We start from the raw sequence: 144,179 nt of genomic DNA, 5'->3' as shown, positions 1-144,179 counted from the left end.
CCTGTTGCTGACGCTTTGCTGCACAAACTGCGAAAACTTACTAAGCGATAAACTTATTTTTTTCCCATTCACCATTCTGTGTGGGGCGTCAGTGGGAATATGTATAGTTTCTCAATGTTTCGAAATTATGTATGAATTTTTCTGCAGTCGCCAAGTGTTGTCTTTGTAAATATGGGTGAATGTACACTATGTGGTCAAAAGTATCCGGACACCCGCAAAAAATACGTTTTTCGTATTAGGTGCATTGTGCTGCCAGGTACTCCATATCAGCGACCTCATTAGTCATTAGACATAGTGAGAGAGCACAATGGGGCGCTCCGCGAAACTCGCGGAATTCAAAGGTGGTCAGGTAATTGGGTGTCACTTGTGTCATACGTCTGTACACGAGATTTCCCCACTCCTAAACATCCTAGGTCCACTGCTTCCGATGGAACAGTGAAGTGGAACGTGAAGGGACGCGTACAGCACAAAAGCGTACAGGCCGAGGTCGTCTGTTAAAGAGGGTCGTAATGTGTAATAGGCAGACATCTATCCAGACCGTCACACAGGAATTCCAAACAGCATCAGGATCCACTGCAGGTACTATGACAGTTAGGCGGGAGGAGAGAAAACTTTTATTTCACGGTCGAGCGGCTGCTCATAAGCCACGCATCAAGCCGATTAATGTCAAACGACGCCTCGCTTGGTATAAGGAGCGTAAACATTGGCGACTGAACAGTGGAGTGACGAATCACGGCACACAATGCGGCGATCCGATGGCAGGGTGTGGGCATGGCGAATGCCCGGTGAACGTCCTCTGCCAACAGTAAAATTCGGAGGCGGTGGTGTTATAGTGTGGTCGTGTTTGTCATGGAGGGGGCTTGCACCGCTTGCTGTTTTGCTTGGCACTATCACAGCACAGGCCTACATTGATGTTTTAAGCACCTTCTTGCTTCCCACTTTTTAAGAGTAATTCGGGGACGGCGATTGCTTCTTTCAACACGATCGAGCACCTGTTCATAATGCACGGCCTGTGACGGAGTGGTTACACGACAATAACATCCCTGTAATGGAATGGTCACAGAGTCCTGATGTGAATCCTATAGAACATCTTTGGGATGTTTTGGAACGCCGACTTCGTGCCAGGCCTCTCCTCAGTGCAGCGCTCCGTGAAGAATGGGCTGCCATTCCCAAAGAATCCTTCCATCACCTGATTGAACGTATGCCTGCGACAGTGGAAGCTGTCATCAAAGTTAAGGGTGGATCAACACCATATAGAAATCCAGAATTACCGATCGAGTGTGACACGAACTTGTAAGTCAGTTGTCCGGATACTTTTGATCACATAGTGTGGGTCTGGATCATTTGCGGGTCGTGAGGTATGCTGACTTAAGACGTGTACGCAGCTTCTAACTTTTAATGCCCAACTTATTGCGTTGAACCTGCAACGCAAGTTTATACCTTTAAATTAAGGATGGAAGGACGATTGGGTTTACTATCCCGTCGACATCGAGGTCATTAGAGACGGAGCACAAGCTAAATCGTGTCAAGGCTGTGGAAAGAAATCGGCCGTGGCTTTTCAAAGGTACCATCCCTATATTTTCCTGGGGCGATTTAGGGAAATCACGGAAAGCCTAAATCTGGATGCCGGACGGGGGTTTGAACCGTTGTCCTCCCGAATGCTAGTCTAGTGTGCTAACCGCTGCGGCACCTCCTTCGTTATACCTTTAAATGAATAGATTATGGCCGTATTTTTAGTATTTACATTGACTTCATACTTGTAAATGGAAATATAAAGTAGACAAAGGAATTAGGGTAGCGAGTGAGGAATTGAGGAATACCAGAATGTGCTTTTGGTTTGCGAATGACATCGTTATTATTGAAAAAAAAATGAAGATAGAATATCCGTATACCAGCTGAACGAAATATGCAATGAATACAACATTAAAATTTATATCAATAAATTGAAAACAATGGAATTCCGAGGAAAATATTCAGTTAGATCAAAACTTGTTTTGGATAATTCAGTTTCAGAACAGGTCTCTTAATTTTTTTATATAGGCTGTTCTGTGCGTTCTTATTTTTACTCTGACACTGAAAAGAAATTACACAAATTATAAGCTGTCTGTGCCACCATTATCCGAACATTAGGCAATAAAGTATAAAAAAGAGATTGTCACGAAAGTTGATAAAGTGGTGACGGTTCTTGTGCAACCCTTTGGAAGCGAAAGCTTGGTAAGCGCAATAAAATAAAATTAAATTAAATTCAGACGGCGGAGATGAGGCTCTAGGAAATACGAAGGTCTGTACGAGGAGATGTGATCACAAATGAAGATACTAGAGCAAAATTAAATAGTATCAACAGGAACGAAAAAATTCAAGAGTATCGTGAAGAATGGAGACAACACCTCGTGAGAACGCCACGTCCCACATTTCGCCAAAAGATCCTGGGAATGGGAGGGGAGATACTGGAAGGCCTCGGAAGTGGGAACGGTTTTGTTTGGGGGCTCGGAGCAGGCAACAGCCTAATCCTTGAAGTGATGATGGTTATGTTTTAAAATTTATTATTATTAAATATTGTATTGAAAATCAATTGCTGGTGCCCCCTGGAAGCCGTTAGATAGGCAGTCTGCAACTGGGACGCGGTCAAGGTTTTTGCCGTTTAATAGTATATGAGGGGAATTCAACACTTAGGGTATGGTCGGGTAAGAGTACGAGTCTGGTAAGAGTTTGCAGCAGCATTTTCTCTGAACGACAGCGAGAAACTACATTTAACACGCCGATGCTGGCGCTGGATCTCACAGATCCACTAGGTAGCGTTTCCTCGTCTACGTCTCAAAGCCTGCGGTCCCTCTCGTCTATCCCCCTGACTTGAGCATTCTCAACAGGCAGTAGTGTGTACTTCCGCAAGAGCAACACCTTGGCTACGGAGGAGCGACGGATCGCACAGATACCGCGCCAACATCCCCGGAAGTATTCTTGATTCATTGAATTTTCCTCAATTTTCTGTCTCTTTGTGTTTTACATTCAAGCATTCTCTATGTGGAGTGGAAATTGTTGTTGTGCACTTATATAATAAAAACTGATACTGGATCTCTTCTATCCAGCATTTACGTTCTTGTCTTCCTCGTTCCTTTACAATTGTCTCAGCTACTCTTTTTATTTTTATTTTGTTAACATTGCTTACAGGTATGTTGTTTGTCTGGACACGGGCTCAAATGAAATTCGGGATACACACAATCCAGAAGTTACAAATTTTCAACAAATTTTGTTTGATTACAGCGATGACAAGGGCGAACATGCTGCACATGGCGCTCGTATTCTCGATCTGGGAGGCGGAGAGATCGATACTGATGCCTCAGAAAGCATAGAAGAAAGAGACAACTCAGAGAGCGAACAGAATGACACAGACGCTTCGACCATAGTTATATTTATGGTCGAAGCACAGACGAAAGTTAAGGCGAGGAAGATGGCAGTGTGTATCGTTGTTATAGGAAGAGAGGAAAGAAAATAATCGAATCAGTCGATTAGAAAAAAACACTAGGATAACCCAAAAACACATTCTCTGCATAGGGCTTCCTGGTGTCACTGGAAAAGCAAAAAATATTGAAGGAATTTCAAAAACATTGGAATGCTTATTTGACTAGGAAATGCTGGAAACGATTGTAAAGTACACGAACCAATACACTGAAATTATCCGAAAAAATTACCTGCGAGAACGAAACGTTCACAAAACGGACATAGTCGAGATAAAAGCCTTCATTGGACTTCTATACATAGCCGGAATGCGCAAGGCGGGAAGTACAAGTCTTCAAGATTTGTGGGATTCCAAGGGCTTTTGAATCGAGATATGTTGGTTGACCATGCGTCAGTACAGGTTGCGTTTTTGATACAAGCTCTACGATATGATGATAGACAATCACGTAGTGAGCGCAGAGTAGTGGACCCCCTGGCGCCAATTCGAGATTGATTTCAAAAATTTGTGAAGAACTGCCAATCTTGTTACGCTGCAGGCCAAAACGTCACCATTGACGAGAAACTCGAGGCCTTCAGAAGACTTTGCTCTTTTATGCAATATATACCGTCGAAGCCGGCAAAATATGGAACAAAAATATTTGCTACAGTTGATTCCAAACTGTTTTACACCTGTAACATGGAGATCTGTGCTGGCAGACAGCCAGGTGGCACTTTTCAACTTAGCAATAAAAACAGTGACGTGGTTGAACGATTGGTGGCCCCTCTCACTAATTCAGAACGCAATGTCCGTGCTGACAACTGGAACAGCGATGTAAATCTTCTCCGCGATTTGTCAGAGAAGCACCGGCTGTCATATGTTGAAACCCTGAAAAAAAATGGCAGATCGCGAAAGAAATGAAGGACGTGAAAAGCAGGGCTGCAAATTCTAGCTCATTTTCTTACAGAAAAGACGGTACAACCGTTTCTTGAGTCCCACAAAATACACTCCTGGAAATTGAAATAAGAACACCGTGAATTCATTGTCCCAGGAAGGGGAAACTTTATTGACACATTCCTGGGGTCAGATACATCACATGATCACACTGACAGAACCACAGGCATATAGACACAGGCAACAGAGCATGCACAATGTCGGCACTAGTACAGTGTATATCCACCTTTCGCAGCAATGCAGGCTGCTATTCTCCCATGGAGACGATCGTAGAGATGCTGGATGTAGTCCTGTGGAACGGCTTGCCATGCCATTTCCACCTGGCGCCTCAGTTGGACCAGCGTTCGTGCTGGACGTGCAGACCGCGTGAGACGACGCTTCATCCAGTCCCAAACATGCTCAATGGGGGACAGATCCGGAGATCTTGCTGGCCAGGGTAGTTGACTTACACCTTCTAGAGCACGTTGGGTGGCACGGGATACATGCGGACGTGCATTGTCCTGTTGGAACAGCAAGTTCCCTTGCCGGTCAAGGAATGGTAGAACGATGGGTTCGATGACGGTTTGGATGTACCGTTCACTATTCAGTGTCCCCTCGACGATCACCAGAGGTGTACGGCCAGTGTAGGAGATCGCTCCCCACACCATGATGCCGGGTGTTGGCCCTGTGTGCCTCGGTCGTATGCAGTCCTGATTGTGGCGCTCACCTGCACTACGCCAAACACGCATACGACCATCATTGGCACCAAGGCAGAAGCGACTCTCATCGCTGAAGACGACACGTCTCCATTCGTCCCTCCATTCACGCCTGTCGCGACACCACTGGAGGCGGGCTGCACGATGTTGGGGCATGAGCGGAAGACGGCCTAACGGTGTGCGGGACCGTAGCCCAGCTTCATGGAGACGGTTGCGAATGGTCCTCGCCGATACCCCAGGAGCAACAGTGTCCCTAATTTGCTGGGAAGTGGCGGTGCGGTCCCCTACAGCACTGCGTAGGATCCTACGGTCTTGGCGTGCATCCATGCGTCGCTGCGGTCCGGTCCCAGGTCGACGGGCACGTGCACATTCCGCCGACCACTGGCGACAACATCGATGTACTGTGGAGACCTCACGCCCCACGTGTTGAGCAATTCGGCGGTACGTCCACCCGGCCTCCCGCATGCCCACTATACGCCCTCGCTCAAAGTCCGTCAACTGCACATACGGTTCACGTCCACGCTGTCGCGGCATGCTACCAGTGTTAAAGACTGCGATGGAGCTCCGTACAAACTGGCTGACACTGACGGCGGCGGTGCACAAATGCTGCGCAGCTAGCGCCATTCGACGGCTAACACCGCGGTTCCTGGTGTGTCCGCTGTGCCGTGCGTGTGATCATTGCTTGTACAGCCCTGTCGCAGTGTCCGGAGCAAGTATGGTGGGTCTGACACACCGGTGTCAATGTGTTCTTTTTTCCATTTCCAGGAGTGTAGTAATGTTTTATTTATCTCAAGTATGCATTATGACACTGAAATTGACGAAAACATGGGAGATAAAAGAAAACCTATCATGATAACTTATTATAAGACACACAAAATTGGAGTTGATATGGTTGACAAATTGTGCTCTGCCTACAACGTTCAGAGGGGTACACGACGATGGTCCAAGGTTGTATTTTATTCGATACTGAGTGTTGCTGGTATAAATTCCCAGATAATTTGTAAAGTAAATGGCAACCAAAGTCTCCGCCGACGGCTGTTTCTTCGTCAGCTCCGAAGGGAACTCTTGGAAGATCAATTGGTAAAACGAAGCCTGCTTTTCAATCTACTTCAGACACTGACTACTCGCATTCTTGAAATTCTGCCGCAAAATCGCCGACCTTTAGGTCTTGTTGGTGAGAGAGCTGACAATGCCTACACCAATCAAGGAAGAATGAAGTGTTGCAAACCCTGCCTCATAACTAGCACAAGACGACTGACGAAATACTCGTCTAAATCGTGCGGACAATATGTGTGTCTTCAACACTGTGATTTTGTTTGCCGTGCAGGTTGTGAATTGGGTGCTCCTCCAGAAGAAACATGAAAACGTCTCTTTTTGTTATATTTTTAGTTGTAAGATACATTTAAGGACTTTGTATGTCGTACATACCATGTAAAACATTTCCTAAACATATTTTTTCAAGCTTAGTTTCTTATTTCTATGTTGTATGTTTATGAAATAATTCTCTAATAAAATTATTAAAAATAAATATAGTACCTTGCACGAACCGGGAGTTCAACCATACGTGATTTTTTAAAGTATTGTTAATCTGAGTGAATGAATCTCACAGATCCAGCGCCAGCATCCATGTGAGTTTAGGGGCGCCAGCATCAGGGTGTTAATTGTTCTTGTATGGCGACGCCATCATGTGTAATCTTGAAGAGTTATGCCAGATTTATTGATTATAGCAAGTACATATATGTTTTTGTTTCAAATTATGTCATTTTTATCTGTATATCGTAAACAGTAATGGCTGTCTAGGCATGCATTAGAACATAAAATTATTTGCCAGAAGACTCACCGTTCCATGAGGAACAAATAGCGAAACCAAGCAGTGACTGACATTTGTAATTTTTTAACGCTGTAGCGCATCGGTTAAGAGTAGTCTCTAAGTTTGCGGGAAAAATTACGCACATGTTCTTACCCCCCTTTTTTTTTTGCTCTTTGTTTCTAACGGTTACTAATCCAGGAAGACCCATTAGCCAGCCTGATGTGTTTTGTTTCGAACTGCATATTCCAGAGCCATTCAATCCGGATGTCTTCACAGCAGAAGACTGCTCAATCAGAAATCACTGAGGGAGCCAAATTCCCATCAATTGAAGTAGGCGAGGGTGTTCAACAGGAGCCTACGGATAAATGCTGCTCCTCAGTGACAGATTATTTGTCTGTGCAGCAACCCGGAAAAAGCCAAGAACATGAAACAAATAAACTTCAGAGTGCTGACGCACGAACAGGCCTATCCAACACTTATCCACTGCCAAAATGTGATCGACTCGCAACAAAAAAGGAAATGGCAAAAAAATCAGACATTCTGTCTGGTTCTCCGTACAAAAATGTAGTGTTAGAAAAACAAACTAACCAAGAAGAGACAAAAATATCAGTAACGAACAACGTAGAATCTCTAGGGCTAATCTGGATTAAACCGCGCCATCATCTTCAGGAACAACCAGGTCACAAGGAGGGATCTCATGTTTTGAACTACCCAGGGTGTGATGAAGTCTACAAGGAGTCTCTCGCGAAAGACTGCATTAAGCATGATAATTGCTCCCAGCAGTGGCATGAAGATCGCACAGTTTTTGAAGGTCATGGTGCATTTTCTTGTGATTTGTGTTAGTTAGTAGTGGCCTGTAAAAGGAAAAAGAAGGCGTATCAAAAATGGCTACATACTAGAACTCAGGTAGACAGAGAAAGTTATGTTGAAGAAAGAAACAAAGTCAAACAGATAATTGCAGCATCCAAGAAGAAATCTTGGGAAGACTTTGGAAACAGGTTGGAGACTATGGGTCAAGCTGCTGGAAAACCATTCTGGAGTGTAATTAGCTGTCTTCGAAAGGGAGGTAAGAAGGAAATGACAAGTATTTTGGACAAGTCAGGAAAACTGTTGGTGAATCCTGTGGATGCCTTGGTCAGATGGAGGGAAGATTTTGAAGAGTTGCTCAACGTAGGTGAAAATACGATCAGTAATGTTTCAGATTTCGAGGTAGAATGGGATAGGAATGATGATGGAAATAGGATCACATTTGAGGAAGTGGAGAAAATGATTAATAGATTGCAGTGCAATAAAGCAGCTGGGGTGGATGAAATTAAGTCGGAACTCATCAAATACAGTGGAATGTCAGGTCTTAAATGGCTACACAGGATAATTGAAATGGCCTGGGAGTCGGGACAGGTTCCATCAGACTGGACAAAAGCAGTAATCACACCAATCTTTAAACATGGAAACAGAAAAGATTGTAACAACTACAGAGGTATCTCTTTAATCAGCGTTGTGGGTAAAATCTTCTCAGGTATTGTTGAAAGGAAAGTGCGAGTATTAGTTGAGGACCAATTGGATGAAAATCAGTGTGGGTTTAGGCCTCTTAGAGGTTGTCAGGATCAGATCTTTAGCTTACGGCAAATAATGGAGAAGTGTTATGAGTGGAACAGGGAATTGTATCTATGCTTTATAGATCTAGAAAAGGCATATGACCAGGTTCCTAGAAGGAAGTTATTGTCTGTTCTACGAGATTATGGAATAGGAAGCAAAATTTTGCAAGCAATTAAAGGTCTTTATATGGATAGTCAGGCAGCAGTTCATGGTTCAGAGTAGTTTCAGGGGTAAGACAAGGCTGCAATCTGTCGCCACTGTTGTTCATATTATTTATGGATCGTACGTTGAAAACAATAGACTGGCTGGGTGAGATTAAGATATGTGAACACAAAATAAGCAGTCTTGCATATGCGGATGACTTAGTTGTAATGGCAGATTCGATTGAAAGTTTGCAAAGTAATATTTCAGAGCTAGATCAGCAATGTAAGGACTATGGTATGAAGATTAGCATCTCCAAAACGAAAGTAATGTCAGTGGGAAAGAGATATAAACGGACTGAGTGCCAAATAGGAGGAACAAAGTTAGAACAGGTGGACGGTTTCAAGTACTTAGGATGCACATTCTCACAGGATGGCAACATAGTGAAAGAACTGGAAGCGAGGTGTAGCAAAGCTAATGCAGTGAGCGCTCAGCTACGATCTACTCTCTTCTGCAAGAAGGAAGTCAGTACCAAGATTAAGTTATCTGTGCACCGTTCAATCTTTCGACCAACTTTGTTGTATGGGAGCGAAAGCTGGGTGGATTCAGGTTACCTTATCAACAAGGTTGAGGGTACGGATATGAAAGTAGCTAGGATGATTGCAGGTACTAGTAGATGAGAACAATGGCAGGAGGGTGTCCACAATGAGGAAATCAAAGAAAAACTGGGAATGAACTCTATAGATGTAGCAGTCAGGGCGAACAGGCTTAGATGGTGGTGTCATGTTACACGCATGGGAGAAGCAAGGTTACCCAAGAGACTCATGGGTTCAGCAGTAGAGGGTAGGAGGACTCAGGGTAGACCAAGGAGAATGTACCTGGATTCGGTTAAGAATGATTTTGAAGTAATAGGTTTAACATCAGAAGAGGCACCAATGTTAGCACTGAATAGGGGATCATGGACGAATTTTATAAGGGGGCTATGCTCCAGACTGAACGCTGAAAGGCATAATCAGCCTTAAATGATGATGATGAGTACTCTTTGACTACATATCGCGTACTCTTACCAGAAGACGCGGCTAAGAGTACGAATGGGCATTACTGGCCATTAAAATTTGCTACACCACGAAGATGACGTGCTTCAGACGCGAAATTTAACCGACAGGGAGTAGATGCTGTGATATGCTAATGATTAGCTTTTCAGAGCATTCACACAAGGTTGGCGCCGGTGGCGACACCTACAACGTGCTGACTTGACACGTTGTTGTGATGCCACATGTAAGGAGGAGAAATGCGTACCATCACGTTACCGACTTTGATAAAGGTCGGATTGTAGCCTATCGCGATTGTGGTTTATCGTATCGCGACATTGCTGCTCGCGTTGGTCGAGATCCAATGACTGTTAGCAGAATATGGAATCGGTGGATTCAGGACGGTAATACGAAACGCCGTGGTGGATCCCAACGGCCTCGTATCACTAGCAGTCGAGATGACAGGCATCTTATCCGCATGGCTGTAACGGATCGTGCAGCCACGTCTCGATCCCTGAGTCAACGTTTGCAACGGTTGCAAGACAACAACCCTCTGCACGAACAGTTCAACGACGTTTGCAGCAGCATGGACTATCAGCTCGGAGACCATGGCTCCGGTTACCCTTGACGGTGCATCACAGACAGGAGCGCCTGCGATGGTGTACTCAACGATGAACTTGTGTGCACGAATGGCAAAACGTTATTTTTTCGGATGAATCCAGGTTCTGTTTACAGCATCATGATGGCCGCATCCGTGTTTGGCGACATCGCGGTGAACGCACATTGGAAGCGTGTATTCGTCATCGCCATACTGGCGTATCATCCGGCGTGATGGTATGGGTTGCCATTGGTTACCTCTTGTTCGCATTGACGGCACTTTGAACAGTGGACGTTACATTTCTGATGTGTTACGACCAGTGGCTCTACCCTTCATTCGATCCCTGCCAAACCCTACGTTTCAGCAGGATAATACATGACTGCATATTGCAGGTCCTGTACGGGTCTTTCTGGATACAGAAAATGTTCGACTACTGCCATGGTCAGGACATTCTACAGATCTCTCACCAACTGAAAACGTCCGGTCAATGGTGGCCAAGTAACTGGCTCGTCACAATACGCCAGTCGCTACTCTTGATGAACTGTGGTATCGTGTTGAAGCTGCATGGGCAGCTGTACCTGTCACGCCATCCAAGCTCTGTTTGGCTCAATGCCCAGGCGTATCAAGGCCGTTATTACGGCCAGAGGTGGTTGTTTTGGGTACTGATTTCTTCGGATCTATGCACCCAAATCACGTGAAAATGGAATCGCATGTCAGTTCTAGTATAATATCTTTGTCCAATGAATACCCGTTTATCATCTACATTCTTCTTGGTGTAGCAATTTTAATGGCCAGTAGTGTATATAATGACATCTAAGGTTTGGGTTACAAGTTGGTCAGCTGTAAATGATAAATGTTGTTCCTAAATAAACCAGCAATAATTTATTATAAGGAATTTTTATTTTAACTTTTCTCATCTGTTAGGTACAAGCCGTTAAATACTTTGTATGTGCTCTTTCCAGACTTTCCTCTACAGAGACAAATTGACGCGAAATCAATTTCTTGGACGATTATTGTACTTTTGTGACTTTAGGTTGGTATCAGTGGAATCGGCTCACTGATAAAAACTGTTTTGTTTGTAACCTCAATGTTGCAATTAACAATGGTGTGTGCGGTTCGAGTTTCCACATTAGTTCAACAATGTTCAGCGAAGCGTTTTTTTTTCCTTGCTTTCTGAAAGTGAAAAACGGCTAAAATGTTTTCTCTAACGATTTTACACTGTGGTCGAAGTTGTGCAAACGCTGTCTAAGGCGCTGCAGTCATAGATTGTGCAGCTGGTCCTCGCATGGGTGTGTGTGTTTGTCCTTAGAATAATTTAGGTTAAGTAGTGTGTAAGCTTAGGGACTAATGACCTTAACAGTTCAGTCCCATAAGATTTCACACACATTTGAACATTTTGTGCAACGGCGGAAATGTTTGATAAGTGCGTAGGACCCTTCAGAAATGACCGGCCAGTTGAAGTGTCGACTCCTTCGTTTAAAGCCCGCTCTGACGACATTACTCGTGATGGCCGACATGTTACTGTGGGAAGGAATAGCAAAACAGTTGCAATACAGTTCATAAAGTTATCAGTGACATCTGAAGTACAGCAAAACAAGTGCAAGTTGGGTCCTGAAAGAATTAATGCAACAACATAAGGAAGCAACGAGTACTATGAAAGTGAAAGTGACCCTTTTATGAACGAGATTTTAACGTGTGAAGGATGAAGGATGCCAGGCAGATTCCATTCTCCTAGATTTGAAAAAAGTGTTCGACACAATGGTCCATTGCACACTGTTAACGAAGGTATGAGTATACGGAGTAGGTTCCCAGATATGAGTGGCTCAAAGACTTAAATAGTTACCAGTACGTTCTCGACGGTCACTGTTCATCACGGACAAGGGTATCGTCATAAGTGCCCCAGAAAAAGTGAGAGCACTGCTGTTATTCTCTATATACGCAAGTGATGTGATAGGCAGGGTGAACAGGAATCTACGGCTGTTTGTCGATGATGCTGTGGTGTACGGGAGAGTGTTGTCATTGAGTGACAGTAGGAGGGTACAACCTACGTGATAATTTCTTAAAAGGCTGAATAACCAGCTTTTGCAATGCGGACCACTGCGAGATGTGCAGGAGAGTGAATGAGGCTCTGAGGGTTGCTGACAGTGATGTGGAGCCAGCCAACTCCACTGGCATATTCAGCTGTTCAAGGTTTCTCGGTTGAGCATCCAGCACACGAACAACATGATCGAGATGGTTCCACAGATTCTCGATTGTGTTTAAATCGGGGATTTTGGTGGTCTTTGGGGTACAGCTAACCCATCCTGGTGCTCTTTGAACCATGCACGTACACTGCAAGGTGTGTGAGACGTTGAATTGTCCTGCTGTTGAAATGGTTCAAATGGCTCTGAGCAGTATGGCTCTGAGGTCATCATTCCCCTAGAACTTAGAACTACTTAAACCTAACTAACCTAAGGACATCACACACATCCATGCCCTATGCAGGATTCGAACCTGCGACTGTAGCAGCAGCGCGGTTCCGGACTTAAGCGCCTAGAACCCCTCGGCCACAACGGCCGGCTTCTGCTGTTGATGCCAAGGAAAAACAAACTGCGTTTAGGAGTGGACATGGTTCCCAAGGATACTTGTGTTGATCCACTGTGCCTTCTGGAACGACGAGATCACATCGGGAGTGTCACGAAAACGTTCTTGAGACCATAACGATCCTTCCTCCTGCCTTAGCCCTACCGACGATTGTTGTAGGGTGTGCGCTTTCAGATGTTTCACGCCGTACACGCCAACGGCTATCTGTCACTTGAAAAGACCACCTGTCACCATTCAGTTGAGGTCAATTTGTAGTACTAGCGTGCAAATTCCAGCCTTCGTTGCCGACGAATAAAAGTCAGCATTGGTGCACGGACCAGGCGTCTGCTGTGGAGGCCTACATACGCAGCAATGTTCGCTGAATAGTCTTTCAGGAGACAATGTTGGTAGCTCTTGATTCATGTGGGTGGTCAGTTGCTCAACAGTTGCACGTAATTCACCCGCACACATCCCCACAACCTTCGTTAACTCCTGTCATCTATGGCCCCTTATGTACCACTACTGCCTCGTCGTCGGTTTCGGATAGCGCCATGCAAGCTGTACATTAAACATGGCAACACGAGAACAGTTAACGAACGTCGCCGTTTCGAAAATGAGTCCACCCCTGGCCCGAAAGCCGATCGTCATGCCCTTCTCGACGTCATATAAATTGTTCAGTTTCCGCATTACGAAAACGACTGCACTGTTGTCTGCGTCCCCCCAATTGGTAGTGCTGCCACCTGCCGTTTGTGAATGGTTATTGCACATTAACATCGAACATAGGCCGTGATCACAATGTGACTGGACCGTGTAATTACAAGAAGGGAAGGGAAGGGAAAGGAAGGCAAGGGAAGCCGTGTCTTCTCAAAGATAGTCATCGATACCAGGAACACGAAAAACGTGATGTATGTACAAGTTGGCTGTGCGTGAACTAAGAATGGAGTAGGAGCAGCAGCTGTTTAAAAATTGTAAATGGCGGAATCACGGCTGAACTGTAAGATTCTCGCCCACCTGAAGAAGCAGATGTCAAGATTAAGAAAGGAAACCATAACCGCCGGAAAAGATTCCTCAAGGGAAAGACAGTGCCTGTTTTCGGAAGTTTTAAAGAGGAATGTCAAGGTTGGTGAGATAAAGGTTTAGATTACGTCGAAAGTATGCCAAATTATGAGAACTGAAAGGCTGCACTTTGTAAAGCAAGAAGGGAAGTCACTGGGATGTCGCAGAACCATGGCGCCGTTTCAGAGTTTCAGCTGAGCGGAGCACATCTTCCACCAAATTGCCTTGATGAAGCATGAATGGTAATAGCGTAAGAAATGTCCAGTGGAGGAAAGATCATGAAATTTGTAGACTATATGATCAGTCAATAGAAGGAAAATCCTAGTACACCAAATGAAATGTGAACTGGTGGCGACAGTCAGTCGACCGAAATTACTTCGAAATAAATTCACTCTCAGATAAGTTGGCTTCAGCTGTGTTAGGTAATATGTCGATACCTAACACTACAGAAGGAAAGTTATCTGCGTTCAGATAATTTATTTCGAAGTAATTTCGTCAGCGTTCAGATAATTCATTTCGAAGTAATTTCGGCCGGCTATCTACCATCATCAATTCGATGCACAGGACCCCGAATGCTGTCAAAGTTTGACTTAGCAAACTACACTCGTCAATAAGGCAAAAGTATCTGAATCTACAACTTCTGATCAATAAGCTAAAGGAGGAAGCTTAAATTCCCTGCAGTAATATTGAGAATGAAAAAAAATATTTAAAACACTGCTATGAATTATGTGCATAGACAGATGTAAGCCTTGGTAAAATGTGGAGAGATGTTCATGTTACAAAACGACAGGCAGAGCCTCCCCCGTTGTTGCAGCTTCGTTTGAAGATCGAAGTACCCACGGCTAAAATGTGTGTGGTCAGAAACCACAACGTCACAGGTCGCAAAGACCACGGCCGCAAGAGCCCATGGCACCCTTCAAGAAGCGGGAGTTCATCTCACAGGGTAGTTATTTGGGAGTGAATGTATTCCTGGTTTCTCATGAGACGTCTTCAGAAATCTGACCTCCCTGGTTGAGGAGTGTCTACAGCGAGGATGAGGGAATGCCGAAATGTTAATCCTATTTTTGTTCTACTCCCCGTTCCTCAGCTTCAAGAAACCCCTTCTTTTCTGCGATAGTGGAACACTTGTACTTCTTTTAAGTCATTTTATGACAGATTTATGTATTGTGCTTATGTCCGATTGAGAAAAATTTAGAACAGTTGAAGGATGAAACGATTATCTTAATAACCGATGAAACAGTTCTAACTATGGAGTATTAGATACCCGCTGACTATTATTTACAAAATGTTTACAGGGCTGTCTGTTATGACATTCGCCTCCATTTATGGACTGTACTGAATCCATGAGGTTTGTTCTGTAAGTAGAAGTTCTTACATGGGTCTTGACAACATGTTCAAGTTACAGAGTTTCAAATAGTGAGAGTCGACTGTGTGTAACTTATGAGGTAATGTGGTACCCTGAAAATATTCTAATTTCGGAGTTGTCGTGACCGCACGGGCTGCTCGGCTAGCCGGGCCTCGTCAGCAACAGCGTGGTGCCAAACGTTAGCCAGAGCAAGAGGGATAGCCCCAGCACGTGGTCCAGGCTGACCGCGTGGCTGGGAATTCCATGTTGACACTGTGACGAGGACTGTGCTTTGTGTCGATGAAGGAGATTTGTATCCGGGAGTGAAACCATAACGGCACACATTTCACAGTTCATGTAGAAATTAATAATAGCCACAGGAATCATGATACCTAAAAAAAAATAAACATGTACATTACCAGTATTTGCACGACGATTCTGATAGTGTAATCAGATTTTCAATATCTTTATTAGCTTAAAGTTTAGTATCTGACTGTAAATTATACAAGTAACACCCAGTGACGAATTTCCAAAATCTAAACGGTTAGTCCGATTTTGTCGATCGACGTGTCTTTAGAAAGCTATTAGAGTAAACCTAAATTGGTATGAATTACAGGCATGTAACTTGAATAGTACATGAGTTACTGGAGGTCAAAGTGGCCAATTACTATTGATCGTGTCAGGTCATAAGTACTCCAAAGTTAAACGAAAAAACGGTAGCGGCATGCTTATAAATATATTTATACGTCTATGTCTTTGTTTATATCCGATATATACTATTCATGAAGAAATTGGTCAAATATTTACTGTGTTTTAGAAAACACAGGGACATTAGGCTACTAGTCTACTTTTGTTTCTAGTCCTTTCATATATATTGAAACGCCCCCTTTGAACAATTATACACGACTGTGCTTAAACTGACACACAATATTTTTAGCGCAATGCAATCTGACTTTCAAAAATCCCTACAGAAGAATGGCCCTGACTAACATTAACCTATACGTTTCACAAATCACTTACCTCACAAAAATCTTGGTTACTCGAACTACTGCAATACAGCTAGCACCACTACTGCCAGCTAAATAAAAGATTCAAACTACGGAAGGCACTAACTACTGATAGGTACAGTTAGCAAATAAATGATTTTAATAGAGAACAAACAATGTATTTACCTTAATAGTCATAATATATATATATATATATCATTTCATGACATCCAGTCTTACACATTTCAAAACTCGCCATCTTTCTCCCCACGTCCACCACTGCTGGCGGCTCACCTCCAACTGCGCAACGCAACGCGCTGTTAGCATCCAGCTGCCGCTGCCCAACACTACAATGGCAGACAACAATGCAAACCAGCCACAGACTGCACACGGCACAGCCAGTAATTGTCATACAGAGCGCTACGTGGCGGCGGCGTTACCAATAAAAAAAACCTAAACAGCCTACTTACATAGCCCCCATGCTCCACACAAAAAAATTTGCAAAAATTTTTCATAATTACAATAACAAAGAAATGAAATGCACACACTTATCGATACAATGTTGGTCAAAAGCTAAAATTTTCTCACAGTCCATAAAGACCGACCTAATCATTCATCAAAGTCAAATTGCAGTGTTTTTCTCAAAATCTGAGTAGTAAAAGAAAATGCACATGGAAGTAGTGGATTTCCATGCAGTCTTGAAGAAGTAGTGTAGTCCTTCCAACGGAAAGACAGTGCTGACTCTTGACATGCAGAGAGGTAATGGGCCACAACAGAGCAAACCCACAGCAGAGTCAGTCGAAGTTTTGAAGAATATTGGCAGGTAGGTCGTCACTGAGTAGACCCATTGTAGTCCTGGTAGAGATTACGATTTGGTGGGCCATCAGAGACGCAGACCTACTATACTCCTTGTAGAAATAGTGGTATTGGTGGGCCATCAAAGCTGCAGACCCATTGTAGTCCTTGTAGAGACGGCCAGCAGTCATCTGTTGTGACTGTGCAGGTGCACAATCACCATCGAAGAGTGTTGCAGACAATATGGCAAGTCCATGAACCACCACTTGTGCACTCACAAAAAAAAAAAAATTTGAAATATCCTTAGAACCAGCAATGCTGTTATCCAGTCCCTTCCTGAATTATCAACACACGTGCAAACTCTATGAGTCCCTACTTCTCACATATTGTCCATATACTATGACCAACAGAAATGTGTGCAGTGAAATGTAACTTACAAGTTACTTAATGTGATGAACTGGTGTCAATTACAATTTTATAACATAAGAATACATTAACAAAGGTACAAAATAGATCATTAAAGATCATAACAATACAGATAACATTTGTAGTAATAGGGGCCTTACAAAAGAATAGAAACAAACATATACATCAGTCTTACAAGAATTATGACATAAGTACATACATAAAAGATCAGAAAACTTTTGAAACATCAACTTCACACATGAGCATTAGAACAAAACAGAATAAATAATGTTTAAACATCTTTACGAAGTAAATAACATGATATTAATGCAAATTATATTTGAGGATAACAGTATTCCTCATCATAGTGAATGTAGCTTAGTATTAGAAGAGAAAAAATTCTATGAAACAGTACACAGAGACAGGAAGAAAATAAATACACAAGGTTACACAAACACATAGTGGGATAACACAAAAGGAAAGGACAGGGTTTGTTTTCAGGGTAACTTTTGGTACTGTAGTCCAACCCAAACTTCATTCTGTATATCTTTCGTCGTATCTCAACATTTGTTTCCTCCAAAAATATCCTATGCAAGCATGCTTTCTGTATTTTGTTCACATCCTCTTTCAAAAATAGTTTTTCTCCACTGTACACTACATTTTTTTGGTCAAATCATTTTCTTATAACTTCTCAATGCATTTCTTCCAATTCCTCATAGTTAATTTCTTATATAGTCTACCCTCTCTTAAGCTAACTTAAAATATACTGAGCTCAGATGCTAAACTAAGGGACGAGGCAATGCAGCAGCACAAAACAATTAATACAAACAGAATGAAGAAATGGAAGTTGTCAAAGCAGGCAGCAATATTACAACTAAAATAAGCCAATATAACTTATCCCTAAACATGACAAAGCTCAAGCAGAAAAAATAGTACACTAAAGACGACAATGCAGATAAGGGAAATGTATATTCATATCTTAATGTCTATATAATTAAAATGGTGCACGACAAAAACTTATTGTAAAAAAATATTACCATGTACTTGAAAAGAAAATTATGTATTATGTTACTGTTATTAATCCCTTCTTCTTGTTATTTCCATTCAAAATGCTCCTTTTTCGAAGAATATGGATCATAAAATTATTATTTAATAGATCTGTTGGCAGAAAGTGTTCACATTAGCAAATGCATTTAATTTTATTTTATAAAATCAATGATGCAAGACAGCTGGAAAACAGATATTAAATGAAATAAGCAACCATGAAAAGCAAAGCACAAAAATATCATTCAATAGTGATGTGACATTTCATAAGTTAGTAGAAATTCTCTCAACTCTCGTAGTAAGACGCTTGTCATAATCAAGTGTGCAGATATAAGTATCTTTCCAAGTAATGAGCGTGTCGTATTTGCGATGCTTTCTACAAAGGACTGTCAATAGCGAGGATAATGGCCTCTTTTTTTTACATTATGGCTTTCTTTTGTCAGGTGGCTGTCGCGCAATTGGGTGCCCACGACGTTTTACGTGCAGGTGGTCACTTGTCTTACCGAAATATTAACGACACCAGTTTCCGCTACAGTGGCAGTCTCATATAAAAAATTTCACAGGTCAAGAACTTGCGTTACAAATCTGTAGAAACAAAATCCTATTGATATAACAGTGTCCAAAAAAGTTCCGTCGGCATTGTAATACATTCACGCATTTACATACATTTCATAACTCTTAAAGTACGATTCTTGGTTTCCAACCACCTTTTTCACAAACCAGAGTCCCTAACCACTACTCATTATTCCTTACCTTTTTCGTCGACACTTCTTCAATATTTCATCATAATAAATACGTAGCATAATAAAATTCCTCATATAGCATCAGCTTATTGATCATAAACATACCGCAACAGCATAATACACATCGTCATCATAACATCATAAAACCTCAGCCAAATCTCAAAATCGTCGTAGCTTCTTCCAATAATTTCAAAACCTAAAAAAAAATTCTCTTCTCATGTCAAAAGTGTCATCTACCTCAACCGTACTTTAAAAATCATGATCTCATACCCAATTATGTCATTCAAAGCTCTCATAGTATCACAATGGTTCCGAAAATGTATGAACAGTTCACAAAGTACAGACAAAATACAATTTCGTAAGTGTGAAGTTATCCAACTGTGTAATTACGTAAACATCTGTCACTGATGTAGTATAATAAATGTTTGTTTCTCTCAGTTAAATGATCATATAGCTGTGTAATTTATGTGTTAGAGAAATATGGTACCGATGTGTAAAGTTGTATAAGCAAATACCATATTAGCTAGGGCTTCTTGTGCTTGCCATACACATGCTACACAATGTAAGCGTGTACCCCCCTGAGGATTAATGTAATTACATCCTCAGGTGTTACAGATTACAGCAATGGAATGAAATGTCTCACGGAAAACATTTGTATCATTGTACTTCAAATATCTTTAAAAATAAATGTTTTAAGTACAAAATTATTCACTCAAATACATGTACTGTAGCGCTGAACTGTGCGTCTTGTTGTAAGATAATCTCTGTGGAAGTGTCGTAGTTATCGTCCTCCGAAAGATAAGTTCTACAGAAGTCAATGTACTTACCTCATGATAAACAAAAGTAAAATGCTTTGCATATAGATATCGTAGTTACTACGCTTATTGCCGTGATGAAGTAAGTACTGTACTGTAACGTATTGTTGTGCTACAGAAAAGGCTGTCTCATTGTAGCTATACCACAAAGTTACTACTAAAACATGTTTTCCTTTCCAGAAGAATTCAGAAAAACTGTGCAGATATAAAACAGATACACCGCAAAAGCACAATGTAAATTGTGTCACACATTAGTAGCGTCGTGATATAATCGTGTAGCTATCAAAGAAACCAAATGCTAAGTCATCTTTAATCTCACAGAAAGTACTTCAAATAAAGAATGTCTTTTCAACTAAACCAAAATGTTGCATTAAAATCTCATTAACAGTTTATGTTCTAAGTATGTAAGCCTTATAGTCGTTACGTAATCGTGCAACTAACAAGCAAGAATGTACAAATAACAACACTGTGTCGTCTGTTCACTATAACAATGCATTCGTAATTTCTGTTTAAATAAGTTATCTTGGTTCTTGATTGGATATTTAACTTCAAACATTGTTGCATGTTAACAAATTTCTTAAGTCTGACAAAGCATACTAGTAATGTAAAGTGAAAAGTTATATGGCAATGACAAAGTTAAAAAGCAGATTATCTTCCAATAAAGGGTTTTACATGTGAAATGTAGTACAATCCTTTACTCTTCCTAGTGCTCAGAGTTAACATGAACGCAATTATCATGCGGTATACGTCGGTAAAGAATACTGGAATTTTTCTCAAGGTTAGCGTCTATGTTATTTTTCTCTGGGCCAGCCGGTGCACGCGGCTGCCTGCGGTGCGAGTCATTGTCTGTCTGTTTGCTGGCGCGCGCCGTTATTGGGATTAGGAGACCTAACTTCTACAAATTCACCTTGCCGAGAGGGCCCTGCCCTGTTTGAAGCTCGCCAGTTCTGATGGAAATCAGGTCTGTCGTTTTGTCGGTAGTTTACATAGTTTCTTGTTTGTCGGTCATGTGGTGGAGAATTTCTCCATGAATCGTAACTGCGCACTGGACCGTTGCGTCTGAAGTTATTCTGTCTCCCTTGATAATAATTGTTTTTGTTCCCACATTGTCTGTTTCTCTGATTGTCTCTGTGATAGTCATTACTACGGAAATGCGATCTTTCTCTCTAACTATTATTACTCCGCCAGTGGTTGTCATATGGGTGGTGTCTGTTTTGGTCACGATTTGCGTTGTAAGAATAGACTTGTCGTGTCCAGTTATTGTTTCTGTCGTCACGGAATTGTGACGGATGTGAACTGTAGTGATTGTTTTCCTGTTTTCGCATCCCGCGACTGTCTGTGTCAATTTCTAATTCTTGTAAGAGTCCCTGAAAAGCTTCGATGTCGTCTTTGCAACGCCCTGCCAAAATAATATTCCTTAAATGTTCAGGCAATTTCATTATGCAAATGCGGATGAGTTCTGAAGGGCTATATGGGTTTGAAAGATATTGATTCTTATGCAACATGTCTTCAAAATATTTGACAAGACTGGAAAATTCAGATTGTTCAAAGTGTTTCATCATCATTATACTATGTTTTACTCGGTCTTGTGTAGCTTGAGACCAATATGCTGAGAGGAAAGCATGATAAAATTCTCCTTCACTGTGACAATCGTGAATGACCGATCGCATTCTTACAGCTGGTTCATTCTCCAAGTAGCCACACATAAATTCTAATCTGTGTTCTAATGACCAGTTGGGAGGAAAACAATGAGAGAAGTGATGAAGCCACGCTTGTGGATGAATGTCGTTGCCAGAATTCTTAAATGTTTTGAATTTACGTGTAGTAATGAACAGCTTATAGTCAAAATCATCATGTCGGCGAGCCACATGTCGGTCATTGTTACGTCGTTTCGGCGGTTCCATCTCAAAATTCGGTGTACCTTGCCAATTTCTTTCATAATTTCCGAAGTGCCCTGTGTTATTATTTTGTGGCTGTTCCGTATTTCTATGTCCCTCTTGCCGTATTGGAGCGCGAGTGTCCTCTGCAATACGTAATTGTTGTATTACCTGTGTCAGCTGATCTTGTACTTCCCGGATTTCTCTTTGGTGTTGCGTACTAATTTGATTCAGACTTTGTTTAAATTTCCTAATTTGTTCGCACTCTTCTGTGTCATTAAAGACTACCGGTTTTGTGTCATTCAGATTATCATCTACCTTCGTAGATAAATTAGTGAACTGATCCGAAAGTTCGGCTACTTTCTCCGATAGTGAACACATTTCCTCAGTGTGTTTTTCTGAACCAAGTTTCAGAGTGTCCATTTGTGTTGAAATCGAATTTACTGTGTCCTTTAAGTTTTCCTGAATTCTTGCAAGTTGCGTAACCGAATCGGTGGATGCAACTGAGTCCATTTTAGCTTGCAAGGTGTCGTGATTTTCACGAACAACAGTTTGCAATTCTTTTATGACTGCTTCGTGATTCTGTAATGCGTTTTCATGCCGCGAAAAAATAGGTTGAAAATGCTCACAAATTTGTGTTTTTACGTCGTTACAGATTTTTTGACATTTCGATTCAATGTTATGTAACTCAGTAGTTAAATCTTCACGTGTTTGTTCAAGTGTGGTGTCTAACTTACGAAGATTTTGTTCCATTGTGTCTAACTTTTGAAGATTATGTTCCATTGTGTCCAACTGTTGCTGTGTTTGTCTCTGATTTTGTTCCATTGTGTCTAACTTTTGAAGCTTTTGCTGTGTTTGTCTCTGATTTTGTTCCATTGTGTCTAACTTTTGAAGCTTTTGTCTCATTTGTTGCATTAATTGTAATAACAGTGGACTGGTGTCTGAAACATGTTCCTTAGTGCTATTCGGCAATGCATTTGAACCGGCAATATTCGTAGTTTGAAAAATAGAAAATGTGTCTTGACTTATTTGAGAAACCGGTGAGGACGCAAAACCTGAATTACAGTATTTGCAAGAATGTGTCCTGTCATTTCGGAATCCTGAGGCGAGCTGTTGCCAACCGATCGATCGATAATGCTTCCCTGTTCACTAATTATTTCACTGTCTACACAATTGTTTGCAGCCCGCTCCATTTCCCTATGTACAATTACCAAATTACTACTTTGAACATTAGTTAATTCATTACATGGTGGCGCTAACACACTGCTTTCGTCTTCACTGTCATTTCTCAGTTTACTTTGGAGCCTAGTATTACGTTTTTCACACGCCATTATAGTCACAATATTTCACACGACAACACAGAAAAGCACAATTTGAAGAGCAAAATAAGAAAACACATTAACATAGCACTGAAAATAATAACTAGTTAATTGCAAGCGCAGCTGCGAAATACTTCGTGCAAAACTACATGCATGCCAAAACTGTTTTACTGTACAAAAATGAAAGACTGCAACTACAAAGGAAATTCTCTCTATGATTACGCCCTAGCTATAAACAAAAGCTACACTAATTACACAAACTACAAGAAAAAATCAGAAGATTCCAGTGAGGTGTCCTCGGCTAAGGGTCGACATATGAAACATCCCCTTTGTAAAATTTATACACGATTGGTCTATATGAAACGTCCCCTTTGTAAAATTTATACACGACTGTGCTTAAACTGACACACAATATTTTTAGCGCAACGCAATCTGACTTTCAAAAATCCCTACAAAAGAATGGCCCTGACTAACATTAACCTATACGTTTCACAAATCACTTACCTCACAAAAATCTTGGTTACTCGAACTACTGCAATACAGCTAGCACCACTACTGCCAGCTAAATAAAAGATTCAAACTACGGAAGGCACTAGCTACTGATAGGTACAGTTAGCAAATAAATGATTTTAATAGAGAACAAACAATGTATTTACCTTAATAGTCATAATATATATATATATATATATATATATATATATATATATATATATATATATATATATATATATATCATTTCATGACATCCAGTCTTACAAATTTCAAAACTCCGCCATCTTTCTCCCCACGTCCACCACTGCTGGCGGCTCACCTCCAACTGCGCAACGCAACGCGCTGTTAGCATCCAGCTGCCGCTGCCCAACACTACAATGGCAGACAACAATGCAAACCAGCCACAGACTGCACACGGCACAGCCAGTAATTGTCATACAGAGCGCTACGTGGCGGCGTTACCAATAAAAAAACCTGAACAGCCTACTTACAATGTTTATTTAATTTGTTTATGTATTGAATAATGTGTGTTAGAGCGCGTTTATGGTCCAGCCGTAGGAATATTTACTTCATTTCAAGTTATTTAAATGTAAATCCAGTATTTAGTATGTGTTTCAATATGTTTGTAGTGTGCGTTGGCTTGGTGACATGGTGGGAGCGCTCTAGCCAGTCACAGCGCTCGTTACTACGGTAGGCGACTACCGAAGTCACTGGAGGGAGAGTAATGAACAGGACGGCGCGACAGACGGTCACAAAGGATACGGGAAGTGCTGGAAGGGAAGGCGCGACGGCCGGTTGCAGGAGATACGGGACGAGTGTTGAGCGGTTTGCGTGTGGTCGCGGGAGATAAAAATATTTCGTAGTGCCAACTTGAGCACGAGTGAGAATTCCGTGGCTTCTGCAGTGAAGACGTAGTATGCGTTTAGAAGTGAATATCTCGCGATCTATGTTGTGAAGCAGGAATCTATTGCTTCCCTGTTATTCAAATTATATATTATTTAATTGCTGTACCATCGACATCAATAACGGCATTCTTAAAGGTACTTCTGGTCTCATACTCATCATTTAAGGCTGTGGCTTTTCGTCCCAGCCAGGCTGGGGTTCTATCCCCGGCCGGGGCTGGAATTTTCAGACTTCCGAACACTAGCCTCCACCTCTGCCCTGTCATGGGGCGCATGCCGGGTACCCCCGTTGGGTCCGTGCTTCGGATCCCACATAGAGCCGACTCCCACACTGGAAACTAAACCTGATTATGCTGTTGCAAACACTGATTTTTTTATTGCATATATTTTTCCACAGACCACATATTTCTATATTTTCACGATACTTTTTCGTTAAAATATCTCTGTCAAAAAAATTGCACCATAAATCTATGGAACCACAACAATGAAACGCCTTAAAAATAAATATGGGCTATTATGATAATTCTTAGTGTGCTGAATGTTAATGAGATAAAAAGCCGAATACCCATCATTCGCTTATAAAACACATGTTTAGCGATTTCCTAAAGCACATTTCATACCTTGTACTTCATACATTCTCAGAAACAAATTCAAGACATTTGTGTTTTACTCAGATGAACGTTAATATGACAAAATATACGATATAACTTTTTTTCACTAAACACTGAAAATTAAAAAATGAGTTTCTTAGCAATTTTACGAATAGATTTATTCATTTCATATGCTAGTTCGCTAAATAAAAATATAGCAATCTCGTCAGCTCTGTTTTTTACTAAAAAATCTCCATGCCATCCGAAACAAAATTAAATTACCATCTCTATACATTATGCAGGGCTCAATGAAAGAAAATCTAAATAATTTTTGGCAAAATATGGAAAATCTTCGCACCAACCAGTGACAAGTGGAAGTGAAAAGCAAGAAATATGTGAGATAGAAGTCTGTTATTGTCATACTACTGATGTTGCATTGTGAGAGTGTTATTTGCATTCTACAACCCACAACACAGTGCAATTACTTTTATACTGTTTAATGTAAAAATAACTTCTTCCCCCTACTGCGTAGACGAAACTAAACGAAAGCTTCATTTTTTTTTTTTTTTGGAACTGTGTGTGTTGCAGAGAGAGAGTGGGAGGAGGAGGGGGGCACTGCTACTGTAGATATTCAATTTACAATCAAATTCAGTGCTACACCTACATTGGGAAGGGAGTGAGACAGGGTTGTAGCCTTAGGTTGTAACCTTTAGATCTGACCAAAAGTTCGACCTGGGTCTTGGGAAAAAGACCGTGCCCCTTGAACAAAATAACTGCAGGGCTTTTATTATCTATTGTCGGTTTTACTACTTAAATATCAGTCTCAGAGTCACGAGTTTTGATAAGAATAGCGAGGCGAGGAAATACAGGGTGATTTTTTCCACGGTGTACAAACTCCGGGGACTGATCGATGAGATGGTACGGAACAAAAAAGGTCTAATGAAATTACGTACGGAAATGCGTGGTTTCCATGTTAGAGACCATTTGTGCAATCATAATTTGTTACAGAGACTGTGGTGTAATATGCGTTGTACCATACAGCCACAGTTACAGTATGCTTCTCCTAGAGTATGGTACTGTTCCTCATACGTCATGCCCCAGCGCCCTCTCCGGCCTTAGTAACTGGTAATGTTGTGTCCGATTACTTCTCTTGCTGACTCACCTTGTAGTGGATGTGATACAGTATTGTACACAATCGAATTCGAATCGAATGCTTACCAACATGGTGTTTACTTACGAAAAGGCAAATGGTAACGGGCGGCGGGCAGCAAGATTGTATCAATAAAACTATCCCCGCCGACAACAACCAGGCATCCAAGGTTTGCATCAGTATTTCGCCGTGTGTCTGAAACAGGGTCGTCTCAGGAAGCAGGAAGTCATGAAAGCACACCCGAAATATTACGGTATATTGATAAGTTTTACTTATGGACCGTCTGACAGCAACTGAATAAAACACAATTTTAGTGCCATACGCGTTTCGCCTTTATTTTCTGCAAGGCATCATCAGTGGCAGGTTGCGTGGACAATTTCTTACATACTAAATTTTTGACAGTCGGCAACAGAAACCAAAACATTGCATTGAAACAAGCGTTCAGTTCATAGTGCTGTGGTATGTGGGGAAAAAACCGCAAATTGGCATTCATAAGAAGAAGAACAACACCAAAAATGCAACAGAAGCGTAATATGTAAGAAATTGTCCACGCAACCTGCCACTGATGATGCCTTGCAGAAAATAAAGGCGAAACGCGTATGGCATTAAAATTGTGTTTTATTCAGTTGCTGTCAGATGGTCCATAAGTAAAACTTATCAATATACCGTAATATTACGAGCAACTGAGGAAGACAGTACCAAATATGTTGATGATGGCATACCCGAAATGTTCGGACACCAGACTTGGGGGACAGCGTGATTTACACTGTGGAAGGCGACCTCCGTGTCAGTACCAAGCAGTTGGCCTGCCAGTACAGGGTAAGCCAGGCGAATGTATAGAACGTTCTCCTTGACAAATGTTACTACCTTTATCACTTGCCGCGTGTATGTACAGGGCTTACTAGCGACAGACTTTTCACATCGGGAGCAATTTTTTCCCTGTTTTCTTTACCAGGCAAACACGATTCTGGGATTTGTGTCATCCATTCTAACCCTATTCACAGATGAGGCCAGATTCAACTTTCGTAAAAGTAAATGTAGTAGGTGAATATGGATTGGGGCTAAGAAATGAAAGAGGAAGCCGCCTGGTAGAATTTTCCACAGAGCACAACTTAGTCATACCTAACACTTGGTTTAAGAATCATGAAAGAAGGTTGTATACATGGAAGAACCCTGGAGATACTAAAAGGTATCAGATAGATTATATAATGGTAAGACAGAGATTTAGGAACCAGGTTTTAAATTGTAAGACATTTACAGGGGCAGATGTGGACTCTGACCACAATCTATTGGTTATGACCAGTAGATTAAAACTAAAGAAAGTGCAAAAAGGTAGGAATTTAAGGAGATGGGACCTGGATAAACTGAAAGAACCAGAGTTTGTACAGAGTTTCAGGGAGATCATAATCGAACAATTGTCAGGAATGGGGGAAAGAAATACAGTAGAAGAAGAATGGGCAGCTCTGAGACATGAAGTAGTGAAGGCATCAGAGGATCAAGTAGGTAAAAAGACGAGGGCTAGTAGAAATCCTTGGGTAACAGAAGAAATGTTGAATTTAATTGATGAAAGGAGAAAATATAAAAATGCAATAAATGAAGCAGGCAAACAGGAATACAAACGTCTCAAAAATGAGATCGACAGGAAGTGCAAAATCGCTAAGCAGGGATGGCTAGAGGACAAATGTAAGGATGTAGAGGCACATCTCACTAGGGGTAAGATAGATACTGACTACAGGAAAATTAAAGAGACCTTTGGAGATAAGAGAACCACTTGTATGAACATCAAGAGCTCAGATGGAAACCCAGTTCTAAGCAAAGAAGGGAAAGCAGAAAGGTGGAAGGAGTACATAGAGGGTCTATACAAGGGCGATGTACTTGAGGACAATATTATGGAAATGGAAGAGAATGTAGATGAAGATGAAATGGGAGATATAATACTGCGTGAAGAGTTTGACAGAGCACTGAAAGACCTGAGTCGAAACAAGGCCCTTGGAGTAGACAACATTCCATTGGAATTACCGACGGCCTTGGGAGAACCAGTCCTGACAAAACTCTACCATCTGGTGAGCAAGATGTATGAAACAGGCGAAATACCCTCAGACTTCAAGAAGAATATAATAATTCCCATCCCAAAGAAACCAGGTGCTGACAGATACGAAAATTACCGAACTATCAGTTTAATAAGCCATAGCTGCAAAATACTAACACGAATTCTCTACAGACGAATGGAAAAACTAGTAGAAGCCGACCTCGGGGAAGATTAGTTTGGGTTCCGTAGAAATCCTGGAACATGTGAGGCAATACTGACCTTACGACTTATCTTAGAAGAAAGATTAAGGAAAGGCAAACCTACGTTTCTAGCATTTGTAGGCCTAGAGAAAGCTTTTGACAATGTTGACTGGAATACTCTCTTTCAAATTGTAAAGGTGGCAGGGGTAAAATACAGGGAGCGAAAGGCTATTCAAAATTTGTACAGAAACCAGATGGCAGTTATAAGAGTCGAGGGGCATGAAAGGGAAGCAGTGGTTGGGAAGGGAGTGAGACAGGGTTGTAGCCTCTCCCAGATGTTGTTCAATCTGTATATTGAGCAAGCGGTAAAGGAAACAAAAACAAAATTCGAAGTAGGTATTAAAACCCATGGAGAAGAAATAAAAACTTTGAGGTTCGCCAATGACATTGTAATTCTGTCAGAGACAGCAAGAGACTTGGAAGAGCAGTTGAATGGAATGGACAGTGTCTTGAGAGGAGTATATAAGATGAACATCAACAAAAGCAAAACGAGGATAATGGAATATAGTCGAATTAAGTCGGGCGATGCTGAGAGAATTATATTAGGAAATGAGACACTTAAAGTAGTAAATGAGTTTTGCTATTTGGGGAGCAAAATAACTGATGATGGTCGAAGTAGAGAGGATATAAAATATAGACTGGCAATGGCAAGGAAAGCGTTTCTGAAGAAGAGAAATTTGTTAACATCGAGTACAGATTTAAGTGCCAGGAAGTCTTTCCTGAAAGTGTTTCTATGGAGTGTAGCCATGTATGGAAGTGAAACATGGACGATAAATAGTTTGGACAAGAAGAGAATAGAACCTTTCGAAATGTGGTGCTACAGAAGAATGCTGAAGATTAGATGGGTAGATCACATAACTAATGAGGAAGTATTGAATAGGATTGGGGAGAAGAGAAGTTTGTGGCACAACTTGACCAGAAGAAGGGATCGGTTGGTAGGACATGTTCTGAGGCATCAAGGGACCACCAATTTAGTATTGGAGGGCAGCGTGCAGGGTAAAAATCGTAGAGGGAGACCAAGAGATGACTACACTAAGCAGATTCATAAGGATGTAAGTTGCAGTAGGTACTGGGAGATGAAGAAGCTTGCACAGGATAGAGTAGCATGGAGAGCTGCATCAAACCAGTCTCAGGCCTGAAAACCACAACAACAACAACAATAGTAAACTGTGGGATAGTATGCAGAATCCCCATGGTATGGTGACAGAGAACCATCAGCATCCGTTCAGCCGGATGTGTGGGCCAGTATAACTGGCAACCATATTTTGGGACCAGTCTTCCTTCCATGTAGCCTAACAGGTCGGAACTTATTGGCGTTTCTTGTGGATGACTTTGCCTCTCTTGCTGGAAGAAGCGCCATTGATGATTCGAAGGGTTATGTGGCTGCAACATGATGGTGTTCCACCACAGTTTGCCGTTAAAGTCGCTATGCATCTCTATCGTGTCCTCCCTGGTCGATGGACTGGACGAGGCGGTTCAATTGCACGGCCTGCTCATTGACCAGATCTCAACCCGTGCGATTTCTGGTTACGGCGCCATCTCCAAAGTATCGAGTATGCAGAGACCATTCCAGATGAGGTGACAATGGAGCAGCATATTCGTGCTGCTTTGACACTGTTCAGATGCAGCCTGGTCGATGTGAACGTGTGAGACGAAACAGCCTATGGCGCGTACACACATGGATTGAGGTATAAGGAAACTATTTTCGATACATATTGTAACTGTGGCTACATGGTACAGCGCATATTAGATCACAGTCTCTGTAACGATGTATGATTGAATAAATGGTCTCTAGCATGGAAAGCATGCATTTCTGCACATAAGTTCAAATGGTCCAAATGGCTCTGAGCACTATGGGACTTAATATCTCCGGTCATCAGTCCCCTAGAACTTAGAACGACTTAAACCTAACTAATCTAAGGACATCACACACGCGCAGCCCGGAACCGTGCGACTGCTACGGTCGCAGGTTCGAATCCTGCCTCGGGCATGGATGTGTGTGATGTTCTTAGGTTAGTTAGGTTTAAGTAGTTCTAAGTTCTGGGGGACTAATGACCACAGCAGTAGAGTCCCATGGTGCTCAGAGCCATTTTTTTGACATCACACACATCCATGCTCGAGGCAGGATTCGAACCTGCGACCGTAGCGGTCGCGCGGTTCCAGACTGAAGATCCACCAGCGGCCGGCCACAGAAGTTCATCGGACCTTTTTTGTTCCATATCCTCTCATCGAGTTTTTACACGGTGGAACAAAAATCATCCTATATGAGGGAGACAGTGGACGGAATCCGCACACTCGTCACCCAACTGACACAATGGCCGTCTCAGTTCTCTTCATTGTATTCGCCTGTCTGGCTGTATTTCGAGATGAGTATGTTTGCTACGCTGTGGAGACTGCTCCTTTTGCTTGAGTCATTTGTCTGTGTGTGGCTCATATGCTTCCTTACTGGAGAAGGCTGCGGCATTTACCGATCAAAACTGTGATGTCAGGGCTTTCTAAAACTGTTTCATGATGTACCTCTTTTCATTGACACATGTTTATACACCCCAAGAAGAAAAGTAAAGAAGTATCTTAATGGGATGTAAATTGGTCATCTGAGGTAAAGACCAAGAAATGACTACAATTTCAGAACAATTGTGTAATTAATTCAAAAGAAAGAGCTTCACAAGCTGAGCAAGTGAATAACACGTTGTTCCACCTCTGGTCCTCATGCAAGCAGTTATTCAGCTTGACATTGATTGACAGAGTTGCTGGATGTCGTCCTGATGGATGCAAAAATGGTTCAAATGGCTCTGTGCACTATGGGACTAAACATCTATGGTCATCAGTCCCCTAGAACTTAGAACTACTTAAACCTAATTAACCTAAGGACAGCACACAACACCCTGATGGATGCAGTGGCAAATTCTGTTCAACTGGGGCGTTAGATCGACTAACTCCCGATCTGGTTGGAGGGGGGGGGGGGGGGGGCTGCCTGTAATGCTCCAAACATTCTCAGCTGGTGAGAGATTCAGAGACGTGGCAAGCCAAAGTAGAATTTGGCAAGCACGAAGACAAGCAGCAGAAAATTCCACTGTGTCTTGGTGGGTGTTATCTTCGTAAAATGTAAGCCCAGAATGAGTTGTGATGAAGATCAAGAAAACGGGGCGTAGAATATCGTTGATGCGCCGCTGTGCTGTAAGTATGTCGTGAATAACAAACAAAGGCCTCCTGCTATGAAAGGAAATGGCACCCGAGACTATCACTGCTGGTTGTCGCACCATATGATATCTCACCGCTGTCTGGGACATCTCCAGACACGTTTTGGCCCGGAATCTCATCGCCCAGAGTAGAACTGTCCTCAGTAATGCTTTCCACTTGCCACTTTGAACTGAGCCCTGATGACCAGTGAAGACGTGTCTGAAGATGGCACCGACAGTGGAGGGTTATCAAACTGAGTGCTGCCCACCATGCAGCCCAACAACCAGGAATGATGGCCTGGAGTGCCATTTCGATTCATAGCAGGACTCCTTTGGCTCCTTTGGTTTGGGGTGGTGTGGGGGGTGGTGGTGGGGGGATGTGTGTGTGGAGGGTAAGTCTTGGCAGGAGTACACATCTATGCAGTATGCTACTCAAGTACCTATACACTATACAATGTATACATTATACACCAAGATAAAATATTTTTTAACATGGTGTATCCCGACTAACGTAAAAAAAAGAAACATGTTCCATTCGCTATGTCACCCTCTTAGGGGGGCGACTCTTTTTGCGGTTTCTAAAGTAGCCCGTGTTCTTCCAGGGTTAAAACTGTCTCCCTGTCAAATTTCAACTAAATGGCTTAAGCGGTTTAGTCACGAAAACGTAAGAGACTGTGTAGCAAAAAAGAAAAAAGCAGAGAGAGAAGCGGCGTCACTTTCTGCAGGACATGCCCATGATTTTGCAGGAAAATGCTCAGGTGCGTATGGCGCAAGTTTTGACTGATTTGTTCGATCAATGGGGGCTGAGAAGTGCCGCACCACCCACGACATTCACCTGACTTAAGGCTCGTGAGCTCAGCTTGATTCACAAGATGCAGGAGGCACTTTGTGATATTCGGTTCATAACGGAGATTCGTCTGACAATAGACCGCTCCACTCGAACTACCTATACAACTGGCGCAGCTAGGGGTACCCTGCTCTCTCGACATCACTGGCGACGGGTTATATAGGAGAGCTGTTCAAAAAATATCCGACCATTTTTATTGTTGAAATCAACAATGGTACCAGGGCATGCGTGCGCTCTTTGTTTTCAGGCACACGTAGCACACACGCCCAATTTTTTTCACTACTTCGGAAACAAGCAGTGATCACGTGTAAGTGGTATTCTTCGGATTTAGTGTTGTGGGTAAAATGACGTTATTGCATCAAATTTTGTCTTGAGCTTGGTGAGTCTCAAAGTGAAAAAATCGACATGTGTTCGTGGATGAAGCAATGGGTACCACACAGCTAAAGGAGTTGTACAACCGCTTCAGAGATGCCCGCTAATCAATGAAGAGAGAAGTACATTAAGGTTCACCATCAATATCCACAAATCAGGTGGTTACTGACCCCACAAGGACGGCGGTGACGCAGAATAGACGAATCACAATCAGAGAAGTTACAGACGAGGTAAAAATATTGGATCAATTTATTCCATTTCAACGTAACATTTGGACCTCAGCAAAACTTGGGCCAAAGTTGCTGACAAATGAGAAGAAGCAACTTTGATTGTAGATTCCAGAGGACATGCTGGATACTGGGAACAGTAATCTAAATTTTCTTAACACAACGAGCACTCGTGATTAGTCCTCGGTTAATGGGCAGAACCCAGAAACAAATTTCTAAACATAATAATGGAAGCATTCGTCATCCCCGAAACCCAAAAAAGTTGGCAGTGTTCTTTGACGCCAATAGCGTCGTCCATGACCCGTATGTACCACCAGATGATACTAATGTCAGTACACAATTTTCGTCTGTTAGCCTCAGTATTCCCCTGACCTAGCACTGGGCGACATCTGGCTTTTGTCTAGACTGAAAGAGACTCTGAAGGGGATCAGATTTCAGAACAGGGAAGACATTATGCAGAATTTCATTGAGCAGTTGGCACAGTACCAAAAGACTGTTTTTAGAGGTGCTTCCAGAAGTGGCAACGGCAGTGAAAGAGGTGTGTCGAGGCTGAAGGGGACTACTTAGAAAGTGATCAGTACCAAACTATTGTATCTCAATAAAGATGGTTTTGAAAATAACAGTCGTATTCTTTTTCAACAACCGTCATACAGCGCTGGTGACTGAAAAAATCCCAAAACCAAAAATATATTAATGTAGAGTAATGAAATTACGACAATACACATTTCTAGATAACATATTCAAGTGATTAACATTGCAAAATCACCAGGTAACGCTAGTGCGAGATAAGCCATTCGAAATTTGAAATGCTATTACATTAGTAACCAGTGTAACAACTGGAATGTTGAACGCAAGCATGAAAACGTTAATGCATTGTGTTGTACATGTGACGTATGTCAGTTTGTAGTATGGAGTGCCATGCTTGTGGTACTTGGGCGGTCAACATAGGGACGGTTAATGCTATTTGCGGATAATACCGAGTTGTCCGATGATACCGCATATGTGCTCGATTTGAAACAAATCTGGTGATCGAGCGATATGTCGACATTTCGACAGCGGTATGTAGGCGAGTATTATCCTGTTAGAAAACAACCTCTGTAATGCCTAATAGCACAACAGGTCGAGTCACCAAACTGACGTACAAATTAGTAGTCAGGGTGCATGGAATATAAGTCGAGAGTGCTCCTGCCGTCATATCAAATCGCACCCAGGACCATAACTCCAGGTGTACGTCCAGTGTATCTGGCATGCAGACTGGTCGGTTGCAAACCCTCACCTCACCTCCCCCTAACACACACACGGCCATTACTGGCACTGAGGCTGAACCACATTTCATAAGAGAACATAAGACACCTCCACCCTGTCCTCCAATGAGCTCTCGTTTGACACCACTGCATTCACAAATGGTGGTGTTTTGGGGTCAGTGGAATGCACATTACTCAGGAGTCTGACTCGGGGCTGTCCCTGAAGTAACCGATTTGAAACAGTTTGTTGTATCACTTTGGTGCCAACTGCTGCTCAAACTGCTGCAGCACGTGCAGTACGTTACTCTACTGCCATACGCAGAAAACGATGGTCTTCCCTCTCGGTAGCTCCACGTAGCTATTCGGAGACCGGTCTTCTTCCGTCTGTACATTCTCGTGAGCACTGCTGCCAGGAACCATGTACAGTGGCTACATTTCTGCCAAGTCTTTCTGCAGTATTGCAGAAGAAACATCCACCTTCTCGTAGCTCCACTATACGACCTCGTTCAAAGTTAGTGAGGAGCTCAGAATGGCGTTTTTGTTCCCTTAAAGGCATTCTTGACTAACATCAGCCCACCACGCCTAATCTCAAACGTGATTAACGCTCATGACCGTTACAACGTATAATTAAATTAAAACTTATTTGCCGGCCGGGGTGGCCGAGCGGTTCTAGGCGCTACAGTCTGGAACCGCGCGACCACTACAGTCGCAGGTTCGAATCCTGCCTCGGGCATGTATATGTGTGACGTCCTTAAGTCAGTTAGGTTTAAGTAGTTCTAAGTTCTAGGGAACTGATGACCTCAGAAGTTAAGTCCCATAGTGCTCAGAGCCATTTGAACCAACCATTAAAACTTATTTGCATCCTCATAGTGACGCTACAAGCACCACTCTTATGCGACTGGCGCAAAATATAAATAGACATTATCTTTCAGATGTATAAACACGCTTACCAACGACCGTTTATGTCGCTCATCCCCACCATGGTGTTGCTACTTTTTTCCACCGTCAGCCTGTTGCCATTATCGAAATTACAACTTTTGTATGTCATTTAAAAACGGTTTCAGTGGAATCTGGAAACGTGCCGATTTGACTCCTTCCACCATCACTCGAGCATGACAGATGAAGAGACTCAAAGAGCGTCTCCGGACCTTTCCAAGCTCTGGCGGCGCGATCCTGGAGCAGGCGTGGATCGCAGCTACAGAGAGAGCTCCTGTCGCCCATACACCCGAGAGCCAACTTTCAACCACAAGAGCACCGATCCGACCACGACCAAACAGCAAGTGCAGAGCATCTTCCAGAACTAGCTCCGCGACGTGAACGTGGCAATAGCCATGGTGGTGTCCAGGACGTACCAGTCGCTGTGTAGGCAGGCGAGAAGCCACTTCAAGCAACTGGAGAGGTTCGCGCTGCACCTCGAAGGGGTGACCAGCACTTCCTATGACTCGGCTCTGGCGCCACTGGGGGTGTTCTAGCGTCGAGCTGTCGCCCTCACCAAGGATGGAGAATCAGCCACCAGCTAAACTGCCCCACAGGTAAAAATCTAATCATGACAGGCGAATCCCGACAGCAGTATGTTTGGAACTCAGCTGCTGTACAGGTTCTCGCAAAAGGACCTCCCATATTTGAAAAAGTAGTAACAAACAAGCAAAGTTTTGTCAACAAGAAATACTATGCCACTTTACATTAGCTCGTTTTAAGAACTATGTCTGGTAAATGGCATTCTCTTTTGTTGAGACACTGACGAAACGTTTCATGGAAGTTCTCCATGGTCCTTCTGGTGGAATAGCATCCATGAGTGTTATGGAGCGATATTTGTACTCTTGAGCCTTTAAGTGTTCCCAAAGAACAAAAATTACAAGTCGACAAATCGGGTGCCTTTGGGGGCCAGGCGATATCTCCTGGCGAAGACAGAACATGTCCAGGAAACAACTTTCTCAAAATTTCTAAAGAATGTCGAGAGGTGTGAGCAGTGGCTCCATATTGTTGGGACCAAGTTTATCCCTCTTCGTAGTCCCTAACAAAGTGGTTTAACTTGGATCTGTGTCCAGTCACAGTAGCGATTTGAATTAACCCTAAAACCAAATTCATCAACGGTGCACCGAAGTGTCACACAATGTCTGTGAAGAGGTCGTTGCTGAAGCTCTTGACGGTTTTTTGCTGTTCGGTTGCGGTAATTGTGTTTATTTGCAGTACCTACGAAATGGAAGCTGGCCTCAACAGCAGAGATCAAAAGAGTGCCAGAGGCAATGTTCTGAAGAATTCCCTGTCTCTCAGTTCTTCGCTGACCATCATTTTGTGTGGGTGCATGTGAAGATATATGTGCAGATGGTCCTATCAGACAATTCCAGGGCAGCCGCAAGTTTAAGTGCTGAACGCTTTGAGGATTGCTCAAAGGACATAAACAAGACCCATTTTCTAGCGTTGTTAACAGTCCTAGGTCGGCCAGCAGATTTTATTTTCAGTGCAGAACCTGATGTTTTAAAGTTTGATTCCAAACTCGAATAGATTTTCTATCAGGAACAGAACCATGTCAGCCAAATTCGAACCGAATGCGAAATGCTCGCTAAGTAAAATCACGAAACCACCTTTACGAATATGCTCTACAACAGACGCACAATGCTCATCTATTCAAGGCATTGTGCCTACTAAAAATGGCAGTTATACCGCTATCGACCGATACCCCCTCCATACTTGTATCCCCACTACAGCTCACACAGCAGCGCCAGTAGATACGTCTTTTCCGAATTGTGTACATTAATTACCTTGCAGAGAATATCAATACAAGCATCAGACATTGCGCAACACAATTAAAGGGTCAGTTTTCAAAACGCCGTAATTGTTTCCCACTGCGACGCCGAAGTTAAAAGTTTTGCTCAAAGGTGTTTGCTACCTCCTCACGTAATGGTGCAGAAACATGGCGCCATGCCTCAGTGACGCTTCACACAGCCTTCTTTGAAAGGCTGGAGCCCGGAAGTCCGTGTGACGTGTAAGGTGGATTAATGATGTCACATTGGCAAAAATATTCACCATCATCCTGTCGAACACCAGGTGATACGAAGGTCGTCACACCCCTATTACCCGCATTTCACCCCTTCTTTTGATATGTCATGGAGATCAAAATCGCGACACCCACCGTAGAAATCAAGCGTATTTCGTATAGCTGACCGAGGGAAACATTTCAGTCACACCAACGCTAGGAATCGACATGAAATGGTCTCTGGGAACGACATAAAAGGCATTAATAAAACCACCTCCTCGCTTGCAACCACATATTTCGTGGTCGGAAACAATAGTTCGCAGTGCATTAAGCAACAGTCTTTGACACTGAAACGCACTTCTCCTGCCCCCCCCCCCCCCCTGGGGGATTTAACCCTTCTCTAAGGACACTGTGGTTCTGAATTCTCATTGCCGGCCGAGCGGTTCTAGGCGCTACAGTCTGGAACCGCGCGACCGCTACGGCCGCAGGTTCGCATCCTGCCTCGGGCATGGATGTGTGTGATGTCCTTAGGTTAGTTATGTTTAAGTCGTTCTAACTTCTAGGGGACTGATGACCTCAGAAGTTAAGTCCCATAGTGCTCAGAGCCATTTGAATTTGAATTCTCACTGCTACTCGCGATCGACACCTTTGGAATGTAATCTGACCACATTTTTTTCTTTGGTATACAGGATGTTACAATTACAGATCTTTACGAACCATTCGACGGAATTTGAACGTGATCCGAAGTGGAAAGCGATGATTATACTCTTTCAGCCCCCTTGTGTCAGGCTCTAATGTGGTGTTATCACGGAAGGGCTAGACATTGACACATGCATGAGTCCCTCTAAGAACCCCCAGTTCAGCAACATCCTCAGTGTCATCCGCACACCTTCCGTCGGCGGTTAAAGATGTGCCTGTCTACAGAGACCACCAAGCACTGATTTCCAGGCACGAGAGTGACCGAAATCCCTTTCAACAGTAGGCCAGTATTACACTATCATATTTCTTTGGCAAAGAAATATGACCAAACATTCGTGAAATTTCTTTGACAAGGCTCTTTGACAAGGGTCTTTCACAAGGACCCTCGACGTGGCGCTAGAAAGAGGTGTTACATTGTCATCATATTTTTCGTCAAAGTTCAAGATGCCGGACAACAGTATCTGGTTATTATGTGCTGCAGTTGCTTGTATCACAATTGCATCGTGTATGCATTTAGAAGAGACGTAGCGGTAAAAAAGGAAACATGCTTGGGTGAAGCCATGGGTTTTATGTTGAGATAATAAAAGCATTCAGCAAAATTTATTACGAGAGCTGCGAATGGTGGACGTCAAATCTTATATAAATTACTCACAAATGGAAGGGAGTGAATTTCAGTATTTGATCAGTAAAGTGGCTCCTAATTTTAGAGAGCAGAACACTCACTTTGGAATGCTATATGTGAAAAACACACGTTCACGATAACATTGAGATATTTTGCTACAGTAGAGAGTTACTCTAACTTACAATACAGCACTCGAATACCACAGACCACATAAAAGAAAAGAAGTCCTGAAACGTTGTAAGAGGTCGATGATTAAGAAATTTGTTGCTAGCGCACTCCAGCAGATGCAATTTCGATGGATTGCTCACGCGCTGCCTGCGATATGTAAGCTAGAAGAGAATATCAGACCAGAGAGCTGTGTTGTATGCAGTAGGAACTGTGTATTCAGTTCTTGTAAAATGCTAAAGACTTTTACAGTATATGTGCACTTTATTTCATTTCTTAATGTATTCAGTTCTTGTAAAAAATGCTAAAGACTTATACAGTGTGTGTGCACTTTATTTCATTAGTTAATGTGATCAGGCCATGTAAGTCTGCTAAAGACTTATACAATGCACGTGCACTTTATGTCATTTGTTCATATATTTTGTACTCATTGCGTATACATTTTGTCATTTCTTAATATGTTCTGAATTCATTGACTGTGCACTGTATTTCATTTCTTAATATGTTCTGCACTTATCAATAATGTATATACTCTGTGACTGTAGACTTAGTAATTAAATAGATTATAGAAAAATTTGTTGCTCATGGCAAGTCCAATTGACTCACCATCGCTGCCAAATTTTGCCCCCCCCCCCCCACCCCTCTCCGAGTGGAAGGTTATGTAAGAGGTCTATGATTAAGGGATTTGTTGCTAGTGCACTCAAGCAGATGTAATTTCAATGGATTGCTCACGCTTGCCTGCGATATGTAAGCTATAATAGAATCTCGGATCAGAGAACAGTGTTGTATGCAGTAGGAGCTGTGTAGCAGTTGTAGTAGTAGTTGCGAAGAGTCTGGGCAGTCGTGTGTGTGGAGTTGGCTGGGCCGGTCGTGGGGAGCGATGGTAGAGCCTGAGCGTTGTAGTATAAGGTATAAACAGCCTCTCGCCTATGTACTATTGTTATGTCAAGCCCCATGTAAATGTTTTTAAAAAATCTCTTAATAATAATCTTTCTTATAAAAAAATTAACTTTTGATACTCATTCATCTCAACTTAAAGAACTTACTAATTTCTCCAATCCATGGTCATCCTGATTATCGTAAAGACAATTCAGTTTTTATACATGACAAATCCATTGGAAGGCATTGCATTGAACTGTGCCAGAAAAATTTCTTATGGGAGCAGATATAGACGCGTTATCCGGCGACCTTATTGAGGTAAGAATTTCCATTTTTATTCAGAATGAACTTTCAGGGCCATGACGCAGCGCTGCTGACGTCCAAAATTTACCAGTTTAAATTCACAGTTAATTATTGAAAGGTTATGAGTGAACCACAATTTTATTGAGAGATTAGTCACATTGAATTATTGGTAGGTTACGGCATTTTCTGTTGGGAGGTTACACTAAATGTCAATGCTATAACTACACTCCTGGAAATTGAAATAAGAACACCGTGAATTCATTGTCCCATGAAGGGGAAACTTTATTGACACATTCCTGGGGTCAGATACATCACATGATGACACTGACAGAACCACAGGCACATAGACACAGGCAACAGAGCATGCACAATGTCGGCACTAGTACAGTGTATATCCACCTTTCGCAGCAATGCAGGCTGCTATTCTCCCATGGAGACGATCGTAGAGATGCTGGATGTAGTCCTGTGGAACGGCTTGCCATGCCATTTCCATCTGGCGCCTCAGTTGGACCAGCGTTCGTGCTGGACGTGCAGACCGCGTGAGACGACGCTTCATCCAGTCCCAAACATGCTCAATGGGGGACAGATCCGGAGATCTTGCTGGCCAGGGTAGTTGACTTACACCTTCTAGAGCACGTTGGGTGGCACGGGATACATGCGGACGTGCATTGTCCTGTTGGAACAGCAAGTTCCCTTGCCGGTCTAGGAATGGTAGAACGATGGGTTCGATGACGGTTTGGATGTACCGTTCACTATTCAGTGTCCCCTCGACGATCACCAGAGGTGTACGGCCAGTGTAGGAGATCGCTCCCCACACCATGATGCCAGGTGTTGGCCCTGTGTGCCTCGGTCGTATGCAGTCCTGATTGTGGCGCTCACCTGCACGGCGCCAAACACGCATACGACCATCATTGGCACCAAGGCAGAAGCGACTCTCATCGCTGAAGACGACACGTCTCCATTCGTCCCTCCATTCACGCCTGTCGCGACACGACTGGAGGCGGGCTGCACGATGTTGGGGCGTGAGCGGAAGACGGCCTAACGGTGTGCGGGACCGTAGCCCAGCTTCATGGAGACGGTTGCGAATGGTCCTCGCCGATACCCCAGGAGCAACAGTGTCCCTAATTTGCTGGGAAGTGGCGGTGCGGTCCCCTACAGCACTGCGTAGGATCCTACGGTCTTGGCGTGCATCCATGCGTCGCTGCGGTCCGGTCCCAGGTCGACGGGCACGTGCACATTCCGCCGACCACTGGCGACAACATCGATGTACTGTGGAGACCTCACGCCCCACGTGTTGAGCAATTCGGCGGTACGTCCACCCGGCCTCCCGCATGCCCACTATACGCCCTCGCTCAAAGTCCGTCAACTGCACATACGGTTCACGTCCACGCTGTCGCGGCATGCTACCAGTGTTAAAGACTGCGATGGAGCTCCGTATGCCACGGAAAACTGGCTGACACTGACGGCGGCGGTGCACAAATGCTGCGCAGCTAGCGCCATTCGACGGCCAACACCGCGGTTCCTGGTGTGTCCGTTGTGCCGTGCGTGTGATCATTGCTTGTACAGCCCTCTCGCAGTGTCCGGAGCAAGTATGGTGGGTCTGACACACCGGTGTCAATGTGTTCTTTTTTCCATTTCCAGGAGTGTATATGTTTTACTGTTGGGAGTTTTCGGAATGTTTCTGTTGGGAAGTTACACTTGACGACAACCGGCCAGGATCGTATTTTCTTTGTGAATTTCTGAGAAGTAGTCATATATATGCTCTTCTTTACACTATTGTTAAATGTAGTTTGCATCTGGTGCAACGCTTTTACTGATTTCTCACTTTTTCTTTCACAGATCATCGGCAATTTATTGCTCTTTGTTGTCACTGTATTTGTTCCATTTTTGCTTTGTCTTTGTTTGGTTTTGTGCTTATCGTTGACTTGTAAAAATGCCGCGAAAATTGCTAACAGTACATCGCGATCCGTAATGAGTGAAAAAGCCGACTTGAATAATTTGACTGTTAATACTAACGACACTCAGTGTTTTAATGATAATCCTCCAGTTACCGACAATCAGTGCGTACCAACCACCAGTAATGATTCTAATCTAAATGATGAGCAAAAAAATTCAATTGTGTCCACTGTAAATTTAAGGACAATTGATGACGCGGCGCTTTCCGTTACAAAGAACGCTGCCCAGTTTAACACACCTGATTTGCAAAATTTACACAGTGAACAGATAAATGTTTCTAACGAAGGTCAACAATATACATAAAACACGTCAAGTTTATTTGATTCCGATGTAGTGACCAACAGTCCACATCGGATTGGCCCACCTTTTTGTGAATCAGACAATTACCAAATGGTTACCCGTTCACAAAACGTGACACATGCAGATACACCATCACACAGCACAGAGAATACAGCAGCTAATTTTGGCATGGATCGAGTTACGGCATTATTGCTAAAACTTAATGAAAATCTCAAACAACAAATTAATGAAAATAATGAAAATTTCAAACAACAATTTAATGAAAATCTCAGACACCTACTCAATGAATCGAACAAACAACTTAATGAAAATCTCAAACAGTCAAAAGAAACACAAGACAACAATTTCAAACAACTTAATGAAAGTTTCAAACAGTCGAATGAAAACCACGACAGGTCGTTCAAACAAACTAATGAAAAACTTTGACACCTCTATTGAACAGCTTAGGTACTGAACAGATTACAGCCGTTGCAGAGCAAAGCAATGAAATTAAAAAAAAAAAAAAACAATTGCGTGAGGAAATTAAGGCCTGCGCCAGGAATAATAGTGAAGAGATACACAATACACATTCTGCCACAACTAAATTACTTAGTGATGAAATTAGTGCAGTCACTAAACAATGTTCTGAAAACGCAACACAGTTACGCGATGAGTTTAAATTAATGTCATCAGAACTTTCAGGCACACTGGATGCGAAAGTAGATACGAAATTTGACCAACAGAACAGCCAAATTGACGAACGTTTTAATCACCACCTACAAAACAGTGAAACGCGTTACGTAAATTTATACAGGAACAAAACAAAGTAAAGGAACAAGTCATGGAAACAATTACTGTACAGAGACAGGAAGATAAGCGTAAGTTATTTACGAAAGCAAAAACATACGTAGACACCAACATTGCGACAGTATCAGACGAAATTAATACTATCAAACAGTGGAACACCGAATTGCATGATGAAATCTCCGATCTTAAAACAAAAACAGACACACACACACACACACAGTAAACTTTCAGACAGTGACCAACAGACTCTAACAATTAGAATCAATACAGGATCCTGATGCCATCAAATCAGACGTTAAGAAATTGAACAAAACCACACGTAAAATGCAAAAACAAATTAATGCTTGTGACACTAAAAACGACGATCAGGTAAAATCACTGACTGAAAAATTTGATGAATTGGCCAGTCGTATTGACGTAGTCGAAAATAACAGTGATACCAAATCAGACGATACGTCACCAGTTTCGTTTAATCAAACACCCTAATTCCGGAATTTACAGCAGACAATCAGTGAGATAGGTTCGTCCAATAATACATTACGTACAAAATTTTCATCTTTACAGCAAGAAGTTACAGAGATGAAAAATGTATCAGCCTCTAACACGACACAGCATACGCCACATTCCGAACTTTCTCAGACTCACACAGCCAGTATAATTTAGGTAATTTACAGAGAGTACGTGACTTAGATTCCGAACACTCACAGACAAACAGATTATCATACAATCCTGGACCTGTTCAGACATACAGAGACGATAATTTTGATTATAAGCACTTTCTATCCGTAAGAAAATTTAAGGTATTTAAGAATGACAGAACACAGATTCACCCTTTGGATTAGATACAACGATTTACTTTTGCATTTTCACCGCCATTTCCTGTAACACAGAAACTAAAATTTATTTGCAGTGCGTAAGTGACCTTAGGGGATTCATTACACTTCGATGAATATGTGCCGTAGCGTGCACAGGGCCCCTAGCCGTAGTAGTGCTATTTCTTCTTTAGTTTTCTGCACTACTGCCTACTCTTTTACTATCCTTTATATCTATCAAAACAACTGTTCAACTATCGATCTATCTAAGATCAAGGATGTGTAAAGATAACCTGATATGACAAGTTTTACCGAAAGTGACAATTTTCATTAGACACTCCAGAACTACCAGCGTAATTTTAATAACAGACAAAATTTTAATCATCAGTATGTATAAAATTTTCACCAATCGTAGACACATTTTGGCTACAATAGAGGCAATTCCCTACAACAGCAACAAAACCAGCCGGTTAGCATACCTAACCAACAATGTAATGTACAAGGTCTACCAAGCTTTAATGTTTCGCCGCCTACATGTATAGCGTCGGCTCCACCAAATGGTAACGCACAGCAACAAAGAAGTCACTACGTACAGAAAACACAGCATTTCAGCTCCTATCGCAATGCGCCGTATAGCAATGATTATTATGACAAACGTAAAAGTAATGAGCACAGTTTTCAGCGTAACAGTCGTTCTTATCAGCAACAGAGTCAACCACAACAACAGATTATTATGAATAAACCAGACAGTCGGTGTCATCCCGAACCTAATACGCTAGGAAGAAATAACAGAACAGTACAAATAGTTGAAATGCCACAGCATCCTCCCGCAAATAACAGCACGTCAGAAAGAATTTGACTAGATACAGTACAGATTGAATCTTCCAGCAATGTAGGCAATACTTTTGATACACAGAATCTTGTTCACGAAAATGTTATTACTTTTGATGACATCCGAGACACACTTTTGCATGAAAAACTAGTTATAAAAAAGAAAAAGAAAAACATTTCTCACCCTGTTATTGAAGTATAGATTGGATCATACACATTTTCAGCAGTAATAGATTCTGGATCACCTACGTCAGTTATAAATGAGGAAACCTTCAACGAATGTAACAAAGAGAACACTTATCCTACGTTACCATTAGGCAAAACTAAAGTAAAAGGAGCAGTAAAATTAGAGACACACTTAACATTTTGTATTGCAGGTCATACGTTCCACTCAAATTTTTGGACTGTCCCCTTATTGACAAATGACGTTATTTTTGGTACGAATTTTCTGGTACAACAATTATTGACTTTCAAAATTCCTTGACAATATACAACTGACATTAGAATTTCAGCACGCTTTACCTACAGAAGAACAGGCAATTAATCGAACAGAGATCATTTCTACATCGCGTAACATAGACTGTCATTCCACATTGTTCACAGATATGGATGTTCACAACTACAATACACCAGACGAAGCCGACTATGACGTTATACAAACGATTTCTGATAAGGTTAAACAGAGCAGTGCAAATACAGATGACGAACGTACTCAACTACGCAATATTCTTTTACAGCAAGCTACAGTTTTTGACAATATCCCTGATACTATGTCCGGTTTTATGCATGAATTTCAAGTTAAACATGACACATCTAAAGCTAAACATTGTCCTGTTCCGTATATTCGTACACAAAATATTGTAGCAGACGCACTATCCCGTTCTCTCAGCAACAATCAGCAAGACATGGCAACCAACTTCTGCCAAGCAAATTCCAGTGTCATGTATATTCAACAAGTTGCATTTGAAAATTTCATTTCGTCATCATAACGAGACATATCACAAGAACAGAACAAAGAGAACGTATGGAAAGAAATTAAACACCTTTGGCAAGACAGGAATAGCGTTTACACTGTACGCAAGAACATTCTGTTTCGCCGCTCTCAACCCTACAGGAACAATTGGTTATTATGTATTCCTGACGAAATTCTTAACAAATTAATTTGGTGTACTCATTTAAGTTACGCACATTATGGAGCCAGAAAATGTTATCTTATTCTGAGACAGAACTGTTATTTTGCCAACATGGAGAAACGTATTCGACGAGTTTTAGCGTCATGTAAAATCTGCCAGAAAGCTAAAACAGACACGACTTCACATATTCCTCAGTTACATCCCATTGTACCCGTTAAATTGAGACACATGGCCGCTGTAGACATTTTTGGTCCGATTCCCAGATCTAACAGACGTTTTTGTTACATCTTTGTCGCTGTTGAACTCACTGTGACATTTGTTACCTTACACCATTATGCAAAGCTACTGCTAAATCTGTTTCAAATGCATTTGTAAAACATTTTCTGTTTCATGTAGGGCATGTATTGAAAGTAATTTCCGACAATGGACCCCAATTTCGATCTGTAATATGGACGCGTATGTTACGAGCACGAAACGTTTCTCCGATCTATATATCCAAGTATCACGCTTCTTCGAACCCTTCTGAACGACTAATGAACGAAATTGATAAACTTTGTAGAATATACTGCCATAAAAAAACATATTGATTGGGGTACACACATACTCTCATTCCAGGACGTAATTAACTCCCTACCAAATGAATCTACTATGCTATCACCGACTGTTATATTGAAAAATGTTGAACCACCTAACAAAATTAAAGAATTAGTATCCTTTCCTACATCTCGTGGACTAAGCCACCATGAAATAATTGACATTGCGCTCAACAACATCAAACGTGCTGCAGAGCGCCGGAGAAGACAGCAAAAACAGGTTTGCACACGCCGTGACTTTCACATTGGACAGAAGATATTAGTACACATACACTATTTATCCAACAGAGGAAAGAGTAGATGCAGTAAATTTGAGCTTCTGTACGCTGGTCCATATAGAATTCGCAGCATTCCTAACCCCAATGTAGTACATGTCGAAACTTTGAGAACCAGAAAAAGCAAGGGCAATCACCATATTTCCAATATTAAACCCTTTATTGAATGAACATACTTTACGATTTATCACACTGTAATGCCATTTCCAGATATTAATATGACCACTTACTGATGATGATCATATTTTTTCTTGGCAAGTGCCCGGCAAGGTAAGGTTAGCAGGTCGCTTTTCTTGTCGTTATATATCAAACCATGCATATTTTCCAATTTTTGTGTATGTGTGATTGTTTTCCTATCGAAAGTAGAATTTTTGTCTGTATGCACTATGAAATCTATAAACATATAACAAACACCAATTGACTTTGATATTTTTTCTTTATGATATCTCAATACCTTGACTATTCTACATTTTTTGCTACTTCATTATGGTATTGTGTGCACATTTTTTGCACTTGAAAGTTGTCTATGGTTCTGACATAATATGTTTTCTGTCATGCTATGCTGTATGCTTAGTCATATCACTAGAAACAAGTTTTCATTTAATGGGTATATGATTTAAATGCAAGATATTAATCCTTATTCATCATTGTCAGAAAGCAATACTGTGTAAAAGAAATAAATTAAACAAACCACACTGGTTTACTATGAAATGGGAATTTCACCTTCGGAATGAACGAAAGAAAATGCAATACCTTGTCATGAAGAGTAAATGGATCAGAATTAACAAGCATTAACAAGAATATACTATACACACCATATGATACCAGTCTTGACTAATTATTTTTCTTTCAGTATACGAGGCGATTATTGTAAGCCACCAGACAGAACTACACATGTTCATTTTAGTGATGAAATGTGCTAGAAGTAAGAAACCTATACTATGAATAGTTGTATGAAGAATATGGTAATATGAATAATGAATTTTTTCTTTGCAGATAATGATAATGATGAGGTTTATATACTTTGTATTAGTTAAGAGATGCTATGTAGTTATTTAAGTATTTGTTGCAGTTCCTTTTGGCAGAATGTCTTATTTCGCATAGTATAATAACTGAATGTTTTGGGAAAGACAGCTAGAGTACATACATATTAAGTACATGTTTCATCACCTGTTAATTTGAAGTTTACTACTTTTCAGCGTAATATGTATAATGACTGGATGTTTTGGGAAAGACCGCTAAAGTACATACGTATTAAGTCCACATTTCACTACCTGTTAATTTGAGGTTTACTACTTTTCAGCATAATTTACATTTTTCTTTCAGGTCAATAATCCATTTTGTATTTTTTTCCAGGAGAAGCTTTGCATGATATTAATATGCTATGAGCAGTTAGTTATTAAACCTGTTCAAGTACTTGCATTTTTTTACTCAGTTCTGTCTATCATTCATGAATGTGATCACATATACTCGACTTCTTTCATAACCTTGCTACAGCTGACTCATGATGAATGACGTTATTAATCCTTATTTCCAGCAATAAGTCAAAAGCAAATATTTTCATGCCCCAGCAATTAACTATCGATCCCAACGCAATACATTGCTAGTACAAAAAAAAAATTACCAGTCCCAACTATTACCAGTATACAACTAAATAATGCTGCCAGTTTAAGATATATTTCTAGTCCTAAATATAATGCAAATTTCTATGATGTATTGATTCCCTTATGTCTATGTATTATTGTACTACAGACCTTGAATACTAGTTCAAATGTCTTACATTTTAAATACGTCTTATGTCACTTGAATGATGACTTCTGAATACTGCATAATAAATGCCTTGTAACTAGCCTATGATGCTAATGATTACTGTAATGAGATGACTTACACATGGACGCTATCTCAATAATTACTGTAATGAGGTGATTTCTGAATACTGTATCATAACGGTTTTGTAAATGGCCAATGAGTGTGAATAATGACTGCAATGATATGATTTCTTAATAATGTTTTGTTATACTCCACCGATGAATGCCAATGATTACTGTAATGAGATGACTTACGCATAAATGCTATGCCAATAATTACTGTAATGAGAAGACTTATGATGCGAATAATTACTGTAATTAGATGACTTGTGAATAATGTTCTGTAATAATTACTGTAATGAGATGACTTATGCATAAATGCTATGTCGATAATTGCTACAATGAGATGACTTATGAATAGTGTTTTGTAATACTCAATACTTACTACATGTTTAGTAACTGGCCAATTAATTCCAATGATTACTGCAATGAGATGACTTATTAGTAATGTTCTGTTAAATTCCATAAATGCTATGCCAATAATTACTGTAAAGATGCCAATAATTACTGTAATTAGATGACTTATGAATAATGCTCTATAATAATTACTGTAATGAGATGACTTATGCATAAATGTTATGCCAATGTTTACTGTAATGAAATGACTCATGCGTAAATGCTATGCCAATGATTACTGTAATGAGATGACTTATACATAAATGCTACACCAATGATTACCGTAATGAGATGACTTATGAATAATGTTCTGTAATACTCCATATATATACAACTTAAATGCTGTGTAAATAGCCAATGAATGCCAATAATTATTCAGATCGGTTGATACACTAGTGTAATTCTGAATGATGACTAGCACAAGACTTAATGTCCTTCACCTTCTGACCTAAGTACCAGCAATTACTGCAATATCCGTATGTTCTGTCCATCCTCATGATCATGGAGCGCTATATTTGGTTTTTGCACTAATTCTACGTTGATGTAAGAGTATGGATTCTACAAGAATGTGGTGTCGACAAATCAAGCTGTTCACCACCTTGAACGATGGAGATGTTATTATCGTCCTACTGTTTGGTGTACCTAATGTACCAACATAATAACATACAATATTAAAGCAACAGTTCAGTCTTGGCTACACTGATAAATACTTCAGGAAGAGAACTTCAGATTGTCTCACTTGGTGTTGTGCTTCTGTAGAAACATATGGACTTTCAGTGCAGCTACATGCAACCGACTCTGCTACAACCATGATACTATCCTTCCCATTCCTTTCCTAATTCTTGTAAAATGATAAAAACTTTTACAGTTCATGTGCACTTTATTTCATTTCTTAATGTATTTAGTTCTTGTAAAAAAAATGCTAAGTACTTATACAGTGCATGTGCACTTCATTTCATTTGTTAATAAGATCAGTTGTCCTAAATATGCTAAAGACTTTTACAGTGCGTGTGCACTTTATTTCATTTCTTAATGTATTCAGTTCTTGTAAAATGCTAAAGACTTTTACAGTATATGTGCACTTTATTTCATTTCTTAATGTATTCAGTTCTTGTAAAAAAATGCTAAAGACTTACACAGTGTGTGTGCACTTCATTTCATTAGTTAATGTGATCAGGTCATGTAAGTCTGCTAAAGACTTATACAATGTACATGCACTTTATGTCATTTGTTCATATATTTTGTACTCATTGCGTATACATTTTGTCATTTCTTAATATGTTCTAAATTCATTGACTGTGCACTGTATTTCATTTCTTAATATGTTCTGCACTTATCAATAATGTATATACTCTGTGACTGTAGACTTAGTAATTAAATAGATTATAGGAAAATTTGTTGCTCATGGCAAGTCCAATTGACTCACCATCGCTGCCAAATTTTGCCCCCCCCCCCTCTCCGAGTGGAGGGTTATGTAAGAGGTCTATGATTAAGGGATTTGTTGCTAGTGCACTCAAGCAGATGTAATTTCAATGGATTGCTCACGCTTGCCTGCGATATGTAAGCTATAATAGAATCTCGGATCAGAGAACAGTGTTGTATGCAGTAGGAGCTGTGTAGCAGTTGTAGTAGTAGTTGCGAAGAGTCTGGGCAGTCGTGTGTGTGGAGTTGGCTGGGCCGGTCGTGGGGAGCGATGGCAGAGCCTTAGCGTTGTAGTATAAGGTAAAAGCAGCCTCTCGCATATGTACTATTGTTATGTCAAGCCCCATGTAAATGTTTTTAAAAAATCTCTTAATAATAATCTTTCTTATAAAAAAAATAACTTTTGATACTCTTTCATCTCAATTTAGAGAACTTACTAATTTCTCCAATCCATGGTCATCCTGATTATCGTAAAGACAATTCAGTTTTTATACATGACAAATCTATTGGACAGCACTACACTGAACTGTGCCAGAAAAATTTCTTATGGGAGCAGATATAGACGCGTTATCCGGCGACCTTATTGAGGTAAGAATTTCCATTTTTATTCAGAATGATCTTTCAGGGCCATGACGCAGCGCTGCTGACGTCCAAAATTTACCAGTTTAAATTCACAGTTAATTATTGAAAAGTTATAATTGAACCACAATTTTATTGAGAGATTAGTCACATTGAATTATTGGTAGGTTACGGAATTTTCTGTTGGAAGGTTACACTAAATGTCAATGCTATAACTATATTTTTTACTGTTGGGAGGTTTCGGAATATTTCCGTTGGGAGGTTACAACGTGTGAAGTGATTTATAAAATACTTAACGAGGGATACCTGAAGATAAAATAATGTCTAGTACACTATATAGGCATTAAGAACTATTTTTATTTTCGAGTAATTTAATTAATAGAGTTAGTTTTCCAGCAAATACAAAATTACTGAGAAGTACGAAACAGATAAGCACTTTTTATCTTGTGGCCTCCACAGTTCAAAAAATAGACAAATTAGAATGGAGAGCTAAGCATTTTTTTTGTTTTAAAGTGTGTTGTCCTCTATTCTTGCTTGCTGAAAAGCTGCCTTAGTGGTTCTCGATGTAGAGGTGGATGGTTGTAGCTGTGATTGTGGATTTGAAGTCATGTGCAGCATATCCCACCAGCATTCGATTAATGGCATGCATTGTGCCCCTTGCTCACTACCCCACCCTGTCCGAGCAAGGCTATTATAAAGAGACGAAGGAACACACTTACACACACGTGTGTGCGCAAGATTTTGGATCCATGTTTACAAATACACTTCAGACATCAAATAGCTGTAGCGATGCCAGCGCCTGAATCGTCGGAGGAGGAGGGTTTTCAGCAGCATCAATGGCGCTTTCAAACTGCAGTGAACAGAACGACTTTTATGATCAAATCTAAGGCGAGGCCCTAGATTTGATTATATTTCTTTGACGAAAGGCGAGATTTGACAAAGTTCCCTATTACACTATCAAATTTCTTTGACATAAATACTTGACGAATAAACTGTGACAAAGAAATATGGTAGTGTAATACTGCCCTGAATGGCTAGCTTCTCCTGTAAAAATAAGTTTTTAAAATGCCCAACAAAGGTGCACAGGTGACACCGAGGATGCTGCTCAACTGGGGTTCAATACTGTATGTTGTTGTTGTCTTCAGTCCTGAGACTGGTTTGATGCAGCTCTCCATGCTACTCTATCCTGTGCAATCTTCTTCATCTCCCAGTACCTACTGCAACCTACATCCTTCTGAATCTGCTTAATGTATTCATCTCTTGGTCTCCCTCTACGATTTTTACCCTCCACGCTGCCCTCCAATGCTAAATTTGTGATCCCTTGATGCCTCAGAACATGTCCTACCAACCGATCCCTTCTTCTGGTCAAGTTGTGCCACAAACTTCTCTTCTCCCCAATCCTATTCAATACCTCCTCATTAGTTACATGATCTATCCACCTTATCTTCAGCATTCTTCTGTTGCATCACATTTCGAAAGCTTCTATTCTCTTCTTGTCCAAACTATTTATCGTCCATGTTTCACTTCCATACATGGCTACACTCCATAGAAACACTTTCAGGAAAGACTTCCTGGCACTTAAATCTATACTCGATGTTAACAAATTTCTCTTCTTCAGAAACGCTTTCCTTGCCATTGCCAGTCTACATTTTATATCCTTTCTACTTCGACCATCATCAGTTATTTTACTTCCTAAATAGCAAAACTCCTTTACTATTTTAAGTGCCCAATACTGTATACGAGAGTGGACACTTAAAGTGGAGCTGGAGCCCCTCGATGTATTTATTGAAGTCCTGAATCGTCGGAGAAGGAGGGGGATGTTAACAACATCAATGGCTGTCAAGATCGTCGTTCTGTTTCACATCTCCCTGCGAACTGTCGTTGTCGACAGCGAGATCAAAGCCCCAAGAGGAGGAGTATTTTCACTGACGTCCTTTATGCAATCCCTCAGGCATTTCGTGGCGATTCTGAGCGGCACTGTGTTTGAAATATTTTCGTCAGCCACTCATAAGAAAACTGCGTGATTTCAACGCTGGGCCTCGCGGCTCTGACCTTCATGATCCGAATTAAAACTATCTTGACCGCAATACAATACGATACGAGTATTTATTGGCAATGGTAACCGGCTTTGGTCAAAATGTGACCATCTTCAGATCATTCTGCATTATGATGGCAGTTGACGTTAGAGGATCCACAGTACCTGCTCCAGTCACTGAAACCGCCTGCCAACGTGGTGTAATATGGTCTGAAGATAGTCACATTTTGATCGAAACCGGCTACTACCGCTAATAAATATTTATTGCGGTTAAAATTGTTTTAATTTAGTTTTAAAATATCCTGCAAACGCCTAGTTACAGGGCTTCAGGAGCAAGCACGAAGTGAAGAATCTAGGAATATGCTGCAGCCTCTTACTTATCACTTCTGCAGGGCTGTGAAGATATGACTGGACTAACCGTACTGTGCAGTTACGCATTTCAATCATCCCTTCCAGAATTGACAGGAAGAAACTGTACAAAATGGTACAACGGGAAGCACCCCCTAACGTGCACTTCACAGTCGTTTTAAGACTCTAGATGTAGATGATGTAGCTACTTGATTTGTCTACAGTGTAGTGAAAGGCACTACTCGGAAATGTCAGATACTGTAGTTCTAAAGTTGTGGACTCTGATATTGTAAAAAGTGTGTCAAACTCTCCATGACATTGATTAAATATTACATTGAGTATTGAAAACAACATAGACAACTTAAGGCTACTCTTTGCATTGTGTAAGATTGGAAATAAGTAACTACTCAGATATCGATAGTAACAATCTGAGGTGAACTCCCATGTTTAACCGAATTCGATTCTCATCATTGTTGTGAGACGAGATCTGTCTGCGAGAGTAAGATTTCAGTAGTGTTGATCGAAAGCTCGGAGACAGAAGACGTGTCACGCTGCCCTCACGATGGCAGATCTTACCACAGTCAAGGCCCGATTTCATTTATATGGCCAGGACAGATTTAAATGGATTAGCTACGCTTAAGGATGGAATTCTATGTAAAATTCGCAAGCATAACGTTGTTAGTCAGAGTTTACAATAATCCCGTGTTTTGTTTGTCAGTCAATGAAGCCTCCTTACGCTGCAAATAGTAATAATTATTCTGCAAGTCTAATTCATAAATATATTGTGGCTGTCAAATGTTAATGTAACTTTGAAACTGAAACAATTTGTTAATCTGGTACTCATCCATTATTGATACTTATAAGCTCATTGTCAGGCACTCCGCTATTATTAATACTTGTCAAACTAGTATTGGTCATGATGATTTATGAAGATTTTAAATAAAGTTAATTTATGAAATCCGTTCTTACAAGTTATTTAGTAGTTAACAGGACTCAAGCAAACTTCTTTTTATTAACTTCATTCTGAGTAACAATAAGCTTTAGTCGCTGCTGCGAATTTCTGGAGACGACATGGAAAATGGCAGACATCTAAAGAAGTGAGTACAAAACCTAGGGACAAAACAGTGATACTGACACACCACAACATGTCATGTACTCTAATCCAGTAAATTCCGTTTTAGACGCCAGATTCTGTATCAATTTTGAATACTTATTCAAAGAAGCAGTCAGACAGCTTATTCAAATGTTAGCTTTAAGTTTTTCATGCAATGATCTGTTGAGGGCTTAAATGACAGTGAAACTAACATTCATACAACACACACACACACACACACACACACACACACACACACACACACACACAATGCTAAGCAAGTTAGATTCCGATTACCGATAGCTCAAGTTGCTTATCGAGTCCATTTTCTCAGACAAGCATAGGCTTTATTTGTTGAAGGTACGTTACAATACGACAAAGTAATCTGATAAATTCCAAATGGGATGGATGTAGGAAAATTAGAACCCAGTCTCTGTATGGCTTCGAACAAGCAAGTGAACCTAGGGAATGTATTAAATTGGTGCTTAAGTTCGTATCGTTTTTGTTTTGTTACTTGGTATTCCGGTTGCTATGGATCTTTTTATGAAATGTAATTTTTTGTTTGTAGTTCACTGTTGCAATGTGAGTTTAAATATTGTCATTTTGTCATCTGGAGACAGTGTGTGGAGTTAAGGAGCCTAGAAAATGTTGTGCCAAGTGGAGAACTCAGAAAATTTCCGACGTATTCTTCTGTTTGAGTCCAATACAAGGGACAGAGGAGCGGAGGCAGCCCCAAACATTTGCATCGTTATGGGGATAATGCTGCTGCATACAGCACAGTAAGAAAATGATTTTCTCGTTTTAAGAAGGATCGTTTAAACATCAGTGAGACCTTAGAAGTTTGATGAAGATCGCTTAAACGCATTAGTACACAATGTCTCACATCAGTATACTTGAGAGCTAGTAAATTTGCATGCAATGGGGAAGGTTCACAAATCTGGTATATGTGTGCCACATACGTTAAGCCAAAATCACAGAATCAATGGGAGGCGATATCAGAAGCTGCGAAAGTGTATCTCAAACCACTGTTTCAGTTTTTTATAGTAAGAAAATAAGACATGCTGAAATCGAACAGAGAACAGCAGCAATTATTCTACAATAACTACGACAGAAAGCTGGTGTTCCAAAATATAATGAGGTGGCAAAAGTTATGGGATATCGATATGCACATATGCATATGGCGTTAGTATCGCATACACAAAGTATAAAAGGGTAGTGGTTTGGCGGATCTGTAATTTCTACGTAGATGATTCGTATGAAAAGGTTTCCGACGTGATTAAGGCCACATGACAGGTTTTAACAAACTTTGAACACAGAATAGTGGCTGCAGTTAGATGCATGGGACATTTTTTAGGGAATTCAATATTCAGAGATCCACAGCGTCAAGAATATATTAAGAACACCAAACTTAAGGCATTACCTCTCACCAAGGACAATGCAGCGGCCGACGGCCTTTACTTAACGAACGAGAGAGGCAGTGTTTGTGCAGAGCTGACAGTGCTAACAGACAAACAACAATGCATGGCAACCGCAAGAACCAATATGGAGCATATGACGAACATATCTGTTAGGACAGTGTGGCGCAATTTGGAGTTAATGAATTATTGTAGCAGACAGGTGACGGCGTTTGCCTTTGTTAGCAGCACGAAATCCCATGCTGAGCCTCTCCAAGGCTCATGACTATATCGGTTGGATCATAGATGACTGGAAAATTGTGGTCTGGTCAGATGAGTCCAGATTTCGGTTGGTAGTAGCTGATGGTAGAGGTCACATGCGCCACAGACCCCACAGAGACATAGACCCAAGTTTTCAACAAGGCACTGTGCAAGCTGATTGTAGCTGTATAATGCTGTGCACTGTTTACAAGGAATGGCCTGGGACCTTTGGCTCAGCTGAACCAATCATTGACTGGAAATCGTTATGCTTGTCTACTTCGAAACCACTCACAGCCATTCATTGACTGCATTTACCCAAATAACGATCGAATTTTTACAGATGGCAGTTGTTCGCAAATTGTTTGAAGAACATTCTGAACAATTCGAGTGAATTATTTGGCCACCCAAACTGCCCTACAGGAATCCCGTCGAACATTTATGGGATAATCCAAAAGTCAGTTCGTGCACAAAATCTTGCACCAGAAACAATTATGCAGTTATGGATTGTGGCTCAGTATTTCTGCAGGGGCTTCCAACGATTTATTGAGTCTGTGCCAAGAAAAGTTGCTGCACTACACTGGGCAAACGGAGGCGCAACACGATATTAGAAGATATCCCATGACTTTGTCACCTCAGAGTACAGCCACAAGTGAGAAGTCAAATGAAACGGTACATATTTCCAGCATGTTGGAGTAGCTGGGCCCAGCAACTTCTGTTAATCACTACAACGAAACTCCAATCCAAACTTGCTATTTTTAGTTTTTTTCTATTTTTTAATTCACATGATGATTATTTTCGGGCCGAGACCAACCTTCAAAGAATCATAATATAGTCCAAAATGGTATTTCAAAAGATGTGGAAACCACGTCTAAAAGGCACAACGAACAATTAAAATACTTACAGATAACTAGTCATTGAGTGAATAAAAAAAATTAAAAAGTAAAATTTGAATCTCTGCACTTACTTTTCGTTGCACTGAAACTTGCAAAATGATTTAGATAAGATATCTGTATGGTCCGAAAAATGGCAATTGACCCTGAATAGTGTGAAGTTATCCACATGAGTACTAAAAGAAATCAGCTAAGTTTCGATTACGCGATAAGTCACAGAAATCTAAAGGCTGTAAATTCAGCTAAATACTTAGGGATTACAATTACAAATAACATAAACTGGAACGATCACATAGATAATATTGTGGGTAGAGCAAACCAAAGACTGAGATTCATTGGCAGAACAGTTAGAAGGTGCAACAGGTCTACCAAAGAGACTGCTTACACTACGCTTGTCCGCCCTATTCTGGAGTACTGCTGTGCGGTGTGGGATCCACATCAGGTGGGACGACGGATGACATCGAAAAAGTACAAAGAATCTTCTCATGAAGCTTCAATCACCAGCTTTCTCCTCCGATTGTGAAAACATTCTGTTGGCACCCATCTGCATAGGGAGAAATGTTCATCACGATAAAATAAGAGAAATCAGGGCTCCTTTTTCCCGCACACCGTTCCAGAGTGGAACGGTAGAGAGACCGCTTGAAGGAGGTTCATTGAATCCTCTGCCAGGCACTTTATTGTGAATAGCAGAGTAATCACGTAGATGAAGATGTAGATATAGCCCGTACTAGGGGAATGGGGGCATTGTGGCCGGAAGGACAATCAACGTAATGTCCGTCAACCACAACCCAGTGATTCTAGAGGTCGTTGTGGGAGAATGGGTAGCGGTCCCACATGTCCTACAAATGTACAGACTGGGAACAATACCGAGAAACCGTCGCCTTTGATACAGCTAGCGCTCCGCCACCTACTGCCGAAACAGTAGAACAAGCACTACAAGACCTAACAGGAACCATCTTACAGGTAGCATAAGATGCCACTCCCCCACAAAGGGATGGCCCGCCCCCACAAGTACAACTTCCGGAACACCTACTAGTCTAAATCCGTCACAAGAACAGAGTGGCAAAAGGGTAGAAGATTACCAGAAATAAAGCCACCGGGAGGCTGCTCAATCGTCTACAGAAAGAGCTGAAGGTATCGCTCAATGATCACAGAAACCAGCAATGGTAAAACCGCCTCACAGCCCTCAAAGTAGACGATCACACATATGGCAGGCAACCAAACAATTTACGAAGAGACACACTAGGATGCTGCCACTGCAGTCGTTTTTCACTCGTATGTAAATGCAGCTGGTTTTGCAACATTCATGGGCTTTCAGGTTCCATCCAGTTTTTAAAAATTTTCGGCTGTTTACACCTCTCCCAAATCAAGAGAAATAGTGATTGCGTTTATTAAATCAGATACTTGACAGCTATGAAATCTTCACAGGTTATCAGCCGAGTGGCGTCGTCTTCTGGTCGCAACGTTTCAATGGAGAGCGTATTCGTCATCTTCAGCGAAGCGTCGGGATGCTCGCTCTCACTCTCATCTAATACTTTTCCCTCTTTGGGGAAGTGTGTAGGGGAGTTTGTAGCCTTTCGGCTTTTACTCCAATGTGTACTTGTGTGTGTGTTTATTTCAGAATTTTTGGGTATATGCGTAATGTGTTGAATGTTCTGTAAGTGTCTGGTACTTGCATGAGGTTGGCGGAATGTATGGTGTTATGGGGGAGTGAGCGGGATTAGGGATTATATATTGGAATTTTCTCTTCGACTTAGTCGTCGAAGATCATCATTGGGCGTTTGTGCTTAATGCGGGATATGTCATATCGACCTAGGGAGTGGATGAGGACGTTTCCCAATCTGGAAGAGCTTTCATAGAGGGCCCTTGCTAGACCTTGGAAACGCTCTCTCAGGAGTGGGATTTCAACAGCGGCGTGCAGATCATCGGTAGGGATTCTGAGGGGTTGACCCAGTGCCCTCCTGAGGACGCGGTTCTGCAGCCTCTGGAGTTTTTCCAGATGCTGGTTCACTGCGTATCCCCAGACAGGGCATACATATTCCATTACTGCCCGCATCAGGTCCTGATAAACATTCACTCCTACAGAGCAGGAAAGGGGATTGGTTGAGTTAAGGACTGGGTGTAGGATGGACATTCTGGTACAGACCTTCCTGTGGACCTCGTCTATGTGGGATTTCCAGGTAAGACCAGAGTCTAAGGCTATGTCAAGTTACTTGGCGGTTCTGCAACAAGGGAATTGGGTTCCATGTAGGTGAAGTTGCAGAGGGGGGGCGGGGGGTGTTGAGAAGGTTCGCACCTTCCCAACCTCCAGGTAGTTAGCATAGCTTGTGTCTTTTCAAAGTTGATGGTGATGCACCAGCGACAGCCCCAAGTTTCTGCGTCATCTAAAACCCTTTGTAGCCCACGGATGACCAGGTCCTAGTTTGCATTTCGTGTGTAGAAGGCTGTGTCATCTGCGTGCTGTGCGATGTGCACCAGGGAGCCCATTGGTGTGTCTGCAGTGTACAGACTGTACCAAACGGGCCCCAGGACCGATTCCTGTGGCACTCCAGCACGAATACGCCTTTTGGTGGAAGTGGTGATTTCTACTTTGACAGAGAAAGTTCTATTCGTGAGATAGCTTTTGATCTACGTAATTATGCTCCTGGGGAACCCTTCTGTGTATAACTTGTAGAGTTGCCCTCTATGCCATACTGAGTCGAAGGCTTTGGCTACGTCTAGTATCACTATCCCAGTGTAACCTCTGTGGTTAAAGCCCTCTGTGGCTGCTTCAACCACCCTCTGTTGTGGGGGAGAGTGGTTCTGCCGGAATCCGAATTGGAAATACGGCAGAAGTTGCTCTCTGGTAACGTGTTCCTGTATGGGTATTAGCATGAGGCGCTCATACATCTTACTGAGAGTTGGCAAAAGGCTAATCGGTCTGTAGTGCTGCAGGAATAGAGGGTCTTTCCCTGGTTTGTGTGTCATGACCACTTCCATTTGTTTCCAGCAAGCTGGGAACGAGTACTATCGTTGAAGCCATTTGCGAGGCGCGTGATCGCCGAGGGTGGAAGATTTTTAACTAAATAATTGGTTACACTGTCGTGTCCTGGTGCCGTTTATGTTGGGAGGGATCTGATTAGTTTTGGCTCGTCTTTAGGGGCGAAAAGTGTTAGTCCTCTGGGTCCTCCTCAGCATTGAGGAAGACAGCCAGTTGACGACGGACTCCTACTTCATGTTCTTCATCCTGGGGTCCTGCCGCTTGAAACTGCTTCTCGAAGGAGTCGGCAGGGGCGTTGGCCTTTTCGGCATGGCTGTAGACCAGACCCTGCTCGCCGTGCAGTGGCGGCATCCTAGCGCGTCGTTTCGTGAATTGCTTGGTTGCTTGCCATAGTGTGTGATCGTCTGCTTTGAGAGCTGTGAGGCGGTTTTGCCATTGCTGGTTTCTGTGCTCATTGAGCGCTACCTTCAGTTCTCTCTGTAGACGATTGAGCAACCTCCTGGTGGCCTGATTTCTGGAGACCTTCCACTCGTTTGCCATTCTGTCCGTATGTCGAATTTGAGCTAGCAAGTGTTCCGGGAGTTGTATTTGCGGGCGCGGCCCGTCCCCTTGCGGTAGGGGGTGGGGGGTGGGTGGCCTCTTCCGCTGCCTGCAAGATGGTACCTGTTAGGTCTTGTAGCAATTGTTCTACTGTTTCGGAGTGCGAGCGATATCAGAGGGGACAGTTTTTCGGTATCGCTCCCAGTCTGTACGTTTGTAAGACGTCTGGTACAGTGGGAGTGCTACCCAATCTCCAACATCGACCTCTAGAATCACTGTATTGTGTGTAGTTCGAGAACATTCTGTTGATTGTCCTTGCGGTCACAAACCCTGTGATCTTCCTAGTGAGTGCTATGTCCAACACGTTGGGCCTACCTCAATTTTTTAGAAAATGTGTGGGTTTCACCAGACTCCATGTTTCGAAGTGGTGGTTCTCCCTCATCTATCTCGTCTTGCGGGGGTCAGTAGATTGCAACAATTGTTAGGCGTCTGGTGGCGGTGGTTACTTCCACAGCCACTGCTTCGATTTTATTGGTAGCTGGGGATCCCTCTTTCTATGTATATGGCCACTCCTCCACCTTGGGTTGGCCTGTCTTTATGGTAGCTAACGTGGCTGTGAACTGTCCCTTTATTCCCAGTTTTAGGAAGGATCCCCCCATCATGCATATGACGATGGAGAACTTCTTCATGAGTTCTCTGAACTCGACCTCTTGCTTAACAATGCCGTCTGCATTGAGGACACACATTGTCAGGCCTTGGATATTTGGTCGTCTGTCCATGATGGTGTTTTGAAATTACTGAATAAGTTGCAGAGGGGAGCGACTGTGGACTGCTGGGCAACGAGGATCTGTGTGCTCTGTCTCTGGACCTCTCTGAATTCCTTCATCATTTCCATGACGAGGTTCATGGTCTGGTCCATAATGCCTAACAATTGATCTGAGGGTGTGGACTGAGTGTGTGGATCCCTAGAACTTCCTCTGCCTTGATGGACCTAGTCATTGTTGTTGTGTCTTTCCCGGCGTTGTTCTTGTGACTGTGTTTGGTGTTGTGGTGATAGGGCTATGTTTTCATGGCTTCTTGAAGGAGAAACCCTGTCTGTGTATGTTGCCCTTGGTGTGTCTCATATTGGTTTTACCCAAGCCATGTCTGTGTCTGTTCAGGGTCGGTTCCACTCCCCAGGCCGCCAGAAGCTTGGGCTGGCGAAAGGGTTTCTTCATCAACACGAAACCGTCTGGGTCCTGCCTGGTTCCCTTCCAGGGCAATTGTTTCATGGTCCCCTCCCAGGGCGACAAAAGGTGCTGTCGGGGGCGCATGTTTTTCAGAGGGTGAAGGAGTGGTTGGGGCAGTGGTGGTGGAGTGTTTCTTACTCTTGGAGTGCTTCTCCTTTTGGTCCTTCCATGCACGCGGCTGTTTGGACAAATTGGACTTGTGTGTGTGTGGGGCGGGGGGGGGGGGGGGGGGATTTTAGGTATTTGGATCGGATGGAGGGCTTGGACGAGGTGGTGGGTTTGATTACCGGCTGCAATGCTGGCGCTACCCCACTGGTGGACCCTGAGGTCTGGACGGTGGCAGCAGAAACCTTCTCATTGGTTCCGCGGCCGGCTTCCAGGACCTGGCCCACAATTTCCCTCACTTTGGGGAGAGCAGAGCCTGGCTCCGTCGCAGCTGGGGTGCTCGAAACAGCTGGCGACGCGGCCCATAGCAAAACGAGACGCGCCTTCTGTCAACAGCGGTAGATCGCTTCGACCCCAAGGCATCACTGGAGCTCAACATCTCGGAAAAACGAAAAGGAACACGACAACTCTGCTGTTGGGCGTCGCCAAACAAAGTATCCTGCCCGACGTAATTGCTTACTGCTGACCTGTATTGAGCTGCCGCCGATGCTTTAATAAAAGCAAAGCTGATGATACACGTGTTTTGTCACCTGTGCAAGCGGGGGCCTATGGATGACAGTGTGTGAGTTAGTGGAACAGATGTTCAACACTTGACTGCCACTCAGTGGCCACATAGTAAATATAAACTACTTGAGTTCCTGCAGCACCTCAACGGTATACATCAAAACATCAAGTTCACCAAGGAGATAGAGAAAAACCGAAGCCTACCCTTCCTGGACATCCTGGTTACTAGAAACGCAGGAGGCATGCTGGGACATCTACATCTCAACACTAGGAGCTGTCACCATAGAGCGTAACGCAGCTCTGTACTTAACACCTTGGTACACAGGGCGAGATCCATTTGCGACAAGAAGAGCTTACCGAGTGAATTACAACATCTAAAGGAAACCTTCAGAAGAAATGGCTACAGCGAGAAACTAATAGGAAGAACTTTGAGGAACAATAAGAAGAGAGGAGGAGAGAGACCAGAAGAGAATGACACAAGAGGTTGTGCATTCATGCCATAGGTTGGACCACTAATGGCGAAGATCACAATAATCCTTAAGTAGCACCAAGTGAAGGCCGTCTTTCATGCAGCAAAGAAAATCAAGGATATTCTTGGATCGACCAAAGACACACTAGGGCTAATGACACCAGGTGTTTATCGAATTGGATGCGAATGTGGAATGAAATACATAGGACAGACGCAACGTTGCATTACACAGCGCCGTACGAAACATATAAGAAACATGCTTCTTGGACAGGTTGGTAAGTCCGCGGTGGCGGAACACAGCGTCAACGAAAATCATACCTTCAAATTTGAAGAAACAAAGAAGCTATGCAGCGCCAGCGTATTTTGGCATTCGGTGGTAAAAGAAGTGGTAGAGACTCGTCTGCACTAAAATTTAATTAATTGAGACAGTCATTACCATCTCAGTACAGCTTGGGATCCTGCAATTAGGAAAGTTTGGCAAGTATGCTCCGGCCCGAAGGGGACCGCGGCCGGCGTTGATATGAACAGACACCGGGAATCGAAGCCTGCATGCGCGTCCCCCGCACCATCGGTGGCGCCAAGCACCCAGTGCGATTCCGCTGGCACATGATTGGTCGGCGGCCGGAATCTGATAGTGGTCCAGTGGCTACAAAAGCGCGCGACAGATAGCATCCCGACCCGCTCACGCTGCGGTGAGGTACGCATAGCTGATTGTCGCTGTTGCTACTCGTGATGTCGGGAAGCGGAAGGGGACGCAAAGCTGCTGCCTTGGCGGAGTTGCTGCTAACGCTAGCAGGAACATCTGGCAAGAAGAAGAGGAAGACTGCAGCGCAGTGCTTTCGCTGCCAAAAGCTTGACCACGTCGCCAAGCACTGCAACGGAGCAGTTGCGTGCTTGAAGTGTGCACAAGCACACGACACACGCGACTGCAAAAAGCAGAAGGACGACCCCTGTACCTGCGCCAACTGAGGCGTCGCACACGCGGCCAACGCCCGTTCCTACAGAAGAAATTGGCGCGGACCGGAGAAGAAGACACAGAAGCAAGTGACCACCACACACGATGAGGTGGTCACTTGTATGGAAGACGTCGTCACCAGGCCCCTTAACGACGCCGTTCAGGAAGCCATGTCCGCCTTCAAATCTGCCATGGCGGAAGAGAGGGCGGCCATGCTGGCGGAACTGGGCGAGGTTCGGCGTCAGATTGCTGTGCTGACGCAGGAGCTTCGCTGAGCCAAAGAAGTTTCCGCCACGACTTCTCCACATGAGAAGGAGTTCGCGACGGTGGCCACGCAGACCGACGAGCCTGCCGAAGGGGAGGCGACACAGCACAAGAAGGACACCGAAGCAGCAGCGCAAGAAGAAGAGTGGGAAGAAGTCCCATTCCTCCCGCTTCCAGACATGTACAGCGCAAGCGCTGTAACGAAGAAGATCGCTGGCTCGCTTCGCGATGGCACATACCCCCACCAGACAACCCTTATCGTTTCGTTCCACCTAACCATCCTAAACCTCCACTCCCACATCACCCACTTGGGTATCCAGAAGGCCTTATTGGCCTTTCTAGGGAGGAATTCAATCTGATTGATTCCTACCCTATCTTCACAGAGTTGCAAATGCGCTGTATCATCATCTCTCTGGTCAACGCAGAATATGTAAAAGCAGGAATCATTATGCACGGCACCCCAACCGAGGAAGAGCCCTCAGCAACAAGCAAGAAGAAGAAGAAGAAAAATCGTCATATCGACAAGCTCAAGAAATAGGTCATCGGCACTCCTTGCCAGTCCAGATACAATCCAACACTACAGACAGAAGATTCTACAAGATTCCCAGGGGAGTAAAGGCCAACAGGCCACAAACTTCCACCCGAATCTCCTCACAGCGAGGAAGTCATAATAGAAGCAGCAGCAGCATCCCGACACTCGCTGAGTAGCAGTCAAGGGGTGAGCACCGCTCCTTTTACTCGCGCACTGTCAGCCATAGGCCCCCGCTTGTATGGGTGACACTCCAGGAGTATCTTTGGCTTTGCTTTTATAAAAGGATCGGCGGGAACTCAGTTGAGGTCTGCAGTAAGGAATTATGGCGGGCAGGATATTCTTTAGGCGACGCCCGACAGCAGAATTGTCGTGTTTCTTTTCGAATTGCGGGATGTCGAGCTCCAGTGGTGCCTTGGGGTCGAAGCGGTCCACCGCTATCATCGACAAAGGGCGCGTCTTTTGTTGCCGCGTGCCGCGTCTCCGGCAATCTCGAGCACTTCGGCTGCCGCAGAGCAAGGCTCTGCCCCCCCCCCCCCCCCCCCCCCAAGGTTAGGGAAAATGTAGGCCAGGACCTGGAAGCCGGCCGCGGAACCGCAGAGAAGGATTCCGCCGCCGCCGATCAGACCTCCGCGTCCACCAGGATAATAGGTCCAGCAATGCCGCTGGGCCACTTAACGGTGTCAACGAAGGCTGTAACTGGCACCCCCTTCGCAGCAACCCCACTTTCCGCTCACGACATGGCGAGGAATACACCAAATAACGCAGTTATACACAGTACGCCGACAACAAAATACATCGTCAGTACTTGCGATCCCGCCCTTCCTCCCCTACCTCCGATCCTGCTTGCCAACGGCCAAGACAAACTCTCCGAATTCATAGAGTCCCTCAATAAAGGCAAGCAGAAGTCCCGTCTGCCGATCTAAATCTTCCCAAAACCCACCGCCTCAACCCAGCCCTCAACCCGAACCAAATTCCTAAAATCGCCCCCCCCCCCCCTGCCACAAATTCACTTCCACAAAACAGCGGCGTGCAAGGAAAGACCGGAAGGATAGGCACTCAAAGTCAAAGAGTAAGAAAATGTCCACCACCTCTACCCCAACCACTCCCACACCCTCTGAGGAGCCTGCGCCCCTGACAGCACCTGTTGTCGTCCTGGGAGGGGACCAAAAAACAATGGCACTGGAAGGGAACCGCGTAACTGGGCAGAATTCGGATGGTTTCGTGCTGGCGAGCAAAACCTTTCCCCAGTCAAGGCTTGCGCCGGCCCGGGGAGTGGAACCCACCCCAAACAGATTTCAGGCGGTGGCTGATGAGCCAGAGACAACACAAAATAACACAACAGAAACACACACACAGAATCAAGTCACCCACCACCTCCCCCCAATTGTCGTTGAGTTTTCTCAGAACTATGAAGACCTCTTCGAGCTGTTGAAAGCAAAAAATTGGGGAAGGCAGTTTCCAGGCAAAACCTGTCGGTGGAGACAAAATAAAAATCACAGTACATACACTTGAAAATTACACTACAGTCAATACACTTTTAAATAACAAACCCCACTACACGTTCCCCACAACAAAAACACGAAACAAAAATTAGTGATAACAGACCTCCCAAGTCAAAACAGACTTGACTGCCGAGGGGTACGTCGTCAATGCGGTCCAGCAGATGAGCAACATTAACAGCAAGTGGCCACTATACCAGGTCACACTCATGGACATCCCCCCAAACAAAAGGGAGATAAAAATGGTCCTGGCTGTGCCTGTCACCACTGAACCGCTGCACCATAAAAACAAGACAGTGCAGTGCTTCAGGTGTCAGGGCCTAAACTATACTCCTGGAAATTGAAATAAGAACACCGTGAATTCATTGTCCCAGGAAGGGGAAACTTTATTGACACATTCCTGGGGTCAGATACATCACATGATCACACTGACAGAACCACAGGCACATAGACACAGGCAACAGAGCATGCACAATGTCGGCACTAGTACAGTGTACATCCACCTTTCGCAGCAATGCAGGCTGGTTTCTCCCATGGAGACGATCGTAGAGATGCTGGATGTAGTCCTGTGGAACGGCTTGCCATGCCATTTCCACCTGGCGCCTCAGTTGGACCAGCGTTCGTGCTGGACGTGCAGACCGCGTGAGACGACGCTTCATCCAGTCCCAAACATGCTCAATGGGGGACAGATCCGGAGATCTTGCTGGCCAGGGTAGTTGACTTACACCTTCTAGAGCACGTTGGGTGGCACGGGATACATGCGGACGTGCATTGTCCTGTTGGAACAGCAAGTTCCCTTGCCGGTCTAGGAATGGTAGAACGATGGGTTCGATGACGGTTTGGATGTACCGTTCACTATTCAGTGTCCCCTCGACGATCACCAGAGGTGTACGGCCAGTGTAGGAGATCGCTCCCCACACCATGATGCCAAGTGTTGGCCCTGTGTGCCTCAGTTGTATGCAGTCCTGATTGTGGCGCTCACCTGCATGGCGCCAAACACGCATAAGACCATCATTGGCACCAAGGCAGAAGCGACTCTCATCGCTGAAGACGACACGTCTCCATTCGTCCCTCCATTCACGCCTGTCGCGACACGACTGGAGGCGGGCTGCACGATGTTGGGGCGTGAGCGGAAGACGGCCTAACGGTGTGCGGGACCGTAGCCCAGCTTCATGGAGACGGTTGCGAATGGTCCTCGCCGATACCCCAGGAGCAACAGTGTCCCTAATTTGCTGGGAAGTGGCGGTGCGGTCCCCTACAGCACTGCGTAGGATCCTATGGTCTTGGCGTGCATCCGTGCGTCGCTGCGGTCCGGTCCCAGGTCGACGGGCACGTGCACCTTCCGCCGACCACTGGCGACAACACCGATGTACTGTGGAGACTTCACGCCCCACGTGTTGAGCAATTCGGCGGTACGTCCACCCAGCCTCCCGCATGCCCACTATACGCCCTCGCTCAAAGTACGTCAACTGCACATACGGTTCACGTCCACGCTGTCGCGGCATGCTACCAGTATTAAAGACTGCGATGGAGCTCCGTATGCCACGGCAAACTGGCTGACACTGACGACGGCGGTGCACAAGTGCTGCGCAGCTAGCGCCATTCGACGGCCAACACCGCGGTTCCTGGTGTGTCCACTGTGCCGTGCGTGTGATCATTGCTTGTACAGCCCTTTTGCAGTGTCCGGAGCAAGTTTGGTGGGTCTGACACACCGGTGTCAATGTGTTCTTTTTTCCATTTCCAGGAGTCTATATTGCCGCCTATTGGACCATGCCAATAAGATGCAGGAAGTGCGCCGAGACCCACGACACAAGAACATGCACACCACAACACATGGACCCACAAATAAGGTGCGCACTGTGCGGCAAAAACTGCACAGCGGGTTACCAAGGTTGAGAGGTCCACAAAAGACCCACACAGCAGGCAAAGGGCGCAAAGGCTGGCCCCCACACACGCAAACAAAACACCACGAACCCATCCAGACACACAACAAATAGAGAACCCCCCCCCCCCCACCATGGATCAGTTGTTAGGTGTAATGGTGCAGACCATGAACCTCGTCATGGAAATGAAGGAATTCAGGAAAGCCCAGAAACAGAACACACAGACCCTCGTTGCCCTTCAGGCAACAGTTCATCAGTCGCTCCCCTCTGTGACTTCCTCAGTAGTATCAAAACCCCATCATGAATAGACGACCAAATATCCAAGGCCTGACAATATGTGTCTTTAACTCAGGCGGCATTGTCAATCAAGAGGTCGAGTTCAGAGAACTCACGAAGGAGTTCTCCATCGACATATGCATGATGGGGGAAACCCACTTAAAACCGGGAATAAAAGCAACAGTTCCCAACTATGTTAGCTACCTTAAGGACAGGCCAACCCAAGGCGGAGTATTGGCCATATATATAAAAAGAGGGATCCCCCATCACCAAGTATTCTTACCAGCTACCAACAAAATCGAAGCAATGGCGGTGGAAGTAACCACTGCCAATGGACCCCTAACAATTGTTGCAATTTACCGACCCCCACAAGACCAGATAGATGAGGGAGGCATAGCTGCTCTAGGGCAAATTGAAGGCAAACTCATAATAGGTGGCGACTTCAATGGCAAACACCATGATTGGAATTCTAGAGTAACCTCCAGAGAAGGCGCCAAACTGCAACAACTAGCGCGCACCTACCACTTCGAAACATGGGGTCCAGTCGAACCCACACATTTTCCAAAAAATGGAGGTAGGCCCGACGTGTTAGACATAGCACTCACAAGGAGGATCGCAAGGTTTGTGGCCGCAAGGACAATCAACAGTATGTCCACCGACCACAACCCAGTGATTCTGGAGGTCGATGTGAGAGAATGGGTAGCACTCCCACAGTACCAGACGTCGTACAAACGTACAGACTGGGAGCAATACCAAGAAACTGTCGCCTCTGATAACGCTCGTGCTCCACAACCTACTGCCGAAACAGTAGAACAAGACCTAACAGGCACCACCTTGCAGGCAGCGGAAGAAGCCACCCCTCCACAAAGGGATGGCTCACCACCGCAAATACAACTCCCGGAACACTGGCTAGCTCAAATTCGACAGAGTGGCAAAAGAGTGGAAGATTACCAGAAATCAGGCCACCAGGAGGCTGCTCAATCGTCTACAGAGAGAACTGAAGGTAGCGCTCAATGAGCACAGAAACCAGCAATGGCAAACCCGCCTCACAGCTGTCAAAGTAAACGATCATACACTATGGCAAGAGTTCACAAAAAGACGCGCTAGGATACCGCCACTGCACGGCGAGCGGGGACTGATCTACAGCCATGCTGGGAAGGCCAACGCCCTCGCCGTCTCCTTCCAGAGGCAGTTTCAAGTGGCAGAACCCCAGGATGAAGAGCAAGAAGAGGTAGTCAGTCGTCAACTGGCTGTCTTCCTCAATGCCGAGGAGGACCCAGAGCACGAACCTATACTTTTGGCCCCCAAGGATGTGGCAAGACTAATTAGATCCCTCTCTACAGAAAAGGCACCTTGACATGACAGTGTCACCAATCAGTTAGTCAAAATTCTCACACCCACAGCGAACACACACCTCGCGAACGTACTTAACGAGATTACACGAACCCGCGAGTTCCCAGCTTGCTGGAAACATGCGGAAGTGGTCTCGACACGCAGCACTACAGGCTGATTAGCCTCTTGCAAACTCTCAACAAGATGTCTGAGCGCCTCCTGCTAAGACCCATACAAGAACATATTACCAGAGAACAAATTTTGCTGGATTTCCAATTCGGGTTCCGGCATAACCACTCTGCCCCACAACAGGTCATGAGAATGGTTGAAGCAGCCACAGAGGGCTTCAACCACAGAGGCTATTGTGGGATAGTGCTACTAGACGTAGCCAAAGCATTTGACTCAGTATTGCATAGAGGGCTACTATACAAGTTGTACACACAAGGGTTTCCCGGGAGTATAGTTCAGCTGATCAAAAGCTATCTCACGAGTAGAACTTTCTCTGTGAAAGTAGAAACCACCACCTCCACCAAAAGGCGTATATGTGCTGGGGGGCCCGTCTTGTACAGCCTGTACACTTCGGACACCCCAACAGCCCCCGTGGTGCACACTGCACAGTACACGGACGACACAGCCTTCTACACGAGAAATGCGAACTAGGACCTGGTCATCCATAGGCTAAAAAGGGCTTTAGACGACACAGAAACCTGGGCCCGTCGCTGGCGCATTACCATCACCTCTCAAAATGTGCAGGCTATGCTGATTACCCGCAGGTTCGGAAGGCGCGAACTTCCTCAACGACCCCCCCTCCACCTTCACCTAAATGGAACCCAACTCCCCTGGCGCAGAACCGCCAAGTACCTTGGCGTAACCTTGGACTCTCGTCTTATGTGGAAACCCCACATAGACAAGGTCCACAGGAAGGTCTGCGCCAGCTCCCTTCCCAGTCCAGCAGGAGTAAATGTGTACCAGGCCCTGATCCAGCCAGTAATGGAATGTGTGTGCCCTGTCTGAGGATACGCGGCAAAGCAGCACCTAGACAGTCTCCAGAGCCTGCAGAACCGTGCTCTCAGGAGGGCATTGCATTCACCTCTTGGAGTCCCCCCATAGATGATCTGCACGCCGCAACCAAAATCCCACTCCTGAGAGAGCGTTTCCAAGATCTGGCAAGGGCCTTCTATGAGGGTTCTTCCAGATCAAGAAACGCCCTCCTCCACTCCCTAGGTCGGTAAGACATGTCCCGCGACAAGCACAAGGGCCTCATGACCATCTTCGACGATTAAGTCGAAGAGAAAATCCCAATATCCAATCCCTAATCCTGCTCCTTCTCACATAACACCAAACATCTCGCCAACCTCAGGCAAATACCAGACACAAACAGAACAGTCATCACATTTCACAGACACCAAAAAACTAGAGATATAATCACACACACACGTACACAGGGGAGTAATAGCCGAAAGGCCACAAACTCCCCCTCACACAGATGAGAGCAGCAGCATCCCGACAGTCGCTGAGTAGCAGTCATGCATGGAGCATCTGTTGCGCTCACGTCAACCATAGGCCCTCGTTTGCATGGGTGTATAACCAGGAGTGTTTTTCGTCTTTATTTTTATTAAAACATTGATGGGCACTCGCACCAAGGTCTCACAGCTTCGCAAAACGTCACTTGAGAAGTTTTGCATGGCGTGTCTTTTCGTCGAGGTGGTATGTCGAGCTCGGGTGGTGCCTTGGGGTAGCAGAGGTCTCTTTCTGCTGACGACACAAGGCACGTTTTCTTGTTGCTGCGGGCCGCGCCGGCAGCCGTTTCGAGCATTTTGGCTGCCGCAGAGCTAGGCTCTGCCCCCCCCCCCCCCCCCTCCAAGAACAGGAATAAAATAGGCCAAGACCTGGAAGCACGCTGTGGAACCAAAGAAAGGTTTTCCGCCACCTCTGTGCAGAATTCCGCGTCTGCGATCATTCTGTTATGACTAGCAATGCAACTGGGAAACCCAGTTGTGGCAACAAAAGTTGTAACTCGAAGTCCCTTGGTAGCAATCCCCCTGTCCTATCTGGACATGGCAACATGTACACAGAAGGAAAACACATGTAGAACACAAACGAACAACTACATTGTCAGTATTTGCGATCCCCGCCCTCCTGCTCCTGCTTTCCAACGCCCAAAATCGTCTCTCTGAACACATCCTCGATCTAAATGGCAAGCAGAAGTCCCGTCAACCGACCAAAATCCTTCCCAAATCCACAACTGCTACCCAACCCCCTACTCATTCTCAGTTCTCCTCAGATCGCCCCCACTCAAGAGCACGTCCACGAATCAGCGGCGTGCAAAGAATAGGAAAGACAAACATAAAAAGAGCAGGAATCCCACACAAACCAAAATCGCCCCCCCCCTTCCCCTGAGAAGCCCACGGTTCCTGAGCCACCGACAGCACCCGTCTTTCGCCAACCGAGACTTCCACCTGCTTGGGGAGTGGAACCCAGCCCACACAAGTTTCAGGCTGTGGCGGATGTATCAGACGAAACAGACGAAACAACAGCACAGAATCAAACATAATACACCTCCCACTGATCATCACAGAGTTTCCCAACAACTACGAGGAACTCCATGACTTGATCAAAACACAACTCAAAGGGGACAACTTCACAGCAAAACCAACAGGGGGGGGGGGGACAAAATAAATATCACTTTACACAACATAGAAAAGTACATAAGTACATCATTAAAAAGGCCCTTACAGACAAAAATATACCACATTACGCGTTCCCCACCACCAAGACAAGGAACAAAAATATTGTCATAAGGAACCTTCCCCAGATGGCTCTCGGCCCAGGCAGTCAAGACAGAATTAACTGCACAGGGATTTGTTGTCGAAACCGTCGAGCAGATGGGCAAAATGGGGCAGAGAGTAAGTGGCCATTATTCCAAGTCACTCTGTCCGACATACCACTGAACAGGCGCGAGATAAAAGCTGTTCTGGCAGTCCCTGTCCCACAGAGCTGCTCTGCTGCAAGAACAAGGTGGTGCAATGCTTCAAGTGTCAGGGACTGGATCACATTGATGCCCACTGCCAGATGCCTTTGTGCTGTAGAAAATGCGCTGAACCGCACGACACGAAGACTTGCACAATAAAACACATGGACCAACAGATCAGGTGTGTGCTGTGTGGGAAAAACCACATGGCCTAGTACCAAGGCTGCGAGGTCCACAAAAAACACACACGAAGGCCGTGCCCCACACACGAAAACAAGACACTGTCACCCCATCAAACCACACAGAGAGACAAAACAGGACAACACACACAGACAAGTGGTGGATTCGCGCTAGTTGTTGCAATTTGGCGCCTGCTCTGTAGGTTACTCTAGAATTCCAATCAGGGTGTTTGGGATTGAAGTCGCCACCTATTATGAGTTTACCTTCAATTTTCCCTAGAGCAGCTATGTCTCCCTCCTCTATCTCATCTTGTGGGGGTCGGTAGATTGCAACAATTGTTAGGGGTCTGGTTTCAGTGGTTACTTCCACAGCCATTGATTCGATTTTATTGGTAGCTGGTAAGAATACCTGGTGGTGGGGGATCCCTCTTTTTATGTATATGGCCACTACTCCACCTTGGGTTGGCCTGTAGTTGGGAACTGCCGCTTTTATTCCCAGTTTTAGGTTGGTTTCCCCCATAATGCATAGGTCGATGGAGAATTTCTTCATGAGTTCTCTGAACTCGACCTCTCGCTTAACAATGCCGTCTGCGTTAAGGACGCACATTGTCAGGCCTTGGATATTTGGTCGTCTATCCATGTTGGGGTTTTGTAACTACTGAGAAAATCACAGAGGGGAGTGGCTGCTCGACTTTTGCCTGAAGGGCAACGAGGATCTGAGTATTCTGCTTTTGAGCCTCTCTGAATTCCTTCATCATTTCCGTGACGAGGTCCATGGTCTGGACCATAATGCCTAACAATTGATCTGAGGATGTGGACTGAGTTTGGGGTTCCCTAGAGGTTCCTCTGTCTTGCTGGACCTGGTCATTGTTGTGTTTTTCCCAGTGTCGTTCTTGCGTGTGTTTCTGGTGTTGTGGTGACAGGGCTTGTGTCGATTTCTCGACGTTTTCGTGGCTCTTTGGTGGAAAGACCACTTGTGCATATGTTGGCCTTGGAATGTCAGGCATTGGTTTTACCCAAGTCTTGTCTGTGTGTGTTGTCCTGTTTTGTCTCTCTGTGTGGTTTGATGGGGTGGCAGTATCTTGTCTTCTGCGTGTGTTTTTTGTGGACGTCGCAGCCTTGGTACTAGGCCATGTGGTTTTTCCCACACAGTGCACACCTGATCTGTAGGTCCATGTGTTTTGTTGTGCAAATCCTGGTGTCGTGGGGTTCAGCGCATTTTCTACAGCACAATGGCATCTGGCAGTGGGCATCAATGTGATCCAGTCCCTGACACTTGAAGCATTGCACCACCTTGTTCTTGTAGCAGAGCAGCTCTGTGGTGACAGGGACTGCCAGAACAGCTTTTATCTCGCGCCTGTTCAGTGGTATGTCGGACTGGGAATAAAAGCGGCAGTTCCCAACTACGTTAGCTACCATTAAGACAGGCCAACCCAAGGTGGAGGAGTGGCCATATACATAAAAAGAGGGATTTCCCACAACCAGGTATTCTTACCAGCTACCAATAAAATCGAATCAGTGGCCGTGGAAGGAACCACTGCCACCGACCCCCACAAGACGAGATAGACGAACGAAACATAGCTACTCTAGGGCAAATTGAAGACAAACTCATATTAGGGAGGGGGGGGGGGGGGCGGCTTCAATGCCAAACACCCCGATTGAAACTCTAGAGTAACCTCCAGAACAGGCGCCAAACTGCAACGACTAGCACGTGACCACACATTTTCAAAAAAATTGAGGTAGGCCCGACATGTTAGACAGAAAATTATTTTGAACAATTAGTTCATGAGCCCACTCGAAGCGTAAATGGTTGCGAAAGCATACTTGACCTTTTAGCAACAAATAATCCTGGACAAATAGTGTTGTGACGAATACAGGGATTAGCAACCACAAGGCAGTTGGCGCTAGGGTGAATACCGTAACACCTACAACCAACAAAAAGCACCGCAAAGTATATCTATTTAAAAAAGCTGAAAAAAATGCTCTTAAAGCCTTTTTAAGAGACAGTCTTCACTCCTTCCGGTCTGATCATGTAAGTGTAGACAAGTTGTGGAAATTTTTTCAAAGAGATAGCATCAACAGCAATTGAGAGATATATACCATATAAATTAATAAGTGATGGTACTGATCCCACATGGTACACAAAACAGGTCAGATCGTTGTTGCAGAAGCAACGAAAAAAGCAGGCCAAATTTAAAAGAACGCAAAATCCTCAGGATTGGCTAAGTTTTACAGAAGTTCGCAATATAGCGCGTACTTCAATGCGAGATGCTTTTAATAATTTCCACAACGAAATTCTGTCTCGAAATCTGGCAGAAAACCCAAAGAGATTCTGATCATACATAAAGCATTCCAGTGGCAAGGCACAATCAATACCTTCAATGCGTGATAACAACGGTGAAGTCAGTGCCACTAGAGCAGAGTTATTAAACTCTGTTTTCCGAAACTCCTTCGCCAAAGAAGACGAAATAAATATTCCTGAATTCCAATCAAGAACAACTGCTAAGATGAGAAACATATAAGTAGATATCCTCGGTGTAACAAAGCAGCTTAAATCACTTAATAAAGGCAAGGCCTCCGGTCCAGATTGTATACCAGTGAGGTTCCTTTCAGAGGATGCTGATCAAATAGATCCACATTTAGAAATTATACAGGGTGTTACAAAAAGGTACGGCGAAACTTTCAGGAAAAATTCCTCACACACACACAAAGAAAGAAAATATGATATTTGGACATGTGTCCGGAAAAGCTTACTTTCCATGTTTGAGCTCATTTTATTACTTCTCTTAATATCACATTAATCATGGAATGGAAACACACAGCAACAGAACGTACAAGCGTGACTTCAAACACTTTGTTACAGGAAATATTCAAAATGTCCTCCGTTAGCGAGGATACATGCATCCATCCTCCGTCGCATAGAATCCCTGATGCGCTGATGCAGCCCTGGAGAATGGCGTATTGTATCACAGCCGTCCACAATACGAGCACGAAGAGTCTCTACATTTGGTACTGGGGTTGCGTAGACAAGAGCTTTCAAATGCCCCAATAAATGAAAGTCAAGAGGGTTGAGGTTAGGAGAGCGTGGAGGCCATGGAATTGGTCCGCCTCTACCAGTCCTTCAGTCACCGAATCTGTTTTTGAGAAGCATACGAACACTTCGACTGAACTGTGCAGGAGCAACATGAACCACATGTTGTGTCGTACTTGTAAAGGCACATGTTCTAGCAGCACAGGTAGAGTATTCCGTATGAAATCATGATAACGTGCTCCATTGAGCGTAGGTGGAAGAACATGGGGTCCAATCAAGACATCACCAACAATGCCTGCCCAAACGTTCACAGAAAATCTGTGTTGATGACGTGATTGCACAATTGTGTGCGGATTCTCGTCAGCCCACACATGTTGATTGTGAAAATTTACAATTTGATCACGTTGGAATGAAGCCTCATCTGTAAAGGGAACATTTGCACTGAAATGAGGATTGACACATTGTTGGATGAACCATTCGCAGAAGTGTACCTGTGGAGGCCAATCAGCTGCTGATAGTGCCTGCACACGCTGTACATGGTACGGAAACAACTGGTTCTCCCATAGCACTCTCCATACAGTGACGTGGTCAATGTTACCTTGTACAGCAGCAACTTCTCTGACGCTGACATTAGAGTTATCGTCAACTGCACGACGAATTGCCTCGTCCATTGCTGGGGTCCTCGTCGTTCTAGGTCTTCCCCAGTCGCGAGTCATAGGCTGGAATGTTCCGTGCTCCCTAAGACGCCGATCAATTGCTTCGCACATCTTCCTGTCGGGACTCCTTCGTTCTGGAAATCTGTCACGATACAAATGTACCGCGCCACGGCTATTGCCCCGTGCTAATCCATACATCAAATGGGCATCTGCCAACTTCGCATTTGTAAACATTGCACTGACTGCAAAACCACGTTCGTGGTGAACACTAACCTGTTGATGCTACGTACTGATGTGGTTGATGCTAGCTAGTACTGTAGATCAATGAGTCACATGTCAACACAAGCACCGAAGTCACCATTACCTTCCTTCAATTGAGCCAACTGGCGGTGAATCGAGGAAGTACAGTACAGTACGAAACTAAAATGAACTCTAACATGGAAATTAAGCGTTTCTGGACACATGTCCACATAACCTCTTTTCTTTATTTGTGTGTGCTGAATGTTTTCTGAAAGTTTGGCCATACCTTTTTGTAACACCCTGAATACAACCACTTGTTCACAGAAAAATACGTACCGAAAGACTGGAAAATTGCTCAAGTCACACCAATACCCAAAAAGGGAAGTAGGAGTAATCCAGTGAATTACAGGCTATATAACTAACGTCGATTTGCAGTAGGGTTTTAGAACATATACTGTATTCAAACATTACGAAGTACCTCGAAGAAAACGATTTACTGACATATTGTCAGCACGGATTCAGAAAATATCGTTCTTGTGAAACACAACTAGCTCTTTATACTCATGAAGTAATAAGTTCTAACGGCAGGGGATGTCAAATTGATTCCATATTTTTAGATTTCCAGAAGGTTTTCGACACCATTCCTCACAAGCCTCTTCTAATCAAATTGCGTGCATGCGGAGTATCGCCTCAGTTGTGCGACTGGATTCGTGATTTCCTGTCAGATAGGTCACAGTTCATAGTAATAGACGGAAAGTCATCGAGTAAAACTGTAGTGATACTGGCGTTCCCCAAGGAAGTGTTATAGGCCCTCAATTGTTCCTGATCTATATTAACGAAATAGGAGACAATCTGAGTAGCTCTCTTAGATTGTTTGCAGATGATTCTGTCATTAACCGCTTTGTAAAGTCAACAGATGATCAAAACGACTTGGAAAATGATTTAGATAAGATATCTGTATGGTGCGAAAAGTGGCAATTGACCCTGAATAAAGAAAAGTACGAAGTTATTCACATGAGTACTAAAAGAAATCAGCTAAATGTCGATTACGCGATAAGTCACACAAATCTTAGGGCTGTAAATTCAGCTAAATACTCAGGGATTACAATTACAAATAACATAAACTGGAACGATCACATAGATAATATTGTGGGTAGAGCAAACCAAAGACTGCGATTCATTGGCAGAACAGTTAGAAGGTGCAACAGGTCTACCAAAGAGACTGCTTACACTACAATTGTCCGCCCTATTCTGAAGTACTGCTGTGCGGTTGTGGGATCCGCATCAGGTGGGACTGACTGATGACATCGAAAAAGTACAAAGGAGGGCAGCTCGTTTTGTGTTATCGCGAAATAGGGGAGATAATGTCTCAGACATGATTTGTGAACAGGAGTGGTAATCATTAAAACAAAGGCGGTTTTCCTTGTGACGGGATCTTCTCATGAAATTTCAATCACCAGTTTTCTCCTCCGATTGCGAAAACATTGTTAGCATCCACCTGCATAGGGAGAAATGATCATCACGATAAAATAAGAGAAATCAGGGCTTGCAAGGAAAAATTTAAGTGCTCGTTTTTTCTGCGTGCCGTTCGAGAGTGGAACAGTAGAGAGACAGCATGAAGGCGGTTCATTGAATCCTCTGCGAGGCACTTTATTGTGAATAGCAGAGTAATCACGTAGATGTAGATGTAGATATAGCCCTTACTAGGAGGATCGCGGGCTTTGTGGCCGCAAGGACAATCAGCAGAATGCCCTCCAACCACAACCCAGTGATTTAGAGGTCGTTGTGGGACAATGGGTAGCGCTCCCACAGTGCCAGATGTCCTACAAATGTACAGACTGGGAGCAATACCGAGAAACCGTCGCCTCTGATACAACTCGCGCTCCTCCACCTACTGCCGAAACAGTAGAACAAGCACTACAAGACCTAACAGGAACCATCTTACAGGCAGCAGAAGATGCCACTCCCCCACAAAGGGATGGCCCGCCGCCACAAGTACAACTTCCGGAACACCTACTAGTCTAAATCCGTCACAAGAACAGAGTGGCAAAAGAGTGGAAGATTATCAGAAATAAAGCCACCAGGAGGCTGCTCAATCGTCTACAGAGAGAGCTGAAGGTATCGCTCAATGATCACAGAAACCAGCAATGGCAAAACCACCTCACAGCCCTCAAAGTAGACGATCACACACTGTGGTAGGCAAACCAAACAATTTATGAAGAGACACACTAGGATGCTGCCACTGCACGGTGAGAGGGGTCTGGCTTACAGCCATGCTGAACAGGCAAACGCCCTAGCCGATACCTTCGAGAAGCAGTTTCAAGTGGTTGGACCCCAGGATGATGAACATGAAGAAACAGTCTGTCCTCAACTGGCTATCTTACTCAATGCTGAGGAGGACCCAGAGCACTAATCCACACTTTTCTCCCCCAAAGACGCGGCAAAAGTAATGAAATCCGTCCCTACAAAAAAGGCGCCAGGACACGACAGTGTCACCAACCAACTAGTTTAAAACCTCCCGTCCTTGGCCATCGAACACCTCTCGAAAGTCTTCAATGAGATTACTCGTACCCACGAGTTCCCAGCGTAATGGAAACACGAGGAAGTGGTCGTGATACACAAACCAGGGAAAGACCCTTCATTCCCGCAGCGCTACAGACTGATTAGCCTCTTGCCAACTCTCAGCAAGATCTATGAGCCTCTCCTGCTTATTCCCATACGAGACCACATCACCAACGAGCGACTTTTCCCGGATTTTCAATTCGGATTCCAACAGAGGCACTCCGCCCCACAACAGATCATGAGGCTAATGGAAGCAGTCACAGAGGGCTTTAACCACAGAGGCTACTGAGGGTTAGTGCTACTTGATGTAGCCAAACCCTTCATCTCAGTATGGCGTGAAGGGCTACAGCACAAGTTATACACACAAGAGTTCCCAGGGAGAATAGTCTGTTTAATCCAAAGCTATCGCACGAATAGAACCTTCTCTGTCAAGGTAGAAACAGCCACCTCCACCAAAAGGGGTATTCGTGCTGGGATGCCACAGGGATCGGTCCTGGGGCCTGTTTTGTACAGTCTGTACACTGCGGACACTCCAGCGGCCCCCCTGGTGCACACTGCACAGTACACTGACGATACCGCCTTTTACATTCGTAATGTGAATAAGTACCTGGTCATTCGTAGGCTACAAATGGTTTTAGATAACACAGAAACCTGGGCCCATCGCTGGCACATGACCATCAACTTTGAAAAGACACAGGCTATGCTGATCACCCAGAGACACAGGAGATGTGGACTCTCTCAAGCCTCCCCCCCCCCCAACCCGCCACTTCACCTTGAGCTACATGGATCCCGACTGCCCTGGCATAGATCCGCCAAGTATCTCAGCGTAACCTTGGACTCGAGACTAACGTGGAAAACCCATATAGATGAGATCCACAGGAAGGTCTGCACCAGAATGTCCATCCTATACCCAGTCCTCAACGCAACCAGCTCTCTTCCCTCCTTTGTAGGACTAAATGTCTATCAGACTCTCATAAGGCCAGTAATAGAGTATGCTGCCCTGTCTGGGGATACACAGCAAAGCAGAACCTGGACAAACTCCAGAGGCTGCAGTACCGCGCCCTCAGGAGGTCACTGCACCTACCTATGGGATTCCCCACAGACGACCTGCACGCCGCTGCCAAATTCCCTCTCCTCAAAGAAAGATTCCAGCATCTGGAAAGGGCTTTCTACGAGAGCTCCACTCCTTAGGTCGGTATGACATGTCCCACGATAAGCACAAACGTCCCATGACGATCTTCGATGATTAAGTAGATGAGAAAAATCTCCAAAGCCTAATACCAATCCTTAATCCTTAAAGTACCAAACATCTCATAAACCTCAGGCAAGTACTAGACACCACCAGTACACCAACACAACACACAGACAGCAAAAACAGTCAAAGACAATCACACACTCACAACACACATTGTGTAGTAAAAGCCAGCAGGCTACCAACTCCTCTACGCACTTCCCCAAGGAGGGGAAAGTAAAAGCTGGAGAGAGAGAGCATCCTGACACTTCGCCTTAAGATGATGGATATGCAGTCCATTGAAACATTGCGACTAGAAGACGACACCACTCGGCTGATAACCCGTAGATTAGATTAATACTTGTTCCATAGATCATGAATACAGCACTTCGTAATGATGTGGAACGTGTCAAGTTAATGAAAGATGTGTGTACAAGATATTACATTACGCAAAATATTGCATGACACTAACGCTTAAGTTAGTTTTTTTCCCTCCCTTAATTTATATCTAAAAATTCAGTCAAAGAGTAGAAGGAGTTGTCATCTAGAAATTCTTTTAATTTATTTTTAAATGTTGGTTGACTATCTGTCAGGCTTTTGATGCTGTTTGGTAGGTGACCAAAGACTTTTGTGGCAGCATAATTTACCCCATTCTGTGCCAAAGTCAGATTTAACCCTGCATAGTGAAGATCATCCTTTCTCCTGGTGTTATAGCTATGCACACTGCTATTACTTTTGAACTGGGCTGGATTATTAACAACAAATTTCATAAGTGAATATATATACTGTGAGGTTACTGTGAGGATCCCTAGATCCTTAAATAGATGTGTGCAAGATGACCGTGGGTGGGCTCCAGCAATTATTCTGATTACACGTTTTTGAGCAATGAATACTTTTCTACTCAACGATGAATTACCCCAGAACATGATACCATACGAAAGCAGTGAATGAAAGTAGGCATAGTAGCTAATTTACTGAGATTCTTATCACCAAAATTTGCAATAACCCTAATAGCATACGTAGCTGAACTCAGACGTTTCAGCAGACCATCAATGTGTTGCTTCCAGTTTAACCTCTCATCAATGGACACACCTAAAAATTTTGAAAATTCGACCTTAGCTACAGACTTCTGTTCAAAGTCTACATTTATTACTGGAGTTGTGCCATTTACTGTACGGAACTGTATATACTGTGTTTTATCAAAGTTTAAAGAGAGTCCGTTTGCTGAAAAGCACTTAATAATTTTGTGAAAAACATCCTTTACAATTACATCACTTAGTTCTTGATTTTTGGATGTTATTACTATACTTGTATCATCAGCAAAAAGAACTAACTTTGCATCTTCATCAATATGGAATGGTAAGTCATTAATGTATATCAAGAACAGTAAAGGACCTAAGACCGAACCCTGTGGGACCCCGTGCTTGATAGCCCCCCAGTTTGAGGAAACAGCTGTTGTATTAACATTACATGAACCACTTATTTCAACTTTCTGCATTCTTCCAGTTAAGTATGAATTAAACCATTTGTGCACTGCCCCCTCAAACCATAATGATTTAGCTTATCTAAAAGAATTCCATGATTTACACAGTCAAAGGCCATTGAGAGATCACAAAAAATACCAATGGGTGATGTCCAGTTATTCAGAGCATTTAATATTTGATCAGTGAAAGCGTATATAGCATTTTCTGTTGAAAAGCCTTTCTGAAAACCAAACTGACATTTTGTTAGTACTTTATTTTTACATATATGGGAGGCTACTCTTGAATACATTACTTTCTCAAAAATTTTTGATAGAGCTGTCAGAAGAGAGATTGGGCGATAGTTGTTGACGTCCGACTTATCCCCCTTTTTATGCAATGGTTTTACAATGGCATATTTCAGTCTAATACCTCCAAAGAGGTATTACATATGTGGCTGAGAATCCTACTTATCTGTGGGGAACAAGCTTTAAGTATCTTGCTGGAAATGCCATCAATTCCGCAAGAGCTTTTACTTTTCAGTGAGTTTATTATTTTACTGATTTCAGAGGGAGAGGTTCGTGGAAATACAGTTGTTTCAAACTGCACAGGTATTGCCTCTTCTATTAGAAGTCTTGCCTCTTCTAGTGAAGATCTAGATCCTACTTTCTCCACAACATTTAAAAAATGATTATTGAAAATATTTCCAATTTCAGATTGTTTGTTAGTACACTTGTCATTCAGTTTTATGGCACTAAAGTCTTCCTGTGCTCTTGGTTGCCCTGTTTCCCTTTCAATAATATTCCAAATTGCTTTAATTTTATTATCAGAGTTACTGATTTCATAGCGGAAATACGCCGGGAAAGCCTGAAATCACGTACTGCAACAGTTGTTTTCCAGGCGCCATATTTAACTAGTCTATCAAATCCGCTTCAGACCTTAAAGCTGGGTCCAAACATGGAAAAAAGCATCGCCACAGCTAGGGGCACACTGCATTTACATGTGCGAACTCCCAGTTTTTTGTGGTGAAACTTGTGAAACGCAACTTTTATCACTTCACAAGAAGTTGAGCTTGGTTGTACTTTGTTGCACCACTTTCCTACCACCAATGTTACCTGCTGGTAGGATTTCGAAACACGAACATTTTGTTGCAATTATTGTGCAGTAATTACTGCTGTACTCCATTCGATTTAGTGTGTTCTTATTTTAATGCTCGGCAGGTACACTTTCGAAGCTTCCACAACTACAAGAATAGCAACTTTTCTTTGATTTTTTGCAGCAGTGTGTGTGTGTGTGTGTGTGTGTGTGTGTGTGTGTGTGTATGTGTGTGTGTGCAAGCTAATGACATACCCCAGGAATGAATAAATAAATAAACTTAATATATGTTACCAAGAAAGCTAGTAGTATAAACTTTGTAATTTGTGGGACCAAGCATTGTGTAAATCGTAAATTTTATGTAGGAAATAGCTCCAGAGTGTGATGTGGCAGCTGTTAAACTAAAAATTAGCTATTCGAAATTCCTATATCAACGAATACAATAAGATTCTAAAATCTTGGAAGAGTGGTGTTTCGTTTAATACTTTGCTGTTGCAGACAGTATTTTCGTCTCAGAGTGCTATTTCTTTTATAAATGCTTTTGTTTCTCCTGATTCATCCCTACGCGAAATCTATTTTCGGATCCGACATTTGGGTTTGGTCTTCCTTGTATTTGACTATTGTCACAGCTCTACGGCTCTAACCTGTACCATAACATTCGTACCCGCCAATACGATTTTAATTCACGCTGTATCGAAAGCTTTGCAACTACGTAGAGTTTGTGGCGTCCTGTGTGAAAGGTAGCTGACGGTGCCGCTACAGCAAGGCACAAGATGTGTGGCGCCACATGAGATGCATGTGTGAACCCGTATAAGGCCCAACTTAAGAGACGTAACTTTTGTCATGTCAGATAAAGTTAAATCTGCTTGTACTTTGTTGCGCCACTTCCCTTCCACCTGTGTTCCCTGGTGTCAGTATTTCGAAACACGGGCATTCGGTTGCAGATGTGGAGTAATTGTTGCTGTACGTTATTTGATTTCAGTGTGTGTTCATTTTATTACTGAAAATTTATTTTCGGAGCTAGCATTTGGGTTTCGTCTTCCTTGTATTTAACTTTTGTCACAGTTCTAAGTCCATAACCGTGTGTGAACCCGACTGCCGTTTTCACTCCACAAAATCTACGTAGTTACACAACTTTCAATATGGCGTAAACCGAAATCGTGTGGGCGAATACGAATGTGCAGGTTATTGCTTTAGAGCTGTGACAAAAGTTAAATACATGGAAGACGAAACCTACATGTTGGATCCGAAAACAGATTTCGCGCAGAGATAAATCAGGGGTTACAAACACATTTACAAAAGAAATAACACTCGGCGACGAAAATGCTGTCTGCATCGGCAAACTAGCCGAGTTGGCAATTTGGCATCTTCTGCAGACATGCCACTCTTCTAAGATATTAGAATCTTATTGTATTCATTGATTTAGGCATCCTGAACAACTTAACATGTCAAGAGGAGAGCGAAAAACCGTTTTAGAAAGTCGGTTTTCATCTTTCGGAAGATGTGCCGAATGCAAACGTAGTGAATATTCGATATGGCACCCACCACGTAATGTGGTATAATTCTAACAATACCTGCCTCTAAGACCGTTTTAAGTGTTTCGCCTTTCAGGTTTCAAACTACACTACATTTTATATAACTATATTTTCTGTGCTGTCAACATTCTTTACATGGCGAAAGAGATATCGAGAGCTAACCGCCAACCGGGCTTGCTAGTGCTAGTCCTTCTCTAATCTCTGGTGTGTTTTCATTTTCTGAGCTGGTAACGCTGGTGTGGATGTAAACATATGAGTCTCATTCTTATTCCTCATATTATGAGAGGATGTAAGGTGTTGTATTGAAGTGGTGTTTGTGTCTCTGTCCCGTACAAGAAATGGTGCGAAAATTAACTAGCTTTTTCCCGAAATCACCGATACGATGTTCGTTTTCTACAGTAAATGAAACTAAACCACTCTCAAACATCGAAATAAAGGGCAAATCATATAGTCGAGATGAGTGGACAAATGTAACACCCAAAGTTCTCTCTTATATTGGAAAAAACTTACATTCTCAACCAGGTCATCCTTTGCATTTAGTCAAGAAGCGCATTGTGAACTATATGTATAAGACATTCGTGGGACGGAGGGGAAATCCTTTGTTCGCCGTATTCGATGATTTAAGCCCTGTGGTTACCGTCGAGCAGAATTTTGACAGCCTTCTTGTCCCACATGACCATCCCAGCCGGCAAAAAAGTGATTGTTACTATATAAACAAAAGCAATTTATTGCGAGCACACACTACAGCCCACCAATCTGAACTTATTGGCAGTGGTCTAAACAATTTCCTAATTATAGGTGATGTATATCGTAGAGATGAAATAGATTCAAAACATTATCCGGCGTTTCACCAAGTCGATGCTGTCAGGATATGCACTCCTGAAGAAGTGAGTATGCAGTAATGTAATAGTTCTCGTACACTGACAGTTATGTTGGGGGGGGGGGGGGGGGGGGGGGGGAAACACAGTATAACACCAAACATCATTGAAAATGTACGATGGTCATTTTTGATGTCATTTGGATTAAATGGGTTTTAAGACCGCTCTATATTGCCCAACACATCCATTTCAAATATTTGCCACACACTAGCATGCAGTATTTAGCACTAGGCTTTACTTTGCATGTGTTTGTCTCCAACAATCATATACATGTATTGATACCTCCAAACAGAATTGCATTATAATGAATTATGCGAATGACAGTACTCAATGAAAGGAAAAAGCCACAACATCTGAATAGTAATCATTTACTGTGTACTTCATTATCTTTCTTGCGTGCTCACGATTATAGATATTGAGGAAGCTAGATTTATAAGTTTTTGTCATCCTATGTTTCTCATTGCTCTGAAGTAACAATATTCGTAAATAAATACATAAGTCAACCAAGTGAATAATGGAATGGATTTTTGCTGTGTACCAAATGCAACACATTAAAGTTCTAGAGGAGACAAACCGTGTTTAAAATGTTAGGTCTGGTATCACAGATATATTAATTCTTCACAATTGCTAGTTTGTAATTGAGCATTTTGTGCAAATATTAAGATTTTGGATATGGGTCTTTGTGTGGCATGTAGTTTTAATATTCCAGGTACTTTCAGAACAGTGTATGATTATGCTGTAGAGTGAAAAATTTGTTTTGTCTCGCTTATTTCTACATTAAAATGTGCCATAGAATTGACTTAAATACTTTAGGCTTTGAGGAGTCATGTCAACATTTATTGCAGTACAGTTTTGATAAGTTGATTCTCAAGAGACATAAAAACAAATACAGATTTTTTTAAACTATGAGTGGTAAGAGAGTCTGGATGTGTGGAGCAGAGGATGTCAGCTCATGTGGGCATATAGACTAAGAATCTAGAGTAAGTGGATTCCGTCTAATACACTGCTGACATATAAATGTTGTACTGAGATTCCTTTTGCAAGATTGAGGTGTAAGCAATGCCTCATCTACCACAAACAGCCAGAACACAATACAATAAAAGGAAACACTTTTACTTAAAAATGGACATTTCAGTCTATTGCACACAATGTTGCCTAAGTTGTCAGTGGACAGACACAAAAGGCAGATATAAAACAATAACAATGTGAAGTCTTTCATATTCTGTTGATTTGGAAGTAGAGAACCAGGCATTGAAGAAACATTTTTCAGAATGTATATCAGATTTGCACATATCGTTCAGTAACAAGTTTTTATTTTTCTTACAATACTGACAAGACAAATAGACATACAAGATTCCTAGGACTGAAGATACATGGGTAGCTCAGTCATGTGATGTATCTTTTGTAATCTAATGCAGAAATGTGCAGCTCCTTGTATAAAATGCTGCACACCATATATGTCTGCGACATGCTGAAGCTTGTTTACTCTGAACACTCATTAGTGCATGTCATATGGGGGTATTATTTGTGGCAACTTGGTTCAGGCAAAGATGATATTTTTAGCTCAAACACTTGACGTAAAGTCCATTTATGCAGTTGTTTGTCAATTCATACTTTCTCACAGAATTTATTACTAATGAAAGACACTTGTTTCAAACATTATTCAGTGACCAAGAGATAAAGAAATGAACTTTATATATGGAGCACAGTCTTGTAAGTTATTCAGAGGTGTTACCTTTGATAGACCTTGTTCTGTAAGTGTTGACAGTTTTTAGTAACAAATCATGTATTTTCGCTTTTGATGAACTCATATTTACCACAGGCATACCAGTGGTTCTTTAAAAAAAGACTAGGATGACTAACCAGGTAACATAATTGAATCATCCCAACAAAAGCTATACAGGGTAAACCAGAACTCTGCCAATGATTTTTCAGAGGTGGTAGTATGGACCAAAATGAGAAAAAATGCCTAATAAATGTGGGCTCCAAGATGTATATCTTCAGAACTATAAGCACTTGTTCTGCTTTGCTGCTGTGAAACACCTCCTCTCCTGAACAAAAGTTGATGGCTCTCTTAGGATATGTGTTTTAAAGCATATGTTTAGTAACCAGTTTTATTGTTTTGGTCCATACTACCACCTCTGAAAGTTTGTCAGTGCAGTTCTGGTTCATTCTGTATAGCTTCTGTAGGTATTATTCAGGACTGTTACGGTGTCAGTCATCCTGGTTTGTTTTTTCCTTGGTGTTTCATTGAAAATGGACATCTTGTTATATTTTCAATCATTATTCGTGAAGAGTAATGAGGTGTTTCTTGGTCATGTGACAGTGTTACTGTGAACCTGTTGAATAAAATGAGAAATAAATGTATAATTAATAACTGCTGTATTATAAATTTCTCTTATACCAGTTTCATCCCACATAAACTGCCATTAATACAATACATTCCATAGTTAAAATTTGGTAACCTATATTGTCAAGGCATTTACTGCTGAGATTACTGTAAATGTCCAATTCTTCCAGAATTTGATTAGTGTTATCAGATATGACAGACATTGTAGATAAAACTCTGCTGAAGTCATACGCATTGTGAAAATTGTTTGACAGGTTTCCCACAAGGGTGAGTCACCTATAGTGCTACTTGCTTTCAAGTGGGCACCACTTTAGATTGGCCTACTCTTTTATGAAAATTGGGCCAGTGGTGGCCCAGACTTTTAGCACAAAGTTAACATCTATTATTAGAAGCATATTTGAAACTGAAAGAATAATGACTATACTCATGTTCTTGAAATGGAAGTCACAAATCATTTCTATTCAAATAAAACAGCCACAGGTTGCACACAGTTTTATTCCCTATGTCAGGCTTATCTCATTAGACTTGATCAAATTGTGTGTGACCTGTAGTTATTTAATCTGAATGTTAATTACAAGGGTCACAGTATCCCTCAGCATGTAATGCATCCATTTGATAAACACATAATTTGCTTTGCAAGCCTTGGTAAGACAATAGCACGTTGAGTGTATTGTTTACTATTTGTAGCTGTGATTTTCTCTGGAGCAATAGAACTTCTTGAATTTGGTGCTTATTGAATCCAGATTTACTTATCTGTTATTAACTTCTTACTTTTTTGTAAATGTGACTGTCTGAAATTACAAGATAGAATTTCTGCCCAGTACTTACATTTAGGAGGCAAAATATTTAATACTGTTGATAAACACACACAAAAGTACATGACTAACGTCCTGAATTATTAGCTTATTCTTCAGGGAGGAGAGAAGGGTAGTATGTTGGGGAAGGTTAAAAGGTAGGGCAGGTTGCTCAGACCTGCTTTGAGGATGAGAAAAGCTAAATGTAATCTGCTTCAACTTGGTGGTGATAAGCATTAAAACATTTACAGAATACAATAGGGACTGCTAAACAACATTAAAAACATAGTTTTGGACAGAAAGATTTCAGCGTATTTTAATAATGTATTTTTAGCAAGCTTTAGTGTATGATTCTGTAAACTAATCAATGTGATGGACGTGTAATGGCTAACATCTAATTCAGTGTCCCTTCATGCATTCCAAGCCCCTGGTGTATGAATAACTTTTTAAACTCACAAAAGTACATAGTTTTTAATATCAGTTTCAGAAGTCAAACAGCATTTATGGGTCATGAAGAAAATCTTCAGCAGTGTGAAATGTAATGAGAAATGAAAAGCTAATGGAATGTGACTTAAGTACAGAGATTGGCAGTTAATGCTTAATGTCTTCAAAACCAAGTGCACAGATGATTGTGAAAAAACTAATAAGGCAAGATTGTAGTGCATAAACGTGCACAACATTATAGATGCAACAATGGTTTGATGCAGTTCTCCACATTAGTCTGTTCTTTGCAAGCTTCTTCATTGTCTTGCATTAGTAGAAATCTTGTTTTGTGCATTTGGTTAAATTCTTATAGGTAGTTACCAAATTTTTAGCTCAACAGATTGACAGACAATCAGTGGGCTTAATTTAAAGCTATTTGTTCACTGCTTTGTAATACATTGCAACAGCCAAAATGCAGTTCCACTGTGAATGCTGTTCTCGAACATGGGAAGAGTTGGTCGACATTCATAAGAAGCTGGAAATCGCCCTGACTACTGTCAAACGATTGGCAGCTGCTGCAAATTGGTGTGTTGGAAGAGCTCCCGAGAGTCAAGTACCTGTCATACCAATAGCAGAGGTACCCCAATTACTATCCCCTCCCTCCCATGGGTTGTTTCTCCTGTGCAGAAGGTACAAGATTTGTCATTACTCATACACTTGACTGCAAGTGGCATGTTAATGGTAGATCTAGGCATCCTGTACAGGGTGGACGGGGACCAGGGAGGACTCAGGGTGTTGTACCAATCCCCCTGACCAATAAGTTTGATACGCTGTCTTTCACTGAAACTGAGCCAGTGGGACACATTTCACCTATTTTGGGGAAAGCTGTTTTTCTGGTGTCAGGAGGAGGCAAACACAACAGGATAGAGGTCCATTAATCATCGACAGTTCAAACACATGGCGAATGATGGTACCCCTTAGGGAAATGACAGCAAGGAAAGGGCACCAGGTGCAGTCAGTGTGTATGCCTGGGGTCCCCATTCAACATGTTGAAGACATATTCCAGCTGCCTTTGAGGGAACAGTGTGCAACCAACTGCAAATTGTGGTGCCCATTGGAACAAATAGTGCCGTCGTCTGAGACCCGAAGTCATTCTTGGGTCATTACTGCGACTGGCAGAGAAGGTTGGGAAGACCAGCATTGTGCGTGGAGTTTCATTGATGCTCATAATTTGCAGAACTGATCGTTGCCCTATGGTTCTGAGTCAAGTGTGAGGAATGAACCAGAGACATTGAAAGTTCTGTGACAGCTAGGCTGTGACTTCCTGGACTTGCACCATAGAGTTGAGAACTGTGGGTCCCCCAAAATGGGTCAGTTGTGCACTACACATCAGAAGCTGCTACTCAGGCAGCTGACTGTATGTAGGGTGCACATTGGATATTTTAAGTTAGGCAACTCATCCAGATGATGATAGCTGTAGGAAACCCAGAAGTATCAGTGTAAGGACGAAAGAAATGCCTCCACAGGTGAGAGTATTAAAATCCTAATGGTAACTGGCAAAGTAGTTGCAACAAAGTGCCAACAGTTTGAAGAGCTCATGAAAAGCAGTGAAGCTTACATAATACTAGGTACAGAAAGCTGGTAAAACCTGAAAGTTATAGCAGTGAGACTTTTGGGTAAAATTTAAGTGCACATAAAAAGCATAGACAGATGGGGCATGGAGGTGGTGTATTTATCGCAGTAGACGAGAAACTCAAATTTACCAAGATAGAAATTGAAGCTGCTTCATGTGAGATTGTTTGGGCAAGACTCAATATTGGAGGGGGGGGCATAAATAATTGGATCCTTCTATCTGCCACCACACTCATTTCCTCATCTAACCTAAAAACTTAGAGAACACCTCACATCACTTGTAAGTAAGTTTCCCAATCATACTGTAATCATTGTGGAGACTTTCATCCAACAATTAATTTAAAAATTACAGTTTTGTTATTGGTGGGCTTGTTAAGACATTCTGTGTAACGGTACTAAATGCCTCTCTAAAAACTACCTAGATCAGATAGTTAGAAACCACACTCATGATGGAAATATACTGGATCTGTGAGGATGTCAACATTGAAACTGGTATCAGCGACCATGACACGGTTGTGGCAACGATGATTAACAAAGGACCACTGAAACAAGGAGAAAGGTATACATGTTCAATAAACTGGATAAAAAATCCGTAGTTCCATATCTCAATGAAGAACTTGACACTTTCAGCACAGGGCAGGAACATGAAGAGGATCTCTGTCTCAAGTTTAAAAGAATAGTAGACCATGCGCTAGATAGATATGTACCCATCAGAACAATTTGTATTAGAAGGGAACCTCTGTAGCAGACAGTACTGTTAAGAAACTTTTGAAGAAACAGAGATTACTGCATAATAGTTGTAAAACAAAGTACGGGGCTGCAGAAGAGAGATGCTGAATGAAAAGCATTTGGTTGTCAAGAGAGTTATATGTGATGCCTTCAGTGACTACCATAGCAGAATATTGTTAAGTGATCTGTCACAGAACTCAAAGAAATTCTGGTCGTATGCAAAGGCTTGTTAGTGGGACCAAAGTTAGTGTTCAGTCCGTAGTGAATGAGACAGGAATTGAAATTGAGGGTAGTGAAGCAAAAGCTGAAATGTTTAACTGTTTTAAAATGTTCCTTTATGAAGGAAAACCCAGGTGAATTGCACCAATCTAAGCCTCGTTCCACTGAAATAAGTACTAGTGTCAGAGGTGCCGAGAAACAGTTGAAATCATTAATATTGAACAAAACTCCAGGGTCTGATGGAATCCCTGTCAGATTCTATACTGAATTTGTGGCTGAGTTAGCCCCTCTTTTAACTATAATCCATCATAGATCTCTCGAACAAAAAAAACCTGCCCAGTTCTTGGAAAAAGGCACAGTCGACACTCATCTACAAGAAGGGTAGTAGAAGTGATCCCCAAAACTACCTTCTAATATCTTTGAATCGATGTGTTGTAGAATCTTAGAACATGTTCAGAGCTCAAACGTGTTGAAGTATCTTGAAGAGAATGACCTCCTCAATGTTGAGCAGCATGGTTTTCGAAAATATCGATAATGTGCAATCAAACTCGCACTTTTCTCACATGGCATACTGAAAGCTTTCGATCAAGGCAGTCTGGTAGATGCTGGGTTTCTAGGTTTCAGAAAAGCATTAATGACCTTGCAGACAATATCAATAGTAAAATCAGTCTTTTTGCAGATGATTCAGTTATCTATAATGAAGTACTATCTGAAAGGAGCTGCATAAATATTCAGTCAGATCTTGCTAAGATAACTGTAAAATTTTACCACGAGTGAGAAGTGTGGGCTCTGTCATAGGTTTGTGAGAAGTGGGTTATGGTGTGGGATTTGTTCAAAGTATTTTCATTGGGGGGGGGGGGGGGGGGGGGAATGCAGTGGGGAACCCAGTGGGAATTCTAGTGAGATCCTCTCCTGGAAATGCAGAATCTATAGTAGAAATAAATTGATAGAGGAGGAGGAGCATAAGATCTGTGCCCTTCAGGTGCAGCTGCAGTACCCAAAGAAGGAACTAGATTGGTTGAGGAGGGTGAAGGGTGCTGGGTAGTGGGAACTGGCAATTGGCAAGAAGACAGCTAAGAGGAGGAGGTATTCAATTCAGACAGTTGTACTTTGTGTATATGTAATAGATTTGATCGACTGTCAGAGTTGAGTCGAAAGGAGCCTCTTTTAGTTGTAGGTGTAGGAAACATGCAGCAGTCCTCAGCATTTAGGAGGCTTAAGTCAGTTGCAAAGTCTAATAGAAAGAAGAAGGTTCTGCTGCTAGGTAGTTCACATGGTAGAGGTGTGGGCCGCCTGTTGCAGGAAGTGTTGGGGAGTGAATACCAGCTCACCAGCATTGTGAAGCGTAGTGCAGGGTTGGCTCAGGTGACTGACAGCATAGGGGAGTTATCTATGAGTTTTACGAAGGAAAAGGTGATAGTGGGTGGAGCTGGGAATAGTCTTGATAGGGATGGGAAGCATGATGTAGGTGGTGACCTGGTAAAGATAGCTACTCAAACTGGTGGCACTAACGTTCATTTCGTGCAACTGTTTCAGTGTCATGATCAGCCTCATCTAAATGAAGCTGTTACGTGTGTTAACATGGGGAGAAGGCACTGATGGTAGAGAGCATGGGTCACATTGCAGTGGTGTCAGCTGAGTGTATCAGTAGATTGGGTTTCACTAGGCAGTAGGTATGGGAAAGGGAGGCTGACAAAGCTTATTGGTGACAGTGTAGTGGGTGGTGGTGGGATCACTCATGTAAAAATTCCTGTAGCAGTTGACAACATTAGAGAAGGAAAGTTGCTACTTACCATCTAGCGGAGATGGTGAGTCGTGATAGGCACAACAAAAAGAGTAGTTGGTGTTAGAGCTGCACCTTCTTTGACTGAAGTGAGCTGATAGGTATACCTGCTTAAAGGAAGTCCCTATAACTTAAGAATCACCTTCAGAGGATGTCACGTTCTCAAGTGGAGAAGGAATTAGCATATTTCATCAAAGTATAAGAGTTGTTGGAGATAAAGGTAGTGAACTGATTATAGACATTGACTCTGAAATTATTGGAATATTGTATCACCACTTAAATAATTTGCCAGTTCAGAAACCTGCTTTACCAGGATACAGATTAACTGGCTGTTTTTCAAGGAGTTCCTTGCAGAGTAGGGGGGTAGCAATGTATGTAAAAAACAGCATTCCATTTGAGTCCATGGACATATCACGGCACTGCACTGAACAGATATTTAAATGTTGTGCAGAGGCAGTTGAATTTAGTGAAACTAAACTTCTAATTTTTGGTATTTATAGGTCATCTAACTCTGACTTCAGAGCATTTCTGCTAAAGCTAGAGATGGTTCATGATTCACTTTGTAGGAAGTGCCAGAAATTAGTTATATGTGGTGACTTGAGTATTAATTTTGTATTTTATTGTGCAAGAAAAAATATGTTGGTAGATCTAAATTCATATGATTTGATGCAGACTGCTTTTTTTAAAACTAGTGTACAGGGGATCAGTAGCACAGCCATAGACATTATTTTTATTCATTCTTCATTACTAGATGGGCATTCTTTTAGTGAAAAGGTGAATGGCCTTTCAGACAATAATACACAAATTTTAACACTAAAAGGCTTATGTGCTAACAAATGTCACATATAATTACAAACTTTGCAGGAAAGTTAATCGAACAGCAATAGAGTTTTTTAAACCTCTTCAAGGAACAAGAGTGGCAGGATGTTTATAGTGCTTATAACATGGAGGACAAATATAAATGCTTGCCTTATCATTCTCTTTGAGAGTTGCTTTCCATTAGAACATTCTAGACAGTATACTAGCACGAAAAGGCAGCCTGGGTGACTGACTAGTGGGATAAGGCTATCACGTAGAACAAAGTGGGAATTATATCAAAATGTTAGAAGTAGTCACAATCAAGTTACACTAGCCCATTACAAACAGTACTGACACATCTATACCAGTGGTTGAGGAGTTCCTTGAAAAATTAAGTTGGTTCTTTTGTTACATTGTGGGTTGCGTTTACTTATGGCTTGAAATTTTTGAGTTCATAAACATTTTATTTTTATCTGTTCTTACTTTTATGTTGTAATTTCATGTACTGACACGTTCAATGACCTTGGAGATTTGCTCTTCAGTTTGGTCCTACGAAACTTGGCGTGTAAATAAACAAATAAAAATTTCAGAGTGGTGCAGAGATTAGCAACTTGCTTTAAATGTTCAAAAATGTCAAATTTTGCACTTCAAAAAATGAAGAAAACATAATATCCCATGACTATAATAACTGTGAGTCACTGTTGGAATTGGCCAACTCATACAAATACCTGGTGTAACACTTTGTAGGCACATGAAAGGTAATGATCATATAGGTTCAGTTGTAGGTAAAGCAGGTAGACTTTGGTTTGTTGGTAGAATACTGGGGAAGTGTAATCAAGGATATTGAGCATATCCAGAGAAGGGCAGCATGAAGGGTTACAGGTTTGTTTAATCCGTAAGAGAGTGTCGCAGAAATACTGAACTTAGAAGAAACCCTAATAACTGATATAATGGGATGTACCCTCTGCCATGAACCTCATGGTGGTTTGCAGAGTGTAGATGTAGGAAAAGTTGGATTGCTATTTACAGTGAAGAAGACATGTCAAGTTGCAGACAAGCACAATTATACGAAAGTTAAAATTTTCAGGAGGGACATTTCAGCACAGAATTCAGAGTAGTGTAAAGGAAAGAAAGACAGGGCTGAGAATAATGACCAGCTGGAGTTCATATCTGGAAGAGATCAGAGGTACAGTATGCTAAGTAAAAGAATAGTATTAATTGGGCAGCCAGACTGCGTAAAATGATTTAAGTAAGGCAGGATATGTTGCACAAGAATGGACAGGTTAATAAGACCAGTTAAATTCTAATTAATGCATTGAACAGTGTAGGAGAGAAAGGCTATAGACAATGACACAAACACAAATATAAGGCACAAAGTGTTGACAACCGTACATGCTCACAACAAAGAGATGACAAAGTATAGAAACAAATGCAAGAATATATCACTATATCCATTCTAATCAGCGATGAATACTATAATAAACAGAAAATGGTTATGGTGCCTTACTCAGGCTCCATTTTTTTTTTTTTTTTTTTTTTTTGAAAGTACTTCTCTCTAATTTTCTATTCATGTGGATCTTCCTCCATTCACAAGCTGTTCTTCCTTTTTGGTGTTGTGCATATAGCTTGGAGATGTAAGTGGGTATGTGTCAGATTACAAGACCAAAGATCCACAATTATACCACTTCCAGTAGTATAGTACATAGTATAGAATTATTGTACTGAAACCAACCTATGGGTTGTTGTCTTTACATAGGTGTTGAAGGAAGGAGAAAAAAACTTGGAACATTTTGTTATAATTAGTGCTACTTCATACAATGTGACAGCTCAATTTCTTGCAACCATCTGTCAATACCTCTTTTCACATCTCTTTGCATTTTTTTTTTAAATTGAAGAAACATAGTACCTCAGATGCTAGTTTCTGAATGTAATACTGTAAACCAACTTTAAAATTTGTTTATGATCATTAAAAATATACTTTTTCATTTAAATGTGAGATTGTAGGCTCCCAACCTAAGCAGTATAATAATTTAATTGTATGATTCTCTTCAGGTTTTCAGACACGAGGGAAGTATTCAGGCAGTATTTGAAAAGAAAAGTCAGAGAACTGCAGCCAAGCAAGCGTGCCATACCTTGGCAGCTACAAAACACATGGAACATGAATTGAAACAGACACTTGAAGGATTAGCAGAAACTCTGTTTGGATCAGGTAGGAATTGTCAAGGCCAACAAAGCTGTTGAAATTTACATAAGGATTAAAAAAAAATTGAGGAGTGATATAGAAACATGAATATTGAACATTATAAGTCAAATTGGTTGTATTGGAGGGCTATGCAATGTAGTTCATGGCAGTATTGTCTGTTAAGCAGTTTGGCATCATGAAAACTCTAGTCATAAGCACCTGCTATGATTAAGCATTGCTGGTTGTGATGTTTGTAGCTATTAATGTGTATAAGGAGTCATAAATCACAGCTCCCTGTGTTTGATACTTGTCCACCTTCTCAATCCAAAACATTATGATGCTATACTTAAGAGTCTTAAAACATTTAGTGAAAAATGACACTACAGCAATCTTTTGATTATACGGGTTAATGTGAACTATCATCAGGATAACCTAAAGTTTTTAGGGTCCAAAAATGAGCAATAAGATTTATTTGTGGTGTCAACTAAATAAAATCCTGCAGAGGTCTGTTCAGGAATCTAAGGATACTGACTACTCCCTCCCAATACATTTATTCCTCAGTATAGTTTGTCATAAAAATATATCTCTCTTTTGAACCAATAGATCAGTTGAATGAATTTTGTACTGCATAGTCTAGTAACATTTCAGTGCCTTGGAGTGCTTAATAATGGGTTCCTTGATCAACTCGTCTTCATTCTGTTGTTCTACCAAACACACTTTCTTCACTACAAGTGCATTGCTTTGGTGCTCAAATCATAGATCGTAGGCACCACAGTTGAATCAGTCATGACCTTTTTGTCTTCTACATCTTCATAACCAGAAATTGGTGTTCTGATCAAAAATATTTGTTTTACTTGTAACATAACTTTATGCATCACTTTTTACTTTTTCAAAAATTACCAAACTGTGCCCAGGTAATCTGCAAGCAGGATAATAAGCACCCAGATAATCAGGAGATTGTTGTGTACTTTGTATACTGCCGTATAAACATTCTTTTATGACACTTACCTAATGTGGTTCAAGGTAAATATCAATGAATTTACCAGTTTTCAAAAACTGATTGTAATAGACTCAAAATACAACCTCAAATGGAAAAATTTGAGTATTTAAATGACATAACTCAACCACAATCTATTGGTTATGAACTGTAGATTAAAACTGAAGAAACTACAAAAAGGTGCTAATTTAAGGAGATGGGACCTGGATAAACTGACTAAACCAGAGATTGCAGAGAGTTTCAGGGAAAGCATAAGGGAACAATTGACAGGAATGGGGGAAAGAAATGCAGTAGAAGAAGAATGGGTAGCTTTGAGGGATGAAGTAGTGAAGGCAGCAGACGATAAAGTAGGTAAAAAGAGGAGGGCTAATAGAAATCCTTGGATAACAGAAGAAATATTGAATTTAATTGATGAAAGGAGAAAATATAAAAATGCAGTAAATGAAGCAGGCAAAAGGGATACAAACGTCTCAAAAATGAGATCGACAGGAAGTGCAAAATGGCTAAGCAGCGATAGCTAGAAGACAAATGTAAGGATGTAGAGGCTTATCTCACGAGGGTTAAGATAGATAATGCTTACAGGAAAATTAAAGAGACCTTTGGAGAGAAGAGAACCACTTGTATGAATAACAAGAGCTCAGATGGAAACCCAGTTCTAAGCAAAGAAGAGAAGGCAGAAAGGTGGAAGGAGTATATAGAGGGTTTATACAAGGGCGATGTACTTCAGGACAATATTATGGAAATGGAAGAGGATGTAGATGAAGACAAAATGGGAGATAAGATACTGCGTGAAGAGTTTGACAGAGCACTGAAAGACCTGAGTAGAAACAAGACCCCGGGAGTAGACAACATTCCTTTAGAACTACTGAAAGCCTTGGAAGAGCCAGTCATGACAAAACTCTACCATCTGGTGAGCAAGATGTATGACACAGGCGGAATTCCCTCAGGCTTCAAGAAGAATATAATAATTCCAATCCCAAAGAAAGCAGGTGGTGACAGATGTGAAAATTACCGAACAATCAGTTTAATAAGTCACAGCTGCAAAAATACTAACACGAATTCTTTACAGACGAATGGAAAAATTGGTAGAAGCGGACCTCGGAGAAGATCAGTTTGGCTTCCGTAGAAATGTTGGAACACGTGAGGCAATACTAACCTTACGGCTTATCTTAGAAGAAAGATTAAGAAACGGCAAACCTACGATTCTAGCATTTGTAGACTTAGAGAAAGCTTTTGACAATGTTGATTGGAATACCCTCTTTCAAATTCTGAAGGTGGCAGGGGTAAAATACAGGGAGCGAAAGGCTATTTACAATTTGTACAGAAACCAGATGGCAGAGTCGAGGGGCATGAAAGGGAAGCAGTGGTTGGGAAGGGAGTGAGACAGGGTTGTAGCATCTCCCGGATGTTATTCAATCTGTATATTGAGCAAGCAGTAAAGGAAACAAAAGAAAAATTTGGAGTAGGTATTAAAATTCATGGAGAAGAAATAAAAACTTTGAGGTTCACTGATGACATTGTGATTCTGTCAGAGACAGCAAAGGAATTGGAAGAGCAGTTGAACAGAATAGACAGTTTCTTGAAAGGAGGATATAAGATGACCATCAACAAAAGCAAAAAGATGATAATGGAATGTATTCGAATTAAGTCGGGTGATGCTGAGGGAATTAGATTAGGAAATGAGACACTTAAAAGTAGTAAAGGAGTTTTGCTATTTGGGGAGTAAAATAACTGATGATGGTCGAAGTAGAGAGGATATAAAATGTAGACTGGCAATGGGAAGGAAAGCGTTTCTGAAGAAGAGAAATTTGTTAACGTCAAGTATAGATTTAAGTGCCAGGAAGTCGTTTATGAAAGTATTTGTATGGAGTGGAGCCATGTATGGAAGTGAAACATGGGCGATAAATAGTTAGGACAAGAAGAGAATAGAAGCATTTGAAATGTGGTGCTACAGAAGAATGCTTAAGATTAGATGGGTAGATCACATAACTAATGAGGAGGTATTGAACAGAATTGGGGAGAAGAGGAGTTTGTGGCACAACTTGACGAAAAGAAGGGACTGATTGGTAGGACATGTTCTGAGGCATCAAGAGATCACAAATTTAGCATTGGAGGGTAAAAATCGTAGAGGGAGACCAAGAGATGAATACACTAAGCAGATTCAGAAAGATGTAGGTTGTAGTAAGTACTTGGAGATGAAGCAGCTTGCACAGGATAGAGTAGCATGGAGAGCTGCATCAAACCAGTCTCAGGACTGAAGACCACAACAACAACAACAACAACAACAACAACAACTCAATGTTTACCATTTTTGCCTTACTCAAGAAACAGTTCTGATTGTTTTATTCTCTGTGACTGTGTTGATAACAGTCTAAAAATACAAAAAAAGTTCATTAAGATTTATTGTATACATATGAGCTGTGACAATAATATGTAGTGTTTATGTAGCTTTTAAAACAACAGGCAGAGGCCTCTTAAGAATCAATGGATACTGCTGACAAGGGCTGTACTTACTCATACAGATTCATGATAGTGTACTTATTCTCTTCAGTTGTCTGTAACTAAAAATAAAATGGATGACTGGAGACATAAAGTTTTGAAATTATCACATTACATATGTTAATAATGTTTGGACATTTTGTATCCACATCCAAGTTTCATAACTGTTTCCTGTACTCCGAGAGAAAGATTTTTTATATACATGCGTAAGGCTAGTTAAACCTTGAGTATAGATAACCACTCACCCAACAGAAGTACTGCTGAGCACCATACGGGCAAAAAGATAAGATGTTGAATGTTAGCTCAGCTTTTGATCTTTCATTCTTTGCTAGTGCGCAGACACATATGCACACTACGCAAATAACCTGCACTATGCCAGGCAATCTCTTTGGAATTGTATGCAGTTGTACAGAATCCATGATTTTCTTCCTTGTGAAGATTGTGGAGAAACACTTTACCCATCAGGTTTCAGAGATCCAGGGAAGAGGGAGACATCACATAAGAACAGATATGTACATTAATGTTAATGTGGTCATGTCAATCTGAGACACAAATGCTTGTTCATTGTCCATCCCGTGAGCTGGCACTTTGTGATGGATCGGGATCTCACGCAATTCCATCCTCATTTACGTCTCCTGAATTCTTGCAAGAAGCTTGGGTCTATCAACCTGTAGGATATTATTGAACATAGTGATGTTTGCAGTGAATCTTGTGGCTGATATACTTTGGAAATTAATATGAATCATTTATCCACTGGTGACTGTTGGAGAAATGGTTCGTAGCAGTTTTCATATGTAAATGTGGTGATGTGTTTTCTTCTGAACTGAAAATGCATATCATTATTTCATGAAATGATTTTCATAAATTTCATTGAATTACCATCACTGGGAAAGATCCTGACACTACTGCTGCACCGAGCGAGGTGGCGCAGTGGTTAGACACTGGACTCGCATTTGGGAGGACGACGGTTCAATCCCGCGTCCATTTAGGTTTTCCGTGATTTCCCTGAATCGCTCCAGGCAAATGCCGGGATGGTTCCTTTCAAAGGGTATGGCCGACTTCCTTCCCTAATCCGATGACCTCGCTGTCTGGTCTTCTTCCCCAAACCAACCAATAAACTGCTACTGCAGAATGTAAGTCAGACTGATACAATCACGTCACCAATACAATAGAGTTCAAAATATTGATCTTAACCTGTCAGAATTAAACATAACATACATCTGTTGATAGAACTCGAAATCCTTTGATTTCTGCACTGAATATTTACTTATCCCCTGTGTAAAATCTTACGGATATGAAGACCCTTGTATGAAAGTGTTAGACATGACTTCCAGTCAAATTATAGAGTCCGATTAAGGTGATTACAAGTGCAGCATGTAACCTTGTTAATCATTTTCTCCACACGAAATGCATTTAGTTTTTTACGAGTGGATACTGGACATCCAAACAGTTCTTCATTTTGAAGAAAATTTCTCAGTATTTGAATTTATTGAAGAATGTTAAGACTGTAGCTATACACAGAGAAGAAGCGCAAAAGGCAACTTGTGACCATTAATTCATCTTTAAATAGTAAGAGAATCACTGCACATAACTGTTTCAATGTATAATAACTGAATACAATATGGAACACACTTCTCACCACTACTTTTTTGTAGCTTATAGTGTTGCAATGGATGCTATTTCATTCATCTTTCTTGTAAAAAGAAGCTAACCAACCACATTCTTTAACTTTCATTGAATGACGCTTCAACTGCAGGAACTATTTATTGCATTCTTACTACACTTCCCTATACTCAATTCAGTAATTCACTTTTTGATTTTCTCTACCATTTCTTTCTTCCAGTAAGCTTATTTCCTGTATTACTAGCTCTTCCAGTATTTTTGAAGAGTATAAAAAAATATTTTAACCAGCTTATATTTCATTATCATCTTATAATTTGGTTAAAATTCCAAATTATTATCCGTTTGTTTAGTAAAGCTACTTACCATATTCTCATTGTTGCTCAGATTATTGTTTCAATTAGAGTTTTTGTAAATTAAAACAAAAGTTTAATTCCTTTATTACTACTATAGCTGGCTGAAGTGTACTGATAATTAGCAGGTACAAAACATGAAATCAGGTGGAAACGTATTTTACTTCTAAGTATATACTTTGCAGGCTTTCAGTATAGATGGGTAGATACAACATTTCCTTTTACACACCCATCTTGGGAGTTGGAGGTATTACGTGATGACAACTGGATGGAAATTTTGGGCTGTGGAATTATGGAGAACGAAATTCTAGAGAGTGGTAAGCTATTTTTAAAAAAAAAAAAAAACTCTAAATAGCTCTTCTGCACAGAATTCATAATTTTGAAAAGTGAAGATTTGGTGGTTACGGAGTAAAAATGGAAAATTAATTAGTAATTCCAAAAAAAATCATTCCCTTGTTATCTTATTTGTATGTAGTCATCATTTTTTACGTACTCCTAATTGCACATAAAATCAGTTTGTACTTTCATATTCTGCAGCAGGAGTAAAGGACCGAATTGGCTGGGCATTTGGATTAGGTCTGGAAAGACTAGCAATGTGTCTATATTCCATTCCTGACATTCGTCTCTTCTGGAGCTCCGATTCTGGCTTCTTGTCACAGTTCAATGTGAAAGATCCTGATATTCAAATAAAATATAAGGTAAGCTAACACTAATGAAACATTTTCTCCCTGTTGGTGACAACAGTTTAATTTGCCCTTCATTTTTCAGCCAATAAGTATATACCCTCAGTGCACAAATGATATAAGTTTCTGGTTACCTTCAGATGATTCATTCACACCAAATGATTTCTATGATTTGGTAAGAACTGTTGGAGGTGATGTCATAGAGCAGGTAAGAATTTTGTTTCCGTTATTTCATTACAGCATATGAAAATATGTGATAATGGACAAGATATTGGTAGGTTTTTGCTCATTAACCTTGATAGTTGCTTCCATTAAAGGTAACTTATTCTGTTTTTACATACAATTTCTTTTTTTTTCCAGATTTCCCTGATCGATGAATTCACCCATAAAAAGAAAGGATTAAAAAGTCACTGTTATCGTATTGTGTACAGGCATATGGACAGGACACTGACACAGAAAGAAGTAAATGAAATACATAACAGTATTGCAAGAATGGCAGAAGAAATACTTGGTGTTACAATAAGATAATAGAAAAAGTTTTAAAATAAAGTTATTTATTATTACAACTTGATAAAGATTTTTTTTTTGATTCTTTCAACAACAGAGTCACATTACATTCAATATGGCATCGAAACAAATGTACAACCCAGGCTCTATTTTCACAAAAGTATCACATATATTATAAGTAAGTATAATAAACCTGCATTCCACAAATTAGATTTTTTTTATGTCAACCAAAACATAAGTCCACTTCCGGCATGAGAAGTAGCAGCAGTTCGGCAGACCCAAAAGATACAAACGTAACAGAGTAATCTCAACAGGTCTTTCTTTGGCAATGGGGTTAAGTGTTTCTCTCTGACAAATTGTTCAGTCACCTTTCTCTGGCTTTCAAATCAATGAACTTCAGTCAGCTGTGCACTGCAAAAACTGCTACTGCTTTCAATACCTAAACTTACAGTGTACTTAGACTTCTCATCAATTTTTTATTTGACTGGGGTTGCATTTTAACTGTGTCATGAATAAATGATTATGAAAAATCTGAGATTTACAATGTAGAAAAGAAGACATTTTATAAACACCTTCAGGCATTTCCCCACATTTTCTGTACGCACATTTACAAATGCTTTATAGTGCATAAAATGTTCTAGTAAATCTGCCATGTGAATACTAAACTGGCACAAATTAAGCAGTGGAAAAGTATTGATAAGAATGACAGTAACTCATAAAACACTAATCATTTCCTGTACTAACAACAATAATTTCTGTAAACACAAAAGTAAGCAGTCTCTTGTTGCTATGCAACCAATGGATTTATAGAGATTCAATATTTATCAATGAAATTAAATGCAGATATATTATTTGTGTACAACAATACAAAAAAAGAAAAAGATATTCTGAAAGTGCTTAAACCAAAGAGTTGCTGCAATTATTTTCCAGTCATGAACAACTTGTATACAATAATAAATAACAGAAGCTTCTTAAATACTGGATAAAACATCCACACATAAAATACTGAAAGATTCCTTACACAGTTATAGGAACTATTCACAAAACAACCAACGACTACAACTGCCATGTAATGCTAATTGAATAAGTGATTATTTCCTGCATAAAAAGGACTCTCCACAAAACTACTAAATTCATACGTGGAGATTACAGATTCTGTAAAGGACAAACTGCAAAAGTTACTACAGCTTTTCCTCACATTGCAATCATCAGCATCCATTTCCTTTAGGAAATGCCGATTAATATGAGATGACGATATCTTTGATATTAATTATCAACATACAGAAGTCAAATAGTTGTGAATGTACATCATTTCTTGACACTGTTATAGTATGACAAGTAACAAAGTTAAGTGTTTTGGCTTGACCCCTCCCCTTCCCTTATAATGGCTTTCATATGAAGCCTTGCATCTTGCATTTTGTTCACCATCCCCCAGTAATAGCAACTGACAAGTTTCACCTGTCGGCTTACTGCTTTACAGAATCTACCAAATTGCTTGGGTTTTGACAATTGGATAATAACCACCTTTCAACACTTAAGCTCCTAGGATTGAATCTGGACAAATTATGTGGATTTTAACTGCAAACATCAATGGCAGTTCAATGAACAAACAGTTACATTTTTGCAGAATTTAGTTATTGGCATATTCCTGACTTTACTGCTGCCTTACTATAGTGAGTGGCTGACCAATATGGAGTCCAGCGTTATTTTATCAAGAATAGGATTTGTCAATTTCATGGGAACTGTGGCAATGACTTGGTTCAAAAACATTTACAATTTGAATTTAAGATGTCATTCCACTATACACTATTGTTCCAAGCAAGCTTTTAGTGTTCAAAAACTTAATAAGATACTGGAAATAGCTCTCTCGGTTGTATGAAACTGTAAGTCACATCACCTCCTACTTGAATATAGTTCTTTGAGCGCTGCACAGCATGTAATAAACTATGCTGTTAGTATTTGTTACATGAAATTTTCAAATGATTTGACATTGTAATCGCCCACAGTTCAAGAGCACAAATTGTAAATTCTCTACCTCCAAGACTGTTCCTTGGAAAAATTTTGTTTGATTAGTTTACTTCATTTTTTAACCCGGAGACAGAGTTGAGTAATGCTATCCATGGACTCCCAATTATCTTCAGGTCTGTAGTACGATGTGTAGGCATTGTACACAAGTCTATGAGATATTTGGGATGGTAGTAGAAACAGAAACTATATAACCTTGCATATGAAGCATTAGCAGTAGATAAGCTCACAAAAAGCTGTTCTGGCAGAAAAGAAAAGACTGGTAACAACATTATTAAGGTACTACATCCAGACATGAGAGGTGAATGGGTGTAAATCCAGTTAATGCATTTTCAACTTAAGACCGTATGAGTAACAACTACACATTGTTTCATTTGTGGAAGGTGGGTAGTAGTCCTTTACAGTTAATGATGAATCGCAGGCAGTGTTAAATGAACATGTGCTCTTTTAACTCCGCCTAAATCACCTGTCAATAGCAAGCCACCTCTTGCCTAGTATGGCAGTGCAGGTCTTCCGCACTGTTCCCCTATGCTGTCAAGAAGCATGGGATATCATCATCATCATCATCATAAATCATCTGTGCACTGGAAAAGGAGTGACGTCTTTATTCCACAAATGAAATGGTATATGGGTACAACAAATATGATCCTAAGTAACAAACACAATAAAACTGTATTTTAATTCCTTTACCACTCAGATACAGATACATAGTGAATTTGTAGTAAATGCAATTGAAATTGATTAACTCATTGACAGTGACAATGAGTTTAACATGGTCTTGCATTCCATAGCAAAAATGGCAGTGATCGACAATGCATCATGTCAAGTGACATTTAGAATATGTTTCGACTGGTTGAAAGGCTGAATTTAAATGTACACTGACTCAAATTTATTGTGCTTTGATGGTGGTTATCATCAACAGATCATACTGGTAAGTAAGTACACGTATCTGTAACATTAGTAGTCTCTCTTGGGCCAAATCTCATACACGGCATTTGCAAATGGAGGGCAAGAATACATCTGTTGTAAAATGCTTACACACAACCAAAAGACTGGCTATTTTGATGAAATTTGTCACTACAACAAACAGTGTCCCCATAAAGTGGTCCATCCTGTTTAATTTGTGATCAGGTAGCATTTCCTGCGAAACAATAACCCTTCAAAACACTTTAAATTATGCAGCTGGTAGTTTTGAGTTCTTAATATTGGTATTAAAATGCTGTTATTAATGAATATGCATTATGGTTACATGAATGTAGGAGCTTCTGATGTGGCCCGTAACTGTGTAAAAGTTTTGCTTTTTTAAAAAAGTCAAAAGCAATAAGACTTAAAACACAGCTTCATTGTTCTAACCTGTGAAGTCACTACTACCAATTCACCCACATAAATATGGGAATGTATGAGCTGTGAGCTTCAACTTCACAATAGGTTGGTAATTACGGTACATATATTTTGACTACAGGATAAGTGAAGGCAAAAATACAGTTCTATATTCAGATGCTCGCATTACTAAAATGTTCTCTATGCAATCCCAATTGCATGGAAAATATGTAATTATCAACTACTTATTGAATGCACTGCAACACAAGGGAAAAAAATGTCAACTGAATGAAAGCCTGCAGTAAAAATATAGAAAAAAATGGAAAAATCACAATTTATGCTTTCCACCTTGCCAAATAACTCTTCAAACTGGACCCCTTTTTAATAGCACAAAATTCTCCAATCACTATTTGAAAGAAGCATGTTGAAAAGGGAACACAACTTTTAGGTAAAGTTACAACTAAATATAAACAGTGCTGCATAACTCGATAAGGCTAGAACAAGCAATCACAAAATTCCTGTCTACAAATAATCAGAAAAACAGTGGTTTTTAGAGAGAGACGAGCTGGGATAATCTGCATGTCAAAGCATAAAGGCCACACGCTGAAATACTATGGCGAAAAAAAGGCCAGTTATGTAGTAATCACATGTCTTTTTCTCTTATGCAAAAATATGAAAGACTGTCATACATTCTACAAACACTTCGTTCTTATTTTCAAAAAACTAAATTCCAGAGTCAAGCACTGCTACACATACTACTTAGCAAACATTCAACTTTTTATTTTAGGATGATAAACTTATTTTAAAAATACATGTATGTATAAATATATTAGTATGGGTTTATATAGCAAATATTAGTTGAACAATATAAAAATTATTATTTGGATATGTACAAAATATTGCCATGACATTTCTTAATGAATGTTTCACTTTTAAAAATGCTCTCACTAGAATGTACATCCCTTTGGGTCAAAATCTTCTTCCAAAGGCCATTCATATCTTGTTTACGTTTATCACATATAATGAGCGTCATATGAAATTCATTTCAACAACATGTATGTCAGCTTGATGGCTGAAATTGTGTGTATATGAGGGATCTTTCCCTACAGGGATTAAAATGTATTAAATTATTAAGCTACAAAATTCCACCTATCTCTGTGATGCAACATTTGACTTTAAAGGAAAGAATAATAAATATCTACGGCACTTTGCCGCTGTTAATAAATAATAAATTTAAGAAATCAGTCATGGAAAGTTTCTCACTACAGTGACTGTTAAAACACAACCTATACAGTCAATGAAAAACAAAATGTCACATATAAAAAGTGGTTTACAATGCTCAACACAATGTAGTTCTGTATATAATACACAACATATGCAGTCAACTGTGTTGAGATTCTTGCAATTGTCCTGCTGAAATACATACTATGTTATATCACTAATCTTTGGCATTATGAGCTTTCTCAATGACATACATCAGATGTATTTTTAGACTATATTTAGATCAACATAACTGCGAGACAGTTATGAAAGTTTAGAATAACTTGGCGGTGAAAATTTTTTCCTCAAAAACTTGAGAATGTAAAGGGGCAGACAGCTCACAAGAGTTATCACAAGCACTTTCCATAGGAAATCTGTTGTCTGAATGAAACTCGAATCTGAAAACAATAAATTCCATTTTCAGTATTAAATACATTTAGTACAAGCAAATGATTACTAGTATTCATCAAAAACATAAACCAGAAACTTGAGTGAAAACCTTTTATGAAATACCAACATGGAAACTACATGTAGTCATCTTTCCCATATAATAATAATAATTCACAGAGTAACAATGACTGTAATACATGAACTTAAATCTTGAAATACTGACTAGCAACAAATATATTCATACCCATCATCATCTTTCCTTTCATTTCTGTTTGCTAATGGTGTTCATTTCCAGGTCTCCTTTCAATACTCCTTAACATACTGACCAGCCTCTCTTCTCAAACATATGTACCCTGACACTGCATAATATTCTTTCTTTCGACATTCTCATAATACAAAATTTATACTTAAAGCATTTCTAGGGCTTGTAACATTTTAGACAGTATATCAGATACATCAATAATTGATCAATTCGTATATCAGACACAGAGACTTTTTGCTGTGTATTGGGTTCTTCACTATAAATTTCCATGCTGAAGTTTCTACATATAATAATTTTACACGAAGGAATAAATGTCAAAATACTACCTTTGTTTTTTATACATATTTAATTTTGTAATGTTCAGTTTATATTCTCATAAGTTAATAAAGTAAAGAAAGGTTTCTGAAAAACTGTAATGTTAACCATGTTTGCAACATGTAAACATCTGAAAGAAATATTTTGAGAAGCAATTTGACGGTGGGTAATACTTGATTCACTTTGACCCTGATGGCATTGTGTTTAAAAAAAAGTAAAGCCATCCAAACTATTACAATTACAAATACAAATTCAAACATAACCTGACAAAACATTTAGCTTCAAAAGTTACAGAGGATGTAGTATATATAGCAGACTTTACATCATGTAGCAACTGCTGTGTTGAGTTATAACCCAAATATTAAATATCTAAATTGTATTTCTATTCAAAATTCTAAGACACACTTCATTTTCATTAATACTGACACTAACATCCTATTTGAATGTTTGTAACACTGAAACAATATAGAAGGCCCAATATTCCATCCTGGCAGTTTCAACCATTTTCCTGAGTGTGTACACTCAGATAGGAGACTCAACATCATGAGGGGCAACTTATGTAAGAAATAATGGCATTGTGAGCCCTTGCTGCAGGGCCAGTCTATGCTAATCACACCACTGAATGAGCAGTTGTTTTCTTTTAAGTTAAATCAACAGTTCTGACATACTACATAAAAATATTGCAACAGTGTTTTTTTTCAGTATTTTCCTCCCCCCCCCCCACCCCCCCCCCCTCTCTCTCTCTCTCTCTCTCTCTCTCTCTCTCTCTCTCTCTCTCTCTCTCTCTCTCTCGAGAAATTTTGAGATATTTAACAAATTTGTCAAAAGATGAAAAAACCCAGGCAATGTTATGCAAACATGCAAAAATATTTAACTCCTGTTTAAATTCAGTAAGAAAACATTGGCAGCTGACAACTACAATTAACAGAACTAAGAAACTCTCCTCCCCCCATGAACCATGGACCTTGCCGTTGGTGGGGAGGCTTGCGTGCCTCATCGATACAGATGGCCATACTGTAGGTGCAACCACAACGGAGGGGTATCTGTTGAGAGGCCAGACAAACGTGTGGTTCCTGAAGAGGAGCAGCAGCCTTTTCAGTATTTGCAGGGGCAACAGTCTAAATGATTGACTGATCTGGCCTTGTAACACTAACCAAAACAGCCTTGCTGTGCTAGTACTGCGAACAGCTGAAAGCATGGGGAAACTACAGCCGTAATTTTTCCCGAGGGCATGCAGCTTTACTGTATGGTTAAATGATGATGGCGTCCTCTTAGGTAAAATAGTCCCCCATTCGGATCTCCGGGCAGGGACTACTCAAGAGGATGTCGTTCTCAGGAGAAAGAAAACTGTCGATCTACGGATCGGAGCGTAGAATGTCAGATCCCTTAATCGGGCAGGTAGCTTAGAAATTTTAAAAAGGGAACTGGAGAGGTTGAAGTTAGATATAGTGGGAATTAGTGAAGTTCGGTGGCAGGAGGAACAAGACGTTAGGTCAGGTGAATACAGGATTATAAATACAAAGTCAAATAGGGGTAATACAGGAGTAGATTTAATAATGAATAAAAAAATAGGAGTGAGGGTAAGCTACTACAAACAGCATAGTGAACGCATTATTGTGGCCAAGATAGACACGAAGCCCAAGCCTACTACAGTAGTACAAGTTTATATGCCAACTAGCTCTGCAGATGATGAAGAAATTGATGAAATGTATGATGAGATAAAAGAAATTATTTAGGTAGTGAAGGGAGACGAAAATTTAATAGTCATGGGTGACTCGAATTCGAGATTAGGAAAAGGGAGAGAAGGAAACATAGTGGGTCAATATGGATTGGTGGAGAGAAATGAAAGAGGAAGCCGCCTGGTAGAATTTTGCACAGAGCATAACTTAATCATAGCTAACACTTGGTTCAAGAATCATAAAAGAAGGTTGTGTACATGGAAGAATCCTGGAGGTACTAGAAGGTATCAGATAGATTATATAATGGTAAGGCAAAGATTTAGGAACCAGGTTTTAAATTGTAAGACATTTCCAGGGGCAGATGTGGACTCTGACCACAATCTATTGGTTATGTACTGTAGATTAAAACTGAAGAAACTGCAAAAAGGTGGGAATTTAAGGAGATGGAACCTGGATAAATTGACTAAACCAGAGGTTGTACAGAGTTTCAGCAATAGCATAAGGAAACAATTGACAGTAACGGGGGAAAGAAATACAGTAGAAGAAGAATGGGCAGCTCTGAGACATGAAGTAGTAAAGTCAACAGAGGAAAAAGTAGGTAAAAAGACGAGGGCTAGTAGAAATCCTTGAGTAACAGAAGAAACATTGAATTAAATTGATGAAACGAGAAAATATAAAAACGCAGTAAATGAAGCAGGCAAAAAGGAATACAAACGTCTCAAAAATGAGATCGACAGGAAGTGCAAAATGGCTAAGCAGGGATGGCTAGAGGACAAATGTAATGATGTGGAGGCTTATCTCACTAGGGGTAAGATAGATACAGCCTACAGGAAAATTAGAAAGACCTTTGGAAAAGAGAGAGCCCCTTGTATGAATATCAAGAGCTCAGATGGAAACCCTGTTCTAAGCAAAGGAGGGAAAGCAGAAAGGTGGAAGGAGTATATAGAGGGTCTATACAAGGGCGATGTACTTGAGGACAATATTATGGAAATGGAAGAGGGTGTAGATGAAGATGAAATGGGAGATATGATATTGCGTGAAGAGTTTGACAGAGCATTGAAAGACCTGAGTCGAAACAAGGCCCCAGGAGTAGACAACATTCCACTGGAAATACTGACTGCCTTGGGAGAACCAGTCATGACAAAACTCTACCATCTGGTGAGCAAGATGTATGAAACAGGCGAAATACCCTCAGACTTCAAGAAGAATATAACAATTCCAATCCCAAGGAAAGCAGGTGCTGACAGATGCGAAAATTACCGAACAATCAGTTTAATAAGTCACAGATGCAAAATACTAACGCGAATTATTTACAGACAAATGGAAAAACTGGTAGAAGCCAACCTTGGGGAAGATAAGTTTGGATTTTGTAGAAATGTTGGAACACGTGAGGCAATACTGACCCTACGACTTGCCTTGGCCAGTTTAAGGAAAGGCAAACCTAGCATTTGTAGACTTAAGAGAAAGCTTTTGAAAATGTTGACTGGAATACTCTCATCCAAATTCTAAAGGTGGCAGAGGTAAAATACAGGGAACGAAAGGCTATTTACAATTTATACAGAAACCAGATGGCAGAGTCGAGGGGCATGAAAGGGAAGCAGTGGTTGGGAAGGGAGTGAGACAGGGTTGTAGCCTCTCCCGGATGTTATTCAATCTGTATATTGAGCAAACAGTAAAGGAAACAAAAGAAAAATTTGGAGTAGGTATTAAAGTCCATGGAGAAGAAATAAAAATGTTGAGGTTCACTGAAGACATTGGAATTCTGTCAGAGACAGCAAAGGACTTGGAAGAGCAGTTGAACGGAATATACAGTGTCTTGAAAGGAGGATATAAGATGAGCATCAACAAAAGCAAAATGAGGATAATGGAATGTAGTTGAATGAAGTCAGGTGATGCTGAGGGAATTAGATTAGGAAATGAGACACTTAAAGTAGTAAATGAGTTTTGCTATTTGGGGAGCAAAATAACTGATGATGGTCGAAGTAGAGAGGATATAAAATGTAGACTGGCAATGGCAAGGAAAGTGTTTCTGAAGAAGAGAAATTTGTTATCATCGGGTATAGATTTAAGTGTCAGGAAGTCGTTTCTGAAAGTATTTGAAGTATTTGTATCGAGTGTAGCCATGTATGGAAGTGAAACATGGACGATAAACAGTTTGGACAAGAAGAGAATAGAAGCTATCAAAATGTGGTGCTACAGAAGAGGAGTTTGTGGCGCAACTTGACAAGAAGAAGGGACCGATTGGGAGGACATGTTCTGAGGCGTCAAGGGATCACAAATTTAGCATTGGAGGGCAGCGTGGAGGGTAAAAATCGTAGAAGGAGACCAAGAGATGAGTACACTAAGCAGATTCAGAAGGATGTAGGTTGCAGTAAGTACTGGGAGATGATGAAGCTTGCACAGGATAGAGTAGCATCGAGAGCTGCATCAAACCAGTCTCAGGACTGAAGACCCCAACAACAACAACAACAACAACAAGAAACTCTGCCACTTGTCGAAAGCTGACAGAGAATATCATGCATGGTCAGTTACAGTGTAGATTATGGTGACTTTACGTGAAACTGAGAAGCTAAGATGGTAGATTCATGATGGTTTTGATGGCAGTGACGGTATACAAATGTAACATGCAAGTACCGTTAAAAATATTAAATCTGAAACATGGTAGAAGTTTCAAATTAATGAAAAGTAACATTAACCCACACTCTGTAAAGAGAAAAAAGACTAAGATCAGATGTCAAAAGTTTTAGAGAACTTTAACTCCAACCAATGGCATCCAAATCACCATGTGTTTCACACTGAAATAGATGTGACATGCAGTCACCACAATTACTGAGCTTCACAAAACAATAGTAGTAAGCCATTGCCACTAAACAATTTATTGCCATGGCAGCATTTTTATTCTATTGCATTGTGGAACTTAATGATGATGAGCGTTTGAGAATGAGGCCCCTTACTAGTTATGAAATAATAAAAAATCATGAGCACAGTAGCTGTGGAAGAGTTACTTCACATTCTTTTCTGGTTGATTTACTTAATAAATCTCTACTCATAGAACCACACAATGATACATATGTACTTTTGTTGTTCAGAATTATGTTGGATACTGATAGTCTCAAAGACTCCATCAAGTTGGAGAAAACTGTGCATCAACTGACAGAATATTTTGAGTTTTCAAAGCAACTGCAAAGAAACAGCCCTCTCATCACTCGTTGTCACGTCCACACTTTAATTTAACCAGGCTTCAATTACTTATCCTCATACTCAGAAAGAACATCTTACCCACAATCCTTCCTACCCAATCTAAGAAATAACCTTGTGTCGTAACTGCTCCCAGTCTCTTTTCACTAAGGTCATACCCCTGCAGAAGACCCAGGTACAAGATCTATCTTACACACCTGCTCTGTACAGCCTATTCCAGTCCTGTTACAGGCATACCATAGATTACTGGTCATGTGAAGCATATATATAAGCTCTCTAGTACTTTCTGCACAGTATTTTATGTGGATATTGTGGTGTCACTGCCAGACACCACACTTGCTAGGTGGTAGCCTTTAAATCGGCCGCGGTCCGTTAGTATACGTCGGACCCACGTGTCGCCACTATCAGTGATTGCAGACCGAGCGCCGCCACACGGCAGGTCTAGTCTAGAGAGACTCCCTAGCACTCGCCCCAGATGTACAGCCGACTTTGCTAGCAATGGTTCACTGACTACGGACTCTCTCATTTGCAGAGATGACAGTGTAGCATAGCCTTCAGCTACGTCATTTGCTAGTGAGGCGCCATATTCAGTTACTATTTATATTGATATTGATATTGTGAATCAGGTGCCATCGAGAGCGACGTTCATCATTAATGGATTAAAGATAAGCATCAAATTACTTACGTCCGCTTTCTGAATTCTAATTCCTTGTCATGTTCCGGACCTCACGTCAGGATAGTTCTTCCCTCCTCACTCCAGCCTGCGTGAGCTAAAAGTGTGCATTTCGGCCTCCTCTAGTAACACGGTGTTGGCTCTTCAGCCAATGCAACAGACATGACTAACTACCAGCTGCCAAAATGTGGCAAAGAGCATAGTTGACCACCCACTGGCAGACAACACATCAGTTCCCTAACCCTCTTGGTTTCAGACTCCACTGAACTCTACTCCACACCTGCCACATGAACTTCATTTGTTCTGAACTCACACCCTCCTCTCCAGAGCCTCCCCCTTCCTCAGTTTTAGCTAGCCTTTCCAGTCCACTTTTCCAAGACACTGTGCACAATTTACGTTGTTTTACAGAGATATACTAAAATTAAGTACTCATCATTCACAAACCAATGCAGAAGGTGTCAGAAAACCAGCCACGTGAAAAATTTGTGCACGTTGCACATTTATTTTCTTATATTTATGTACAAAAGCCAGCTTCCGAAATTTCCAGTGTGTACAAGTAAAATCATGTGTCAGATAAATTCACTTTGAAAACCTACATCCTAAAGCTTCATGTGAAATTTAAATGTGCTTTTCACATTAGTTATATCAAAATCCAGGCTTGTGTCATGATAAATTGCACATTTTCAAATGCCGAGTGCAGTGAAAAACATTGTGTGTTTCAGCATCAGTTGTAATCTACATATGCGCTTTGTATCATTTTAGTAGTATCCTTGATTAAGAAAAAATATCATTTGCACTAAATTTCAGTGTATATCTATGTGAAATATTATATATTTTTGTGAATTTTTGGATATTATGAGTGTTCTGATTAAGATATTTCGTGGTAGATAAGTGTATGTGATTTACAGTAACTGTCAAACATATTGCAATTAACATATCATGATACACTTTGTTTTCCCTTCACACAGGAGTGTATCTTGTATGCAATTATTGTGTATTAACACTCCCCCCCCCCCCCCCCCCCCCCCCCAAGTTTGTTAGTGACAATTACCTCAAAAATGTTTCTGGGAATCAGTAACTTTTATCACACTTTTTTTCTTGCCACAATTAAATCTCTCTTTGAGTGTTTATTGCTTCATCTCTTATTGGACCATTTTACACTTTATAGAATAACAGATCCAGAAATTGAGAGAGAATGGCAATTTTAGGTTAAATTTATTTGTTTACTGTTCTGTAACGTAATGTGGCAGAAAGAAATGCAGCCCCATTGTGAATGCTGTTCTCAGCCATGGAATGAATAACTTTATGCCTGTAAACAACTGGAAATCGCCCTAACTGCTGTCAGGCAGTTGGAAGGGAAGCGCTTCAAATATTGAATGGATGCTACAGATGATACGGCTACAAATTGCAAAGCATGCTCCCAAACACATAGCACATGGTGGTTACGACACATCATGCTCACTCTTAATCACAGATGGACCTTATATTAAAAAGATGCCCCTCATAAACTCACAGCATATTTTACATATAGCACATGCAATAAGAAATATGAAAAAAAAAAAAAAAACCGCCATGGAATGCCCATTAAATTTGGAGAGAATGACAGCATGTTCCTCTTTCCACTGAATACAGAGTTTCCTAAAAATACAAGGTGCAGTCCATATTGATTTGTACGTCTTCATTCATTGTACACCATCTGATATACCATTACAGTTCCAAATCTGTAGTACTTTGGTCTCCTCTAGGTGGCAGGACAATCACCAGAAGTGTAATACCTTCATAGTGCAGCCCATTTTCATAACTGCCATTATTATGTGAATGGACAAGGAGGAGTGTGAACATCAATCACAACACTGAATAATGTGGTTCCTGTGGAAAGAGGGTGTGAGCACTGTGGATATTCACAGGTGACTGGTAGCAGTGTGTCTTGTGCACCATCGTGAAAATTGGGTGGATGGCTGAAAAAGTGGCCACACTTCAACAGAGAAAGAAATCAGCTCTTGAAGGAAAGTGATTCTGGTAACACCAGTCAACATTTAAAGTGTGGAAAATAATATTCAGGAGAATACCTGCATCACAATCACGGAACTGGAGGCAGCCACAGGACTTTCCAGAAACGCACTGCCACACTTAATGCACAACACCTTCAGTATGGGTAGGTGAATGCAATGACACAAGGAAATGTGCAGTGATTGCCTTCAATACCAAAGCCAGAATACAGAAGGTTTCATGCTGAAACTCTTGACACAAGAAGATTTGGCCCCACAACCACGAGGTGGAAATCAAAGCCCAATTGATGCAGTGTCTCACCTAACAAGTTCCACACAGCGCCTTCAGTGGGAGAAAGCACATGGCCACAATCTTTAGGGACAAGGATGGAATCCACCTCACTGGCTGGCTGGAACCAGGGACCAAGAACCACTAGTAACAGCATGGCATGTGTGGACCCTTTTCACAGGTTGTGCCGTGCCATTCAAAAGAAACTGCCATGAAAATTGGTGAAAGAAGTGCTCTTGGAACAGAACAATGTTCATCCCTATATGAGTTGGACAAGCACGGCTACCATCGCTGACATGGCTTTCCAGGTACTGTCACATCCACTGTATTCTCCTGACTTCACCCCTTGTGATTACCACCTGTTCAGGACTATGAATGCAAAATTTCACAAATGCACATAGGAATTGCAGTAGGTGTGAGACTCCAGAAAAGTGGTTCAAGGAGGGCCTACGTAAGTTACTACATCGGTGGCGCAAGTGTGTGAAACTTAATGAAGACTATGTCGAAAAAGGGCATGTATCTTCTGAGGCATGGGGATATTTTACGTGAGGGTTGGTACTTAAATAGTGGCAATTATTTAATCACAACTGATACAGAACAGTTACATTTTTGCACCTGTACTGTCCTTCAAATTAGCTCCAGTGTTGTGTAGAACCTATTGTCAGTGATGTTGAAGGTGCAGTACACTGTTAGCAGAGCCTGTTCTGTTGTTGGTGGGAATGAAGCAGTCTACTGCCTGTCGAATCTCTGGAACAATTCGAGGCGAATGCCACGAAGTGATTCCTTCATCTTCGGAATCAAATCAAAGTCACAAGGAGTATGGTGGGTGGTGCAGTACTCCCCTGTGCCATCAACCGAATAGGCCCCAGTCCCATCAACGGAACAGAACAGCCACAGCTTGTGCTGTATGAGCCAATGCATTGTTGTGCAAAATGATGCATGGGTTGGCAGAGAAAGTGTCGCTGCTTCTTTTGCAAAGCTGGTTGCAGGTGATGCTCCAAAAACAAAACAGTAATACTGTGAACTGATGGTCTGCTATGGAGGAACATAATGGTTCAAATGGCTCTGAGCACCATGGGACATAACATCTGTGGTCATCAGTCCCCTAGAACTTAGAACTACTTAAACCTAACTAACCTAAGGACATCACACACATCCATGCCAGAGGCAGGATTCGAACCTGTGACCGTAGCAGTCGTGTGGTTCCGGACTGAGCGCCTAGAACCGCTAGACCACCGCGGCCGGCCGGAGGAGGAAAATAATGCGTTAGGATAACAACATCACAGTCTTACATGTACACATACATTCCATTCGCACCATCAACAGAACAGGCTCTGCTAACGGTATACTACGTTTTCCACATCGCTAGCAATGGGCTTTACACAATAATGGTAACTACTTTGAAGGACAGTAACAGGTGCAAACATGTAACTCTTGTGTATCGGTTGTGAATAAATAGTTGCCACTATTTAAATTCCAACCCTCGTATATGTAATCTTTATGATAGATACACTGATGAAGTCTTCAGCCCCTGCTTTGCTTTAGATACATTGATGATATCTTTACCATATGGCCTCATGGTGAGGCTGACCAGCTAAAATTCCTAGAATCTCTAGATACCTTCTACCAATTAAACTTCACATGGGCCTATTCTGAATCTCATGCCACTTTCCTTGATGCTGATTTTGTCCTCACCGAAAGCCAGCTACACATTTCTGTCCACATTAAACCTACAACAAACAACAGTACTTTCATGCTCATAGTTGCAATCCTTTCCATGTCAAACATTCCCTCCCATACAGCCTTGGCACTTGAGGGAAATGTATTTGTTTAGAGCAGAAACTTTACAGCAATACACCACCATTCTCACGTCACCATTCACTGCTTGTAATTACCCCGCCAGCCTAGTTAAATAGCAGATTTCCCGGGCCATCACATCCAATCCTGGTACTGCTGATCCCTCCACAAAACAGCTTTAGAGCACACCAGTGGTGACTCAGTATTATCCTTGTCTGGATTGTGTTGATCAGCTACTTCTACAGGGTTATGAATTCCTAAAATAATGACCTGAATGGAGATTCATTCTGTCTGAAATTTTGACCATCACACCTAGAATAGCTTTCCATCGCCCTCCCAATCACCACAATATTCTTGTCAGGCCCTATGCTGCTTCTGTGCCCATCTCCCTATCCTTTGGTTCCTACCCCCATGACAGCCCCTGCTGCAAGACTTGCCCTGTGCACCCTCCTACCACCATCTATAATAGCCCTGTAACTGGCAAAAAATATACTACACATCACATATCAGCTATTATGTGAACACTGTTCAGCCTTCTACATCAGCAGAACTACCACCAAATTATCTATTAGAACGAATGGGCATAGGCAGAGGGTGTATACTGGCAACTCGCAATATCTTGTTGCAGAGAATGCTCTAGAACATGACACTCGTGACTTCGGTGCCTGTTTCACCACATGCGCCCACCTGGATTCTTCCTCCAGACACCAGTTTCTCAGAACTCCACAGGTGGGAACTAACATACAAACTAACATACAACATGTCCTTGGTTCTCACCACTCACCTGGTCTTAATTTACGTTAATTTCTTCTGCCTCAGCATTTCTTTACTGTAACTCTGTAACTACTCTTTGCTTCAGTCCGTTTCAGTTTTCTACATCTTTCATTGTCTTTCCCATATATTTTTCACTGCCCGCCTCCCACCTCTGTTATGTGCAATGCACTTAGCTTTTCACTCATTTTAACTCATGTGTGATTAAACAATAATCTCTGCGTGTATATTACCCTGTTCTCCACCTTTAAGCTATTAGGTTTTCAAATCTTGTCCGATGCAATCCCCGAGAATCAGTCTTTCCTTCTGATCCCGTACAGTGAGTCTCCCCTGACTCGCAGTTCTGAGTGACTTTCCCGAAATCTACTCCTTTTCCTAGACCTCTCCAGTCCTTTTCCTTCCCCTTAAACCCTTCTGCTTGAAGAAGGAGCCACTGTTACTGAAAGCTTGCCAATTTCAACAGTCTTATGTGTGTGTTCTGCTGCTGCTTCGTGAGTAGATTTTTGACCTGTCTGTTTCACATCAGGCTAGATTACTACTATATTGAACGAAACTACTAAATTTAATGATAATTTTTTTCCAAACGGTAGCAAGATCCCACGTTCTTGTTAGTGCTTTCATTTCCATTTCCAAAATTACTTCATAATGTCTACATGCACCCCAAAAAAACCTCTTCACAAGAAATTTAAATCTTGCTTATGATGTTGTACAAGGCACCATTTCCAACTAAAAATAAATCATCTTTAATTAAAGAGTTTTTCAATAAGAGCAATAAGATTTTCAAAGTTAGCCCTTAGTGACTCCAACATTTGTCTTTTTTGACCATGCTTGAATTTTCTTGAATGTTATGAATGAAACTAACGGAGTGCAAGCAAACACACAAGATAAATATATGAATATCTTGCAAAAATCGTAAAATACCATGCTTTGATGATTAACTCCAACACCAAGAAACGTACAACTAGAAATATAAAATAAAGACACTCTAACATCACGTATGCCTGTGAATGATTAAATTAGTCAGATGAGACGCAATCGACATTTTTCTTCAGTCTATCTTAACATTACCAGGCATAATGTCAGAAATGCTTCTCTGTCACCTGTTCCCTTCCTGTAACCAAACTGATCTTTGTGAACATTGGGGCTAAGGTACAGACAGACAAATAATTTACCACTGCAGAACACAAGTTGAAGGTCAAGAAAGATAAACTTCATGTTCAGAAGGATATAAGCTACTATGACTGCACCACGAATTGTTGACTGTTAGAGGGGTGACACAAGCACCAAAAAAGGAACCTAGCAATAATCAGCAATTTCATTGTTAGTGGAGTAAGTCAGCCAATAGTTGTATCGTAGACTGTAGTTTCAGCAGCAGTTGAATATCTACAAGCAGCTGCGACTTTTCCTGCAGTAGGTATATAGCATGTTATCACCTTATCACCACTATTGTTCAACTTACACATTTACAAGGACATGGCGAAACAGTTGGCATACACTTACTACTAATGTGGTTCTGTGAACAAGTAAAACAGCTGTTGTAGGATCTCTTCTCACTTCAATGACCACACTTTCACATAAAGAGCTCTTTGACAAAATATCACACAAAGCTACACATCTGGAACCAAAATTGTTCTACAGTTTTGTGGAGAATATTGATTGGCATCGTGAACAAACCCCTGATGAAATTTTGTGATCTCAACAGCATACAGAGCAACATCAAGTTCACCACTGAGGTGGAAGAAAATGGAGACCTACCATTCCTGCAAATTCTGAAAAAAAAAGAATCTAAAGAATACATGGGGGTACTCCATCTACATGAAAAGAGGACATTTGAATTTTTACCACAATCCTAGAAGCTGGCACCATCTAGTGTAGCTTGGTGTACCGAGCTCAAGCCACCTGCAAGAGCAGCCTGCTTCCTGAGTCACTTCCCCTCTGAAGAAGGTGGCAAGACATAACATGCATGACTTCCTTACAGAATGCAGAACCACCCACCGCCATGATTCCCAAGAAACCTCAAGAAATAACACAAAAACCCCACATTTCATGTAACACACAATATTGGGGACATCTTGGTCTATGTCAAAGGTCACATAGGGCTAAACACATGTTTACTGTTATGTCTAGAGTGTGGTAGACAATACAATGGCCAGGTGGCGTGCACTCTCTCCCGTATCTTCTCCATCATTTTATAAGGAGAATTCTTTTTTGGGATCTACAGCTGATAAAGCATTTGTTTTAAAAACAGAAGTTCCAAGCTACACTTTTGGCGCCCCCCCCCCCCCCCCCCCCCAGAATTACAGTATTAGTTTTTATGTCACAGATTGAAGCACAAGTTTTCATTCACGCATACAGCTCAGCTGGAATGTGCGATCACCAATGGTCACAGTTAGACTAAAGTTTAATCTAACTGTAAACAATAAGAATACGAGATTCCATCTTGACAGCTTGGCTGTGAAAGTAAAAGACAATCTTGTCAACTAGAAGCAGTGTCTGCGTGGAATGCTGCATTAACAAAAATCCAGCAATAACTCTCTTGGCTATGATATTGCTCACTAATCATATACTACACCACAAATTGGAACATATTCTTCCGGAGGCCCACAAGTGGTTCACATGTTGCACTCTCAGCAGAGAAGAAATGTACAGACATTAAAAAAAGTTTTGCATGACTTTGGTTCTGAGAGTTCTGGAACCTGCACAGAAAATTGGAATAGATATCAACATAAACATCATTTCTGCCCTTTTTATTTCTCATGAAAACCACACATAGTTTGTTGTACTACCATACTGCAAGACCTTCAGAGGTGGTCCAGATTGCTGTACACACTGGTACCTGTAATATCCAGTAGCACATCCTTTTGAATTGATGCATGCTTGTATTCGTTGTAGCATACTATTCACAAGTTCATCAAGGCACTGTTGGTTCAATTTGTCCCACTCCTCAACGGCGATTCAGCGTAGATCCCTCAAAAAAAGGTTGTGTGTTACGTCATCCATAAACAGCCCTTTTCAATCCATCCAGGCGTGTTCGATAGGGTTCATGTCTGGAGAACATGCTGGCCATTCTACTGCAGTGGTCATCCACTGCAGTAATAGCCCTTGGGTGGCCTGAGAAAGGCATAACATCGACAGTTCCTGTCTCTCTATCTCCTCCATGTCCGACTAACAGCACTTTGGTTCACTCCGAGAGGCCTGGACACTTCTACATCTACATCTACATCTACATCCATACTCCGCAAGCCACCTGACGGTGGCAAAAAGTAACAATGCAGACACGGTCAAACTGTGGTATTGAGCTTCTAGGCATAGTTAAACTACAGACAACATGAGCCGTGTACCTCTTTCCTAGTGAAATGACTGGAACTGATCGGCTTTCGGACCCCTCTGTCTCATAAGCGCTGCTCATGAATGATTGTTTACATCTTTGGGCAGGTTTAGTGAAATCTCTCTGAAAAGTAAAAGGGACTGTGTCTGTGATACAATATCCATGGTCAACATCTATCTTCAGGAGTTCTGGGAAATGAGGTAATGCAAAACTTTTTTCGATGTGCGTAGTTCCCAAATAATTTGAAATTTCACTTGCCCTGAAGATAACAAACAGCAAACTTGTCCAAACATTCCATCAAGACACTGTTGTTACTTGGCACATAACCCATAATTTCATCCATAGTAATTGCTTAGAAGTCCATCAGTCTCATAAAGCTGCAGACAGGTCATCAAACTTACAATGCAGCACCTAGTTCATGCTATAAAAAACGCACTGAAATACAAATTTCTCATACAACTAATTTATTTATGTCCACATAGCTTGTAATACTTTAATCAGTGATAAAATAATTAATGAACTTTGTGTGTGGTGGTGAACCCTCCACAGTTAGCTGAAAGGGTTACTTTTGAGACTTTTCTGCAAGAGCAGTAATTTAGGCCTGTCTACCAGTTTGACAGTATACTCATAATGGAAAAACTACTACTTGGGAAGCTAATTAATGAGGACCATGTTAAAATATAGAATTCTTAGATATGTATATAATGAGATGGCATGCACTAAAATGGAAAGCACTACAAAATAATTTTTGTACATACCAAAAGAATCCTTCATAACAATAAGCGACAGGATATAGAGACCCAGGCTGAAGAACTCTGCTAGTACCATAATGTAATGCCATGTCCTGATAGTTAATGCAACCATAATCAGTTCAGTAAGAATTAATGCTGTAAAACTTATGGCAACAATATGAATAAACTCATCTTCAAACAGTATAAGGGCCCCATACATTATAACACCGCCTGAAAAGGAAATTCATTGTTTACAAAACAAATATAAAAAATTAATTAACACAGAAGACATTAGTTAGAGTCAGAAAATTAAACAATGCTGTTGAATGTAATAAAGCGTTGTTATTTTTTGGCTCCAGCTAGATACCGTATTGTCAAATTGGTCTAAACTCCAGGGAATGAAAGCTACTGGCTTTATTAAAAACTTATTTGGGATGAGTAGTTGACAATTTTCTTTTAATTTATTTGCTAAGAGTAGATGTCCTTGCCTACACTTCAGCCAAGTTGACAGTGTTGATAATTTTCCCTGCTTGGTTGTAAAATATAAGTTCTACATCAACAAACTGCACAAATATAACCATACAACTGTCAGTTGTTACCACTGCACTAACTGCTGTTGCAAACTAGTATATAACATGAACAACATTATCTGTATCCTACCCCAGAAACTTCCAATGATATTTGTAGTTCAGTTTAAATTTTGGTATTGTATGCATCCTTATGACAAGTTACTATGAAATATATTCAAGTGTATGTTACCTGTATACAAAGGTTAGTTTCAGTTTTAAATTTTGTTTGTTAGCATTTTACTATCCCTCTTTGTCTCTTTAAAAAACACAATCTTATGACTATCTGCACAACTGAAATTAGTAATGACACCAGTTACGGTATGTGACCTGGGGCTGAAAAGATATAAATGAGGTCTAACCAGTTGATAAGTTTGTGTGTTGAGAGCAACTGAAAACAACTTTTTGGTGGGATGTGCAAATATGCCCAGAGTGCTTTAGGTAAATAAAACAGCATTTTTGAAACCAGGCTTCAAACATGGATGGGTGGATGGATGGAGAGGGTTTTAAGGGCAAACATGGACAACTCAGGAAAAAAGTGGTAGCAGATGGTAGTGGCTGGCTGGCCGCAAGGATAAGGGGAGGAGCCAGCCACTGTGCAATACACTAAAACCTCCAGCCTAAAAGTTTAGGCCAGAGTCCAGACACATCACAAAACTTCAAAACCCTAGACAGGGTGTATACGACCCGGGACAAGCAGGAGATCTGGGAAAAGCCGGGAATTTTTTCATCCGGGAGAAAACCGAGAATTTTTTATAATTCCTGGAATTTTTCATTGTTTTTGTTTTCAGTTAATTTTTTGTAATTTGGACTGGTAAGAACCAATATGCTATCAAAGAATATTAATGTATCCTCGAACTGCAGATACTTCAACAAAAGAACATAAACAAGAGAAAAAAATGAAAATAAATTGCAAAGGAAATGCGCCATATACAATGACACACAGTCCTCATGCAAGTGTCTGCTAACAGCAAAATGTGTCAAAGGCTTTAGGAAGACTATGCAATGCTTCATAACAAATTGCCTCCGATGAGCGTGAAGTCACAACTGTTTCCATTGGATTCGTTTTAGCAGTTACGAGCGGGCTCATGCGCATGCGCTGTTGAGTCGCGTTTGAGTAGTAGATTCTTCCACTTCTGGCTACAGGAATGTGGCTGTTGTCTGTGCAAGCAGTTGCAGCAAGCAGATAGATGCTACCAGGAAAAGGGGCCGCCAAATTCATATTGTTGAGGAAAAAAACTTGTTTCACAAAGTGCCTAGCATCCAGCGCACGTTTCCGCGATTATTCATATGATTTTGAAACGCTTCCCTGTTGGTTTCTGAACATTTTTTAACACATTTTAAGTTGATTTCTGAGTGAATTATAAGTTGACTTTTGAATGCATGTATAGTGTACGTGATGTGTCTGTCAGGAGAATCCTCGTCGCATCTAGAAATAAGCTTTCCGCAGACAAAAGGGGACGGGGCTATACAAGCTAAGGGAGTAAAGCTGAACGGATGAATGCCAATCGCTATCTGATTAAGTTTTTGAATGGGTTTGCGAATCATCAGCATTGTTATAATTACTAGCGAAATCCATAGATTCAGACTTTTCTTTTTTGGTCATCGGTCTACTGACTGGTTTGATGCGGCCTGCCACGAATTCCTTTCCTGTGCTAGCCTCTACATCTCAGAGTAGCACTTGCAACCTACGTCCTCAATTATTTGCTTGACGTATTCCAATCTCTGTCTTCCTCTACAGTTTTTGCACTCTACAGCTCCCTCTAGTACCATGGAAGTCATTCCCTCATGTCTTAGCAGATGTCTTATCATCCTGTCCCTTCTTCTTATCCCTTACCTTATCAGTCCACCTAATTTTCAACATTCGTCTATAGCACCACATCTCAAATGCTTCGATTCTATTCTGTTCCGGTATTCCCATAGTCCATGTTTCACTACCATACAATGCTGTACTCCAGACGTACATCCTCAGAAATTTCTTCCTCAAATTAAGGCCGGTATCGGCTATTAGTAGACTTCTCTTGGCCAGAAATGCCTTTTTTGCCATAGCTAGTCTGCTTTTGATGTCCTCCTTGCTCCATCCGTCATTGGTTATTTTACTGCCTAGGTAGCAGAATTCCTTAACTTCATTGACTTCGTGACCATCAATCCTGATAAGTTTCTCGCTGTTCTCATTTCTACTACTTCTCATTACCTTCGTCTTTCTCCAATTTACTCTCAAACCATACTGTGTACTCATTAGACTGTTCATTCCATTCAGCAGATCATTTAATTCTTCTTCACTTTCACTCAGGATAGCAATGTCATCAGCGAATCGTATCATTGATATCCTTTCACCTTGTATTTTAATTCCACTCCTGAACCTTTCTTTTATTTCCATCATTGCTTCCTCGATGTACAGATTGAAGAGTAGGGGCGAAAGGCTACAGCCTTGTCTTACTCCCTTCTTAATACGAGCACTTCGTTCTTGATTGTCCACTCTTATTATTCCCTCTTGGTTGTTGTACATATTGTATATGACCCGTCTCTCCCTATAGCTTACACCTACTTTTTTCAGAATCTTGAACAGCTTGCACCATTTTATATTGTCCAACGCTTTTTCCAGGTCGACAAATCCTAGGAACGTGTCTTGATTTTTCTTTAGCCTTGCTTCCATTATTAGCCGTAACGTCAGAATTGCCTCTCTCATCCCTTTACTTTTTCTAAAGCCAAACTGATCGTCACCTAGCGCATTCTCAATTTTCTTTTCCATTCTTCTGTATATTATTCTTGTAAGCAGCTTCGATGCATGAGCTGTTAAGCTGATTGTGCGATAATTCTCGCACTTGTCAGCTCTTGCCGTCTTCGGAATTGTGTGCTTTTCCAAAAGTCAGATGGTATGTCGCCAGACTCATATATTCTACACACCAATGTGAATAGTCGTTTTGTTGCCACTTCCCCTAATGATTTTAGAAATTCTGATGGGATGTTATCTATCCCTTCTGCCTTATTTGACCGTAAGTCGTTCAAAGCTCTTTTAAATTCTGATTCTAATGCTGGATCCCCTATCACTTCTAAATCAACTCCTGTTTCTTCTTCTATCACATTAGACAAATCTTCATCCTCAGAGGCTTTCAATGTATTCTTTCCACCTATCTGCTCTCTCCTCTGCTTTTGACAGTGGAATTCCCGTTGCACTCTTAATGTTACCACCGTTGCTTTTAATGTCACCAAAGGTTGTTTTGACTTTCCTGTATGCTGAGTCTGTCCTTCCGACAATCGTATCTTTTTCGATGTCTTCACCTTTTTCCTGCAGCCATTTCGTCTTAGCTTCCCTGCACTTCGTATTTATTTCATTCCTCAGCGACTTGTATTTCTGTATTCCTGATTTTCCCAGAACATGTTTGTACTTCCTCCTTTCATCAATCAACTGAAGTTTTTCTTCTGTTACCCATGGTTTCTTCGCAGGTACCTTCATTGTACCTATGTTTTCCTTCCCATCTTCTGTGATGACCCTTTTTAGAGACGTCCATTCCTCTTCAACTGTGTTGCCTACTGCGCTATTCCTTATTGCTGTATCTATAGCATTAGAAAACTTCAAACGTATCTCGTCATTCCTTAGAACTTCCGTATCCCACTTCTTAGCGTATTGATTCTTCCTTGCTAATGTCTTGAACTTCAGCCTACTCTTCATCACTACTATATTGTGATCTGAGTCTGTATCTGCTCCTGGGTACGCCTTACAATCCAGTATCTGATTTCAGAATCTCTGTCTGACCTTGATGTAATCTAATTGAAATCTTCCCGTATCTCCCGGCCTTTTCCAAGTATACCTCCTCCTCTTGTGATTCTTGAACAGGGTATTCGCTATTACTAGCTGAAACTTGTTACAGAACTGAATTAGTCTTTCTCCTCGTTCATTCCTTGTCCCAAGCCTATATTCTCCTGTAACGTTTTCTTCTACTCCTTCCCCTACAACTGCATTCCAGTCGCCCATGACTATTAGATTTTCGTCCCCCTTTACATATTGCATTACCCTTTCAATATCCTCATACATTTTCTCTATCTGTTCATCTTCAACTTGCGACGTCGGCATGTATACCTGAACTATCGTTGTCGGTGTTGGGTCTGCTGTCGATTCTGATTAGAACAACCCGGTCACTGAACTGTTCACAGTAACACACCCTCTGCCCTACTTTCCTATTCATAACGAATCCTACACCAGTTATACCATTTCCTGCTGCTGTTGATATTACCCGATACTCATCTGACCAGAAATCCTTGTCTTCCTTCCACTTCCCTTCACTGACCCCTACTATATCTAGATTGAGCATTTGCATTTCTCTTTTCAGATTTTCTAGTTTCCCTACTACGTTCAAGCTTCTGACATTCCACGCCCCCAACTCGTAGAATATTATCCTTTCGTTGATTATTCAATCTTCTTCTCATGATAACCTCCCCCTTGGCACTCCCCTCCCGGAGATCCGAATGGGGGACTATTCTGGAATCTTTTGCCAATGGAGAGATCATCATGACACTTCTTCAACTACAGGCCACATGTCCTGTGGATACACGTTACGTGTCTTTAATGCAGTGGTTTCCATTGCCTTCTGCATCCTCATGTCGTTGATCATTGCTGATTCTTCCGCCTTTAGGGGCAATTTCCCACCCCTAGGACAAGAGAGTGCCCTGAACCTCTATCCGCTCCTCCGCCCTCTTTGACAAGGCCGTTGGCAGAATGAGGCTGACTTCTTATGCTGGAAGTCTTCGGCCGCCAATGCTGATTATTTATCAAAATTTAGGCAGTGGCGCGGATCGAACCCAGGACCGAAGACGTATTGATTATGAAGCAAAGACGCTACCCCTAGACCACTGGTCAGACTATCAGAATGGAAATAAACGATTGACAGGAATGAAATTTTGACAGAAAATTTTTGGTCACATTGCTACCCTAGTACGAACCAGTAGTACAGTCCCTGGCAAGCAGCCGCCTAAGTTCTATTCTGGAAGTAACGCGGAAAACGTGTTGTTCGAACACGTAATAACGCCTAACCGGAAGACAATCACGGGATAACTAAACCCGTGCTTCTGGCAGGGTTAGTGAAGTTAATCGGCGAGCAAATTTTGACAGTGGCAGCAATAGCTACAGAATTGGTGATGACAAGACTGTTTGTTAGAACGAGGAAGGAGAAGAAATGTGGACATCACACAAATTATGGAAGAGTAAGACGATTCCACATTTACATAAGAATTTCGTTATACTACTTTTCCATCTCATGCTTGGGAAACTGGTGCCTATGAATGAAATGTGAAACTATTTCATAACATAAAGATTTTTGCTTGTAATGGCCTAATGGGCATTTGATATTGGTACTTCGTGGATTAGATTCTGTCGTGTTACAGAAATGGCCATTTGTGCCAAAACAGTCTCGTTTATTTGGTGTGTTACAAAATGTCTGCAACATTAGAAAGGCCTATTTTGTTTTATCTAGCAGTGACAAAATAGACTTAATCAGATTGAGAAACCATACCAGTCTTGGGTACTATTTGTATTAACAGCTTCTTCAGTACTAGATAACGACATTTCGTTTTTTCATGTAGCAAAAAGTTTGATGAACTTTGATGAGGTAATAGATTCTTTCGCAGAATGGAAAGCACGCCATGCAAAGCTGTAGCAAGATTAGAGAGGAAAAAATGCTAGCAGCTGAGGTTTGAAGAAATGTGCAATTTCTTGCTTATCTCTTGTCAGTATTGGTTTTATGCATCCTACATTTAATTGTATGTCACACAAAACAGCAAGTTATTAACTAACAGGCAATAAAGAGTTCAGATTTTCTGAAAAGTTTTTGTTCTCTCGATTACAAATAATCCCAGCCGCTATTAATTGTGAGAGTCTTTTTTTAAGAGAGGCAGGCTGTCAAACTGGCTGGCTGGGACCAGGAGAGGCATCATAGGACATTTCAATTTCCACTCTCCTGACTATAGTTTGGACGTGCGGTAGAAAAATGTTTTATGAAGAGACATGGCACTGCACCTTGGCATACTTAAGACCAAATGATATGTCGTAAGGTTCCTCGAATACATATGTTTTATGTTTCAGACTTTTCAGAAAAATGTGCGCTACAAGATGAACATATTTTCAAAATTCGATTTTTTTTAGTATAGACCCATTTTGCAAATGTCGTAGATCCGGGGCTGATGCGCAGAGCAGTCTGAGTTATAGTGGGTAGTCTCCACGTGACATGCGTTTACATTTAGTGATTTTGCTGTTTCCCCTTCGTTTCCTCTCACGTCAAATGAAAACAATCAGGATATCTGTGACCAGGAGCTATCAAGTGAATTAAAACACATTCACATAATTACAGAAGCCTGAAATATGTCATTAGTTTCAGATTTGATTTTATTTCCACCTTTCTGACACTCAAGCATTAATTGCCTTGCAGAACGATGAAGTTGTTTGTTATTTTTGTCTGTTTGCTAAAGAAATTTGACTTTTGTTAACCTTTTCCGCAGAGGCAGTCAATGTACTTGAAACAAAACGTTTAATTCCACAGCACTGGCCAGTTTCAAATGTTCGCTGCATTTCAAGTGCACGTTTTCATTTTCTAGCACGTATGGCATTATGCCATAATAAAGAACCAAACACGATATAATACAGTACTGGTGCTCCAAGAAAATTTCCATCGCGAAAACCACACTGAAAATGTTAATATCAGGTCGAGGTCTACTTCATTGGGAATCTGGACATACGAATATGCCCTTTAAGTATGCACTTTAAATGTGCACATTTTAATATGGTTCACGATATTCCGATGCTCTTGCAGTATACTCTGATGTCTTGTTTCTTTTATGAAGTAATGGATGATTTTCCAATGTTTTACACGTACGTACGTATGGGCTTCCTACGTCATGATAGCGCCATGCCAAGCACCGTGTCGCCTGTTACCTGCGCTCTCTGGCAACTGCTGAAACGAACCTGTTTCTAACAGGTCGCGGGAAAATATTGTGAATAGTAACTTGAAAAGCGTTACTTTCAAAATAAATATCATTTTATGTAAGTTGAACTATTTGCAAGAATGTACCATGAATTTATTTAATCACAGAGCGTTTGACTCTTAAAAATCAACTATCTGATGAAGAGCCATTTAGAAGTCTTTCGAACCCTGAAGATCAGACATTCATGTCATTATTAAAAAATTTACTGGCACATTTGTGTGAACTATCTTGAAGCGTAACACGCACAAAAAAGATCAACAGTATATGCAAAAGCTTAGCTTCTCTTGCAGCTTCAGACAAATATTATTTGTGAAAGCCTTGCTTTTCTTGTGCCAACACTATCTATATTAATTTAAACTATTAACTTTCCCTGTTTGTATTTTCGTGCTACTTAACAGTGATGGTGCTGTTTTGCTGACTACATCACGTGTCCTATGCTCTGAATATCCGCTGTCATCGGCTGGCGAGATCACGTGACATGAGCTACGAACAGCTTACAAAAGTGCATCGAAATCTCAATTTCAATGATTCGGAAAGTAACATGCGGTGTTTGGTGGAATTCCAATGTATACTTTCGTAATACTAAAATACGCAGCATACATGTTGCTGCACATCAAAGATATTTCCAAAACGTGTCTTTTTCCCTGAATTTGGTTTTCTAAAGTGCCGGGAAATTGTACGCCCATGTATAAAACCATAATCCTTCAAAGGATTGATAAGGGAAAATATACTGTCAACCGGGAGAAAGTGTATTTTTAACTGGGAAATCTGGGATTTTTTTTTTCCTTGTCCACGTATACACCCTGCTAGACACACACCTCTCATCATTAGCTAAAACACAGGGCAGATCCCCATCAACTCTTGCTTCTGCACTTGCATCACGGTATAAAATGCAGTCTTTTAAAACGTGCTGGAGAGAGATGAGCACACCACAAGCATCACAAATCGGGGGATCCTCCCGCCCTAATAGAAAGCTATGTGTGAGACAACAGTGTCCAATCTGAAGACGCGTGAGGGTCACTTCTTTCCGCCTGAGCACCCGGCAGGAGGTACGCCACGGCCGAGTTGTTGACTTCACGAACTGCAGTTTATTGTTCATCACCGCCAGCCATTCTTCCTCCCACAACTCCATGCACTTCTTGTGGAGTGCAGAAATGACAGACTGCAAGGGAATAGGACATTGGACCACATCCTGCTCTCTGCAGGCCTCCTTGGCAGCCCGATCGGCCTGTTCATTGCCCCATATTCTTACATGACCAGGCACCCAGCAGAAGGACACCTCCTTATCCCGCCGTTTGAGCCAGTACAGTTGGTCATATATCAGCTGGACCATATCCATAGTTGGGTACAGATTCTGCAATTATTGTAAGGCACTAAGAGAATCGGAGCACAGGAGACACCGATTGCCCTGAACACGATTCATCTGCTCCAATGCCTTCAGGATCACGTGGAGCTCCACTGCGAAAATGGTATATTCATCAGGAGGGTGAATACGGGTAACATGATCAGGGAACAGTACAGAACAGCCAAGGAAATTCTCCTGTTGTGTGTATTGCAAGTTTTGATTTATGACTGTGAGGCATTGACTTTGAAAAAGAAAACCAGTCAAAAGTTGATGGCTGCACCTTGGGAATTACTACGAGAGACAGTAAAGCAAACAAAAATATGAGGGAACAATTTGGAGTTGAAGACTTAATTATGGATCGCCAAGAAAATTAGGTTGAGGTAGGCTAAACATTTATCCAACCAAAGAGATGCTAAATGGTAGAAAGCAGTTGTTTGCCAAATTACGAGACACATAAGCTTGTTTCTATTGGAAGAAGGACAGTTAATATTAAGGAACACAGAGGAGAAATACAGAAGACTATCATTGAAGATTGCAATGCAAGGAGAAATCTAGAGATGGCTTTCATCCAGAATAGGTATTGATCATTGGAAAAAAGAAGCATGAAATCCATTAACAAGTTGGGAGAACGGGAAAAATGGGGTGAGTGGAGTAGGACTTGCACTCTACGGGTTCCATATAATAATAATAACACGAAGAAGAGTTTCATATGGTTTAATGGCTTTGTGCAAGTCTTTCTATAGGATGGCAGCTCATATGTCCATAATTTACCACAGTTACCCATCCGGGGAAAGCTACAGTTTAACATGGAATCCAAACCACATGTTCTTTCTGGCAACTCTTCACTTTGGTGAGTGGTGAAGGGCAGGTTAAAATGACAGTCAAAAAATGCATGCTCTGAATGAAATTTGTTCCCACAACCTCTCAGTGTCTAGACATGTGCTTTACAATCACACCCAATATATGTATATACAAATCATCTACAGGTTTTGATGAGTGAGTTTGTGCATATCAAAATATATGACCAAATGTTTGTATCTTTTATTATGGTATGTTAATAATTTTTACTTTTGTATAGTCTAGTTAACAATCGAATGAAACAATTTTTGTGTCATACACAATTTGTTTTTATTCTTTGCAAGTTTTTCTTGCAGTGGCCTGGAATATGTGCATATTTTTGTTTGTACTATTTAGTTTACATTTTGTGATGATTTATATGTAGGTTATAAACTGTTATGGCAGGTTGCTTTTCTAGGATGCAATAATTCTATAATAAAGTACGTTCTACTTACGGGTTTCGTGGATGTTGTGTTTTTGTTCCTTTTTGGAGTTGTTCTTGTACTAATAGTTGTCAATTGAAATTTTATTTTTCAGTCTTCATAGCACTAGAAACAGAACACTTGTCCTGATGTTATGTTCTGGTTGGTGTTGGTAATTGTTGACTGTTACTGCCAAAGACTGAATGTTACTGCCAACAATTGAATGCAGTTTTGTGATATCTGTGGTGTGTGTGTGTGTGTGTGTGTGTGTGTGTGTGTGTGTGTGTGTGTGAGAGAGAGAGAGAGAGAGAGAGAGAGAGAGAGAGAGAGAGAGGGAGAGGGAGAGGGAGAGGGAGGTGGGAGGTGGGAGGTGGGAGGTGGGGTGGAGTGAGGGTGAATGAGGATATGTATTCGATTCAATGTGGCTGCATGTACAAGTGAAATGATTTTTATCTTATCATTTCTTTTTTTAAGTGTGGCAGAGTCTCTGTATTGATGTGTGTTCACTCATTTATCACATATTTGTTTTCACCAATGGTTCTCTGGATGTGGTAATTTTCGTACATTTGGATAAGGTATTTGTCGTAGTTGTTTATTCTGATTATTCTCAAATCTTACACGTTTGTAGGATGGTGGTTATGGTTTAAGTGCTCTGCAAAAGTGGAATGATTTGTTTCATTCTTTTAATGGCTGACATGTTCTTTGTACTGTGTTTTAAAATAACTGCATGTCCTGCCTACATATATTGTGCCGGCCGGAGTGGCCGTGTGGTTTTAGGCTTTGCAGCCTGGAACCGAGTGACCGCTACAGTCACAGGTTCGAATCCTGCCTTGGGCATCGATGTGTGTTGTCCTTAAGTTAATTAGGTTTAATTAGTTCTAAGTTCTAGGTGACTGATGACCTCAGAAGTTAAGTCGCATAGTGCTCAGAGCCATTTTGAGCCATATATTGCATCACAACTTCGGCATTCAAGTTTATATATTCCTGATCCATGGAATTTATCCCTCTTGATTGCTGGTTGGCTCAAGTTGATTACAGGGTTTGCACAGTTTTATATGCTATTTGGAAGCCCCATTTCTTTAGTATGTTTGCCATTGTGTGTGTTAATTTGTATGTCATCTGCTACTTTTCTGTGTGCCGTTGTCATTGTGCAGGTGAGCTTATGGCTTGTGAATGTCTTTTCATTCTGGAGATGTTGGAAGTGTTGCATTTGTTTTGTATCTGGGTTTTAGTTTTTTGACCGAGTCTGTGTACTACATGTGTGTCTTGCACAACGCTTCTAGCTATTTGTATGATCGTACTCATTTCTTTTTCACAGTTTGTCTTGCTGAGCAGAACCCCGTTTTTTTCACAGTTTTTCTTGTTGAGCAGAACCCTGTTTATTCTATATAACGTATGTGTTAGTGCGCGAAGTTCTTGTTATGGGGACAATTAGATATGGAATGTATAATTGTGTCTGTGACCAGTGATTTTCTGAAAATGTTAAATGAATGTTTGCCATTTTCTTTTGTTATTGTTATGCCAAGAAAATTTATTTGGTCTTCTTTTTCAAATGTGAATTCTATGTATGGTGTGCTTTGTTGATATTAAAATGGATTTCATAAATTTTTTCCATTTGAGACATCTATCAGACAATTAATGTCGTCCACGTATGTTTTGCAGTATCTCATTTTGTAAATGACTGAGAAAAATGTTGGCTACAGTTCCTGATGTTGAGGATCCCTTAAGCAGCACATCACTTTGCAGGTAATATTCATTCTCAAACTGTAAGTAGTTTTGTTCAGTTATCAATCTGAGCAAACTTGTTGTTTCCCTTGCTGCTTCTGGAACAAGGTTGCTGTGGGATGCGAGATTTTGTTCTATGACTCCTATTGTTCCTGTGATAGGGATGGAAGTACACAAGTTGCCTATGTTGAATGAAATCAGTGATGCTGTATGTTTTACCTTTATTTCTGGTGGTGTTCTATTAGGTCTTCTTCTGTTGTTTTCTACTTTATAGTGTTTTGTGATTAATTTTTGGAGATGTTTGGCCATGTGGTATGTTGGTGCTGTCCTGAAATTAATAACTGCTCTTAATTGATTCTTCTGTGTTTTTTAGTATTTCTGTCTATCAGTGAATGCATGTTCTATGTTTTCCAGTGTTCATTTCAGGTTTGCCTGAAATTGTGAACTTGGGTCCGATTTCAGTTTCTGTATCGTTTTGTCATTTATGTATTCCTTGGTTCTCTTGACGTATTGTTCTTTGTCTATAAGTACTGGTGCATTACCCTTGTCTGCTGTAATTATTACACAGTGCCTGCTTCTGTGTGATTTTTCTTTTTGTGTGTGTATTTCGCTATGCTCTTGTCAGTCCAGTGTTTATGTCAAAATTATTTTGTTATTCTTCACATGTAAGGATGTGTTCAGTTTCTGCAATGAAATTTTCTATATATTGATTATTTAACCTGCTGTTGGTGCAATGTTTCAACCCTGTTTCTAAGGGCATATTTTCTTTTTCGTGTAGTTCTGTTTGTAAATGTATGATTACGTCTTTCTTATTGATAGTTCCATTATTTTCTGGTTATGCCTATTTTGTACATATTGCACTGCTCAGTACATGTTGTATTCAGTTTTTTCTATGAGTACCAAGAGGACTGTGGTGTTTCCTAAGTGCTGCCAACTACTGAGTGCATCTTTGTGATATCTGTGACCTGTCTGTGTGAATGCCTGCATGCACACTGTTGTGTGTGTGTGTGTGTGTGTGTGTGTGTGTGTGTGTGTGTGTGTGTGTGTGTGTGTGTGTGTGTGAGAGAGAGAGAGAGAGAGAGAGAGAGAGAGAGAGAGAGAGAGAGAGAGAGAGAGAGAAAATTTCTTTTGGTGTGATCAGGTGTGAAGTGTGGAAAACAACATTATAAGAAGAAGAACAGCACCAACAATGGAACAAAAACACAACATGTAGAACAATGTCCACAAAACCTGGACTTTGAACTTTCAATTATTACTGCATCAAAGAAAACTGCTAGAACTGTTTTTAGCCATTATATAAATGGTCTCAAAGTGCAAACAAAACAGTGCAAACATAACAGTATAAACAAAAATATGCACATCTTCCAGGCAACTGAAGATGCCTTGTACAGAATAAGGGCACATGGCACAAAAATTGTTTCTCATTCAGTTGTAGTCCAAAAGCAAAAATTAGCAACATACCGTGATATTATATGTAAGTGAGGATGACAGAAGTCCAAAAGTTGAAGAGGTCTGTATCTTTTGACTGCATGCCTTGTTGTTGTTGTTGTTGTTGTTATGCTACTCTATCCTGTCCAAGCTTCTTCATCTCCCAGTACCTACTGCAGCCTACATCCTTCTGAATCTGCTTAGTGTACTCATCTCTTGGTCTCCCTCTACGATTTTTACCCTCCACACTGCCCTCCAGTACTAAATTGGTGATCCCTTGATGCCTCAGAACATGTCCTACCAACCGATCTCTTTTTCTAGTGAAGTTGTGCCACAAACTCCTCTTCTCCCCAATTCTATTCAACACCTCCTCATTAGTTATGTGATCTACCCACCTAATCTTGAGCACTCTTCGGTAGCACCACATTTCGAAAGCTTCTATTCTCTTTTTGTCCAAACTATTTACTGTCCACATTTCACTTCCATACATGGCTACACTCCATAACAAATACTTTCAGAAACGACTTCCTAACACTTAAATTAATACTCGATGTTAACAAATTTCTCTTCTTCAGAAACGCATTCCTTGCCATTACCAGTCTACATTTTATATCCTCTCTACTTCGACCATCATCAGTTATTTTGCTCCCCAAATAGCAAAACTCATTTACTACTTTAAGTGTCTCATTTCCTAATATAATTCCCTCAGCATCGCCCGACTTAATTCGACTATATTCCATTATCATCTTTTTGCTTTTGTTGATGGTCATCTTATATCCTCCTTTCAAGACACTGTCTATTCCGTTCAACTGCTCTTCCAAGTCCTTTGCTGTCTGTGACAGAATTACAATGTCATCGGTGAACCTCAACGTTTTTAATTGTTCTCCATGGACTTTAATACTTACTCCAAATTTTTCTTTTGTTTCCTTTACTGCTTGCTCAATATACAGATTGAATAACATCCGGGAGAGGCTACAACCCTGTCTCACTCCCTTCCCAACCACTGCTTCCCTTTCATGCCCCTCGACTCTGCCATCTGGTTTCTGTATAAATTGTAAATAGCCTTTCGCTCACTGTATTTTACCTCTGCCACCTTCAGAATTTGAAAGAGAGTATTCCAGTCAACACTGTCAAAAGCTTTCTGTAAGTCTACAAATGCTAGAAATGTAGGTTTGCCTTTCCTTAAACTAGCTTCTAAGGCAAGTAGTAGGGTTAGTATTGCCTCACATGTTCCAACATTTCTACAGAATCCAAACTGATCTTCCCCAAGGTTGGCTTCTACCAGTTTTTCCATTTGTCTGTAAATAATTCGCGTTAGTATTTTGCATCCGTGACTTATTGAACTGATTGTTCGGTAATTTTAGCATCTGTCAGCACTTGCTTTCCTTGGGATTGGAATTATTATATTCTTCTTGAAATCTGCGGGTATTTCGTTTGTCTCGTAAATCTTGCTCACCAGATGGTATAGTTTTGTCAGGACTGGCTCTCCCAAGGCCATCAGTAGTTCTAATAGAATGTTGCCTACTCCTGGAGCCTTGTTTCGCCTCAGGTCTTTCAGTACTTTGTCAAACTCTTCACGCAGTATCATATCTCCCATTTCATCTTCATCTAAATCCTCTTTCATTTCCATAATATTGTCCTCAAGTACATCGCCCTTGTATAGACCCTCTATATACTCCTTCCACCTTTCTGCTTTCCCTTCTTTGCTTAGAACTGGGTTTCCATCTGAGCTCTTGATATTCATACAAGTGGTTCTATTTTCTTCACAAGGTCTCTTTAATTTTCCTGTAGGCAGTATCTATCTTATCCCTAGTGAGATAAGCTTCTACATCCCTACATTTGTCCTCTAGCCAACAGTGCTTAGCCATTTTGCACTTCTTGTCGATCTCATTTTTGAGACGTTTGTATTCCTGTTTGCCTGCTTCATTTACTGCATTTTTATATTTTCTCCCTTCCTCAATTTAATTTAACATATCGTCTGTGACGCAAGGACTTCTACTAGCCCTTGTCTTTTTACCTACTAGATCCTCTGCTGCCTTCACTACTTCATCTCTCAAGGCTACCCATTCTTCTTTTACTGTATTTCTTTCCCCCATTCCTGTCAATTGCTCCCTTATGCTCTCCCTGAAACACTGTACGTCCTCTGGTTTAGTCAAGTTTATCCAGGTCCCATATCCTTATATTCCCTGATTTCTGCAGTTCCTTCGGTTTTAACGTACAGTTCATAACCAATAGATTGTGGTCAGAGTCCACATCTGCCCCTGGAAATGTCTTACAATTTAAAACCTGGTTTCTAAATCTCTGACTTACCATTATATAATGGTCGTATCTCCAGGCTTCTTCCATGTAGACAACTTTCTTTTATGATTCTTGAACCAAGTCTTAGCTATGATTAAGTTGTGCCCAAAAATGATATATGGCACAAAAGCAAGACTCAGCCTAAAATTGTACTGCAATTACAGGTGGGGCCAATTACAAGCTGCAATGCAAGTCCCCACTTATAAGGTTCTGATGCTAACTATGACTCATCTGCCTTTATTGGGAAGATGGTAATGAAGTTTACAACTGCTGTGTAACAGAATGTGCTTTTAACAGCACTGACATCATGATGGTAGTCATACCAATGTACACTGCTAAGCAGATGGTAGATTACTAGATTAGATTTACAATATGAGTCATCTTACATAAGATCCCTTTGATACATGAAAGTCTTCTCAGTGGGACCATCTAGGTAATTTATGTTATTTCCCTAAGAAACCCACAGATGGGAGTCTGCTCTGTGCCATGAGCCTTCTTTTTATTTCTGGCGTCATCTATGCTTATTTGTATGTCTCTGTCCGTTTCTTTTATGTTGAGACTCTTCTAGTTATTTCTTTCCTCTGATGCAGGCAATTTCCCCCCATCTACAGTCTTATTTGTAGTCCAAATTTTCCCTGTTTTTAATTCAGTCTGTGGAAAGTCACATAATTTCTGAATAGCCTTCTTTCCTTTCCTCCACTTGTTCCTTCTCTTTTATTTGGTGAAGGTACAGTTGATTTCTAGGCCCAGTGTCTGTGTCTTCTCATCAACTGCTACTGCTGCTGCTGTGCAGTACACTTTCTTCTCTATGTTTAACTGACAACTAATTTTAAAACAGGTAAAATTACTGCATTTTAAAAAGTTTTAGTTTGAAAAACCCAAATTCAACTTTACTCTGAAATAATTTTTCCATGGCATTTCCCAGATACCCAATAACAAAAAAACTCCAGAATTTCAATATGCTAAATACACATAAATGGGTGAGTTGAAGCAATTTGCTGAACACATACATGATTAGTAATAGTTAGTGGTTTCGCAAAATGGTACCGTTATTTTTAGAGTTGGATTGTTTTAAAGAAACAATTTTCATCTTGTAGCGGAGATGCTGGGTCACAGATAGGCACAACAAAAAGACTTTCACACTTAAAGCTTTTGGCCAATGCACTTTGTCAACAATGGACACAACATACACATACACACACACACACAAACAAATGCGATTCATAGTATTGCCCATCACTGGCCACTCCATTCTCCCATCTTTGGATAGCTTATGAATCCTGTGGCAGAAGAACTGGGCATCTTTTGTGGGGATCCATGAATCGATTCAATTTTGCACTAATTGGTAAGTTCAGAAGTCCTGGTCAGCCAGACTGTATGCCACTGATCGAAAAAGGTGGTAGTCAGAGAGAGCAACGTATGGAGAATACGGCAGGAGGGATAGGACTTCTCATTTTAACTTCTCCATGTGCACTTTTTGACATTTTAATTCTGTCAGAGACAGCAATGGACTTGGAAGAGCAGTTGAACGGAATGGACAGTGTCTTGAAAGGAGGATATAAGATGAACATCAACAAAAGCAAAACGAGGATAATGGTATGTAGTCGAATTAAGTCTGGTGATGCTGAGAGAATTAGATTAAGAAATGAGACACTTAAAGTAGTAAAGAAGTGTGGCTATTTGGGGAGCAAAATAACTTTCTGAAAGTATTTGTATGGAGTGTAGCCATGTATGGAAGTGAAATGTGGATGATAAATAGTTTAGACAAACAGAGAATAGAAGCATTCAAAATGTGGTGCTACAGAAGAATGCTCAAGATTAGATGGGTAGATCACATAACTAATGAGGAGGTATTGAATAGAATTGGGGAGAAGAGGAGCCTGTGGCACAACTTGACAAGAAGAAGGGACCGGTTGGTAGGACATGTTCTGAGACATCGAGGGATCACCAATTTAGCATTGGAGGGCAGCGTGGAGGGTAAAAATCGAAGAGGGAGACAAGAGATGAGCACACTAAGCAGATTCAGAAGGATGTAGGCTCCAGTAGGTACTGGGAGATGAAGGAGCTTTGACAGGAGATACAGTAGAATGGAGAGCTGCATCAAACCAATCTTAGGACTGAAGACCACAGCAAGAACAATGTATATTTTGATGGGATTTGGGACATGGGGTCGAGTACTGACCTGTTGCAAAATGACCTTTACGTGTCTATTGCTGTATTGTGGCTGTTTGTGTTTCAGTGTTGGGCTTGAACGAATCAACTGCTTTTGATAATGTCCTCTGACTGTCTTTGTCTGTTTCAGTAGCTACAAAAACATTCTGTCTTCCACCGCCATGTCAGTCTTCAACATCAAAATCAATGTTCTTAAGGAATTGAAAACATTCTCAGCACATTCTTCCACTCAGAGTTCCCTCACCATTAGTCTTCCCAGCATTTTAAGAGCCACATGTGCAGATTTCTTCATGTTAAAGCACAAAATTAAAACTTCCTGCAAGTGGTGAGAAGTGGGTATGTAAGTTGACATAATTAATCGAGAATAACCTTATAATGCAATCTCAAATGAACTAATATTTTTATGGCATTATGTTCACAGATGCCTGAGCTTCTTGTATTACACCTATAATCACCAAAACTGCTACTGCCGGTTCTTGCAAAATGGCAGAAGCAAAGTTGTAGACCTAATACTTCACCTCTGAAGGCATTACCAACAAACAAATCCAGGGTACAACAGCTATGGGCACCCGCACGGCACCATCCCATGCCAACCTATTCATCGGCCATCTAGAGGAATCCCTCCTAAAAACCCAGAAGCCTAAACCCCTCAGATTCATTGATGACATCTTTGCTATCTGGATGAAAGGTAAAGACAACCTATCCACATTCCTCCAGAACCTCAACAATTTCTCTCCCATTTGCTTCACCAGGTCCTACTTAAGCCAACAAGCCACCTTTCTAGATGTTGACCTCCACCTTGAAGATGGCTACGTCACTACCTCCATCCATATCAAACCTACCAACCACCAGCAATACCTCCATTTCAACAGCTTCCACCTATTCCACACCAAGAAGTCACTTCCATACAACTTAGCCACCTGTGGTCATCACATCTGCAGTGACGAGCAGTTCTCGAAATATGCGAAGGGTCTCACTGAAGCCTTCAGTGACGATAATTATCCTCCCACCCTTGTACAAAAACAAGTCTCCCATGCCTTATCTTTCCAGTCTCTGACCACCTCCCGAAGTCCAACATTCTGGCCACAGATGAGCATTTACCTCGTAACTCAGTACCACCCAGGACTGGAACTACTGAATTACATTCTCTACCAGGGTTTTGATTTACTTTCATCGTGCCTTAATTAAGAAATGTCCTGCCAACTCCCCCCACCCCCCTGCCAGTTGTATTATGCTGTCCACCGAACCTACACAATGTACTCTTCCATCCTGACACAAATCCTGCTCCCAGTCCCTTTCCTCAAGACTCATATCCTGTAATAGACCTAATGGCAAGACCTGTCCCATACATTCTCCCACCACCGCCACCTACTCCAGTCTGGTCACTGACATCACCTATCCCATCAAAGGCAAGGCTACCTGTGCAACCAATCGTTTGGTCTACTAGCTAAGCTGCAACCACTGTGCTGCATCCTATGTAGGCATGACAACCAACATGCTGTGTGCCCACATGAATGGCCACCGACAAACTGTAGCTGAGAAACTAGTGGACCACCCTGTTGCTGAACACGCTGCCAAACATGATATCCTTAATTTCAATGAACTGCTTCACAGCCTGTGCCATATGGATCCTTCCCACCAACAACAGCTTTTCTGAACTGTGCAAGTGGGAACTTTCCCTGCAATAAATCCTACAACACGCGATCTAGTGTAGCCTCAGCCTTTACTAATCGCTGTCCTCACCCATCCAGACCCTTCCCTGCTCCCATTCCAGCACTACACAGCTGTCATTCCACCACCACATCCAGTCTTTTTTTTCCATTTATTTCTCTCACTTTCCACTACTTCCGCCTCCCCCCCCCCCCCCCCCCAACCTTCCCCTGCTCGTCGCCTAACCTGCAGCACTACACTATCCACCATCCCCACCATACTACTCCTCCCCCTCCTTACCTCAACCCGGTCACCACTCCCATGATGTACTGATGCTGCAACTTGCGGTGTGGTTTCAGTTGCCTGAGACTGCAGTCGTGTGTGTGAGCGGCGTGTGTGCGTGCGTGTGTGTGCGTGTGCGTGCGTGTGTGGGTGTGTGTGTGTTTTGATGAAGGCCATTTGCTGAAAGCTTTAGGTGTGAAAGTCTTTTTGTTGTGCCTATCTGCAACTCAGCACCTCCGTTATACCGTGAGTAGCAACTTTTCTTCTCATAATATTGTACAATCCATCCTGGATTTTCCATTGTTTAATATTCATCTTGTTAATCCTTGCATCAATATCATAAACATATTGTAACTACTCTTACCTTGGTATATACTGATGAGTACCCACATGAAAAATGTTTTATATGACAGAGAACGTCCTTTACTCAATTCTTTATATAGCTCTGGATACGTGAGAGCTATTTTACTTGAAACATCTTTATCCAAGACCAGTGAAAACACAGGAAACATTGTATACAATGTAGCATACCTAGAAATGATGAAAATACATTTCACTGATACCTGCCACAATAACATACATTCATTATGTAGTAAAAAAATAATTTGTGTCAAATCATCTTACCCCACCATCAAGAACCCCTGATAGAGTGGTACCGATGAGAAGTAGAAAACTGATGAGAAAACAGCCTGCATAGTGGATATAATCAGACCACGATGAATGACAAACTGACTTAGTGCCGCAGATCGCTTGTACGAACGACGTCCGTGGACAAGTAAAAGACGTGCTAAGTGCTGAAACTGTGGTATTGAAAAATCAGCTGCCAATGATGCCTGAAGACCTTCCTGTCCTTGAATACCTATTCCTGGAAGTAAATAAATATTTTTTTCCAATTAAAACAGTCAGACAGTAATACATGTTTTCCATTTCTTGGCAGGGCAAATATTTAACATACAGCTGAACAAATGATGCTTCGGTATGCATTAATTTCATCTGACATAAAACAACTAACTATACAGCAATGACATACCATTTAGAGACAAATATTGGAAATAAAGTAAAACTTAGTTTACACTCATACATGTTTTACATATCACTAAGGGTGTGTGTCCAGTATTAACTTGAGTAAATAAGGAAAGCTGCCTAAGACTCATCCACAGCCGTACTGCTAGGAATGAACTGAGTAAAGGAGTTAGATTCATATCACACCAGCAATATTTTGACTTAGTTGCATTCTAGAAGGAGAGCCACTGACCATCAATATTATGCTTCTTTTACAGTCTGAACAAACACGCGATCTAGTG

At 41.5% G+C, this 144,179-nt stretch overlaps 2 protein-coding genes across 2 annotated transcripts; one reads left to right on the top strand and one right to left on the bottom strand.

The window, feature by feature from the left end:
* Nucleotides 1–84,497: 84,497 nt before the first annotated feature.
* LOC126313419 (probable phenylalanine--tRNA ligase, mitochondrial) lies at nucleotides 84,498–103,369 on the top strand. Its single transcript, XM_049992361.1, has 6 exons — nucleotides 84,498–85,589; nucleotides 96,361–96,517; nucleotides 102,145–102,276; nucleotides 102,497–102,657; nucleotides 102,728–102,850; nucleotides 103,003–103,369. Exons 1-6 carry the CDS (start codon nucleotides 85,041–85,043, stop codon nucleotides 103,168–103,170), a joined length of 1,290 nt encoding a protein of 429 aa, XP_049848318.1. The 5' UTR covers nucleotides 84,498–85,040; the 3' UTR covers nucleotides 103,171–103,369.
* LOC126313420 (probable phospholipid-transporting ATPase IIB) lies at nucleotides 103,177–143,934 on the bottom strand. Its single transcript, XM_049992362.1, has 4 exons — nucleotides 143,500–143,934; nucleotides 143,240–143,406; nucleotides 123,203–123,406; nucleotides 103,177–108,152 (listed from the first exon to the last, which is right to left on the bottom strand). The coding sequence occupies exons 1-4, from the start codon at nucleotides 143,568–143,570 to the stop codon at nucleotides 108,019–108,021; spliced, it is 576 nt and encodes a 191-aa protein (XP_049848319.1). The 5' UTR covers nucleotides 143,571–143,934; the 3' UTR covers nucleotides 103,177–108,018.
* Between the last annotated feature and the right edge of the window lie 245 nt (nucleotides 143,935–144,179).

The sequence above is a fragment of the Schistocerca gregaria genome, unplaced genomic scaffold (assembly GCF_023897955.1).
Source record: "Schistocerca gregaria isolate iqSchGreg1 unplaced genomic scaffold, iqSchGreg1.2 ptg000483l, whole genome shotgun sequence".
NCBI lineage: Eukaryota > Metazoa > Arthropoda > Insecta > Orthoptera > Acrididae > Schistocerca > Schistocerca gregaria.
Note: the sequence above shows the minus strand (reverse complement) of the source record. Positions and strands in the feature narration are given on the sequence as shown.

What these genes read in the sequence shown, in the direction of transcription:
- LOC126313419 (XM_049992361.1), top strand. Translation starts at nt 85,041, where the DNA reads ATGGTGCGAAAATTAACTAGCTTTTTCCCGAAATCACCGATACGATGT. An exon ending in AGAAACTCTGTTTGGATCAG is followed by an intron (nt 96,518 to 102,144) that starts GTAGGAATTGTC and finishes TATACTTTGCAG; the next exon opens with GCTTTCAGTATAGATGGGTA. An exon ending in GAGGTGATGTCATAGAGCAG is followed by an intron (nt 102,851 to 103,002) that starts GTAAGAATTTTG and finishes TTTTTTTTCCAG; the next exon opens with ATTTCCCTGATCGATGAATT.
- LOC126313420 (XM_049992362.1), bottom strand. Translation starts at nt 143,570, where the DNA reads ATGCAGGCTGTTTTCTCATCAGTTTTCTACTTCTCATCGGTACCACTC. An exon ending in ACTCATCAGTATATACCAAG is followed by an intron (nt 123,407 to 143,239) that starts GTAAGAGTAGTT and finishes TTTCCTTTTCAG; the next exon opens with GCGGTGTTATAATGTATGGG. An exon ending in TGTTATGAAGGATTCTTTTG is followed by an intron (nt 108,153 to 123,202) that starts GTATGTACAAAA and finishes TATTGTTTTCAG; the next exon opens with ATTCGAGTTTCATTCAGACA.